This window comes from Macrotis lagotis, chromosome 1 (assembly GCF_037893015.1).
Source record: "Macrotis lagotis isolate mMagLag1 chromosome 1, bilby.v1.9.chrom.fasta, whole genome shotgun sequence".
Lineage (NCBI taxonomy): Eukaryota > Metazoa > Chordata > Mammalia > Peramelemorphia > Peramelidae > Macrotis > Macrotis lagotis.
Genome location: NC_133658.1, coordinates 834,771,131 through 834,915,309, shown reverse-complemented (window position 1 = coordinate 834,915,309; position 144,179 = coordinate 834,771,131). Strand labels below are relative to the sequence as shown.

Below are 144,179 nucleotides of genomic sequence, written 5' to 3'. Positions count from 1 at the left end.
GGAGAGATGTGAAAAGTCTCACTGAAAACTACAGAGATCTCTGATTTAAAATGTATTTTTAAATATATATATATATGTATATATATATATATAACATATTTATTTCATTATTAATTTTTGAATTGTATCAATTGAGACCAGTAAGAAAAAATAATTTTAGAATCAGAATTTCTTTTTTTTTTTGATGTGGCCATACTTTTAGCAACATTTTTTTATTTACATTTTTATTTATTTACATATTACTGAAATAGTCTTGTTGTAAGAGTAAACATAATCACCCCGACCCCCACAAAAATAAAATACCTCAAGAGAAATAAAGTGAAAGAAAGAAAAATATGTGCTTCAGTCTGTGTTCAGATACCATCAACTCAGTCTATAGGATGGATTGTTTTCTTTATCATGAGTCCATCAGAAAAGTTACTCCCATATTTTTTCCCACAGTTGCTAATGCTGATTGTAATTCCTTTCACCCATTCCTCCCCACTCCCATTTATTGTATTTTCTCTTTGCTCTTGATGCAGGGAAAAGATGTAGAGAATTATGAATGTAGCAGAATGTAGCAGAAATAAAATTTGTAATCTTAAAGGCTGTTAAATCTTGTTAAATTGGGTGGAGGTCTCCCACTCTTGAGATGTAGATCGACTACCTTTGTTTCATTGTTTAATATAAAATTTTTACCCTGATCTCCTCTTCAACCCTCTACCTAATTCCGGGTCCAGTAAGGGGGAAGGGAATTCACCTTTTGCCCTTTGGCTAAGGGACAGAACCATAAAAATCTGGGTTGGATCTCTGCCCAATGCCAGACTTGCTGGCCCCATTACCTGTGCTTGACTGCTCTTGTGTCTCTGTCTCTCTTTACCAACCATTTTCTTATGTGTTGTAACTTCTTTTAATAAATTTTTATTTTCTTTCCACACTTGCTTTTCTGGTTTGAATAATGATTCCTCATAGGCAGAACTGAACCCAAGTAGCCAGTGGCTACACTCACTCTGTTACTCTTCAAAAGTGTGCTATGGAGCAGCCAAGTGGCACACCAGACCAAGCAATGGTCCTGGGGCCAGGAGGCCCTGAGCCCACATCCCACCCCAGACACCCAGCAACCACCCAGTCCTGTGGTCCTGGGTAGGCCACCCAACCCCATCACCTTGCAAAAAACAGAAAAAGTATATTGTATCTGACTACCTTCTCCTATGATCTATGCTCTCCTCTATTACTTACCCTCCTCCCTTCCCCTGTTCCCTTAGAATCAAAATTTTTGATGAACCTCATATGTATATTAAGATTTTTAAAAAGCCAATCAGTAGTTAAAATTCCTTAATATAATCAAATGCATTCTTAAGTTACTTACACAGTTCAAACCCAGTTACCCAACTGTAGAGATGCCAGCTTATTAGCATAGGGCTTAATCCAAATAGAATCTTGATTTCTCAGTTCCAGAAAGAGTCTATAAATTAATTTTTGGATTATTAGTTCCAATTCTCCCCTTTTATTTTATTTTCTTCTTTTAACCAACTGACCACAAGACATTTAAATCAATCTACCTGCTTCCCCCCACCCCCCAAGGGTAGGACTCTTCAAGCCTTAAGGGGATGGGGAATGGGATTGAGTAAACACATGTAGGCCTAGGGAAGAGATTGTTCATCCCCACCTTCTCCCCCTCAACCTAGGCTGAAGGCATGAGGGTTCCCTAAACTAGCTATGGGGCTAGACCAAGTTTTGGGAATCTTAGCCAACTGGTATGTAAATCGCATTGTGTCTGGGACATGGATTAAGTTCCTGGGTCCTAGGAGCAAGTACTTTTCCCCTCCTCACTCCCCACAACCATCCCCTGGGTGGGGGGGTTATAGAGAGTTATAGAGAAAAAGACAGAGACAGAGAGAGAGAGAGAGAGAGAGAGAGAGAGAGAGAGAGAGAGAGAGAGAGAGAGAGAGAGGCAGAAATGTAGACTAAGCCATAGTCAAGAGGGAGAGTAAATCTCTTACTAGTTAATTTACTTCTGAGAAATGCCAATCAAACTCTTAGTCAAAAAAATAAAAGATCCTTCTCAACTTTCTCTCATCAGCTTTTGCTCATCAACAAGTTTTCACTAGGGGCTACATAGTATTAGATTGCCCAATTTAATTTTCAGATGCCCCAGGCTAGTTATGCTATTCCAAAAGGCCTCAAAAAGCCACAATTTACCTTGAAGCATACTTTTACCCACCATGACTACCTATATCACGGGCATCTTAGTGGGACACATCCAATGTAGCAGACTCCTTCTGGGCCATGCCCAACACAGTCGAGGGTGACTCCTATACTAGTGTCCCAATTATCGGCTAGTCAAACCAAACACACACACACACGCAGTCTTGCTCAAATGACTGGACCTTACAGTCTCCCTTCCCTGAGAACTCCCAGGAACGAGAGAAGGGTATTTGCAAAGAATCCAATTTGTCCTGATCTGGGAAAGGTGGCCCAATTCAGAGTTTCTCTCACTTCTTACATGTCTGAGCAATTCCAGGGAGATTCAGTATTCAATTTGTGATTCAACAAAATGTTGTCAGGGTTTTGGTGTTGCCAAATTTAAGACTGAGGATTTTGAATGGTGAAAGAATTCACACACATCCCTGGGATTTAAAACTACTCAGGCTTTATTATAGAAGCTTACAAAGTGTACAAATAAAAACCCTTTCTCTCCTGGAGAAGAAACAAGCACTTTGAGGACAGAAATGAATAACAAAAGGTTAGGTGAGGTTTGTTTGGGAGACAGAGAGAGACAGGGAGAGCTGAGTGGGCTGAGACTTTGGAGTCTGCATGTCACAAGGGTAGTTTAGGCCAAGTTTTTATAGTCTTGCCCGTTCTCTGGCAACTGAAGGGCTGCAGACTGAAGACAAAGGGGAAATTCCTCCCCTCTTAGCTGACCAAAACCATGTAAAAGGTTGGAAGCTGGGGGCTGGGAATGAAGAGCTGTTATAAATTTTACATTTAGCAATGGAACAATAGGAATCAATTTACATCAGAGAAGCAGACAACATTTTTTACAGAGTTTAACAGTATAAAGGATTATAAAATATTTCCAGTTACAAATCTCCTATATTCATAACTCCCTATAAAGGAAGCAAATCTGCTGGAGTGAGAAAAGAATTCAACACTTTATTCATGGGTCTTGCAAGACACCTAGCTCAAGGCACAAGGTGGCATTATATAGTCTGTTATATTATATAGATTTTAGAAACCCTTTCCCCTCCCACCTGGATTTTCATAGGCTCTCAGAATTTGAGTTACAGTCTAAGAGGTACACCTATTCTATGACATGTCCCTAATATGAGCCCCCCCCCGTTGTTGGACCCCAATCATCACAGGGGGTGTGTGGGAGCACCTAAGTGCAAAAAAAGTCAGTTGCATTCAGTCGAGACCTTTAGGTCACCGTTGACTCTTTAAGGACTGGTTTCTTCTAGATTTAGGTTTGTTATCTTTGGAATGGGATTAGTTTTGTGATTGACTGGAACTATTCCCCCTTTGTAATGGATTTCATAGGGGTCTCCACCCTGTGGAGACCAACAACACCCTACATTTCTTACAGCCCTGATGATAGGGAATTGGGTGGTGCTGCTGTAAAGATGAGAGTTCTTTGAAAGTGAAAAGCTCATGACTAACCTGGGAGTTGGTAAAAACCTCAGGATTTTTATTTTATAAGCCTGAAAAATTACAGATTCAATTTTTTCCTGGAGAGACAATAAGCTGTTTGAGGACAGACTGAAAAAACAAAGGTCTATCAGAGACTGAGGGAAAGAGAGAAAGAAAAACAGCCATTACAGATGACTGGGCTCAGACTAGTGAGTGAGTTGGCCTTGAGGGGGTGTAGGTCAAACTTTTATAGGTTTTTTTCCCACTTCTGGTGCAGGGAAGAGTCAGGGAAAAGTGGGTAAAAGGAGGAACTCATCCTTTCCATGTGATTGAGGTCAGGTGCCCATTCTGAGAGGCAGGAAGCTGGAGAGGTAAAGGGATGAGCTGAGATGTTCTTGTCTTGGTGGATTTACATTTAATAATGAACTTACATTGAACAATAGGAGGGAATTTAAATCTGACTAGAGCCCATGCTGCTGAGAGAGCCCTCACAAAACATCAGACAGGCACAAATAACATTTTCTTAATATTAAAAAACCAGAGAGATATTTCACCTCCAACACTTTGACTATATAACCTGTACAAATAACACAAAAGGGAAAAAATAAACAACATAAATTTCTAATCCTTTTTTTATATTGTAAAAGCAAACAATACTCCCCCACTTCCCACAAAAAAGAGAAACCTCAAGAAAAATAAAGTGAGAGGAAAAGAAAGTATGCTTCAGTTTGTATTCAGACACCATCAACTCTTTCTTTGGGATGGATAGCATTCTTTATCATAAATCCATCAGAGAAATTGCTTCAATATTTTTCTCCACAATTGCTATTGCTAGCTATATTTCCCTCTATCCTATTACCCACCACCCTCACTCTATTTTCTCTCCTTTCACTCTATCCTTCCTCTAGAGTGTGTTGCATCTGACTACTTTCTCCCACAATCTTCCCTCTCTTCTATCACCTTCACCCCCTCCTCTCCCCCATCCCCTTTCTCCCATCCCTTTCCTCTCTTATTTTCCTATACCCTATTGAATGTATATGTTATTTCTTCTCTGAGTTGTGTCCAGTGAGAATAAAGGTTGACTTGCTCCCCCTTACTGTTTCCCTCTTCCATTCCATTGCAAAAGTTTTTTCTTACCTCTTTTATGAGAAATAACTTAATCTATTCTACCTCTCCTTTCCCTTTCTCCCAGTACATTCCTTTCTTGCCCATAAATCTCATCTTTTTAATATATTGTATCTTTAAATTCAACTCCCTCCTGTGCTTTGTCCATATATACTCCTTCTAACTGCCCTAATAAATGAGAAGGTTCACATGAGTTATCAGTATCATCTTCCCATGAAGGAAAACAAACAGTTCAAAATCATTTATTCCCTCATAATTTGTTCTTCCTGTTTGCCTTCGCTATGCTTCACCTGAGTCCTGAACTTGAAGATCAAACTTTCTATTTAACTCCGGTCACTACATCAAGAAAGTGTGAAAGTCCACTATTTCATTTTTCATTTCATCTTTTTCCCTGAAACAGTATGTTCAGTTCTGATGGGTAGTTGATTCTCTGTTGTAATCCTAGCTCTTTTGCCTTCCAGAATATCATATTCCAAAGCCTACAAGCCCTTAATGAGAACCTGCTAATTCTTGTGTTATCCCGATTGTAATTCCACAATATTTGAATTGTTTCTTTCTGGATACTTGTAACATTTTCCCCTTGACTTGAGAGTTCTAAAATTTGGCTAAAATATTCCTGGCAGTTTTCATTTTGGGATCTTTTTCAGGAAGTGGTTGGTGGATTCCCTCAATTTCTCTTTTATCCTCTGCTTCTAGGATATCAGGGCAGTTTTTCTAGATTATTCCTTGAAAAGTGAAGTCTAGGATCTTCTTTTGGTCATGACTTTCAGGTAATCCAATAATTTTAAAATTATCTCTTCTGGATCTGTTTTCCAGGTCAATTGTTTTTCCAATGAGATATTTTCCATTTTCTTCTAGTTTTTTATTCTTTTGGCTTTGTTTTATTATTTCTTGAATTCTCCCAAAGTCATCAGCTTTCCCTTAGCTCCATTCTATATTTGAAGGAATTATTTTCTTCAGAGAGCTTTTATATCATTTTCCATCTGGTCAATTCTGCTTTTGAAGGCATTTTTCTCACTAACCTTTAGGACTGCTTTTCCTATTTGACCAAAACTTGTTTTTAATATTTTATTTTCTTCAGGATTTTTTGTAATTCTTTCACCAAGCTGCTGATTTAGTTTTTTATGATTTTCCTACATCACTCTCATTTCTCTTCCCAATTTTTCCTCTACCTCCTTTACTTGATTTCCAAAATCTTTTTTGTCATGTTACATAGACTGACACCAATTCATAATTTTCTTGGAGGCTTTGGATACAGAAGATTTGATTTTGTTGTCTTCTGAGTATGTATATTGATCTTCCGAAGAACCAAAGTAATTGTTTATGGTTGGATTTTTTTCTTCTGTTGTTTTCTCATTTCTCCAGCCTGTGACTTGATTTTAACTCTTGGTTAAGATGGGGCTTTGTTTCCCCAGTGGAGTATACACTATTCCAAGCTTTTGAGGATTTTTGAAGCTGTTTTCAGGAATATTCCCCAGGGACCTCAATTTCTTCAAGGTCTTATGAGGAGCTCTGACTTCTCTCCTGGTTTGTGCTCTGGTCTGTGGATGACCACAAGAACTTCCATCTGCCCTGTAACTGTGAGGAGGCAGTAATGTTCCTTTTCCTGAGACTAGGGCCCTAGACTGCAACCTTGATCTGAGTATGGTCAAAGTAACAGTGTCTTGCTTCAGAGATAGCAAAGAGACCTCTGCAATCTCCCCCATCCCCCTTACCATCCATGGGCAGAGCACTTTGTTAGTAGCTTTTGGGTGGCTTCCTGCTGGGTCTCCAGACCTGTTCCTGGACCCCTGGGGTCAGGTCTGCCCTGTGACCTATGCTGGACTGGGCTCTGCTCTTACTCTGGGTCAGCAGAGCTTTCCAACTGACCTTCCAAGTTGTCATTGCAATCCCTGAATTAGAGGTTTGGAAATTGCCACCACTGCCACAGAACAAGGCATTCCCAGGAACCCAGGCACCCAGGTTGTGGTCAACCCCAGACCAGAGCACAGGCAAGAAAGCAGTGAGAGCCTATCCTATGACAGTGATTCATCATCAAACACAGATAAGGATGAGCTAATGGATGGGAGTTTTGACAATGATGGGGAGTTAAATGAATTTTATGATGAATAAAACTTGAATTCAATGACTTTATGAAATACATTTTTTCAAGTGTCAGGCCCTACAATTAAAGTGTGTCTTAAAAATGGGGAAATATGGTACATGATTGGTAAGTCAGAATGGCGGGGGAAGGTAGAACAGGAACAAAAATTTTTGAGTCTTGAGTGATTTTCTCAGGACAATTGTCTTCAATTCCTTAGGGAATGGTTAAGTTGAATGTTTAGTCTTGGGGGTGCTTTATTATTTTGCTTGCTATACACTTTTCTGATTCACTTATTTTAACACAGGCAAGCACGGCTCAGGAAAAGAATGCAAGCTTGTCAGAGTTACTGAATTATTCCAGGTTTCTTTCTTCTCTCTTATTCCACACCAGAGTCTGCATATGAAAGGGGAGCTCTGAGAAATCTGATCATTAGTTTATTCATTATACTTATCATATCAATTAATTTGAAAATCAAAATTCTTTCCACAATTGGGAACTGAAGGAAAACAGGGAAGTCAAAAATCTTTAGTTAGTTATGCTTTTAGGGGCACCCTGTTTTTTATTTTTCTTTAAATATTTTTCAAATATGTTAGTTTTTTCCATTACACATGCATTTTAAATTAATTTTTATATTTTTGAATTTCAATTTCTCTGCCTTCCTCCTTACACATCTCATTGAAAAAAAAGTCATTTGATAAAAGTAATGGATGTGTAGTTATGCAAACATATTTCCATATTAGTTATATTATGAAAGAAAACAGAGACAAAAAATAAAGCTTTTTGAAAGTATGCTTCAGGGGCTGCTAGGTGGCGCAGTGGATAGAGTACTGGCCCTGGAGTCAGGAATACCTGAGTTCAAATCTGGCCTCAGACACTTAATTACCTAGCAAAAAAAAAAGAAAGAAAGTATGCTTCAATTTGTATCAAGATCCCAATAGTTCTTTCCAAAGAAATGGATAACATTTTCCACCAGGAGTCCTTGGTAATTGTCTTAGAGCATTGTGTTGCTGAGAATAGCTAGTCATTCCTAGAATCAATCCTAGTCATCACAGTATTGCTGATACTGGTTCTTCTCACTTTACTTGAGTTTATGTAAGTCTTTCCAGACTTCTGGAAGACTTTCCAGGTTATCCTGAAATCATCAGTCATGTGACTAGTTCTTCACCAGTGTCTCTCATGTCATATAATGGATTTCAAAGTTCATAGAGACCTTGAGAGTGTACATGTATTGCTTCTTCTGACATTTGCATGAGCGCCTGTCTTACAAGTTGCACATAAAATAGTTTTTTAGGAAAATATACTTTTGGCATTTGAATAATGTGGCCAATTCATTGAAGTTTACTCTCTTCAGTAGAGTTTAAATGCTTGGTAGTTTAGAACAAGAAATGATCTCCATGTCTGGTACCTTATTTTGCCAGATGATCTTTAGAATCTTCATAAAATATGGAGAAAATGCAGTTTCCTGGCATGGCACTGGTGGACTGTCCAGATTTCACAGGCTAGAATAATGAGACTAGAAAAATATCTCTAGCTTTTTAGTCCAGTAGCCAGTCTAAATCCTCTTCTTTCCTTTGCTTTCCTTCTGATTATCTCAAACACTGAGCTATCTCTGGCAAGGCATGCAACAACCTCATCATCTATGTGTTGTTGGTTGATTCTTGTTCTTTTTTTTTTTTTTATCAAAGAAGACCTACATGACCTCACTAAGTTAGAGACAAGTTACAGTGTGTCTGAGTGTGGATAATTAGATCAATATAAACTGGGAATGTTTTATCACAGGTCAGGCACAAATAGTCCATATGAATACTTAGGGTGAGTATTCTAAAATTACCCATATCATGTTTCCTTTGACCTACTTCAATTTTGCCTTGCTCATAGACAATAGAACCTTCTCTAAGAATAAGGGATGTCATGCTGAATGATTCTGTGTCAGTGTCTCCCATGCTGCACAATTAATTCCAAAGTTCTGAAGAAAGATTTTCAGAATGTCCTTGAATAATTTCTTCTGATCCCCCCTTCCCACTGGAGCACTTGCCCTTTGTGAGTTCTCCATAAAAATAGTCTTTTTGGAAAGTGCATGTTTGACATTTGAACAACATGACCAGCCCCTCATAGTTGCTCTCTCTGTAGTACATTTGAATGCTTGGCAGTTTAGCTTGAGAAAGGACCTCAGTGTCTATTACGTTATCTTGCACGTGATCTTCAGAATATTCCTAAAACAATTTAAATGGAAGTGATTCAGTTTCCTAGCATACTATTCAGCATTCTATGCAGATATCACAGGTATACAGCAATGAAATCAGCACAATGTTGACTCAAACTTCTTTTCTCTCATACTTTCTTTTGGAGTCTCAAAAATACTGAGCTAGCTCTGGCAATGCGTGTGCCAACCTCATTATCAATGTGTACCTCCCTAGAAATTATACTGTCAAGGTAAATGAATTTATCTATAGTATTCAAAATTTCTCCACTGGTTGTAACCAATATGGATGGTATGGTGCTGGCTGATGGAGAACCAGTGTTTTCTTGGTAGTAACTATTAGGACAAAATAAGTACAAATAACATAGTATCAATCCATATTTTGTTGCATCTCAGCTTCAGAGGTTGCAAACAGAAGATCATGTACCACATTCCCTCCAGCTTGGTCTTGGCTTTTAGTCTTTTTAATTTGAAGAATTTACCATCAGTGCCATAGCTGACATCTTTCCATATTCATTCTCAGTGATAACATGGCTGAAAACATCATGTTGAAAAATAAGGGAGCAAGGACACATTCTTATTCTTGTTTCACTTCTTTGTAGACTGAGAAATCTTGAGAGCATCATCCACTATCCAAAACCCAGGCAAGCATGCTGTCATGAAGTTGATGTGCAATACTGATGAACTTCTCCAGGCATTCTCATGACTGACAGTAACAAAGACTTTGTTCAGTTCTACAATTGTATACAGACCTCTCTTCTGTTCCTGGAATTTTTCCTGGCATTGTTGGGCAGCAAACATCATATGACTGTTTCTGTACCCTTTCTGAAGCCATACTGGCTTTCAGGGAGGTGATCATCTTCCAGGTGAAGGATCAGAATATTGAGAAGGACTGTGACAAGAATCTTGCCAGCACTGACTAAGAGAGAGAGACATTCCTATGATTGTCACGGGACAATCTATTCCTTTTTCCTTTAAAGAGATGGACAATGGAGGCATCCTTGAACTCCTGGGGGGGATAAACATCCGCAGGTCATATAAACTGGAAAAATTTCAGCCAACTTTTGTATGAGCAAAGGACTCTCCGCCCCCCCCCCCCAACCTTCCCCAACCTTGTAAATCTCAGCTGGAATTGAATCAGCATCTGCCATGTGAAAAGGAGACTAATAGCATTCAAATCCTCTTCTTCAACTGGAACTTCAACTGGGGAGGATTGTCTTCAATTTGAGGTAAACAATCAATGGCTTCTGGTTCATTAAGAACTCTGGAAATATTGAGCCCATTTCTCTAGGATCATGTCTCTACCTTAATCAATGTGAATCCATCAGCACCAAGTGGTTGAGATGTATCATATGTTTTTGGCTCATAAATAACCTTCAGAGCATCATAAAAATGTTTTGGATTGTTATTATTTGCATAAAATTGAATTTTACCTGCTTTCTTACTGAACCAAGAATTCCGTATTTCTCTAAGCTTCACTTGTACTTTACTTTTGATGGAATTAAATACTGCCAAATTATAAATGGTTGAACTATTCTTCTGGTAAACCCTGTGGAATTAGGATTTTTCATTTAGCAGTTTCTCTATTTCCCCATCATTTTCATTAAACCAGTCTTGAGGTTTGTGAGTATTTTGACCTAGATAAGCAAATGCAGACCTATGCACCTAATCTCTGAAAGCTGCCCACTCCTTTTCTGTTTTATTTTTGTCAACTGAATGTTGGCTCAATTTTCTCTCCAAGTTAGCAACAAACTGTTCCCACTCAGAGAAGCACTTTAATTCACTCTCTCTATCTCCCTCCCTCCCTCCCCCCACTTCTCCCCCCCCCCCCATTCCATTAAGGAGTTTGGGTTTTGATTTGCTCCAGAAAATGATGCACTTACACCAACAAAACTAAAAAAGAGTATATTTAATAAAGTGATTATAAAACAGGTAGAAATAAATCAGCTTTACATCAAAAGTAACTAATAAGTCCCAATATAATGAAAAGAAGAGCAGAGTCTACCTAAATATAGATATTAAGAGAAAACATTGGCAATCAGGGGAGCTTCAATATCTGAATCAATGGCTAGGGAGTCCTAGGGTTTGGCCTTCAAAGTCCTGACTGGGAAGATCCCAGGCAGAGCATCCAGAGCATCCCCCCCCCCCCATGGGTTAAACTCCAATTAGGCTGTGGTCCAATTACATCTTATATACCTTGAGAACAAAGAAGGTTTCTTGCCCATTTTTTTTGTGGAATAAAACCAAATTTTCCAGATTCTCTGAGGGGGGGAGCCACTCTTCCCCGAACCCCATGAATTATGGTGTTTACATTCAGGAATGGCTAGTTCTGAAGAGATAGGCAATGTTAATCAAGTATGGTCTTGAGAGTTTGGCCAGGACCAGTCAAGGACATTCAGCAGTTCTTTTAAATACTGAAACTGTTTTATATATATGCATGAGGTCAGTTCTGCTCATCTTCCCTCCATATACATTAAGGGTAAATTGGGGGTCAGTATTTCTCTAAAGGCCTTACCATGGAAAATCTTATATCCTATGTATTAACCATTCTCTCTCTCTCTCTCTGCAAGACAATAGGGTTAATTCACTTGTCCAATGTCACAGAGCTAATTAAATATTAAGTATCTGGAGGCTAGATTTGAACTCAGGTCTTCCTGACTTGAGGGTCAGTGCTCTAGCCACTGGGTCACCAAGCTGCCCCCCCTGGGATGATAATCTCTTTGCCATTATTCTCCTGTTAGCCATTTTGCCTTGGGGTTGAAGCTTCATTTGAATGTGAATAGTTAGCTTGGATAGTTTATTTATGATCATTCCTTTAATTGCACCACACATTGCTTACCTTCATCACTCTCACATCCAGTTCATATCCAGTACCTGAAAGGACACTCCTGATATGTCTAAAACATCTATGACCCATGGTCATCCAGCCTTGGGCTGAGGGGAAGGGGATCTTGGTCCCTTCTGAGGCAGCCCATCCCACCTTTCTCCTGGGCAGAAAGATAAATGGATTTCTCCACCTCTTCTAGCTATTGTTTTCAATTCAGCCTCTGGGGTGAAAAGGAAGAAATTAGCCTTCTTCTCAAGGACAATGGTCCATCTGGGGAAAGTCAGAGGTGGAATCTCTAAGCAATTGGATGTTTGTTTCTCTGTACCCCCAAAGCAGACACCGCAATATCATCTGGTTCACAACTGTTTCTAAACTCATATCCCCAGTTAGACAGGGAGTTATTCAGGGACAAAGGCTACATTTTTGCCTTCTCTCTTTTGCTGCCTCCCTACTCCAAGGGCCTAAGATAAGTCAGGGTAGACTCACAGAAAACTCTCTGGAAGGATATTTTGCACTAATAGAAAAAATCAGCTTTAAAATATTTTATTTAGAACCTTAAGGAATTGAGGTGGCACATATGGTCTGGGGACCAGGTTTGACCTTTATGAATGCCAAGTCTCAAGAGAATGTCACTCTAGGAGCTAGGTGGTGCAGTGTATAGAACACCAATCCTGGGGTCAGGAAGACCTGAGTTCAAATTAAGCCTCAGACACTTAATAATTACCTGGCTATGTGTTCTTGGGCAAGTCACTTAACCTCATTGCTTTATCAAAAAAAAGTCACTCTAGCTATGGCTACAATTCAGTAGTTAATTAACCCTTGAAAAGCTGTCCTTCTCCAAAGCAAAATAGTTAGAATATAGGGTTCCAGTTGAAAGTCACTTTATTCATCATTTAATGTAGATTTGGAAAACTAAGCTCCAAAGCCAAAAAAGGTCTTTGATAAGGGCTAGAGATGGGATCTGACCTAATTCTACTGACTCTAAAATCCATCTTTTTATTTTGTTTAAAAGGAGGGCCTATGTTTCTTACTAATTCATCTTGCACAGACTGCCAGATTCATCTGTCTAAATCATAGCTGTGGTCTGTCACTTCAACTGCTCAAGAAACTTCCATGGCTCCCTATTGTCTTCTCCACACAGAAACATTCACAGTATGTGACTCTCTGGCCCAGCACATCCTGGCTTGGGTTGGGGAAGGTGTCCTGCTCTCCTGTCACAGATGTTCAGGAAATGACTGTGAAGTGGGTCAGAAGTCCACTGGTTGTGCACCTGTTCTTCAGGAGGAAGGAGGTGTGGGATGTCTAGGTCCCTGCATTCCAAGGGAGGACAAAGATGCTGACACAGGACAAGGCAGAGGGGAAGGTGACTGTGAGCATCCACCAGGTCCAATTCTCTGATACTGGCCATTACACCTGCTATTTCCAGGAACATTTTGCAATGAAACTAGTCCTGGGTCCTACATTCCCCCTAGATGCCCTGTGGTGGTCACTCTTCCCTTGACTGTAGCCCTGTCTCAAAAACTTGGAAAGTGTAGCTGGGTCAGTTGTTAATCAGCCTCTTTGACCATATGGTCTAAGGGGCAGACTGAATTGTAAGAGGCAGCATCTTGGCACCCTAGTCAGAGGACGACTCAGCTTGGATCCAAGAGTCCTGGGGTCATATCATGGCTCTGCTACTTGGGTACTCTGTGACCTTGGGGAATTATTTTCTCCTCTCTGTGCCTCACTTTCCTTAAATAGCAAATGAAAAGGCCCTAGAACCCAATTGAAAATTATGTTGTTGTGATGCAGGGGAGCTATGGGCACAGAGAAATATGGTAATCTCATATATATGTGTATATATATATATATATATATATATATATATATATATATATGATACAAAATTTTATAATCTATTTATACTGTTAAAATGTTTAAATCTTGTATTACTTATATATATATGTCCCGGGGCGGGGTGGAGCCAAGATGGTAGGGTGAAGGCAGCATTTCCCAGGAACTCCTTCTCCCCAAAACTCCAAAGGCTGTCAAATTGTGAATATAATGGGGGGGGGCAGAACCCATAGAAAGAATGAGAGTGACACATTTTCCTAGTCCAAGATAACTTAGAAGTTCTGCAGAAAAGGTGTCTTTCACCAGGACCAGGAGTTGGAAAAAGCCCTAGTTGCAGCACAGCCCTGGAACAGCTTGAAGGGGTGGGGAGAAAATTCTGCTACACCAGAATGAGTGTGGAGTGAGGGAATACTAGTCACAGAACCTGTAGTGAGAATTTGGAGAAAGTAGCCTGCACCTCCAGAGCACAGCCCACAGATGGTAAGGGGGTCAGGGGACACTGCAGACATTTCTCTGCTCTCACTCAGGGTAGGATTCTGCTGTTTGCCCACACTCAGATCCAGGTTGCAGTTTGTACTTCCCTACTAACATAGCCCAGCAGGACCCCTCCTTATAGCTCCAGGGCAGAGTGAAGTGCTGTGGTCATCTACATATCAAAGCACAGGCAAGAGAGCATAAGACCTTGGAGGAATAAAGTTTACAGTGGGGTGTCCCCTCCTCAAAAATAACCCTAAAGCCTTGGAGGTGCTGTAAATTACTCTTAGACTGAGGAAATGAGTAAACAATAGAAAAACGATAGAAAAAGAAGAGTCTGACCATAGAGAATAACTTTAGTCCAATGGAAGATCAAAACACATACACAGATGATGACAAAATAGAAGCTTTCATATCCAAAATCTCCAAGAGAAATAGAAATTGTCCTCAGATTATGGGTGAGGTCAAAAAAGACTTTGAAAAGCAAGTAAGGGAGGTGGAGGAAAAATTGGAAGGAGAAATGAGAACGATGTAGATAAATCATGAAAACCAAATCAGCAGGTTGGTGAAAGAAATACAAAAAAAATACTGAAGAAAATAATATGTTAAAAACCAGTTAGGCCTAATGGAAGAAGCAAAACAAAAGGCAAATGAGGAGAAGATGCCTTTAAAAAGCTGAATGGGCCAGCTGGAAAAGGAGATAAAAAAGCTCTCTGAAGAAAATAACTTCTTCAAATGCAGAATGGAACTAAAGGAAGCTGATAATTTTTCAAGAAATCAGGAAGAAATAAAACTCTTCCCCAAAAGTCCAAAATTAGAAGAAAGCATGAAATATCTCATTGGAAAAACAACCAACCTTGAAAACAGATGCAGAAGAAATAATTTAAAAATTATTAGGCTACCTGAAAGCCACAACCAGGAAAAGAGCCTAGACTTCATTTTTCAAGAAATAATACAGCAAAATTGCCCTGAGATCCTAGAAGCAGAGGGTAAAATAGAAATTGAGGGAATTCACTGATCACCTCCTGAAAGAGATCCCAAAAGAAAAACTTCCAGGAATTTTATAGCCAGATTCCAAAACTCCCAAATCAAAGAGAAAATTCTTAAAGCTGACAGAAACAAAAAATTCAACTACTGAGCCTCCATAGTCAGGATTAAACAGGATCTGGCAGCATCTACATGTCAAACACAATTGTACTTCAATAACTTTTATCAAATTGTTGGCTGCCAAAGCAAAGGGATGGGAGGGTGGTAGAAAACTATGGAAGTCATAAAGTGGCAAATGGATAAATATTGAAAACTATCTTTGCCTATAGCTGGAAAAAGAAGAAATAATTTAAAAAAATATTTGATTATGTGATGATTGGAAACCATTGGATTTTAAGCAGAGAGAGTAGGATGACATGCTGAGGTCTATGATATAGAATTTTACTTTGAAAAGTACAATTTAAGAAAGAAAACTAGTTCAAATACCTATAAAACCTAAGTAATTAAATCATTGTTGACAAGGTTCTAGATCTACATGAGATAATTGTTTATTAAGAACTCTCACTGTGTTGTCCATTGAAAAAAGAAGTAAAGAACATATAAGATCAACTTTTCAGAAAGATGTTCAAACAAATGTAACTTGGAGTGAAAAGGAAGAGTGGGGGGAATTAAATTCATATTTTAAAAATAGACTATCACAGATGGGCATATAAGCCATGGCATGGGGAAATGGATTTCCCCATTAGAATGTGAACTCCTTGAGGGCAGGAACTGTCCTTTTTAATTCTATTTATATCCCCAGCAGTTAGTATAGAATCTGGCATAAAGTAAGAGTTTAATATATGCTTTTTGCCTGCCTCCCTGAAGAAGGAAAAGCTATCTAGAAACCACCCTCATAGCTAGAAGGAATAAAACTATGAACAAGCACTTCCCCTTTCAACAATTCACTTTTTCTGAGCCTCATGGAAAACATAAGGAGTGGTCATTCAAGGGAAGGTCACTGAAATGTAGAGAGATAGTATTATTGTCCAGAGGAATTTCTTGATCTGGCACCTTGAATTTGTTTAAACTTTTCTATGGATATTATTTCAATAGAAATTGGTTTCCATTGTAATCTTGTGTCCTTTATTTTATTTCATGCATTTAAAAACACTTTACTGGGTTCCATTAGATAAAAAAATAGAGTCCCTTTTTGTAGTAACTAAATGGAGTGGAGAGTGAATAGAATTTGATAGCTTCATGGACAGATAGAAAAGCAACCTCGGATTTTGTAGTGCTGCCTATATTTTCTTTGGTCTTAAATTATCTGATTCATAGATCTGACATAACTATTCCAAGCTTTTCTAATTTGCTTATGGTATCATTTTTTATGTGTAAATCATGTACCCTTTTTGTCTTTAGCTTAGGATGAGATGTAGTTTTTGCCATATTGTTTCCCAGTTTTACCAGCAGTTTTTGTCAAGTAATGTTTTTTTTCTCCACAAATTTGGGTCTTTGGGCTTATAGTCTAGATTACTCTGGCGATTTACTGTAATATAATTTTTAATTAATCTATTTTACTGATCTATAACACTATTTCTGAGTCAGTGTCATAATGTTTTGATAATTACTGTTTTTTAAATATAGATTGAGTTCTGGTATACCTAGACTACCTTCCCTCATATTTTTTCATACATTCTCTTGATATCCTAGATCTTTTGTTCTTCGAAGTGAATTTTGTTGTTTTTTCTAGCTCTCAAAAATAATTCTTTGATAGTTGAATTAGTAAATGTTCGGAATGGTAAGTGTGGAATAACCATCTCCTTCTTAGATGAGGACTTTGGGAATGGTGGAAGGTTAGAAAGGGGATAATTTAACCCTAGTTCTGAAGCTCCAAATTCAATGTCCTCTCTACCATACCCCAATATTTATTCATCAGATCACATTATAGGAATTGGTGTTTATGATGTTCTTTTAAATGTGGAGAATGGGAGGGATTTACAATGGAGGAAAAGAGGAGACATATCCCTGCCTTACCTGGACAAGGGTGGGGAAAGAAATTTTTTTCTAATCTTTTTTTTTTTAGGTGTTTTTTTTTGGCAAGGCAAATGGGGTTAAGTGGCTTGCCCAAGGCCACACAGCTAGGTAATTATTAAGTGTCTGAGACCGGATTTGAATCCAGGTACTCCTGACTCCAAGGCCGGTGCTTTATCCACTGTGGAACCTAGCCGCCCCTTTTTCTAATCTTTTTGATGGTCAATCAGATTTTGTACTTGTGGAAGAGAAACTTTGAGGGAATTCCATAATTGTACCTCCTATCAGCAGTTCTTCTGTGAAGACAGTAATACATTAAACAATAATCAATTTGCTGAAATTAGGTTTATATCAGAAATATAAGGATAGATTAACTTGAGGAAAAGAAGATATTTAATCACATAAAGCAATACAACAGTAAAACAAATTTATATTGATACATGTGGAAAAGATCTTTCACAAAACATGATACTCATATGTAATAAAAACTCAAAGTATAGACTCAGAAGAAGGCACTAACTATTTGATAAAAATTTATAGGAAAACTGGACAGTAGTCTGGTAGAAATTAGGTTTTTGTCAACATATTTCAAGGTAAGTTTCAAATGAAAAAATAACCTAGATATGAAGGTCAAATCAAAAATGAATTAGAGGAAAAAGGAATAAATTAGCTCTCAGATTTTTGGAAAAAAGAGGAGTTGATGACTGACCAATCATTACAATGTTCAGATAAGATTTAAAGGACAATTTTGATTACAGAAAGCTTTTTAAAAAAGATTTTGCATAAACCAATCCAATGCAATTGTGATTAGAAGGAAAATAGCTAAGTGGGGGAAGTATCTATATATCAAAGTTCTCTGATAAAGGTCTCACATCCATGATTTCAAAGGAATTGTTTCAAAACATCAAACAAGAATGACTTTACTATCCCCCTCTTTTTTCCACTTCTTCACCCTACCATCACCTTGCAAAGATGACTCTCTCTCTCTTTTTGTTTCTAAATTAGACTACATACTCTTTGGCCTAGGCCCACTGCAGAACCATGGACCTCTATGCCATGTGGCCAGACTTAGTCAACCCTAATGGCCCTCTGTCTGTTTCCTTTTAATCAGGTCACCTGGCTATTTTACTTTTCACTTTCTTTTCTCTCTCACTCAAACCTCACCTAGCCTTTTGTTTTTTTCCTACCCTCTAGCAGCTTACAAACTGCTTGCTCCAAGAGGAGAAAAGATTTTAATCTGTATACTTTGCAGGTTTGTAATGCAAAAGACTCCCTTCATTTCATTTACTTTGATTTCCTGTTTAAGTTCAGAACTTAATTCTGAACTTTTATTCTAGATAAGGAAAACACTGCAATGTAAAAAAAAAGAGTAAGAGTATTATATAAGAAATCATAAAATCCTTTTATACACAACTTGCTTTGTACAAATATATAAATACATGTTTTTGCAGACTTGTAAAACTTGAATGGTCTTAAAATCAAACAAAAAAGAGGGACTTCAAAAGATTGACGATAAAATATACTTCTCACATCTTAGTTTAAATGTACTGGATTTGAGATATAAATGATATGTACCATTTAGGCATGGTCAATGTTTCAATTTGCTTTGCTGAACTATAGATATTTGTTACAACAAATAATATCTATTTTGGGTATGGTGGGGTTAGCTTTGTGGGTTAATGGCTAGTGATAAATATCAAAATCAGCACAAGTAAAACATTTTTTAAATGAGCAGAAAACAAAAAAGTAAAGGGAACACAAAAGAATTGAGCACTCACATTATTAACTCATTCTTTAATTTAATACATGTGTTTATATATTCATGTATTTATAGATTTGTAAAAAGTTGTATGATTGGGATTATAAGATTTTCAGTTATAGGGGACCTTAAAGCTCATGGAGGTCAATTTCCTTATTTTATAGATGAGGAACTGGACTTTCTTAACCAAGATTAAGAGACTTCCCCATGGTTCACAAAATGGCACAACTGATTTTAAGCCAGATCTTCAGACTCCAAAACCAGCACTTTTTCCAATATTCCATTCTTAGAGATAGAGATGGAACCTGACTTCACTGCCATAGGGATCTCCTCATTGAAGAAGCAACCACCATCAATTCAGGTTGATGCCTTTTCTGCAATTTAGTTTTGGAGTTGCCTAGAGCACTGGGTGGTGATTTGATTTACCCAAGTTCACACAACTGGTATGTTTCAGATATTGGACTATAAACTAAGTCTTCCTGACTCCAAGGCTACTTCTCTATTTACCATAGCAGGTTGCTTCTCAATATTAGTGAAGCATGAAAAGGAGCTTGAAAGATAGACTAGACCCACAATATGGAGGACTTTAGATGTCTTCCTGAAGAGTTTATGTTTTCATTTAGAGGTAATGAGGAATCAATGAAGATTTTTTTTGAGAAGGAGAATAAGATGGACAAGCCTCTGCCTCAGGAAGATTATTTTGGCAGATGTAGTGACAGATGGATTAGTGAAAAGAGAATGCTTTTAGATAAATTTTGTTTTTTTTCCTATGAACAAAAATCTTTTATCCCACACACTCACCCTACCTCCACAACACCAGAAGCAAAGAAAAACAAATCTTGTAACAAATATGAAAAGTCAAGCAAAATTAATTCCCTCATTGACCATGTCTCCAATATAGGTGGCTTATTCTGCACCATGATCCTATCTTTTTGTGAAAGGTGAACAACATGCTTCATCACGAGTCCTCTGGAATAGTCAATCAGTAAATAAAGTTATATTTAGAGCCTACTCAACACAGCTAGTTGGCACTCTATTGCATGTATCACCAGGCCTGGAAGTTAGGAATATTCATTTTTATGAGTTCAAATCTGACTTCAGACACTTATTAGCTTGGTGACCCTGCCCTATTTGTCCCATTTTTCTCTCTGTAATTCCTCAATCTAATGGAGAGAATGAATTCTTAAGTCATTTAAAGTTGTTTTTCTTTGCAATTTTATTATCATATTAACTGTTTGATTTTCTTAAGTTTTCTCTACATCAGTTTATACAGGTGGGAAGGGAGAATTTTGAGGTGGGGAGAAGAATAAGGAAGTTATTAGAGCAGTCCAAGAAAGAAGCTCTTAAGACCTTAATGGGTATAGTGGCATTAGTTATAGGAATGTATTACAGCATCACTAATCATGAACATTATATTAAATAGAAACTGAAAAAAATGAGATGAAGATGAAATGACATTTGATTTTAGAGCAGGGGTTCTTGATCTTTTTTGTGTTATGACACATACCAATCAGTTAAATCCTTCTCAAAATATGGGCTCAATTCAGATTCTACAAGCAGTTGATTATTTAATGTGCTCCCTTGGGATTTGATTTCTGTTACCTTTTACTCTGGATTTCCTCTTACTCAATTTCATTCACTTCATACTGAGTGAGTGAGTTTTTTGAAGGTATTCTGAGAACCAGCAAACCTAATTTTTAAGGAATTTAGTTCATTTCTGAAAGGTTTAAATTCCAATCCAAGGCAAGGGGACACTGGCACATATATGTTTATTGATTGACTGATTGATCATCCATGACTGACATAGAATTGATTATTTTTCTTTTTTTATTTAAATTTATTTTTATGAAAGATATTATTTGAGTTTTACATTTTTACCCCAATCTTGCTTCCCTCCCCCCTCCCCCCCCCCACAGAATGCACTCTGTCAGTCTTTACTTTGTTTCCATGTTGTACCTTGATCCAAATTGGGTGTGATGAGAGAGAAATCATATTCTTAAAGAGAAGTCTAAGAGATAACAAGATCAGACAGACAATAAGCTATCTGTTTTTTCTAAATTAAAGGGAATAGTCCTTGTACTTTGTTCAGACTCCACAGCTCCTTATCTGTATACAGATGGTACTCTCCTTTGCAGACAGCCCAAAATTGTTCCCTATTGTTGCAATGATGGAATGAGCAAGTCCTACAAGCTTGAACATCGCTCCCATGTTGCTGCTAGGGTGTACAGTGTTTTTCTGGTTCTGCTCATCTCACTCAGCATCAGTTCATGCAAATCCCTCCAGGTTTCCCTGAAATCCCATCCCTCCTGGTTTCTAAAAGAATAATAGTGTTCCATGACATACATATACTATAGTTTGCTAAGCCATTCCCCAATTGAAGGACATTTACTGGATGTCTAATTCTTTGCCACCACAAAGAGGGCTGCTATAAATATTTTTGCACAAGTAATGTTTTTACCCTTTTTCCTCATCTCTTCAGGGTATAGACCCAGTAGTGGTATTGCTGGGTCAAAGGGTATGTACATTTTTGTTGCCCTTTGGACATAGTTCCAAATAGCTCTCCAGAAGGGTTGGATGAGTTCACAGCTCCACCAACAGTATAATAGTGTCCCAGATTTCCCATATCCCTTCCAACAATGATAATTATCCTTCCTGGTCATACTGGCCAATCTGAGAGGTGTGAGGTGGTACCTCAGAGAAGCTTTAATTTGCATTTCTCTAATAATTAATGATTTAGAGCATTTTTTCATATGGCTACGGATTACTTTGATCTCCTCATCTGTAAATTGCCTTTGCATATCCTTTGACCATTTGTCAATTAGGGCATGGCTTTTTGTTTTAAAAATATGACTCAGTTCTCTGTATATTTTAGAAATGAGTCCTTTGTCAGAATCATTAGTTGTAAAGATCATTTCCCAATTTACTACATTTCTTTTGAATTTGGTTACATTGGTTTTATCTGTGCAAAAGCTTTTTAATTTAATGCAATCGAAATCATCTAATTGGCTTTTGGTGATGTTCTCCAACTCTTCCTTAGTCATAAACTGTTCCACTTTCCATAGATCTGACAGGTAGACTAGTCCTTGATCTTCTAATTTGCTTGTAGTATTGTTTTTTATGTCTATGTTCTGTAACCATTTGGATCTTATCTTGGTAAAGGGTGTGAGGTGTTGGTCTAATCTAAGTTATTTCCATACTAACTTCCAATTTTCCCAGCAATTTTTATCAAAGAGGGAGTTTTTATCCCAATGGCCAGACTCTTTGGGTTTATCAAACAGCAGGTTATTATAATCATCTCCTGCTTCTACACCTAGTCTATTCCACTGGTCCACAACTCTATTTCTTAGCCAATACCAAACAGTTTTGATGACTGATGCTTTATAATATAATTTCAGATCAGGTAGGGCTAAGCTACCTTCTTTTGCACTTTTTTTTCATTAAGCTCCTGGCAATTCTTGACTTTTTATTTCTCCATATGAATTTAAATACAATTTTTTTCTAACTCGTTAAAGTAATTTTTTGGAATTTTGATTGGTGGGGCACTAAACAGATAGTTTAGTTTTGGTGGAATTGGCATTTTTATTATATTAGCTCTACCTATCCATGAGCAGTTGATATTTGCGCAGTTATTTAAATCTAATTTAATTTGTGTGAGACGTGTTTTATAATTGTTTTCAAAAAGATTCTGAGTCTGTCTTGGCACATAGACTCCCAAATATTTTATATTGTCTGAGGTTACTTTGAATGGGATTTCTCTTTCTAGCTCTTCCTGCTGTTTCTTGATAGACATATATAGAAAAGTTGAGGATTTATGAGGGTTTATTTTATAACCTGCAACTTTGCTAAAATTGCTAATTGTTTCCAGTAGTTTTTTTAGATGATTTCTTGGGATTCTCTGGGTAGACCCTCATGTCATCTGCAAAGATTGAGAGGTTTGTCTCTTCCTCCCCAATTCTAATTCCTTCAATTTCTTTTTTCTTCTCTAATTGCTGATGCTAACATTTCTAATACAATATTGAATAGTAGTGGTGATAATGGGCACCCTTGTTTCACCCCTGATCTTATTGGGAATGCCTCTAGCCTCTCCCCATTGAATATAATGCTTGTTGATGGTTTCAGATAGATACTGCTAATTATTTTAAGGAACAGTCCATTTATTCCTATACTCTCTAATGGTTTTAATAGGAATGGATGCTGTATTTTGTCAAAAGCTTTTTCAGCATCTATTGATATGATCATATGATTTCTGATAGGTTTGTTGTTGATATAATTGAGTATACTAACAGTTTTCCTAATACTGAACCAACCCTGCATGCCTGGAATAAATCCTACTTGATCATAATGTATTATCCTAGTGATGAGTTGTAATTGTTTTGCTAAGATTTTATTTAGGATTTTTGCATCTATATTCATCAGGGAAATAGGTCTATAATTTTCTTTCTCTGTTTTAACTCTTCCTGGTTTAGGTAACAGTACCATATTGGTTTCATAGAAAGAGTTAGGCAGAGTTCCATCTTTCCCTATTTTTCCAAAGAGTTTATATAGGATTGGAACCAATTGTTCCTTAAATGTTTGGTAGAATTCACTTGTGAATCCATCAGACCCTGGAGATTTTTTTTTTCGGGAGTTCAGTAATGGCTTGTTGAATTTCTTTTCCTGAGATAGGGTTGTTTAGGTATTTAATCTCTTCTTCATTTAACCTGGGCAATTTATATTTTTGTAAATATTCCTCCATTTCACTTAGATTATCAGATTTATTGGCATAGAGTTGGGCAAAATAATTTCGAATTATTACTTTAATTTCTTCCTCATTGGTGGTGAGTTCACCTTTTTCATTTATGACACTAGCAATTTGGTTTTCTTCTTTCATTTTTTAAATTAAATTGACCAGAGTTTTATCAATTTTATTGGTTTTTTCATAATACCAACTTTTGGTTTTATTTATTAATTCAATAGTTTTTTTTTGCTTTCAATTTTATTAATTTCTCCTTTAGTTTTTAGAATTTCTAATTTGGTACTTAATTGGGGATTTTTGATTTGTTCTTTCTCTAATTTTTTTAGTTGCATGTTTAGTTCATTGATTTCCTCTTTCTCCAATTTATTCATGCAAGCATTTAGAGTCATTTGAATGAATCCCATATGGTATGTTGTTCATTATTATCATTATTTAGGATAAAATGGTTAATTCTTTCTATAATTTGTTTTTTGGTCCACTCATTTTTTAAAATGAGGTTATTCAGTTTCCAATTTGCTCTTGGTCTTTATCTCCTTGGCCCAGTATTGCATATGACTTTTATTGCATTGTGATCAGAGAAAGATGTATTCACTATTTCTGCCTTTCTGCAGTTGATCATTAGGTTTTTATGTCCTAGTACATGGTCAATTTTTGTATAAGTTTCATGTACTACAGAGAAAAAGGTGTATTCCTTTCTATCCCCATTCAGTTTCCTCCATAAGTCTACCATATCTAATTTTTCTAACAATCTATTTACCTCCCTAATTTCTTTCTTGTTTGTTTTATGATTCGATTTACGTAGATCTGATCGTGGGAGGTTGAGGTCTCCCACTGGTAGAGTTTTGCTGTTTATGTTTTCCTGTAATTCTTTCAGCTTCTCCTCTAAGAATTTGGGTGCTGTCCCACTGGGTGCATATATATTCAATATTGAAATGACTTTATTATCTATGGTACCTTTTAGGAGGCTAAAGTTTCCTTCTTTATCTCTTTTAATGCTATCTATTTTTGCTGCTTCTTTGTCTGAGATAAAGATTGCTCCCCCTGCTTTTTTTTACTTCAGCTGAAGCAAAATATATTTTGCTGCAACCTTTTACCTTTACTCTATATGTATCCCTCTGCTTCAGATGAGTTTCTTGTAAGCAGCATATTGTAGGATTCTGGTTTTTAATCCACTCTGCTATTTGCTTATGTTTTAAGGGAGAGTTCATCCCATTCACATTCAAGGTTATGATTACTAATTCTTTATTGCCCTCCACGCTATTTCCCTCTGTTTTTTTTCCCCTTTTTCCCCCCTTTCCCCCGCTTTTATCCATATTCCCCCATCTTTTGTTTCTGAAAACCACCCCCTTCAGTGTTTGCCCTCCTACATCACACCCTCCCCTTTCTTTCCTCTTTCCCTTTTTCCCTTTTCCCTTTCCTTCCTTTTGTTATTTCCCCTTATTTTCTCCACTCCTCTTCCCTTTCTCCATCCCCCCTCCCCTTTTTCCCTTTTAATACTTGAAAGGTTAGATGTTTTATAAGTTAACTGAGCATGTGTAGGTTGAATTTAAGCCAAGTCTGATGAGAAGAAGATTCAGGTGTTTCTCCTCTGCTCCCTTCTTCCCCACTATTATCATAGGTTTTTTGTACCTCTTAGTGTAATGAGATTTACCCCATTCAGTCCCCTCTCTCCTCCCATCTCTTTCCTGTCCCCCTTTTTAGGGCAGTAGTGTTTTTTTAGATCATTCTAAGTCATAGAAAATTCTAAGTGTCTGTCCCTTTTAGTTCTGTATATTCTATTGAATAGAGTCAAAATTCCTGAGAGTTATTAGAGTCTTTCTCCCAAGTGGGGTTAAAGCCAGTTACATCCCATTAGATAGTAGTCTCATGGATAGGTCATGAATGTCCATTATTTCTGGCTAGGTGTATTCTCTCTTTTAGAGTTACATTTCTCAAGGTTTATGAGAATCTTTTTTTTTTACCCCCCTGCTGGGATATTGCCAGTTTCAACTTACTGGATTGCATTTTTTTTCTTTTACTGCCCCCCCTTTTTTACCTTTTCATGTGCTTCTTGAACCTCCTGTTTGATGCCCGAATTTTCTGTTTAGCTCTGGTCTTTTCATCAGAAATTTTTGGAATTCTTCCATTTTGTTAAATGTTCACCTTTTTCCCTGGAAGAGAAGTCTCAGCTTTGCAGGAAAGTAGATTCTTGACTGCATTCTAAACTCCCGTGCTCTTCGAAATATCTCGTTCCAGGCCCTTCGATCCCTTAAAGTTGATGCAGCCAGGTCCTGTGTGATCCTTACTGTGGCTCCTTGATATTTAAATTGTTTCTTTCTGGCTGCTTGCAGGATTTTCTCTTTTATCTGATAGTTCTGCAGTTTGGCCACAACATTCCTTGGTGTTTTCATTTTAGGATCTTTTTTTGGTGGGGATCGATGTACTTTTTCAATAACTACTTTGCCCTCCGATTCTATGATATCAGAGCAGTTTTCCATTACTAGATCCTGTAATATTCAGTCCAGGCTTTTTTTCTTTTCAATGTTTTCAAGAAGTCCTATAATTTTCAGGTTGCCCCTCCTCGATCTATTCTCCAGGTCAGTTTTTTGGTTTATGAGGTATTTTACATTTGCTTCTATTTTTTCTATTTTTTGATTTTGTTTGACTGACTCTTGCTGTCTCATGGAGTCATTAGTTTCTGTAGACTCCATTCTTTTTTTGGGGGGAGGAGTTTTCTTCATTAACCTTTTGCAACTCCTTTTCTAATTGGTCAATTCTACTTTTGAAAGAGCTTTCCATTTTGCCAATTGAGGTTTTGAGAGAATTAATTTCTTTTTGCATTTGCCCATTTGAAGATCTGAGAGATTTGTTTTCTTGTTGCAAGGTATTAGTTGTCTCTCCCAAATTTTCTAGTTGATTTTTAAACTCCTTCCTTATTTCTTCAAGGAAGTCTTTCTGTGCTGGAGACCAGATTGTATTCTCCTCAGAATTTCCAGGTCTCTCTGAGTTAGTGTCTTTCCCTTCCAAGGATTTTTCAATGGATCCACCTTTCCTCTGACCCTTCTTCATTTTGCTAAGACCTGAGTTTTGGAGGGGCTGGTTCACAGGGGTTTTGGATCGCTAAAGGCTTTACTCACTGAGTGCGGTTTCTCTGGCTGGCCAGTAAGAGGTGCTGTTTGCTTTCTCTGGGGTGTCTGTGACCTTGGTTGAGGCCCTCTCCCTTTCCTTGAAGGGAGGATTTGGAGGTATTGAATTCTTTTGCCTTCAACCAATGGTGGGCTTTACCCTGGCCTGAGGTCATTCCTCAGCTGGGCTGGTTTTTCTGCTCACACACCTGGGCCTGAGGCAGAAGTAGTTTGCATTTTTTTGTTAGGGGAGAAATCTGAGTTGTAATGGGACTCAGACCAGAGGAGCCCAGGGATGGTGTCCACCGCTCCCCTGCTCCAGAATTCTCCCCTCAGCCCTGTTGGGGATCTCCAGGGGGACAGCTCCAACACCAGCACCTCTGCTCCCCCGCAGACTCACACCCCCGCGGTCCAACCCCACCTCTGATCCAGTAGGTCCGGCTCTCGGGCCCTCAGACTCCTGGTTCCAATTCAGCTGCTAGTCTGGTTGATCGGGGCTGACCCTCCCTCTGGGCCCAGACTCACCTGCCCGAATTTAGCCACAGCTCCAGCTGGAGACAACTCCTGAGGTAGATGTTCTTTCTCTTGGCCTTTCTTTCAGAATTCTTTTAAGAGGTTTGTTTCATGTGATAGGTGGGGAAGAGATCTGGAGACTTTAGAATTGTGTCTGTCTTCTCTCTGCCATCTTGGCCCGAAGTCCGAATCGATTATTTTTCAAAAAACCTACTGAGAGTTCGGATGGTATCACCTAAACTATCACCCTAGGGAGTACAAGTGGCTGGGAAGGCTGGCTGCTGTTGGGGAGTCCAACTCAGAAAATGGTATGTCTGGTGTACCCAGAGGAGAGCTAGTTAGTGGGGCAAGATTTACTATTTATTTTTTCAATTTCAAAATTTCACATTTCCATGTTAAAAACATCTCTGTATAATCATGGGGAGGGGATTGATTTGTGGACGGTGTACCTAAAACCAGGGGTTCTTGACCCTGAAGTCTATGAATTTGTTTCATTAAAAATTTTTTTATATGATTATATTTCAATATAATTGGTTTCTTTTGTATTCCTGTGTGTTTTATTTAAATTAAATTTGTGATTTAATGATATTATTCTAAGAATAGATTCATAGATCTCACTAGATTGCCAAAGCAATCCAGAACATAAAGCATGTTAAGAATGCTTGGGCTAAAATTCAGATCAATGCCCCTTCCCCAGCTCACACCTAGGAATCATTAGACCCTGTCTAGAGGTAGAGTTATCCAAGAAAGAATAGGATGAGGAGACCAAACAATAGGTGGTGAATTAATTGTTCAGGCCATGCCAGGTTGTTACCAGGAGCTAGGAAGGAAAAAAGAGGGAAGAAGAGTGAGTTCAATGAGTCAATGAGGGGAATCTTTTCTTAATTCCCTTCCCAACATTATTAGAAGATCAGAAAATCACCTTTTGGGAGACTGGGAACCTCTACTCATTCTCTCTCTCTCTCTCTCTCTCTCTCTCTCTCTCTCTCTCTCTTTCTGTATAATACCACAGATTAAAGAATTTTGAGACTGAAAAATGGTTCATAGTATCTGTAGTCTCAATGAAACCTCCTCTTTATATATGATCAGATCAAATACCTGAGGAAGGACTAGGTGTCCTTCCCCACCAGTATGAGGTGATAGGAGAAGATGATCATTATAGGTCCATTGGGCTGGGTCTCTGATTGAGGATGGAGGGGTAGAGAGATTCCTTACCAGAGTTATAACAGTAGACTTTTCTCTTTTCTGAAACAGATGCAAATACAGTAAATTCTTAGTATTAGACTTTAATGCTGGCAGTCCTAAGTTTAGCACAGTTCTCACAGCAAACCTCACCACAGCTTTGGGAATATCTCAATTAAATTGCAACAGCCAACCTGAGCTTCCTCTTCCTGCTTTCTGACCACTCACTTTGGAATGGGCTAAGTCCTCCAGTCTCAGACCTCAAATATTCCAGTTCCCTCCCATTCCAGAACTTTGTTCTCACTAAACAAAACTGGATACATTTTCCATTTGTTATTATGACCTAACTACCAAAAAAGGGGTTTCCAGAAAGGATCGAGGACAGACAAGAAACCCTGAAAATCCTAAAATCAAAGACTTAGATTTATGTTTTGAATTGAATGGAATCTGAGTCTAATTTCACCCTGACTTTTTTTTTAAATGAGGAAACTGAGGCTCAGTAGCTTGGAGAAATGATACACCCAAGGCCATAGTGATAATAGCATAGTCAAGATTGAAATTCAGGTCATCTAACATCAAATCCAGTGTTTTCTGTTGTATTTGTAGATCTCGAGAGGCAGTGTTAGCATAGAAGTTAGAATTCTGAACTTGGAGTCAGAAAGACCTTGCTTTAAAAGAATTTTTATCCCCTTTTACAGATGAGAAAACCGAGGCTTGGAGATGTTAGTTGGTTTTCCTGTGGCCACAGTTCATAGGTATCAGGGGTTGAAAATGGACTTGTGAGTTCCCAGGCCAGCAGAGTCAGAGAGACAAAAACAGAGACAGAGAATGTGTGTGTGTGTGTGTGTGTGTGTGTGTGTGTGTGTGTGTGTGTGTTGTGTTTGTGGTTTGTGTGTGTATGTGTGTGTGTGTGTGTGTGTGTGTGAGAGAGAGAGAGAGAGAGAGAGAGAGAGAGAGAGAGAGAGAGAGAGAGAGAGAGAAGAGAGAGAAAAGGAAGGAGGGAGAGAGAAAATTGAGAATGATTTTTAATACTGCAGACATGTAGGGGAATCTAGCTCTTCAATGTGTCCCTGATTTCTAGTTTGACTCCACAGAGACCAGAAACTTTTCCTTGATTTCTTGTCTTTTCAACTAGTGGGAAGGAGGTACAGGGAGGGAAAGGATTTAAAAATGAAAATAAAAATTAAATTTAAGGAAAATAGAGACACTTTCCCCAATAAGGAAAATAGAGGCACTTTCCCCAATATGAGGTTGAAATCTTTTTCTTAAATTAAGTGAGATCTCTTCTCATTCTTATTTAAAGTGCTTATTAACTCATGTGTTCATTTCTATATGTCATCATCTCTCTACCTTCTCTAATTTCTGTTTAATATTTTACTAGGTTAAGTAAATTTAGTTACCATTTGTTATTTGTGAAGTTCTTTTAGTTCCCTAGCATCTGGATAGGGTCAGAACTGGTAAGTAGAAGTAAAAAGGGAGAGCAATGTCACTTTTGCTTTGAATCTATTACCACCCCTTACCCCTCCAGCTCCAGGAATAGCAAAATTTAGGGTGGAAACTGGTTTACTCTAGTCCAGTTTTGCTTTTGAGGGCTGGAGAAGAGTACTCATTCTCATGGTGCTCATAGCATCTTCCTGACCCTTTCCACCCTGTTTCCTCCTCCCCCATAGCTGAGTGGTGCTACCATTGTCCTGGCTCTCCTCCTCTTCTAAGAGATTGTTCCAGACCTCAAATTGTATCTATCAATTTCTTGCTCCCACAAAATCAAGAGCCAGAGGTCAATATGTTTAGACAATATTTGTGGAAATCTTGGACATAGGCTTACTCCCATCCTACACAAATCAGTAATTTTATCCATATTTTAGTGATAACTTAACTTACTCTGACCACCAGACTGGATTCTGCAATGGTAGTCTGCTCATACCCTTTGTCAGACCACCCTTTCTTCCCCAACTCACCTCTCCAGACTGCACAATTAAAATTACTACAGGCTATTTCACTTTTCAGGTTGAATTTGTTGAGGTCATTGGAAGGGGACTGGGAGACACTGAAGACTTCATATGGTGGGATCAACACTTCCTCTTGTGATTTATTGTATGATAAATGCTGGATGGAAGCTCCATGGCAAGTGTAGATGTCACAGAGAGTCCCTGAGCCCTTTTCAAACTCTTTGGCCACAATTTTCCTCTTCGATGATGAGGCAAAATGACCAAAGCACATATTTTCATCATTATCAGAATGGTCTTTCCGAGACACACCTCTGAAAACAGTCACACACTTTCCTCTAAGACTTTGGATGGCTCGTGTCAAATAAAAATGTAAAGCTTTATAAGGGAAATTGTTCTTGTAATCTTCTGTAGAGCTACAACAAGTTCTTACTTTTTCATTAAACTAATTAGGAAAATTGCCTTTTTTAGTAGAGGCAATGACAGCGATTTCAAAAGGCTTTTGAATGCACTTCTCTTTGAGATTGCGGTTCAGTGTTGTCTATCTTTTCTCTGCTTCATTCCACACAGTTTTAAACTCAGGGTCCTTCTTTTCTTCTTTCAAGAACTCTTCTGCTTTTGTCATCATTGTGTTTTGACATCCCTCACATTGGTCATCAAAAGCCATCTTTTCAAAGTTTATGAGAAGTTTCTCTTGCTGAGGAGTAAAAGAAAGCTTCAGCTACAACCAGGTGGCTTTAAATTATTAATATTTCTAATAATGAATAAAAACAGAAGCTTGTAGGTTTGTTTGTTTATACATCTGCTCACCTATGTCCTTGTACTTGCTCATACATAAACACCTATACCTGAAACTCCTAAGGGAGAGACCATTTTATTTGACCATCCAAAATAGAAAAAAAAAAGATTTAAACCTAATATGTATAGTGAATTCCAAAGTCAGCTGAGACATATTGAAAATTTTAAAGATATTTCAGGGGTGCAATGACTTGGAGAAACAAGGGTTAGGGACTTGAGAAGGGAGTATCTCATTTGCCCGGTTTGTGGTCTCAGCAAAGCCAAGGACTCTCTGCTAGGGAGCAGTATGGTACTTTGGAGTGAACAGTGAATTTGGAATCAGAATACCTAAGGTTAATACATGACTCTGTCTTATTTTGGGTAAGTCATTCCCCACCCCAGCCTTCTTTTCTTATCTCACCTAAGAAAAGGAGATTTTGGAACATCTAGGTGGGTCAGTGGATAGAGCACTGACCTTGGATTCAGGAGGACCTCAGTTCAAATTTGACCTCAGACACTTAATAATTATCTGTGTGACCTTGGGCAAGTCCCTTAATTCCACTGCCCTACCAAAAAAAGATGATTTAACTAATTGGCCTTTGAGATTCTTCTAGCTTTGTCTATGATCCTGTGATAAACTCCAGAAACAACTCCTGCTCCTCATGTTTATATGGGCTTCCATTAGACCCTGAGGTTAGAGGAACTGTCCTGTAGGAGTGAAAAATCAAAGGTAATGGGGAAATCTTGGCAAACAGGATCTAAGGGGAGACAGTTTTCAGTGAGGTTGTGGCTATAACAGAAAAAAAGGAAAATGGGCAAAATCAGGTAACATTCAGGATTATACCCAACTTATGCTGGTTTGAAAGGGTGTGCTGTTGGGTGTGATGAGTGATGCTAAAAAAGAAAATTGGATGGGAAAAGTAAAAGGTGGTAATTATATTATAAATATGGGGCATGACAAGTAAGAACTATTACAAAGAAATTCGATAGGAGTGGAAGACTAGTATTGTTGGCTCCTTATTTTCAACTGGGTTGAAGAGGAAATGGAGGGGTAATTCACAAACAGTAATAGCTTTGAATGTGAATGGGATGTTTATGGCATCTCTCTTTGTGGTGGCAAAGAACTGAAAATTGTAGGTATCCCATTAACAAATGTGGTATATGATTGCAATGGAGTATTACTGTCCTATAAGAAATGTTGATGATCTTAGAAAGGAATGGAAAGAATGAAGTGAGCAGAATGAAGAGAATATTATGTACAGTAAAAACAGTATTGTTTTTAAGAATGACTTTGAGGGGTAGCTATCAGTGAGTAGTGTAACAGCCCTGGAGGACCTGAGTTCAAATCAGACCTCAGACACTTAATAATTACCTAGCTGTGTGACCTTGGGCAAGTTACTTAACCCCACTGCCTTGCAAAAACCAAAAAAAAATATGAAGAGAAATACTGTCTGCACTCAGAGAATGAATTGATAAATAGATGTGTAGAATAATTTCACATATATTTGTATAATGTATGTATATATACATACATACAACTCTAATAATTATAATTGTTAGCAGGGGGAAGGAAAAAGAAAAGAAGAAAGAACATCAAATGATAACTTTGTTGTATATTTGAAGGGAATAGCAAGTTCTACATGTGCAATATTTTTTATTGTACTATGTTATGGAAATTCTTGTTTTGTTGTATGATTCAGATGAAAACACATTTTTTAAAAAAAAAGCAGTTAACTTGAATCTATTAGTACTGAATCTGTTGTACACTGAACCTGTAATACAACCCCTTTTTCATAACTTTCTGTTTTTGCTATGGGATTAGTGTAAAGAACTTTCCAACTAGGGTTCACTCTGTAGAGCATGTGCCTGATACCAAGTCGTGTCTTGGTGAGCCAATTTATGGAGATGTTTCATGGAGAGGCACAGGCAGGGGGTATGCTGGAGCCAATTAAAACCTGCTTGTGAGATGCAATCATTAATTTTTTTAGTGTGAGCATTTCACCTTGGAAATCAACAAATGCTACAAATCAATGCCTGCTTTATTGTTTTGGTGATTATCTGGACTTAAGAAAGTGATGAAGAAAATGTTAATAATGTAAATTAAACTTAAAATGTCAAACTGACATTCGTGCCCCCCCCAAAACAAACTGGTTATTAAACATTTACCAGCTCTCTATTGTCACAAGTATCCTTTGACACTTTTGGGGATGAAAAGTCTTTTGATTGGTTCCTGAGCCAGAACTGAATGTGCATATAAAAGCATAGCCAAACTTTCTTTATTCCTTTGGTATCTTTGGAGTGAACTCCAGGGGGAGAAAGAGACAACAGAAATGGCAGTGGTCAACTGCTGCTGTCATCTGCTTCACTCTACACCTGGACTTATATGTAGCTGGGATACCCCTTTTTCTTCCTCTCAAGTTTGCTCATCTCTAATCTTAGGTAACTGAGCATCAGGGACAGAACAGAATAGGTCATAATCTTGCAAGCCTTGATAGAAGCATTAGAGTTCAACAACTATAAACCCAAGTAGAGTCTACTGGTACCCATGGTATTCAAATCTGATGAGTAACCAGCCCTGAAGAGTGGTCTGCTTGAACCAGCTTAGCAGGGAGTCCTATAAATCAAGGATTGGGTATGCCTCACTCAGAAAGCGACTTAAAAAAAAAAGGATTCTCGGGGCAGCTAGGTGGCATAGTAGATAGAGCACTGGCCCTGTAGTCAGGAGTACCTGAGTTCAAATCCAGCCTCAGACACTTAATAATTACCTAGCTGTGTGGCCTTGGGCAAGCCACTTAACCCCATTGCCTTGCAAAAAAACCCTAAAAAAAGGATTCTCAGAGCCAGGAAGCACTACCCACCATAAGTTGAATTAATAGAGAAACTGTTTTGGAAATACTATGGTAAGTTAAGTCCAGTCTCCCTATGAATTGAAATTATTAAGGAGAATGTGATTCAGGATTTGCAATTTTTACACTCAACTGTTTATATTTTCTCAGTAAATAACCCTCTGTGAAAATTAATTCATGTTACTGGATATTGAGAAAGCAAATATGCAGACTGGTATTGGGAGATACCAAATAGTTATTGATATTAGGGGAAGATGCTAGATTCGTTACTTATGGGATTAGATGGTACCCAACTCCTCAAAGTCCCCTAGAATTCTTGAAGGAAACACTTGTCAGTCATGTTCTGGGGATCTGACTGTCCATCTAGCAAGGGTTGGAAGTGAGCCTAGAGGTTATCTATTCCATGTTTTTGCTGTGGAATTTGATCATCAAATGTTAATCCAAAGCACAAACCCTTATGTTAGAAATATGGTAAATTAAAAATTTCTTTGAATTCAAGAAATACACATAAAGGCATGACAAGGAGTGAGGCTAAAATATTAAACACTTTGGGCAACTTTGATTTATATTTCTCCCTATGGACAGTTATAGAACCATAGAGTTCAAGTTGGAAGGAGCTTTAGAGTCCAACCTCTTCATTTTGTAGATAAAGAATCTGAGGCATTGAAAAGTTTAGTAACTTGCTCAGTATCACATCTAATAATTGTCTGAGATGGAGTTTTAACTGAGATCTTCCTGACTACAAATACATTACTCTATTAAACCCCTTTACCACTCAAATGAAAGCAACAACATTGCATAATTAGAGGACTATTTCTAGAGTCAGAATGACCTGAGTTCAACTCTTGACTCTCATTCACATTAGCTATATAATTCTAGGCAAGTCACTTAACCTTTTAAAAGTCTAGTAAATTCTCAATAAATTGCAGAGGAATCAAAACAACAAGCATTTTAAGTGCCTATTATGTGCATTGAAAATCCAAAGAAATACAAAAAATCTAGCCTTTGCTGACAAGGAGCTTGTAGTGGGTGAAGACATGCAAACAATTATATACAAACAAGATAAATACAGCATACATTGTGAGATAAATGGTTATTTCTCTTTTATATTAAGTCAGTTATTAATTGATATTAACATTTTCCCTTTCTATTTCCTTATTCAAGAATAAACTTCTCTGAGGGTTATTCAGCCAGTCCCTGAAAGGACATTGCTGATAGATGTATTTGCCAAGGTCTCTCAATATTCCTAAGGATAAGATGGGGAGATGAGGTCAAGATAATACCATAATCTGTTGGGTTTGAATTTGATTCATCACATGGACTAAAAATTTGACCAATGTCTGATCATGTCACTTTAGTCCTCAGAAAGCACTTTTGTTCTTGCAAGCCAAACTGGGGAGGCCCTTAAATTCTGACTATTATTTATCTGAGAATCAATGGAATTCCAACAACACCTACAAAAGAGATTATTTTGTATAAAATATACATAGACCAGACCCAATGTAACTTCAGTAGGGAAAGAGAATTAATAACCCCGACATCAGGAGTGACTTTGTAGAGGAGGTGGCAAGTGATCTTGTGCTCAGAAGGAAAGTAGGGATTCTTTGAGACTGCTGAGGCGAAGTGAGAGAGCAGAAGGGAGATTAGAAGACTGTTAGTGTCAAAGATATGATCCAGAATTGTTTGTATATGCATATATGTATAAGTATGTATATGTGTGTGTGTAAAATCAGTTTTTGAGCATGTCAAATTTGTCTAGAATATAACCTGTTGCATTACTACCTTGTGTGTAGGGAAGACTCCTTTAATGATGCCTTTCCCTCTAAAACTTGTGAGACAACTGGTCTCTCTCTCTAGCTGCCATCTTTTTGGCTGTCTGCATAGCTGCTTAGCCCAGTGTGGTTCCTGAACTAGTAGTGATAAAGGGTTATCTTGCCCATCCCTTTTTCACCTAGCACAGAGAGATGGGCCTGGAGTAGGGGAAAGTGGGGAGTTTTTCCTGCCTTGTATTATTTATCCTTGGATTCCAGTTCCAGTTCTAAGTTCAACACCCTTTTTGGCCTCAAATCTGGACTTCTTAGGGCTTCCATATCAACCTGAAATCCTGGCTCTCAAGTTGCCATGGTTTGAACTTTTGGTGTTATGGGGACCAACTCTGACACGTGAAACTGAATATCTGTGAATCAAATGAACCACTTACAGGATATATATATCTTGCACACTGATAGTGGCATCTGTTATTATGGTGAAGATGATGATGATGATTGTACATTTATGGCCCATTTCACAATCTCCTTGTCTAGGGTTTCTTCTTCCTTGCTCCTGATTTTAACCCTGTAATTGAAATATAAATAAACAAAAAATCTTCTATTTCTGCTTCTAAGATAAAATACAAACCTCATTTGAGGTTAAAAGCCTTAGTAATGTGAAATCAGGAAGGTAGACTGCAGCTAGATTATTAAGGCTTTTTTTTTTGTTTATTCTATGGTTCAGTCAAAGTGAATAACTTGTCATGCCCTATTGTTAAGGGAAAAATATTAATATTATACTCTTCATTTTAGGAACAAGAAACAATTTTATTGCTATCACGTGTGACAACTCAGGTGTGCATCTGGGCATTTACTTGAGAGTCAGATTGAAGCAGATATTCCATGAACACTTTAGATGTCAAGAAAGCACTAACATTTAAGGTTACGAAAACAATCTCTCTTAACTTTCTGGTTGAAAAACTCATCTTAGACATGACAAGTCAGATGAAACACCCAGTTGCATAGTTTCCCTTGTTAAATTTGCAATATTTATCATTCAAAGTCTGCAGCCTTCCTTATCAGAAAGCTTCCCACAAACCTCTAGTGCTGCAGATGTTTTAGCTCAGGGTTTACTGGTGAGCCAACAAATCCATTGAATGAGCAAGAACATATGCATATTTCTGGTGACAAATGTAACCAAAAACATGTGTAAATAACTCCCAGGGGCTATCTCTCAACATATTGTCAGAAACAATTTTATTTAATGTAATATTATTTAAATTCAAGTCATTTCTGGTTTAGAGTGAAATTGCCAAAATGGCATCATTCCCTCATGCCCAGGACATATCTCTCCCCAAGACAATTTGAGGTTATTATTGATAGGAATATTGAATAAAGAAAAGCTTACATTGTAAGGTAAAATGTAATTATAGAATAACATTTCAAACAATAGTTACTACCCAGTTCCTTCCTTTCTGTTAAGAGTTGAAAGGGCTTCCTTCCTGTGATCATGATATCAATCTTGTCTTTTAGAAGTTTTCTAGCTTGGGTTTCTTGATAACCTAGGGAGAATCTAATGCACACTTAAGTCTACAAGAGTAGGGATCAAAAAGTGAAAATCAAAAATGAAGGTCTGATTCAATATCAATAATAGAAGAAATAATTAAAGAAAATTGTATTGAAGTGTCAGAGCAAGAAGGAAAGGTAGAAATAAAAATAATTTCCCGAATCACCACCTGAAAGGGACCCTAGGAGGAAAACTGACATAAATAGCATAACTAAATCCCCAAACTCCCAGCTTAAGGAGAAAATATTAAGAGCAACACATTTAAAACAGTTCAAAATTGGTGAAGTAACAATTAGAATTATACAAGACAGCAGTGACTACATTAAAAGACCACAGGTCTTGGAGCACTAAATACTGAATAGCAACAGAATTGGGGTTGTGGTTGAAAATATCATATAGCATCAATAGCAAAGTTAAGCCTCATACAGAATGAAAAAATAGATTTTCAATGAATTGTCAGACTTTTGGAATTTTGTTGCAAAAAAATCTGAACTTAATAGAAAATTTGACATACAAGAACCAAGAGAACTATAAGGTAAACATCAAAGATTAATTATAAGGGACTCAATAAGGACAAATTGCTTATTAACTATCTAAGGACATGTGAATCATATGTCCAGGATTTTTAATTATTGGGTAGTTCAAGGGAAAGATTGGGATAGAGCTGAGTAAGATAGGATTCTTAAAAGAATTTTAGTATAGGAAAAATTAAAAAAGTTATCATCTTATACTAATGAGGTTTGAGAGAAAATTATATATATATATATATATATATATATATATATATATATATATATATACATATATATACATATATATGGAATCCAGGAAAGACAAGAAATGGAGATAAAAAGGGACAGTATTCCATTAGTGATGTGTGGTATAAAATCCGCTTAAAAAGTATAGAGACTCATCTGAGCAAAAAAAAAAAAAAATTATTTTGGCTTTTCTAAAGAAAAGGGGACACTCCAAGTCTCACAAAGATAGTGAAGATCAAGGAGCTGCCATCAATTGACAGTCAAGCAAGATTATAGGATTTAACACAATTCCCTCCTCCTCCTTCCTATCATCCCTCTCTGTTGATTCATTGGTTAGTCTTCAGAGTTACATTCTACTTGTGAAAATCTTACCCAGCAACAAAGAATGAAAGGTTTTCATAAAATATGACATCATCCAGATGGTAAGAATAACCTTCAGGATTATAACTATCTTATTGAAGTAACAGTCTACTTATCACCAAACAAGTGGAGTCTTATGAGCTTCTTTGGGATGCATGGTTTTTCTCATAGGAACACTCTACTGTTCTAGTTAAGATAGTTTTATCATCAAATAGATGACTAATTAAAATTGCAAGGTTTCTCTGGAAATAGTACACTGTTTCCCCCTCCCCCCCCAACAGAATGAGGAGGGGGGGTGACTGGCTTGGAATGCAAAGTCTCTCTCCCTCTTTCTTCTAAGAATGGTCTAAGAGTAGTAGTCTGTCTTTGCTTTAATGATTTTTAACCCTGAGAGGACTTCACTAGGAATATTAACTCTTAAGAGGGAATATTCCACTCAATCCCTCCTCTTTTTTTGTAAATATATTTATACATATATATTTGGCATCTGAAGTCCTCACACTATCCTTGTTACCCTCTCAGGTTCTATTCTCTCTGTTCCTGTCCACTTGGGACCCAGCTTCTCATTGGAAACATGACCAAACAACCCCCCCCACACACACACATCATAGACACAATGTAGGAAGATGAACTCATCTGGTTCCTTTCTCCTCCCCTGGAGAAATTAAATATCTTTCTGTATCTGTACAGTCCATTCCCATCTCCATTTCGGATGACTTGCTGATATCTCCTCTTCTTATAAAGGAACTTCTTAACACAACATCTTATCAAACAGACTCATATTTTCATCATTAGACCATAAAATCCTAAAGCTATTAAAATTCATATTTTGCTTTACTCACTGTTAAATTGAATATACATACTTTAACAAAAATACAGCTTCCATAATTGTTCAGTTCACAAGTGAATATATTGCAAATCATTAAGTCAACTTGAACTTAAAACATTTACATTAGCTGACCATATTTGTACAAAGAATGTACAGCAAGTCACATACAAATAGCCTTAATTTCTTGCTCTTCATAAAATAACTCAAGCATCCTTAACTAAAATAAATTCTTCTTTCTTCTCAAAATGTTTCTTAACTAAACTACAGGTGATTCTTCTCCTGATAAACTTAACTGACTTACATTCCCTTCTCAAAGTAGAACTTGAAACTTCTACTGTATAGAAGTGTATTTTGAGATTATTTTTTTAATTTATTTTTTATTCTCATTTTGTACAAATGTTTTTCTTTACATTAATAAAATATACTTGTTTACAAGTAAACAAAATACCCCTCCCTCATGAATATAGATAGACTTGCTTGGGCAAAAAAGTAAAGGGGGGAGAAAAAAAATTAAAATTAAAAAAATAATAGTAATAATTGTAGGTATGGCCAGGTGGCGCAATGGACGAAGCACCAGCCCTGGAGCCACGAGCACCCGAGCCCATATCCAGCCTCGTAAACCCAATAATCACCCACCCATGTGACATGCAATCCACCTGATCCCCACTGCCCTGCAAAAACCAAAAAGAAGGAAAAAAAAAGACCCAAAATAAAATAAAATAGTAATAATAGTAGGGGTGGCTGGGTGGCAGACAGAGCATTGGCCCTTGAGCCAGGAGCACCTGGGTCCAAATTCAGCCTGACACCCAAAGATCACCCTGCTATGTGGCCCCAGGCAGGCCACCCAGCCCCACTTGCCCTGCACCCTCCCCCAAATAATAATAACAAAAAATGTGTTTCAGTCTTTGTTCCAACACCATCAACTCTGTCATGAGTGGATCACATTCTTTATGATGTCTATCACAAAAGTTACTTCCATATTTTTCCAATGTTGCCATTGCTGATCGCAACTCCCTCCTTTCTTATTTCTCTACTACCATGTACTATATTTTCTCTCTCCTTTCACTCTGACTCTGCTGTAGGGTCGCTGAGTGGCGCAGCAGACAGATCCCTGGTCCTGGGGCCAAGAAGCCCTGAACCCCCATACCACCCCTTAGGCCCAGAATCCACCTGGCCCTATGGTCCTGGGCAGGCCATCCAATCCCAGCCCCTTGCAAGAAGTAAAAAAAGAAAATGTGTTATATCTGACCACTGTCCCCCCATGGTCCATCCTCTCCTCCTTTATTCACATCCCCACACCTTCCCCCTGCTCCCCCCCTCCTTCTTACTCCAGTTGTCTATACCCCATTGAGTGTATTTGTTGTTTCCTCTCCTAGCCATCTCTGATGAGAGCAAAGGTTCCCTCATTCCCCCTTGCCTCCCCCCTTCCATATCATTGCAATAGCTCATTGTAATAAAAAAAATCTTATTATGTGAAATAGCTTGGACTATTCCCCCTCTCCTTTTTCTTTCTCCCATTCCATTTCCCTTTTTTTCTATTGACTCCATTTTTACACCATATTTTATCTTCGAATTCAGCTTTCTCCTGTGCTTCAACTATAAAAGCTCCCTCTACCTGCTCTATTAACTGAGATGGTTCATATGAATATTATCAGTATAATTTTTCTATACATGCAGTTCATCCTCATTAAGTCCCTCATATTTCCCCCCCTCTCCTCCAATCTCCATGCTTCACCTGAGTCCTGTATCTGAAGATCAAACCTTCTGTTCAGCTCTGGCCATTCCAAAAGGAACCTTTGAAATTCCCCTGGTTCATTGAAAGTCCATCTTTTTCCCTGGAAGAGGACATTCAGCCTTGCTGGGTAGTTCATTCTTGGCTGCATTCTAGGCTCTTTTGCCTTCCAGTATATTATATTCCAAGCCCTACGAGCTTCCAATATAGCTGCTGCTAAGTCCTGTGTGATCCTGACTGCAGCTCCACGATATTTGAGTTTTGTCCTTCTGGCTGCTTGTAATATTTTCTCTTTGACTTGGGAGTTCTGGAACTTGGCTATAATATTCCTGGGGGTTCGTTTTTTGGGATCTCTTTCTTGGGGGGATTGGTTCATTCTCTCCATTTCTATTTTGCCCTCTGCTTCTAGAATATCAGGGCAATTTTCCTGTAGTAATTCTTGGAAAATGATGTCAAGGCTCTTTTCCTGATCATGACTTTCAGATATTCTAATAATTTCTAAATTATCTTTCCTAAGTCTGTTTTCCATATCAGTTGTTTTTTTCAATGAGATATTTCACATTTTCTTCTAATTTTTCATTTTTTTGGTTTTGAAGTATTGATTCCTGATTTCTGGTAAATTCATCAATCTCCCTGAATTTTATTGTTTGTCTGAAGGATTTATTCTCCTCAGAGAGTTTTCTTATCTCTTTTTCCATCTGGCCAATTTTGCTTTTTAAAGCATTCTTCTCCTCAATAACTTTTTTGAACTGTTTTATCCATTTGACCTAAGCTGTTTTTTTATCATGCTATTTTCTTCAGCATTTTTTTTGGATTTCCTTGACTAAGCCGCTGACTTCATTTTCATGTTTTTCCTACATCTCTCTCCTTTCTTTTCCCAGTTTTTCTTCTAACTCCCTCATTTGATTTTCAAAGTCTTTTTTGAGCTCTATCATAGCCTCAGCCCAATTTCTGTTTTTCTTGGAGTCTTTAGAGGCAGGAGCTTATGCTTCCTCATCTTCAGACTGAGTATTTTGATCTTTTTTTGGGCTCATTTGCAAAATATTTCTCAATGGTCTTCCTCTTGTTTCTTTGTTTGCTCATTTTCCCAGCCTAAGCCTGTTTTTTTGGGGGTGCTTCCTGAGCTTTTGGGACACTCCCACAAGGATCTCAGTGTATGAGGTTCTGTCCTCCCTCCTGGTCTGTGAATGACCATAGGCGCCCCTCTGCCACAGGGCTGAGGTGGGGGGGGGGGGCTGCTGTTCTATGGGGGGGCTTAGTCTGCGATCAGGATCTGAATGTGGTCAGAGCTCCAGAGTCCTGTTCCAGGGGCAGAGGACAAGAGCTCTGCAGTCTTTCTTCACTCCCCTCCCTCAGCTCAATGGGCTCATGCCCTGGGGGCTCCTGCTTACTGGCTCCACCTGCTTCTGTTTCCTGGTCTAGGCTGCAGAAAGACCAGGCTGCTGGCTGTGTGCCCTGAGGGCTGGGCTCCACGTGCTTGCTCTGGCAGAGGTCCCCCGCTGTTCCCCCACTTTGTGCCGGTGCTCCCGGGGTGCAGCTCAGGAGACTCCCCAGCTGCTGTGAGCTGAGGCTCCCAGCGCCCTGGGGCTGCCTCCGGGAGGCTGAATTTCTTTGGCTCTGGCAGGCCACCCCTCTGGCGGGCCACCCCTCCGGCCCCAGGGAGCAGAGCCTTTCTGCTCTTTTCCAGGTTACCTTGAGTAGGAGAACTGCCTCACTGGGTCCCTTTGTGGGTTCTGTCTCTTGAAAGTTTAGTTAGAGTCCTTAGTTTATGAGTTTTTATCAGAGAGCTCCTAAGACTCATCCCTTCATGTTGCCATCTTGGCTCCACCCTGCTGTATTTTGAGATTATTTAACCTTCTTTATTCTTCTTACATAAATACCCTTTTTCTGGCATCAAATCAAATCAAATCAAATCAAAGAATCTTAATTCTTCTCAAAACATATAGCTAACAGCAGAGTTTAAAACCACATGCTGGTCTTTCTAGCTATTAAACTCCATGTGACCTAAAATTTCTATAACAGATTGACTTTTTCTTTTAGTTTTTCTTTTCATTTTTTTCTTAGATTGACTTTTAGTAATTTACTATAAAGATCTAGGACATCAAAGGAAAATTCCTTTATAGATATAGTTTTGAGTGTCAGTTTCCAGGCAGAGGTCATGTGCATAGTCAAATGCCTTACGTCAAATTTTAGATTTTTCCGGTGAGACATTATTCAAATGTCACACTTGGGAAAGTCAAATCAAAAGGGTCTAACCTCAGGTTGCACTGAAAAGTCATCCCTTCAGGTTTTCTCCCAACATTCCTGTCACCTACACAGTGTCCAAACTGCCTTAGGGCTTCTAGACTTCAGGAGAGCATTGAATCAAAAGTACTTCCTTTGCTGGTCATACCTGATGTTAGACACAAAACAAAAGCCAATTAAAAGTCCCAGGATCTAAAATAGTAATTCATCTAATTTGATCTCCAAGTGAATCCACTTCACAAGGACTAAATGCTAATTTTAAGCAGGTTTGGGGGGGGTGTCACAATCAATCTGCCCCCTTCCCTATATATTTATCACCTATATCTATTCTGAGTGTCCCTATTATCAGAATACATTAAATGAAGTGACTTTCACATTCATAAAGCAGTCAAGTTCCCCCAGCATCTGGAGTATTCCTTGACATACCAAAAAAGCTTCTTCATAAAATATGTTTCATAATTCAACTAGAAAGTTATCCTCCTGGTGGCCCTGACTTATAATTTTCAGACCCACATCCCTTTGTCTGAAATCATATCTATTTTATTTCTGGATAAAGTTTGTATATTAGAGACCTCTTGGCTAGCCTATTTATTTACAATAAATAAGCACCTCCTTTGACTAGGAGATTATTCTAAGAATTCTCACATAACAATTAGCCAGAGATTGTCACAATGAAAAACACAAATTATTATCATTATTTTCTTTCCCTGTTGTTCAGGTGCTTTTACTTCAAAGCAAACAACCACAATACACACAAACACATACATATAACCACAAAAATTCCAATTTTCACACACACACACACACACACACACACACACACACACACATATACATAATTGACAATTTCTTTTACAAACAATTCTCTACAATAAACCAGTTTAATTATTATCCATGTTTGAAATACAAATGATTACTTTTCAGAATTCATTCAACTGATTAGAATATCTTAAGGATATCTAAATTTAACAAAACAATAATAAGTGTAATACATTAACAACTAGATTTCATAAAACAATCTTTCCATTATTACATATATACCTGGAGTTACAGATCTATAGCAAGGTCCAAAACATCATTTAAAAATTTCATGGAACCCAGAGGGTCATGACCTTTGATAATTTTTCTCATTATCCCTACAAAGCAATCAATCATTAATTCTAGGTTAGATCATATTATACAGAAAAATAATTTACTTTTCCAAATATTTCACATGTTTAATTACACTCTTCATCATCTTACTCATTGATAAGTCATCTAATTAGGATTACATAATTTTTAAATTTCCTAATAATTTTCCAAAGCCCCTCACATTCATACAACATTACTGGAAAGGGTATCTTGCAGTTAAGATATCCCTCCTAATCTCTTATACATTATCCTTCTGAATCTGCCTTTAACGAGGGGGAAGAAATCTGAAATTTTACTTCTTTAAAATTTAAACATTGTATTCTTAACCTACATGGAAATAAGGTTTTTGTGCTTATTTTCATTCTCTTAAAGCAAAACAAAACAATAGGTTCTCTTAAAGTTAACCTTATAATTAAGTATCTTTTACACACAAGCCTCTTCTAAATTTATGCTTTATAAGCTTATTTGTCTCTTCTTCCAAATACTTCAATTATCAAAACAAAGAAAATAAGATTCTCCATGAATGTAGTCTTATATGTATGATAATTTCAAAAGTTCAAGGTATGCTTTTAACCCATGCTGATGTTACATTTACATGTATAATTTCTTTTTCTTAGATAACAGATAATAAATAAGCTACATTTATCTTACATATAGATATTCCCTTCTATAAACATGGGATGAAAAAACAAATTCACAAATTCTGTGGGCCAAAAAGACTTTGAGAGATATAACCTGTTGGCAAAGTATTCTTTAATTTTCTCATAACAAATCTTGACAAATGTGAAAGTTTAAACCTTAATTCATTCAATGTTCAATTATTGTAATGCAATTTTAAATTCTCAAAAAAGTTTTTTGAATATATTCTTATACAAAGTTTACTAATTATTCACTACATATTTCAATTTCATGTATTTCCCCTTTACTCCCTAGAATTTTGCAACACAGAAAAATTCTTAAGACCTGTTGTTGCTAAAAATCCCTCTTTTAATTACAAGATTTTCTTTATACTTTTCTTAAATTTCAAAAGTTATAATCAAAATAACCTAATATCATTTTCTTTTCAAAGCCTAAAAAAGTTTGCAAATTCTCTTTTATCTTTATCAGTGTGATTTTTAACTTCTTAATGCTCTAACTTACAAGAGTTTTCTATCCTTACAAACCAACATTTCTTAATATTAGGACATTTTATGTTCTGGGAATTGGAGATTCCCCTAAATTTGAGATATTAAAGTAATATGTACTAATTCTTGACCTTTATGTTTATCATTACTCACTCATCCAAGATGATTTTCCAGACACATGAACTATACCCCAAACATATTTTGAATCAGTGTCTCCCTATTCCCATTGTTTAGTAATTCTAAAGCTTGATTAAGAGAACATAACTCACAGTCTATCCTGACAATAGTTATGGTAGACTGCCAGCCTCCATCAAGGCTATTCTGTACCTATCTATTACAGCATTTCCATTAATTCTTTTTCCTCCTATGACTCTGGAAGAGCCATAAAACATTAAAAAAAAATAAAAAACACCAAAATTTTTTTTACACAAACCCCTTCATTCAGTTTACATTTATCTTCATATTACTTTATATAAAAATTAGCACATTATAAAATCAATAATAACATAATAAAAACATTTACCTAACAGTTGCTTTCATATCAAACTTTTCATCTTATCGGGTTTATCACTTTTCCAATCAATTCACTGTCAGATATTGCAAAAGTGGCAGCTTAATGCAATTTTCAGATTACCCTAATCTCATTTAAACATATATTTCCACTTGAACTTTAGCTTTTTATACTACCCTTTTTTTCATTGATTATTAAATCATCTCCCAAGGCTCCCAAAATCCCAAAATCAATTCTTTTACTAATACAATATCAAACCTGCTCAAATCTTCTGTCTATATCATTTAACCAATTTCCATACTTAACAAATGGTTCAAAACCCCCTATTGCTTTATGCCTTAATTCTCTTCCCAGTAATTTAAGAACCAGTGAAAATTCAGGAAGTCAGGAGTTAGAGTGTCTCTGGACAAAGAACAGAAAGGAGTGTAGTGTCAATGGTGTGTAGAATACCTGTAGGGCTCATAGTTTTTCTTCTTCACTGTGTTTCTTTCAGGCTCTCCTTCTATTTTAATCTCTCTCTATTTTTTAAAAAAATATATCTCAAGGCTTCTCTTTTTCCTGCTAAACTCTCCTATTACCTTAGTGAGGGAAAAGTAAGGATAAATATCTTTAGCAAGAAATTAGCAATAAAACTATCTTGACAATTAACTTAATAATGGGATATAGGAACACTTTTTTATTACAAATAAAATTTGATAAAGTACAGCAAAAAGCTCATAATACTGCTTTGTATGCCCTTTTTCCAGTAAGATGTCTCCCCAGTATATTTCAGAATTGTCTGAATGATTACAATCTCCTAATCCTAAACATAAAGCTAGGAAAAATCCATGCTCACTAAACTTATTTTCCACTATTATACAGATCTAACCAAAGGTCCCAAGTTGAAAAGGAATTCTCTGAGTGTAGAGTTCCTCTAGAATCAGATAGTGCTACTGGTAGATGGATGGCATTGTTCTCAAAACATCAAAATATCACATGATCTGAGACTAGTGAAAGATTAATAGCAATTTGATTATTTGATTTAGCTATCTACACAGTGGCTATATCAAAAATGCCTTTTTCAACTTAATGTTCACTTATATCTTCTATTGCAATACAGGCCATGACCTTTTTTTTAATATGAATGATAAGAGCAATGAAATAGTACAATAGATTGGAGGATTAAAAATGAATACAAGGCAATGAGGTACAGGGTTGAGTGAGCAGAAGCAAAAAATGAGAGTAAATAATTTCAAAAAGTTATTGTTGAATTGCAAAAGAAAGGGAGTAAATAGCTTCCAACATCAATAATGGAAAGAGAAGATGGATTGTTCATATATCAAAGGCAAAGGATAACAGTTGAAACCAGTGCTCCTCAGCTAACAGAAACTGAAAGCCACCTGCTTGTTGAGTGGACACCCTTGTGAATGTGTTAAGGGAGAACATGGGAAGAATTATAGGCAGCATTGGAGAGAATTTCCAGATTTATGGACTTGTGGACATTTGAATTTTTTAAAAAAAATTTATATTTTTATGTTTACATTTAGTCTCCCCTTATAGAACTTAAGTTTCTTAAATAGGGATTGTTTTACATGAGTTTGTAACCTCCAAGACCAGCACAATATTGACACAGATGAAAAATGGCATAGTGGAAGGGGTAGATTAAAAGGGTTTAGATTCAAATGTTGGATTTAACCTTTAGCAAATAACTTGTCCTCTTTTAGTCTTCAGTTTTCCTCTCTGTAAAATGAGGTTTGGATTCAGTAATTTCTAAATTTTCCAGACATGCTGTAAATATTTTAACACCTGACTCAAAGACATACATCCCTTTAGATAATCGGAAAAACAATAAAATATTCATTCAAATAAAAAAAACACTGATAGGAAAATTTGAAGTAGTCTGGTAGAAATTAGGTTTACCTCAACATATTCCAAGATAAGTTTCAAATGGATAAATATTCTAGATATGAAGGTCAAATAAAAAATGAATTAAAGGAACAAGAAAGAAATTAGCTCTCAGATTTAAGGGAAAAGGAAGAAATGATAACTGAAAATCAATACAGAGGTTCAGAAAAGATTAACTGGACAATTTTGATTTCATAAATTTTTTTTAAAAAAAGATTTTGCACAAAGCAATCCAAAGCAACTGTGATTAGAAGGAAAAATAGCTAAGTGGGGGAAAAAAAGTCTATATAGCAAGTTTCTCTGGTAAAAATACAGGATCTCAAAGGAATTGTTTCACAACATGAAAAAAAGAATGACTTTACTTTTTGTTTTCCTTTTTTTCTCTTCTTCTCCACCCTACCTTCACCTTGTAAGGATGGCTCTCTCTCTCTCTCTCTCTCTCCCTCTCTAAGTTAGGCCACATGTTCCAGGCCTAGGCCAACTGGAGAACCATGGGCCTCTAATGCCATGTGGTCAGATTTAGCCAACCCTTATTGCTCTCTGTCCTTTTCCTCTTAGTCCTTTTCACTTTCTTCTCCATCTCACTCAAACCCCACTGAGCCTTTAGTTATTTCCTACCCTCTAACTGCTTACAAATTGATTGCTCTAAGAAGAGAAAAGATTTTAATCTGTATACTTTACAGACTTGTAATATAATAAACTCGCTTCCTTTACTTTCCTTTGATTTCCTTTTTTTTTTTAAATTCTGGACTTAATTCTGAACTTTTATTCTACAAAGAAAACACTGCAATGTAAAAAAAGGCCAACAGTATTATATAAGAAATTATGAACTCCTTTTATGTACAACTTGCTTTTTTACAAATATATAAATATATGTTTTTTGTAGGCTTGCAAAATCTGAATGAGCTACTTCTTGGTTTAAATGTAATGGACTTGAGATATGATTGACATCTATATTCTCAGGCATGATCAAGGTTTTAATTTGTTTTGTTGAACTATAGACATTTGTTACAACAAATGATATCTATTTTGGGTGTGGTGGAATTGGGTAGGTGGGTTAGTGGGTAGCAATAAATATCAAAAGCAGGACACGTAAAACACTTTTTTAAATGAGCAGGAAACAAAAAAGTAAAGGGAACACAAAAAAATTGAGCATTCACATTACTACGTTATTCTTTAATTTAATATATATTTATATTTACAAAAAGCAAGTTATGTCTTAAAGGAGTTTATAATTTCTTATATAATATTTGGTCTTTTTTTTACGTTGCAGTGTTTTCCTCGGTCTAGAATAAAAGTTCAGAATTAAGTCCAGAATTAAAAAAATTAAACCAAAGTAAAGGAAGCAAAGGGGGTCTAATGTATTACAAAGCAGTAATTATTAATTTTTTTAGGTTTTTTTTTGCAAGGCAAATGGGGTTAAGTGACTTGCCCAAGTCTACACAGCTAGGTAATTATTAAGTGTCTGAGACCACATTTGAACTCAGGTACTCCTGACTCCAGGGCTGGTGCTCTATCCACTGTGCCACCTAGCCGCCCCCAAAGCAGTACTTATTAAAGGTACCAGTTTTTAAAAAATTGGAAAAGTTGATCAGTGAGATAGTTGAAGTAAACACAACCTAGAAGAAAAGAAATATAGCCCCCTCTTTTTTTTTGAGAAACTTAAATAAAAGAGACTCTTCAGAGAGGTATTTTTTTTAATGGATAAAAGCTGCTCAGAAATAAGGAAGACAGTTTGGTGGGCATCAAGTATGTACCACTGTCTTTTAAGATATACCATAATAAGTTGCAAATTATTAGCAATCTAAATATGGAATGAATCAAAGAATTTTGGAAAACCCTGTATAAAAGTTCATGCCAATAAGGAAAATTAAAGGAAAATGGAGCATCATTTTTCACAATAGATTGCAAGTAAAAAACAATGACTAGTGTTGCACCTAAGCATACTTCTTCATTTCTACTAAGAAACAAAAAAAAGGGGCGGCTAGGTGGCCCAGTGGATAGAGCACCGGCCCTGGAGTCAGAAGTACCTGGGTTCAAATCCGGTCTCAGACACTTAATAATTACCTAGCTGTGTGGCCTTGGACAAGCCACTTAACCCCGTCTGCCTTGCAAAAAAAAAAAAGAAACAAAAAAAATAAACTTATGAAAGCGTTGTTTATATTCTATGATTTTACTTACCTGTTTTCATGGAAAGATCCCCTGGAGCTCCTGTATAATGGGAAGAGATCAGGGACCAAAATAAATGAATCAGTTTTTTAAAGGAAGCAAAGGGAAAAGAAGCACAAAGATGTTATGTATCCTACTCTAAGTGAGAAAAGATGCAGACTTTCCATCCTTTTAACTGAACCTAACAATCTACTTTCTGTTTCATAATGTATGTGGGCGAGGTTAGGAGATCAAGAAAAAAAGGAACTATTTGGCTTTTAGAATCAGTAAAAAAAAGGTGAAAAATTCCTTTTCTATTTCAATTCTTGTCCCCAGGTTAAGGTTTTCTTCAATAAAATGGACATTTCTTGGTTCCTTGAACTTGACTCTTTTCTTACATGATATATGTGAGTTTTCCCCCAGACCATGTTATCTCCTCTAGTTCTCCCTTCCTCTTAATAACATTATTGTTATCCTGAGTTTCAGGATCAGAGTTACCTTGTAGTCAAATTCCTTCTAGGAATTCAAATGAAAAACTTTGACATTCTTTTGGATTCTTCATTTGCCTTTGTTACTGTCTGTTTAAGCAATAATCAAGTCCTCTTGCCATGGAGACTACATACAGAGAAAATGGAAAAAGTAGCTTTCTGGGGAAAGGTGAAGTGTTCTGGTTGATGGAAGATGATTTGGTTGTTAGAAATTTGAGTCTAATGTGCCAATCACAATGAATGAATGAGAGAATTAGCACTTAAATGTTACATTTGCTAATTAGATTACATTTACTAATTAAGGTAGACTAAAGTACATAGTTTTTAGTACATTTAATTTGTTGGCAAGGCTAGGAATTGCCAATTAAAGGGTTTCTCATATGCTCAGTAAGTCAAAAGACCGAAAAATAGGGCTTATTAATCTTTTCATTGCCTTGGGAAGTGCAAAAGAACAAAGAATAAAGGAAGCATAAAACAATATGATTGCTTAAGTCTGAAGTGTCACAGATGATAGAAAAAAATATTGGATGGAAGTCAAGGTTGCAGGACTAGCAACAACTTTGCCTTTCATCTTATTGCTACGGAAACCTCCTTGATTGTATCCATCTGCTGAGTAGTTAAAATCACAGAGATTATCTTGAAGGACAACTAGACTTCCTATTGCTTACATGAATCTTGCAAGGCTTGTTAGTAAGATAAGAGATCACATTTAAAGATACATGAGCAATAAACTGTGCAGAGATTATATAGTTCTTTGATTTAAGATAATTTGTGGGACAATTTAGCTCAGTGAGGAAAGCTAAACTTCTGAACTCCATTCAAAGACATAGAAATATAGTGTAGGCAATAAATTATAAAATGCAATCAGAATCAATTTGATTTTCTCAATACAAAATACAGTGCTAAGTGCCAGTGGCTCAAATGGAAAAGCAAGAAAATCCTTATTCTGAAAGATTGCATGCTAATAATAACACATCTAGTTGTTTGGAGGTCACATACTGTTGAGTGCAAGGATTAGTTAAAATTGGTTGGATGTTATATGATTGGGATTATAGGATCTTCCATTGTAGGGGACCTTAAAGCTCATGGAGGTCAATTTCCTTATTTTATAGATGAGGAACTGGATTTACCTAACAAAGATTAAGACTTCCCCATAGTTCACAAAGTGACACAAATGATTTTATGCCAGATCATCAGACTCCAAATGCAGCACTTTTTCCATTATACTATTCTTGGAGATAAGAGACAGAATCTAATTTCACTGCCAAAGGGACTTCCTGAATGAAGAAGCAACCACCATCAATTCAGGTTAATGTCTTTTCCGCAACTTAGTTTTGGAGTTGCCTAGAGCACTGGGTGGTGAGTCGATTTACCCAAGTTCACACAACCAGTATGTTTCAGATATTGGACCAAATACCAAGTCTTCCTGACTCCAAGGCTACTTTCCTATTTACCGTGGTAGGTTGCTTCGCAATATTAGTGTAGTGTTGGGAGCCAGGGTCTCTAAGCTGTTTGACACAGTCGTAGCAAGAAGACTCAAGGCAGTCACACTGCCTGATGGAACATTTTCTTCTTCAATATATATATAGGGATTTCATGCATACCAATATTTATAGGTTTATTATTGATTACAATATTTACTCACCCTAATATTGGAATGACTATAAAGGAAGGATTTCAGAAAAATTCCTTGAATAAAACAGATTGTAAACTCTGTCCAAATTTAACAAGACTGCCTCTCCCTGAGGCATACAAAAGGCTTCAACATTATGAAATCTCTGGAAAACCCAACACTGGGAATTCCAAGGAGATGCCAGAATATATACAGGGAAAACAGATACAAGATGGGTCAGATAGAATTCCAGGGAAATTAATAGTTTTTCTCCCCTTACCATACACAGGAATATATGAAAAAGATGGTGAGAAAATAGTATAGGTGACCAATATGTGAACTCCAAGAGCCTTAGTTTCATGGGAAAAAATAAAAAAGTCACAGAAACTCTGGTTTCTACCAACAAGGCCTGAAAGAAAAATTGGTTATTGTAAGAGTTAATGAATGAGTGGACAAGCATAAAGACCCTTGCTATAGACTGTTAAGGAAGTGTATCGAAAAACATTACCTACATAAAAAATATAAAATACTTTCCATTAAAAGAATTGCTTAATTAATAACTTTAAATGAATTAACAATTATACAATATAGTAATAAATAAGGTAACAGACAGGTTAAGGTTATCATGGTCTGAGTAGGGATAAGAAATTAATTAACTGTATGATTATTACTTAAACTTGTAATCACATGATTAAAACTTGTAATCATATGAATTATATGATTGTTGATGAAAATTGTATACTTTTGTAACCAAGGAAATGATCTCAGCTTGCTTGCTTGAAACATAAATGATTCTGAAACTATAAAAATAAATCCAAGCAGCTGACAGTCTTTCAACATGCTCCTGCCTTTACCCACTTATTGACTCAACTCATTTCTCCGACTCTATCCCTCCTATCAGGTTTCAAGGATCCCGCGGAGGCTGGACCCCCGCAGCAAGTAGAAGTAAAAATGTAGAACAATGCCACTTTTGCTTTGAATCTATTACTAGCTCTCCCCCTCCCACTCCAGGAAAAACAATATTTAGAGGAGAAGACTGGTTTCATCATCATTTCTATTTCAAAACCCTTATTTTGGTCATCTAAAGCATTGCATGTAAAGCATTGCATGCATCAAAAACATGTAAAATTTCTTCTGCTGAGGACAAAAAGGAAATTTCAGCTCAACCAAGTTCCTTTTATTACTATTTCTAATAATGAATAAAAATGGAACCTTGCAGATTTTTTGTTTACACATATGCTCACATATGTAGTTATACTTGCTCATGCATGTACAGTCATACCTCACACTTCTAATAGAGGAATCATTTTATTTGATCACCCAAAATACAAAAAACAAAATTAAGTGTTATATAGGCATAGTGAATCACAAACCAGCTGGGGTATGTTGAAAATTTTAAAGATATTTCAGGGGTGCAATGACTTATTGGAACAAGTGTTGTGTCATATGTATTCCAGGCTGAGCTTTGAAGGGTTAACACAGAAATAGTTATGTGCTTTAACGAACAAGATGTAATTCAGAGCTTAGATAAGGGAGTAGCTGCATGTCTGAGCTAACAAGGTGTATTCCCAGGCTCAGATAGATAGCGCATTCTGAGATAATTACCTTCTGCACTTTGTTTATCAAATCACTGTTTGGTTCTCAAAACAATCTTCACTCTGTTTATCAAAACACTGTTTGGTTCTCAAAACAATCACCTAAGACATACACAAGGTATGCATGTGAAAAAAATGCTTGCTAAAATGCTTATGTAATTGGTTACGTAAATGTAGAGTATAAAAGTATGTATCCTGTGATCAATAAACGAACCAGCTTATGCATCACATTGATGTCGGCCTGAGTTCCCTCCCCCGGATTCAACATATGGTGACCCCAACATGATGGAAGTGAGTCAAATGGGGAGAAGACATCCTGCTATGAGTTGGTAGGGAAGTGCTGGACACCCCCTCACTCAGTGCTAGAAGAAAAGCGGACATGGCCACGGCTGACCTGTGAGTCAGGGAATTCAGGATGGGAATGGCTGCATCAGCCACGGAGTGCATTGCGCTCAATACCTTAGAGGACTTATCGAAAAAAATATGACCTGCCTGTTAAGAGATCAGAAATTTCCTGGGTATTACACTGGGGAAGAGATAAGGGCATAATAACTAATACTGAAGAACTCTTCTCCTTGGAAAAATGGGATAAGCTGGAAAAAAGCTTATGGGAAGCAGTCCAAACTAAGAACAAGGAAGCCCAGAGACTGGCAGAACCGTATGGCACACTGTGCAGAATTGTCTATGATGACATTGAAAGTTTGTGGGCTTGCCCCGCTGTGACTGATGCTGAAAGGACCACTATTGGAGGAAGTTTGGAAGTGTGTCCTCCAGCAGAAAAAGCGTTAATTAATCCCTGCCGCCACCTGGCCGGGAAGAGGGCGGGCGGATGGGCCGCCCCGGAGCCTTCCCGCTGTCGTCTTTGTCTCTCCCTGGCTTTTCAGATCAGTGGCCCCCGGCTGCCTGCACTCCACGGCCTGGGTGGGGGCAGACCCAGGGGAGGAAAGCCGATCCTGTTCTCCCCCTCTGCCCTCCGGCAGTTGGGCGCTTCAGCTCCAGCACAGAGCCCTGCCTGCCTCCGCAGCCAGGGCCCCGCCGCTCTAGCCCCATGGAGCTCCATTAGTCAGGCCGTCTGCCACTGCCGCTCCCTCCCCCTGCTGCATCCTGCTCATCTCAGCCAAGGCTTTGGCGAAAACCTTCAACCTGCCCCTGACACAGATGAAAATGATTGTTGCCTCCTGCCCTGACTGCAGTACAATGACTCTCCTGCTTAATGAGGACTTGACTCGGCAGCTGCCATGAATCATCCCTAGGCTGGCAGAGGAGGAAGGAGGATTTTACCCCCTCCTACCCTGCTTCATGTCTGCTTCTCATTTGCCTCGGTCTGCCTGGCAGGACCACCGCTGATAGGGCTCATCAGAAATACTTAGCCTTGTTTTTAAAAGAAAAGGGGGAGGTTGGGGGATCACCGCATAACATAGTGAGCAAAGTGATTTATGTTTTGAACTGGCTTAACCCTAAGCACTCTATCTCAGATAACAAGTCTCTTTACTTTCACTTTTCAAAGAACGGGCACACTTTACCGATGTTGACATTTCTGTCTCTGTTTTTGATCCTAAGACTGCCCAATGGGACAATTCCTATTGGTTACTAACCTGTGGATGAGGGTATGCGTGTGTTATTTTAGGTTCATCGAAACCACAGTGGGTTCCTGCAAAGTGGGTGAAACCTCACCTGAAAAATGATACTTTTGCTGGCACTTGCATCCTGCCCCGTTATGGCTCTTGTGACTCATCTGATTCCTAAGTATCTACAGCATCAAGAAAATATGTGGCTCACACTGGCTAATGCTACAGGACAGCATCAAATGTGTATCTCCCTGAAATCAGCTTGTGATCCCTTCAAGACATGCTTCATAGGGATCCCCCTGGACCCAGAGAACATCTAACAGAGACTGAAAGGATACTATGGACAGTTAAGGGGAACATGTAGGAGTTTTCAGCAATGTAGTTCTTGTGAATGTATGTGTGATAAGCTGCAAATTTATACCTGGCCATCCCTGAAAAATAGTTGTAGATTAAGAGCTATATTGAAGGCTTTAAATAAACCAGCTACACAGGAACCACAGGAAATAAATCTCTTGTGGAGCGTTCCCCCTGGAATAAAAGAGAATATCACTCATCTCCCACATTGTAGTCTTGTGAGCTCCCCACAACTTTATAATGCTACAGGAGCTTTTATATTTGGAGGTTTAGAGTATTTTAAAGAAAAGGTGCCTTGGGATTCCCCTAAGTGGGAACACTTCACTAATGTATCAGGGCATTCTCATTATTGGAATTTATCAAAAACAGAATGGGGGCCCCTTGAAATACAAATTGAGGTAGCGAAGTCATTACCCTCTGGAGTATTCTTGATATGTGAAGACAAGGCATACAGCTCTATCCCATGATGTCCTATAGGAGGACCTTGTTACCTAGGCCAATTAGCACTAGTGTCCACACCATACCTTAATTTCTCCAGAAGCCCTAGGAAAACAAGGAGCATTTCTCTGGCTTCCAACTGTAATAAAAATGTTAAATTTCTATCAGTATCAGAAACAGTAGCCACATCCTTTTTCACACCAGGGGTAATGGCATCTATTAATTATAATACCATGAAAAAACTTGCATGTTGGGCAAAACCTCAGACTGACATTACTTCCATGGCTTTAATGGATATAATTACGGATGTACAGAGCATTCGCAAGGCTACACTACAAAATAGAGCTGCAATAGATTTCTTGCTTTTATTACATAATCATGGTTGTGAGGAATTTGAAGGCATGTGTTGCTTTAATATTTCAGATAATAGTGCTTCAGTGTATGCTAAAATCAAAAAGTTACAAGAAAATCTTGATAAAATAACTGTACATGAAGATTTCTTTAAGGATTGGTTAAAATCTTTAGGATTACCTGCTTGGCTTTTGGCAATTGTAAAACCTATAATTGTAATTTGCTTAATACTTGTTATATTCTTGTTGTTTGGACCATGCATCCTTTTGTGTTGTCAGAGATCTCTAGAAAACATGCTCTCCCAGGCCTTTAAACGAAAAGGGGGAGATGTTGTGTCATATGTATTCCAGGCTAAGAGCTTTGAAGGGTTAACACAGAAATAGTTATGTGCTTTAATGAGCAAGATGTAATTCAGAGCTTAGATAAGGGAGTAGCTGCATGTCTGAGATAACAAGGTGTATTCCCAGGCTCAGATAGCACATTCTGAGATAATTACCTTCTGCACTTTGTTTATCAAATCACTGTTTGGTTCTCAAAACAATCTTCACTCTGTTTATCAAAACACTGTTTGGTTCTCGAAACATCACCTAAGACATACACAAGGTATGCATGTGAAAAAAATGCTTGCTAAAACGCTTATGTAATTGGTTACGTAAATGTAGAGTATAAAAGTATATATCCTGTGATCAATAAACGAACCAGCTTATGAATCATATCGATGTCGGCCTGAGTTCCCTCCCCCAGACTCAACAAACAAGGGTTAAAAACTTGAGGAGGGAGTATCTCATTTACCTGGGTTGTGCTCTGATCAAAGCTAAGGACTCTCTTTGCTATGGAGCAATATGATTATTTGGAGTCAACAATGGATTTAGAATCAGAACACCTAAAGTTAATACATGACTCTATCTTATTTGGGTTAAGTCAATCCCCACCCCAGCTTTCTCATATCTAATAAAAGGAGGTTTCAGAGAATCTAGGTGGCTCACTGGATAGAGCACAGACCATAGAGTCTGGAGCACCTCAGTTCAACTTTGACCTCAGACACTTAATAATTATTTGGGCAAGTCTCTTAACTCCACTGCCCTGCCAAAAAAGATGGTACAACTAAGTGACCTTTGAGATTCTTCTAGCTTTGTCTATGATCCTGTGATTGACTCCAGTAACAACTCCTGTTCCCCAGGCTTATATGGGCTTCCATTAGACCCTGAGGTTAGGGTGAACTGTCCTGGAGGAGTGAAAAACCAAAGGTATTGGGGGAATTTTGGCAAATAAGATCTGAGAGGAGATAGTTTTCAGAGTGGTTGTGAGTTTATGAAAGAAAAAAAAAGCAAAATGGGCAAAATCAGGTAACATTCATGATTTTACCCAACTTATACTGGTTTGAAAGGTTATTTGCTGTTGGGTGTGATGAGTGATTCAAAAAGGAAAATTAGGTGGAAAAAGGTAAAAGAGAGTAATTATATTATAAAAATGGGGCATGAAAGTGAGAACTACAACAAAGGAATTTGGTAGGAGTGGAAGACTAGGATCGTTGGTACCTTATTTTCAACTGGTTTGGAGGGAAAATAATGTGTACATCTGGAAGGGTGTGGAAGTCTTCTGAACATGTTAGAGAAGTGAGAAAACTGTGAGACAAGCTGGGGAGGAACTTTTAGAGTGTTCTGCAGACTGGGATTTACAAGGATGGGGGTCTTTTGGAGAAGTGTATATATTGAGTTTGGGGGAGATAGGGAGAGGAGAGGGGTTGTCTTGGAAGGATGAGTGAAGTAGTGGGGAGAGAAGATAAAAGGATGAGAAAGAAAAATAGCGAATACAAATAAGATAGAGGTTAATTCACAAACAGTAATAGCTTTGAATGTGAATGAGATGTTTATAGCAACTCTCTTTGTGGTGGCAAAGAACTGAAAATTGTAAGCATCCCATCAACAAATATGATTGTGATGGAATATTACTGTCCTATTAGAAATGTTGATGATCTTAGAAAGACATAGAAAGATTTGAAAAAAAAATGATGAACAATGAAGTGAGCGGAACAAAGAGAATATCATATGCAGTAGGAGCATTATTGTTTTAAGAATGACTTTGAGCAATTAAGTCATTTTGTCTATATAAATATACAAATTAAAAATTAAGGACATGAAGAGGAATACTATTTGCATTCAGAGAATGAACGGATAAATAGAAATATGTATAGAATAATTTCACATATATTTGTATATATGTATATATACATGTTTATATATATGTGTGTGCATGTTTAATAATTTCAATTGTTAATAGGGGGAAGGAAAAAGAAAAAAGAACATTGAATGATAACTTTGTTGTTTATTTGAAGGGAATAGCAAGTTCTACATGTGCAAGCATTTTTATTGTACTATGTTATGGAAATTCCCATTTTGTTGTATGATTGAAGGTACAATACATTTTTTAAAAAAGCAGTTAACTCAAATCTAGTAGTACTAAATCTGTCATTGATTGAATCTGTAATATAATCTCTTATTCCTGACTTTCTGTTTTTGCAACGGGATTAGTATAAAGAACTGTTCAATTAAGATCTACTCTGTAGAGCATGTGCCTGACACCATGTGCCTATTTCTGGGAATGTGTCATGGAGAAGCACAGGCAGGGGTGTGCTGTAGCCAATTAAAACATGCTTGTGAGATGCAATCATTACAATTTCAGTATGAACATTTACACCTCAGAAATCAACAAATGCTACAAATCAATGCTTGCTTCATTGTTTTGGTGATTATCTAGATTCAAGAAAATGATGAAGAAAATGTAAATAATGCAGATTAAACTTAAAATGTCAAACTTACATTCCTCCCAGAAAACTGGTTATTAAACATTTACCAGCTCTCTTACAAGTATCCTTTGACTCTTTTGGGGAATGAAAAACCTTTTAACTTGTTCCTGGGTGAGAAATGAATGTGCATATAAAAGCATAGCCAAATCTTCCTTTATTCCTTTGGCATTTTTGGATTGAACCTCCAGAGAGAGAGAAAGAGAACAGAAATGGCAGTGGTCAACTACTGCTGCCACTGTTTCATTCTCTACCTGGACTGCTATGTGCCTGGGACACCTCTTTTTCTTCCTCCCATGTTTGCTCATCTCTGATTTTAGTTTACTCAGCATCAGGGACAGAACAGAATAGGTCATAATTTTGTAATCCTTGAAAAATCAACAGAAACATTAAAGTTCAATAACTACAAACCTGAGCAGAGTCTACTGCTACCCATAGTATCCAAACCTGATAAGGAGCCAGCCCTGAAGAGTGACCTGCTTGAACTAGCCTAACAGGGAATTGACCTGAGTCCTATAATCAAGAAGTGACTTAAGATAAAAGATTCCCATAGCCCAACCTTGGGCTGAGGTAATAGAGAAACTATTTTGGAACTACTACTGTAAATTTAAGACCATTTCCCCCCATAAATTGAAATTATTAAGGACTATGTTATTCAGGAATTGAAATTTTTACATTCAACTGTCCATATTTTCTCAGTAAATAACCTTCCATGAAAGTTAATTCATGTTAATTGATGAGAAAGCAAATTTCCAGATTAATATTAGAAGATACCAAATTGTTAGCAATATTAGGGGAAGATGCAGGATTCATTAGTAATAGGACTAGAAGGGACCCAACTCTTCAGAGTCCCCTAAAACTCTTAAAGTCATGTTCTGGGGATTTGACTGTCTATCTTGCAAGGGTTGGAAGTGAGCCTAGAGCTTATCCATTCCATGTTTTTGCTATGGAATTTGATGATCAAATGTTAATCTAAAGCACAAACCCTTATGTTAGAAATATGGTAAAATAAGAGATTCTTTGAATTCAAGAAACACACAAAAAACCATGACAAGGAATGTGGCTAAAATATGAAACATTTTTGGGCAACTTTGATTTATATCCCTCCCAATGGGCAGTTATAGAACCATAGAGGTAGAGCTGGAATAGCTTTAGAGTCCAACCTCCTTATTTTACAGTTGAGGAAACTGAGGCTCTGAAAAGGTAAGTAAATTGCCCAGGATAACAACTAGTAATTGTTTGAGATGGCATTTTAACTGAGATCTTCCTGACTACGAATTCAATACTCTATTAAACCCCCTCTGCCACTCCAATGAAAAAAGCAGCATTGCATAGGAATTAGAGGACTATATCTAGAGTCAGAATGGCCTAGGTTCAGTTCTTAACTCCTATTTACATTAGTTTTATGATTCAAGGCAAGTCACCTAACCTTTTAATATTCTTGTAAATTCTCAATAAATTGCAGAGAAATCAAATCAAGAAGCATTTACGTGCCTATTATGCGCACTGAAAATTCAAAGAAACACAAAAAATTCAGCATTTGCTCACAGGGAGTTTGTAGTGGGTGAAGACATGCAAACAATGATATACAAAGAAGTTAAATACAGGATACATTGTGAGAAAAATGGTTATTTCTCTTTTATATTGAGTCAATTGTTAATCGAGATTAAGGTTTTCCCTTTCTATTTCCTCATTCAGTAATAAATCTCTGCAGGTTATTCAGCTGGTCTCTGAAAGGACATTGCTGATAGATGTATTTGCCAATGTCTCTCAATACGCTCGAGGACAAGATGGGAGATGAGGACTAGATAATGGCCTGGTCTGTGGGACTTGAAATTGATTAATGACATGGACTAAAAATATGATCAATGAGTGACCATGTCATTTTGGTTCTCAGAAAACCCATGTGGAACCCAACTGGGGAGGCCCTGAAATGCTGACTGTATTTATCCTAGAAGCAATGGAATCCCAACAACAGTTACAAAAGGATTAGCTTGTATAAAACATACACAGACCAGACACAAAGCAACTTCAGTAGGGAAAGAGCAGTAACAACCAAGACATCAGGAATGACCTTGTAGAAGAGGTGCCAGGTGACCTGTGCTTAGAAGAAAATAGGAATTCTTTGAGGGCATTGAGGTGAAGTAAGAGAGCAGAAGGGAGAAGAGAAGAAAGTTAGAGATTGTCAAAGTATGATCCAGAATGTGTTTGTATGTGTAAATATGTATAAGACTTCAAATGTGTGCATGTAAAACCAGTTTTTGAGCATGTCAAGTTTGCCTAGAATATAGCCTCCTGCATTCCCACCATGTGGAGGGCAGAGACCTTTGATGATGCCTGTGCCTCTAAAGCTTGTGAGACAGAGCTGATCTCTCTCTTTCTGCCATCTTTTTGGCTGTGTGCATAGCTGCTTAGCCCAGTGTGGTTCCTGAACTAGTAGTGATAAAGGGTTATCTTGCCCATCCCTTTTTCACTTGGCACAGAGAAATGGGCCTGGGGTAGGGGAACATGGGGAGTTTTTCCTGCCTTATATTATTTGTCCATAGATCCCAGCTCCAGTTCCAAGTTCAAAACTCTCCTGGGGCTCAAACCCTGACTTCTCAGGTCTTCCATATCAATTTGCAATCCTGGATCTCAAATTGCCATGGTCTTATGGGGATCACCTTTGACACTTGAAACTGAATATCTGAGAATAACGTAAACCATTTACTTCAAATATAACCAGTGCAATGATCATGACAACTATTGCTATGATGAAGGTGATGATTTTATATTTATGGTTCATTTCACAATCTCTGTGTCTAGAGTTTCTTCCTTGTTTCTGATCTTAACCCTGTAATTGAAATTAAATAAAAAAAAATCTTCTATTTCTGCTTCTAAGATAAATTACAAACCTCATTTGAGATTAAAAACCTTAATAATCTAGCTGCTGTCTACCTTCCTGATTTCCTTCCCCTATTTATTCTATGTCTCAGTCAAACTGAATAACTTGCCATTCCCTATTGTTAAGGGAAAAATATTAATATTATACTTATGATTTAAGGAACAAGGAACAATTTTATAGTCAGAAACAATTTTATTTAATGTAACATTATTTAAGTTCAAATCACTTCTAGTTTAGAGTGAAATGGCCAAAGTGGCATAATTCCCCCATTCCCAGGTCATATCTCTCCCCAAGACAATTTGAGGTAATTATTGATAGGAATCTTGGATAAAGAAAAGCTTATTTCATATGCTAAAATATAATTATGGATTAACATTTCAAACAATAGTTACTACCCAACTCCTTCATTTCTCTCAAGAGCTGAAAGGGTTTTCTTCCTCTGATCATGATATCAATCTTGTCTTTTAGTTTTCCAGCCTGGGTCCTTGATAACCTAGGGAGAATCTCATGCAACTTTAGGTCTACAAGAGAAGGGAACAAAAAGTGAGAATCAAGAATGAAGGTCTGATTCAATAATACAAGAAATAGAGACAATTGGCCTGAAGCCTTAGAACAAGAAGAAAAAGTAAATAGGAATAAGTCCCCAATCACCACCTGAAAGGGTCCCTAGGAGGAAATCTGATGAAATATCGTAGCTAAATTCCAAAATACACAGGTTAAAGAGAAAATTTTAAGAGCAATAAGTTAAAGACAGTTCAAAAATAATGAAGTCTCCATTAGAATTATGCAAGACATAGCAGTGGTTACATTAAAAGACCACAGGTCTTGGAGTACTACATTTATTTCTTTTTTAAAAAAAATATTTATTTATTTTTGAATTTTACAATTTTCCCCCAATCTAGTTTCCCTCCCCCCACCCTCCACAGGAAGGAGTCTTTTAGTCTTTACATTGCTTCCATGGGGTATACATTGATCTAAGGTGACTGTGATGAGAGAGAAATCAGATCCTCAATGAAAAAAGATAAAGTATAAGAGATAGAAAAATTATATAATAAGATAATGAGTTTTTAAACATTAAAAGTAATAATCTTTGGTCTTTGTTCAAACTCCACAATTCTTTCTCTGGATACAGATGGTATTCTTCATCACAGATATCCCACAACTGTGCCTGATTGTTGCTCTGATGGAATAAGCATGTCCATTAAGATTGATCATCACCCCCATGTTGCTGTTAGGGTGTTATGATGCTCTTCTGTTTCTGCCCATCTTGCTCAGTATCAGTTCATGTGAATCCTTCCAGACTTCCCTGCATTCCCATCCCTCCTGGTTTCTATAGAACAATAGTGAAGCACTATACTTTGATATGCAAAAGAACTGGGTTTGTGGCCAAAAATATCATATGGCATTAATAGCAATGTTCAGCATCATAAGAATTAAAAAAAATAGACTTTTGGAATTTTGTTGTCAAAAGACTTGAACTTAATAGAAAATTGGACCTACAAGAACCAAGGGACCTCCTAAGGTAAACATCAAAGACTAATTATAAAGGACTCAATAATGACAAGTTGTTTATTAACTATCCAAGGACATGTAAATCATATGTCCAAGATGATTAATTATTGGGTACTTCAAGAGAAAGATTGGGATAGAGCTAGGTAAGATAGGATTCTTTTTTCTTTAATGTTGCATTGTATTTTTTGCTTATTTTCTTTTTTTTCTTTTTAAAGATTTTGAGTTTCTGAGTTTTACAATTTTTCCTTCCAATTTTACTTTCCTCCCTGCCATGAAAAGCAATCTGTCAGTCTTTATTTTGTTTCCATGTTGTACATTGATCCAAACTGAATGTGATGAGAGAGAAATCACATCCTTAAGGAAGAAACAAAAAATATAAGAGATAACAAGATCAGACAATAAGATAACTTTTTTTTTCTAAATTAAAGGGAATAGTCCTTGAAATTTGTTCAAACTCCATGGCCCTTTGGGATACAGATTGTATTCTCCATTGCAGACAGCCCAAAATTGTCCCTGGTTGTTGCACTGATGGACCGAGTAAATCCATCAAGGTTGAACATCACCCCCCTCCCCATGCTGCTGATATGGTGTATAGTGTTTTACTGGTTCTGCTCATCTCACTCAGCATAAGATAGGGTTCTTGAAAGTACAATGGTGTAGGGAAAAATAAAAAAAGTTATCTTACACAAATGAGGTTTGAGAGGAAAAACTGATACTGAGGATTTAGATGGGGAAGGAAAGCTGGTAATCCTGCAAACCTACTTTCATTGTGAATGGATTGAAGAGGGAATGTGCTCTCTCTCTCTCTCTCTCTCTCTCTCTCTCTCTCTCTCTCTCTCTCTCTCTCTCTCTCTCTCCATATATATATATATATATATATATATATATATATATATATTCATATCTGTATAAGGAATCCAGGGAAGCCAGGAGATGCAGATAAAGAGGGATAGTATTTCATTAGTGAGGTATAGCCAGTGAAAATTCAGGAAGTCAGGAAATAGAACGTCTTTGGACAAAAAACAGCATGGAGTGCAGTGTCAATAGGGTGTAGAATACTTATAGGGCTCAAAATTTTCCTACTTGTCTGTGCTTCTTTCAGGCTATCCTTGTATTCAATTCTCTGTATTTTTTGAAAAAGATATCTCAGTTTCTCTTTTTTTGCTAACCTTTCCCTAGTTAAACTAATTCACCCACTTCACCCACACATTTGAAAAAATAAAATAAAATCCTTGTAACAATTATTCATGGTTATGCAAAATGAATTCCACATTGACTATGTCCAAAAATGTATGTTAAATCTGTAATGAGTCCCTCTGTAAATAGTTGGAAAACATATCTCAATATAAATCTTCATAATTATGGCTACTAACAGAAGGCATTTGCTTCCTGGTAACATCTCCACTTCCTTAGGATAAATATTGGATTTTAATAGCTTATCAGGCTCTCTTAGCATGTATAGTCAATCAGCAGCAGAAAAGAAATGGGCAAGTGTATAAGCTTTTAGGGTAGATGAGAGGTTGTGATATCAGAAGTTGCTAAAGATCAGTTGTTTTTTCATGTGAAAAATGCATTTCACAATAGACAGTCTTGGGTTTAGTTCTCTGCTTCAGGAAGCAATCTGCTTCTAAGAAATATTTTTTTCTTGGTAATCATGAGTCAGAGGAGTCTGAATTAGACCACTTTCAATAAATTATTCTTGGCATGTTTATGCTGATAGATGTTTCTATGAATCAAGAACCATGTCCAAGTTTTCAAACATCACACTTCTGTCAGATTCTTAGTGACCCCATTTTGGATTTTCTTGGCCAAGATATGAAAGTGGTTTTCCATTTCCTTCTCCAGTTCATTTAACTTTATATTTGTATAATAAGTTCTTTGCTATTTGAAAAAGTAGGAAGATTAAATTCAACCTCCATGCTTTTGACTTCACCCCTAGGAAAGACATATGCAGATTAAAGTTTTTATCTGCTCTTCATAATCCTAAAAGTTAAAATAATATTTATTTTAATTAAGTACATACCTTATTACACTGGAGTAGTCATCAAAGACATTACTATTATCATGCATAGGTCTTGTTCCTTAATATCGGCAATACTCTCTAAAGAACCACCAAATACTAAGAAGACATGATCTGACCAACAATAAAACTGAATCCACAAATCACTATAAAACTTTATGCCAGACTCTTAGGAAGCATTCCACATATTAAGTGCCATAAAGATGATTTTGATTGCTCTTTTTGGTTCAATTCTAGGTTTTTCTTTTTTGTGTAGAGTTTGGGTAAATTGATCTTATTTAAATACATTTTTTGTATTCTAATAGCTTTTACTAATGTAGTAAGTGAAAAGTAAATTGCAAAGGAAGCTTTCTTAGCTAGATGTAAGTACAGTACTTTATATTTTTCAACAAGGATATTTGTATCTCTAAGTTTTCAGAGCCAAAATTATCTAATATAATGGTTAAGTATTAACAACTTGGTTAAAGTGCTTAAAAATTCACTACTACAAAAACTCTATCAATTTTCTATAATGATAGCACTTAAGTTGTGTGACAGAAACAGCTATGTAGATACACTCTGATATGACAATATGATCTCTGTTTATCAAAAGATGCCTAAGATGAGTTCTTATGTATTCAAGTGAAAGTAAAAATAATGTTTTGATCCATCCATATCTATAAACAGAATTTTACACTGCAAAATAGTTGTATGATAATGTTAGGTTTCTATGATATGATATTTAAGTTAATCCCTACCTGTCCAGAATGTTACCAGGACCTAAGAAGGAAAGAACAGGAGGAAGAGTAAATTCAATGTGGGGAATCTTTCCTTAATTCTCTTTCAACATTACTGGAAGGTCAGAAAATCTTGTTTTGGAAGAAAAATTGCTGATGAAAAAGAAGTGACTGATTTCAAAGGAGGACAAAATTGATGTTTCAGGTTCATGAAAGAGAATGTACTAAGCATGCATCCACACACGAGACATATCCAGGGAGTGCTTGTGGTCAACCTCAGACCAGAGCACAGGCAGTAGATCAATCAGAGCCTCTCCTAATACAGTGATTCATCATCAAACACAGATGAGGACGAGCTAATGGATGGGAGTTTTTTCAGTGTTGGTTAGTTGTATGAATTTTATGAGGAATAAAACTTGAGTTCAATAACTTTATGTATCAGATTTTGGGCCCCAAAATTAAAATGTTTCTTATACATGGGGAAATATGGTATGTGATTGATAAGTCAGAATGGAGGGGGAAGGTGGATCACAGAACAGTCATTTTTGAGTCTTGAATGATTTTCTCAGAACAATTGAAGTGTCTTCAAGTTCTGTGTGAATGGTTAAGTTGAATGTTTAGTCTTGGGAGTACTTTATTATTGTGCTTGGTATACACATTTCTGATTCATTTAACACAGGCAAGCATAGGTAGTAAAAGAATGCAAGTTTGTCAGTTACTGGATTATTCCAGGCTTCTTTCTTCTCTCTGATCCCCAACCAGAATTTGCATGTGAAAAGGGAGCTCTGAGAAATCCAGACCATTAGTATATTCATTACACTTATTATATCAATTAATTTGGATATCAAAATTCTTTCCACAATTGGGAACTGAAGGAAAACAGGGAAACCAAGAATCTTCAGTTCACTATGCTTCTAGAGGCACCCTGTTTTTTATTTAATTTTTTAAAATATGTTGGTTTTTCCCAATTAAACATGTTTTTTAAATTAATTAAAAAAATTTTTGAGGTCCGATTTCTCATCCTTCCTCCCCACACTCCACAATGGAAAAGAAGTCATTTGATAAAAGTAATTCATGTATAGTCATGTAAACATATTTCCATATTAATCATATTATGAAAGAAAACAAATACAAAATATAAGAAAACTTTTTAAAAGTATGCTTCAATCTGCATCAAGATCCCAATAGTTCTTATCATAGAAATGGATAGCATCTTCTATAAGGAATCCTTGGGAATTGTCTTAGAGTATTGTGTTTCTGAGAATAGTCTAGTCATTCACAATATTGTTGATACTGGATCTGTTCATTTCATTTTACATGAATTTATGTAAGTCTTTCCAGGTTTTCTTAAAATCATCAGTCATGCTAGCTAGTTCTTTACCAGTGTCTCCCATGTCATGTAATGGATTTCAAAGTTCATAGAGGCCTTGAGAGTGTATATCCATTGCTTCTTCTGACTTTTATGTGAACACCTGCCTTGTGAATTCTACATAAAATAGCTTTTAAGGCAAATATACTATTGACATTTGAATAATGTGGCCAGTTCATTGACATTTACTCTCTTCAGTAGAGTTCAAATGCTGGGCAGTTTAGATTAAGAAATGACCTCTATGTCTGTTACCTTATCTTGTCAGATGATCTTCAGAATCTTCATAAGACATTTAAAATGAAGAAAAGGAAATTTCCTGGCATGGCATTGGTAGGCTGTCCAGATTTCACAGGAATGCAATAATGAGGCTAGAAAAATGTCTATCTAGCATTTTAGTCTAGAATCCACACTTTCTTTCAGAGCATCTCAAACACTGAGCTATCTCTGTATATCCTTTGACCATTTGTCAATTGGAGAATGGCTTGTTTTTTTTTGAAAATTTGACTCAGTTCTCTGTATATTTTAGAAATGAGTCCTTTGTCAGGAACACTAGTTGCAAAAATTATTTCCCAATTTTTACTACATTTCTTTTGACCTTTGTTACAGTGCTTTTGTCTGTGCAAAAACTTTTTAATTAATGTAGTCAAAATTATCTAGTTTGTTTTGAATGACGTTCTTTATTTCTTCCTTGGTTGTAAACTGTTTTCCTTTCGATATACCTGACAGGTAAACTACTCCTTGATCTTCTAGTTTGCTTATAAGAATTTTTTATGTCTAAATCCTGTATCCATTTGGATCTTATCTTTGTATGGGGTTGGTGTTGGTCCAATCTAAGTTTCTTCCATACTAACTTCCAATTTTCCCAACAGTTTTTATCGAAGAGAGAGTTTCTATCCCAATAGCTGGACTCTTTAGGTGTATCAAACAGCAGATTACTGTAATCATTTCCTGCTATTGCACCTAGTCTATTCCACTGATCCGTGACTCTATTTCTTAGCCAATAGCAGACAGTTTTGAGGACTAATGCTTTAAAATATAATTTTAGATCTGGTAAGGCTAAGTCACCATTTTTTGCACTTTTTTCCATTGAAATCCTGGAAATTCTTGACTTTTTATTTCTCCATATAAATTTACTTACAACTTTTGCTAACCCATTAAAGTAATTTTTTGGAATTTTGATTGGTAGGGCTCTACAACAAGTAGTTTAGTTTTGGTAGAATTGTCATTTTTATTATATTAGCTCGACCTATCCATAAAGAGTTGATGTTTGCCCAGGTATGTAAATCTGATTTTATTTGTGTGAGAAGTGTTTTGTAATTGTTTTCAAAAAAGTTTTTGAGTCTGCCTTGGCAGGTAGACTCCCAGATATTTTATTTTGTCTGAGCTTACTTTGAATGGGACTTCTCTTTCTAGCTCTTTCTGCTATATCTTGCTAGTCATATATAGAAATGCTGAGGATTTATGAGAGTTTATTTTATATCCTGCTACTTTGCTAAAGTTGCTAATTATTTCTAGTAGCTTTTTAGATAATGTTTTGGGATTCTCTAGGTATACCATCCTTCAATTTCTTTTTCTTTTTTTTATTGCTGATGCTAACATTTCTAATACGATATTGAAAAATATTGGTGATAATGGGCATCCTTGCTTCACCCCTGATTTTATTGGAAATATCTCAAGTCTATCCTTGTTGCATACAATGCTTGTTGATGGTTTCAGATAGATACTGCTTATTATTCTAAGGAACAAACCATTTATTCCTACACTTTCTACTGTTTATAGTAGGAATGGGTGCTGTATTTTATCAAAAGCTTTTTCAGCATCTACTGATATGATCATATGATTTCTGGTAGGCATGTTATTGATATAATTACTTATACTAACAGTTTTCCTAATATTGCACCCACCCTGCATTCCTGGGACAAATCTTACTTGTTCATAATGTATTATTCTAGAGATAACTTTTTGTAATCATTTTGCTAAGATTTTATTTAAGATTTTTGCATCTATATTCATCAGGGAGATAAATATATAATTTTCTTTCTCTTTTTTAACTCTTCCTGGTTTAGGTATCAGCACCATATTAGTGTCATAGAAAGAGTTAGGCAGAGTTCTGTCCTTCCCTATTTTTCCAAAGAGTTTATATAGAATTGGAACCAGTTGTTCCTTAAATGTTTGAAAGAATTCACATGTGAATCCATCTGGCCCTGGAGATTTTTTCTTAGGGAGGTCAATAATGACTTGCTGAATTTCTTTTTCTGAGATAGTGTTACTTAAGTTTTTAATTTCCTCTTCATTTAATCTGGGAAACTTACATTTTTGTAAATATTTTGTAAATATATTTTGTAAATATTTGTGAAATTTATTGGTATAGAGTTGGGCAAAATAATTCCGAATTATTACTTTCATTGCTTCCTCATTGGTGGTGAGTTCATCTTTTTCATTCATGATACTAGCAATTTGGTTTTCTTCTTTCTTGTTTTTAATCAAATTAACCAGAGGTTTATCAATTTTATTAGTTTTTTCATAATACCAACTTTTGGTTTTATTTATTAATTCAATAGTTTTTTGCTTTTGCTTTTATTAATTTCTCCTTTCATTTTTAAAATTTCTAATTTGGTATTTAATTGGGAGTTTTTAATTTTTTCTTTCTCTAAATTTTTTAGTTGCATATTTAGTTCATTGATTTCCTTTCTCTCTAATTTATATGTAAGCATTTAAAGATATAATATATCCCCTGACAGCCATTTTGAGTGTATCCCATAGGTATTGGTATGTTATATCATTATTGTTATCTAGTTTGATATAATTAATTCTTCCTATAATTTGTTGCTTGATCCACTCATTCTTTAAAATCTGATTATTTAGTTTACAATTGGTTCGGGGTCTATATATCCCTGGCCCGGTATTGCATATGCTTTTTATTGCATTATGATCTGAGAAAGATGTATTCACTATTTCTGCCTTTCTGCAATTGATCATTAGGTTTTTTAATACCCTAGTACATGGTCAGTTTTTGTGTAAGTGCCATGTACTGCAGAAAAAATGTATATTCCTTTCTATCCCCATTCAATTTCCTCCATAGGTCTATCATATCTAGGTTTTCTAACAATCTATTTACCTCCTTAACTTCCTTTTTGTTTATTTTATGATTTGATTTATCTAAATCTCAGAGTGGGAGGTTGAGGTCTCCCAGTAGTAGAGTTTTGCTGTCTATGTCTTTCTGTAGCTCTTTCAACTTCTCCTCTAAGAATCTGGATGCTGTCCCATTGGGTGCATACATATTTATTATTGAAATTACTTTATTATCCACAGTACCTTTTAGGAGGATATAGTTTCCTTCCTTATCTCTTTTAATGCTATCTAATTTTGCAGATGCTTTGTCTGAGATAAGGAATGCTACCCCTGCTTTTTTCACTTCAGCAAAATATATTTTGCTCCAACCTTTTACCTTTACTTTTACTTTTACCTTTACTTTTACTCTCTGCTTCAAATGAGTTTCTTATAAGCAGCATATTGTAGGATTCTGTTTTTTAATCCACTCTGCTATCTGTTTACATTTTTTATGCTCATTTTTTTTTTTTTAGGTTTTTGCAAGGCAAATGGGGTTAAGTGGCTTGCCCAAGCCCACACAGCTAGGTAATTATTAAGTGTTTGAGACTGGATTTGAAGCCAGGTACTCCTGACTTTATCCACTTTATCCACTGCGCCACTTAGCCGCCCCATTATCTGTTTACATTTTAAGGGAAAGTTCATCCCATTTGCATTCAAAGTTATAATTACTAACTCTTCATTGTCCTCCATGCTATCTTCCTTCTGTTTGTATTTTTCGCCCTTTTTTCACCTTTATCCATATTCCCCAGTGTTTTGCTTCTGAATACTGCCACCTTCAGTGTATTTGCCCTCTTAAATTGACCCCCTCCCCTTTTTCCCCTTCTTCCCTTCCTTCTGTTAGTTCCCCTTTTTCTCCCCCTTTCCCTTTCCCCCTTTTAATTCTTGAAAGGTAAGATAGTTTCTTAACTTGATTAAGTGTGTCTAAGTTAATTTTAAGCTAAGTCTGATGAAATGAAGATTCAGGTGGTTCTCACCTCCTCCCTTCTTCTCCTCAATTACAATGGGTCTTTTGTACCTCTTGTTGTAATGATATTTACCCCATCCAGTCTCCCTCCAACCTCCCTTCTCCTTACTGCTCCCCTTTTTAATGAGGTTTTGTTTTTAAATCATTTTATCTGAGTCACAGAAAAGTTATGATTGTCCATCACTTCTGGCTATGTATATTCTCTTTAATAGAGTTACAATTTTCAAGAGTTATGGGACCATTGAAACTATAGCCAGTTTCATTTTATTGCATAGCAGTTGTTTTTTATTTTTTTGGTTACCTTTTCATATGTATCTTGAGCCTCCTGCTTGATGTCCAAATTTTCTATTTAGCTCTGGTCTTTACATCATGAAATCTTGCAAGTCTCACATTTCATTAAATGTCCTCCTTTTTCCCTGGAAGAGAAGGCTCAGCTTTTCTGGGTAGTGGATTCTTGGCTGCATTCCAAGCTCCTCTGGTCTTTGGAATGTCTCATTCCAGGCCCTTCAATCTTTAATGTTGTCGTGACCAGGTCCTGTGTAATACTTTTTTTTTAAAATTAATTTTTATTAAAGATATAATTTGAGTTTTACAATTTTCCCCCCGATCATACTTCCCTCCCCCCACCCCCGTCCCATGGAAAGCAATCTGTCAGTCTTTACTTTGTTTCCATGTTGTACCTTAATCCAAATTGGGTGTGATGAGAGAGAAATCTTCTCCTTAGAGAAGAGACAAGAATTCTAAGAGGTAACAAGATCAGACAATAAGATACCTGTTTTTTCCTAAATTAAAGGGAATAGTCCTTGAACTTTGTCCAAACTCCACATCTCCTTATCTGGATACAGATGGCACTCTCCCTTGCAGACAGTCCAAAATTGCTCCCGATTGTTGCACTGATGGAATGAGCGAGTTCTTCAAGGTTGATCATCACTCCTATGTTGCTGTTAGGGTATACAGTGTTTTTCTGGTTCTGCTCATCTCACTCAGCATCAGTTCATGCAAATCCTTCCAGGCTTCCCTGAAATCCCTTCCCTCCTGGTTTCTAACAGAACAATAGTTTTTGATAACATACATATACCACAGTTTGCTAAGGACATTTGAAGGACATTTACTTGATTTCCAATTCTTTGCCACCACAAGTAGGGCTGCTAGAAATATTTTTGTACAAGTAATGTTTTTACCATTTTCATCATCTCTTCAGGATATAGACCCAGTAGTGGTATTGCTGGGTCAAAGGGTATGCACATTTTTGGTGCCCTTTGTGCGTAGTTCCAAATAGCTCTCCAGAAAGGTTGGATGAGTTCACAGCTCCACCAACAGTGTAATAGTGTCCCAGATTTCCCACATCCCTTCCAACAGTGATCATTGTCCTTTGTGGTCATATTGGCCAATCTGAGAGGTATGAGGTGGTACCTCAGAGAAGCTTTAATTTGGATTTCTCTAATAATTAAAGATTTAGAGCATTTTTTCCATATGGTTATGAATTGCTTTGATTTCCTCCTCTGTAAATTGCCTTTGCATATCCTTTGACCATTTGTCAATTGGGGAATGGCTTTTGGTTTTAAAAATATGACTCAGTTCTCTGTATATTTTAGAAATGAGTTCTTTGTCAGAATCATTAGTTGTAAAGATTGTTTCCCAATTTACTACATTTCTTTTGATCTTGGTTACAGTGGTTTTATCTGTGCAAAAGCTTTTTAATTTAATGTAATTGAAATCATCTAATTGGTTTTTGGTGATGTTCTCCAACTCTTCTTTAGTCATAAACTGTTCCCCTTTCCATAGATCTGACAGGTGAACTAGTCCTTGATCTTCTAATTTGCTTATAGTATTGTTTTTTATGTCTAAGTCCTGTAACCATTTGGATCTTATCTTGGTAAAGGGTGTTAGGTGTTGGTCTAATTTAAGTTTCTTCCATACTAACTTCCAATTATCCAAGCAGTTTTTATCAAAGAGGGAGTTTTTATCCCAATAGCAGGACTCTTTGGGTTTATCAAACAGCAGATTACTATAATCATCTCATGCTTTTACACCTAGTCTGTTCCACTGGTCCACCAGTCTATTTCTTAGCCAATACCAAACAGTTTTGATGACCGATGCTTTATAATTTTAGATCAGGTACGACTAAGCCCCCTTCTTTTGCACTTTTTTTCATTAAGCTTTTGGAAATTATTGACTTTTTATTTCTCCATATGAATTTACTTACAATTTTTTCTAACTCATTAAATTAATTTTTTAGAATTTTGATTGGTAGGGCACTAAACAGATAGTTTTGGTAGAATTGTCATTTTTATTATATTAGCTCTACGTATCCATGAGCAGTTGATATTTTCCCAGTTATTTAAATCTGAATTAATTTGTGTGGGAAGTGTTTTATAATTGTTTTCAAAAAGTTTCTCAGTCTGTCTTCACAAATAGTCTCCCAGGTATTTTATATTGTCTGAGGTTACTTTGAATGGGATTTTTCTTTTTAGCTCTTCCTGCTGTATCTTGCTAGACATATATAGAAAAGTTGAGGATTTATGAGGGTTTATTTTATAACCTGCAATTTGCTAAAATTGCTAATTGTTTCCAGTAGTTTTTTGGATGATTTCTTGGGATTCTCTAGGTAGATCATCATGTCATCTGCAAAGAGTGAGAGTTTTGTCTCTTCCTTCCCAATTCTAATTCCTTCAATTTCTTTTTCTTCTCTAATTGCTGATGCTAACATTTCTAATACAATATTGAATAGTATTGGTGATAATGGCCACCCTTGTTTCACCCCTGATCTTATTAGGAATGCCTCTAGCCTCTCCCCATTGAATATAATGCTTGTTGATGGTTTCAGATAGATACTGCTAATTATTTTAAGGAACAGTCCATTTATTCCTATACTCTCTAATGGTTTTAATAGGAATGGATAATGTATTTTGTCAAAAGCTTTTTCAGCATCTATTGATATGATCATGATTTCTGATAGGTTTGTTGTTGATATAATTGAGTATACTAACAGTTTTCCTAATACTGAACCAACCCTGCATTCCTGGAATAAATCCTACTTAATCATAATGCATTATCCTGGTGATAACTTGTTGTAATCGTTTTACTAACATTTTATTTGAGATTTTTGCATCTATATTCATCAGGGAAATAGGTCTATAATTTTCTTTCTCTGTTTTAACTCTTCCTGGTTTAGGTAACAGCACCATATTGGTTTCATAGAAAGAGTTAGGCTGAGTTCCATCTTTCCCTATTTTTCCAAAGAGTTTATATAGAATTGGAACCAATTGTTTCTTGCATGTTTGGTAGAATTAGTTTGTGAATCCATCAGGCCCTGGAGATTTTTTTTTTTAGGGAGTTCATTGATGGCTTGTTGAATTTCTTTTTCTGAGATAGGGTTGTTTAGGCATTTAATCTCTTCTTCTTTTAACCTGAGCAACTGATATTTTTGTAAATATTCATCCATTTCACTTAGATTATCAAATTTATTGGCATAGAGTTGGGCAAAATAATTTTGAATTATTACTTTAATTTCCTCCTCATTGGTTCTGAGTTCACCTTTTTTTCACTTATGATGCTAGCAATTTGGTTTTCTTCTTTCTTTTTTTAATCAAGTTGACCAGAGGTTTACCAATTTTATTGGTTTTTTCATAGTACCAACTTTTGTTTTATGTATTAATTCAAGTTTCTTTTGCTTTTGCTTTTATTAATTTCTCCTTTAATTTTTAGAATTTCTAATTTGGTATTTAATTGGATTTTTGATTTGTTCTTTCTCTAATTTTTTTAGTTGCATGTTTAGTTCATTGATTACCTCTTTCTCCAATTTATTCATGTAAGCATTTAGAGCTATAATATATCCCCTGAGAGTCATTTGAATGAATCCCATATGGTATGTTGTTCATTATTATCATTATCTAGGATAAAATGGTTAATTCTTTCTCTAATTTGATTTTTGGTCCACTCATTTTTTAAAATGAAGTTATTCAGTTTCCAACTTGTTCTGGGTCTATATCTCCTTGGCCCAGTATTGCATATGACTTTTATTGCATTGTGATCAGAGAAAGATGTATTCACTATTTCTGCCTTTCTGCAGTTGATCATTAGGTGTTTATGTCCTAGTATATGGTCAATTTTTGTATAAGTTCCATGTACTGCAGAGAAAAAAGGTATATTCCTTTCTATCCCCCATTCAGTTTCCTCCATAAGTCTACCATATCTAATTTTTCTAACAATCTTTTTACCTCCCTAATTTATTTCTTGTTTGTTTTATGATTTGATTTATCTAGATCTGAGAACAGGAGGTTGAGGTGTCCCACTAGTAGAGTTTTGCTGTCTATGACTTCCTGTAGTTCTTTCAGCTTCTCCTCTAAGAATTTGGGTGCTGTCCCACTCGCTGCATATTTATTCAGTATCGAAATGACTATTGTCTATGGTACCTTTTAGGAGTATAAATTTCCTTCCTTATCTCTTTTAATGCTATCTATTTTTGCTGCTTTGTTTGAGATAATGATTTCTCCCCCTGCTTTTTTCACTTTAGCTGAAGCAAAATATATTTTGCTCCAACCTTTTACCTTTACTCTGTATGTATTCCTCTGCTTCAAATGAGTTTCTTGTAATCAGAATATTGTAGGATTCTGGTTTTTAATGCACTCTGCTATTTGCTTATGTTTTACTGGAGAGTTCATCCGATTCACATTCAAGGTTATGAGTACTAATTCTTTATTGCCCTCCATGCTATCTTCCCTCTGTTTGTATTTTTCACCCTTCCCCCCTTATCCATATTCCCCAGTATTTTGTTTCTGAATACCACCCCCTTCAGTGTGTTTTACCTCCCCTTTCTTTCCCCTTTCCTTTTTTCCTTCCCTTCCTTTTGTTATTTCCCCTATTTCCCCCACTCCCCTTCCCTTTCTCCATCTCCCCCTCCCCTTTCCATCTTTTAATACTTGAAAGGTTAGATGTTTTATAAGTTAATTGAGCATGTGTAGGTTAACTTTAAGCCAAGTCTGATGAGAAAAAGATTCAGGTGTTTCTTATCTGCTCCCTTTTTTGTACCTCTTAGTGTAATGAGATTTACCCCATTTAATCCCCTCCCTCCTCCTGATTCTTTCCTGTCCCCCCTTTTAGGGAGGTAGTGTTTTTTAGATCATTCTAAGTCATAGAAAATTCTGAGTACCTGTCCCTTCTAGTTCAGTATATTCTATCAAATAGAGTCAAAATTCCTGAGTTATTAGAGTCTTTCTCCCAATTGGGGTTAAAGCCAGTTACATCCCATTAGATAGCAGCCTCATGGATAGGTCATGAATGTACATCATTTCTGGCTAGGTATATTCTCTCTGTTAGAGTTACAATTCTCAAGATTTATGAAAATAGTTTTTCTCCCATGCTGGGATATAGCCAGTTTCAACTTACTGCATAGCATTTTTTTTCCTTTTACTGCCACCCCCTTGTTTTCTTTTTCTTTTTACCTTTTCATGTGTCTCTTGAACCTCCTGTTTGATGTCCAAATTTTCTGTTTAGCTCTGGTGTTTTCATCAGAAATTTTTGGAATTCTTCCATTTTGCTAAATGTCCATCTTTTTCCCTGGAAGAGAAGGCTCAGCTTTGCAGGAAAGTAGATTCTTGGCTGCATTCCAAGCTCCCATGCTCTTGGAACTATTTCATTCCAGGCCCTTTGATCCCTTAATGTTGATGCAGCCAAGTCCTGCATGATCCTTACTGTGGCTCCTTGATATTTAAATTGTTTCTTTCTGGCTGCTTGCAGGATTATCTCTTTTATCTGATAGTTCTGGAATTTGGCCACAACATTCCTTGGTGTTTTCATTTTAGGATCTATTTCCAGAGGGGATTGATGTATACTTTCAATAACTATTTTGTCCTCTGGTTCCATGATATTAGGGCAATTTTTCATCACTAAATCCTGTAACATTAAGTCCAGGCTTTTTTTCCTCTTTGATGTTCTCAGAAAGGCCAATAATTCTCAGATTCTCTCTTCTTGATCAATTCTCAAGGTCAATGGTTTTGCTGATGGCAATGATTTTTTTAGTTTTTGCACAGCAATAGAGTTAAGTGGCTTTCCCAAGGCCACACAGCTAGGTAATTATTAAGTGTCTGAGGTCAGATTTGAACTCAGGTACTCCTGACTCCATTGCCAATGCTCTATCCACTGCACCACCTAGCTACCCCGCAAATGTATTTTTGACATTTGAATAATGTGGCCAGTCCATTGAAGTTTACTCTCTTCTGTAGAGTTTAAATGCTTGGCAGTTTAGATCAAGAAATGACCTTCATATCTAGTAACTTACTTGCCAGATGATCTTCAGAATCTTCATAAGACATTTAAAATGAAGAGAATGCATTTTCCTGGCATGACACCAATAGACTGTCCAGATTTCACAGGAACATAATAGTGAGGCTAGAAAAATATCTCTCTAGCATTTTAGTATAGTAGCCTCACTTTACTTCAGAGTATCTCAAATACTGAGCTATTTCTGGCAAGGCATGCATCAACCTCATCATCTATGTGTTAGTTGATTCTTGTCCTTTTTTATCAAAGATGACCAAAACGACATCATTAAGTTAGAGTCAAGTTACAGTGAGTCTGGCTGTGGATGATTAGACCAATACAAACTGGGAATACTCTATCACAGGTAGGGCACAAATTTCCCATATGAACATCTAGGGTGAGTACTCTAAACTTACCCATCTCATATTTCCTTTGAGTTGCTTCAATTCTGCCTTGCTCGTAGAGCATAGCACCTTCTCTAATAAGGGATGTTATACTGGATGGTTCTGTTCCATAACCATTTCCAAAGCTCTGAAGAGAGATTTTCAGAATGTCCCTGAATAATTTCTTCTGAACACGCCCCCCCCCACATTGTGAGCACTTGTCCTATAAGTTTTCCATAAAATAGTGTTTTTGGCAAGTGTACATTTGGCATTCGAACAACATGACCAGCTCCTTATAATTGCATTCTCTGTAGTACGTTTGAATGCTAGGCAGTTTAGCTTCAGAAAGGACCTAAGTGTCTGGTATCTTATCTTGCCAAGTGATCTTCAGAAAATTTCCAAAAGAATTTAAATAGAAGTGTTTCAAGTTTCCTAGCATACCATCCAGATTTCACAGGCATACAACAATGAAGTCAGCACAATGACTGTCTTTTCCTTCAGTTTGGCCCAAAATTTGCTTCCATTATGATGGAAGCAGATCAGCAAAAAAGGAGACAGAAGGTGTGAAAGAGAAATGGCATGTCTCATATAAACGGGGCTGGTTTCCCCTTGAGGGACTGTATAATTTGTCCTTTGGATATGGTTGAGGGAGACATCATAAGGAAACTAGGATTTAAATTACTGGTAGCATGGTTTCCTTCCCTCTGTCCTCCAGTTGTGAGAGTTCTAGATTATAGGGAGTTGAACTCTAGAGGTTTTAGCTGAATTCTCTAGTTAGAGGATGAGATGAGGATGATGATCTCTCCATTGTCCAAAGGAGACTGAGAAGGAATATTCAGAGAGGTCAGAGGAAAACCACAACAGAATAATCAGGAAAACCTAGAATGGAGAAAGTGTCCATGTGGAAAGGATGATCAGCAGAGGCTAATGCTGCAGAGGGAGGAGGGCTGAGAAGAGACCACAAGATTTAGCACTAAAGAGATAGGGGCTGACTTTGGAGAGAGTAGATTCAGAGGAGGAATGAGGTTGGTGATGAGATTACCAGGTGTTAAGAAGGGAGACAGGAGAAAGTGAGGGTAGTTATAAACTAACTGTCCCCATCCTGTAGCCTCTCAGAGCATGTGGTGCCTGCCACAGGGAGCTCTTGGTAAGGAGGAGCCCTTCCTCCATCCTTTCCATCATGGGGGTGGGGAAGATGGGAGCAAAGATAAAATGACTTGAACGAGATGAGCTGTCATTAATTATCTTTGGTTCAACAAAAACACAACTATATCTTTATACCAAAGAGGTCATAAAAAAGAAAAGGGACCCACATTTAGAAAAATATTTATAGTAGTTCACTTTGTAGTGACAAAGAATTGGTCATTTAGGGAATGTACATGAATGGGGAATGTAATGGAATACTGTTGTTTTATAAGAAATGATGAGCAGGTGGATTTCAGGAAAAAAAAACATACTTAGATGAACTGATGCTGGGGGAACATTGTGCACACTAGCCGCATTATTGTGCAGTGGTCAACTATGTTAAACGTAGTTCTTCTCAGAGATACAGTGATCCAAAATTCTAGTGATTAAAAAATGCTATCCATATCCAGAGAAAGCTAAGGAGCCTGAATGCAGATTTAAGCATACTATTTGCAATTTTGTTTTTTATTTATATTTTGTTTCTTTCTCATGATTTTTCCTCTTTGTTCAGATTCTTCTTTCACAACAGGACTAATATGAAAAATTTCTAATATGATTACATATGTGTTACCTATATCAGATTGCTTTCTGTCTTGGAAAAGGAAGGGGAGAAATTAGGAGCAGAAAATTTGGAACTCAAAATCTTATGAAAATGAAAGGTGAAAACTGTCTTTAAATCTCATTTAAAAAATAAAATATTATTAAATGCAAAAAAGGATAAAAGTCATCTTTTGTGTTCATCTTATCACATCTTTTGGACAAAACCTGTTATTTCAAACTTCCTTATTTGAGGACAGCAACCTCCTTCAAGTTGTTCAAGCTTATAAACTCTCTGTCATTCTCTACTCCTCAGTTTCCTTTCTCCTCATTTATGATCGTATATAAAATCATATCCTTTTCTGGCTCCACTACATGTCATAGTTGTTCCCCTCCCCTCCCCACATCTCTGCTATCACCTTATTTCAGGCCTTCAGCAATCCCACTTGGACATCTACAGGAGCTTCCAGTCTCTCTCCATTCTGATCCATCTTCCACACGGCCCCCAAAATGATCTTCCCAGAGGAGAGGTCTGACCATGCCAGTGCCCTGTTCAATAGCTTCCTTGGTTCACTACTGACTTGAGGATAAAGGATTGTTTCATTTTTTTCAACCTTATAACAGTCTGACTTTGCTGGAGCCAACTGACAATTGCACAGTGATTACTGCTTTTAATAGTCTTGGAATAGAATAATAATTTTTGTATATGATTTGTAAAACTGTAAATATATGTAACAAGGGAGGACATTTTTTTATTTCTGAAGATTATGATAAAAAAAAGTTTGGAGACCTAGATAGATGGAATATGTGAATAGAAACAAAACAGTAGAAGGTGGAAGTAAGCCAGGGCTGGGTTTGCTCTGGAAAAAAAGAGATTCATTTTGCGTTATGTGAGACCATTTTTCTCTGTAGTATCAGTACAGGATTCTTCATTCAAAAAAAAAAATAAGAAAGAAAGCTGAATTTCTAAGTGACTGATAGTTGCTCTCTTTAACTTCTCTAGGTTTTTTTTCTCCTCCTGGGCATGGGAGGTTCGTAGATCTCCTCAATATCTTGTTAAAGAAGTACCCTTAAAGTCCCTAGTTTCACAGTGTAATGGGAAAAGGAGACACACATACACACACATACACATATATACATACACATATATCCCTCCTCTCCCTCCCCAAGTGACAACAGCTCCCATTTCTAGGCAGTTGCCAGAGTAATAAGTATTTGAAATTTCTGGTTCCCAGGGAATCATGAGCTTCTTACCTCAAATTACTGGTCCAGGAGACTTCCTCCAATGCTATCTGAATCTATGTCATTCTTGTTCTCCAGTTCTAAACCTGTTAAGTCCAAGGAGTCTGAGGATGGTCAACTTTCTTTTCCCATATGGAGTCCAAATTTCAGGTAAAAATTCAGATAGTTGGAGCAGAGGCTAGAAAGGTTTATTTGTCAAATACTTAGATATTTTATACATATTTATTGACTTGCAAGGGAAACAGTTCTAGTGGAGAAAAAAGATGGGATAAGTATGAAACTGTAAAAGAAGAAAAGGATATATGAAAAAGAAGAAAAGGAGAAACAGGAGCAGGAGGAAGAAGGCAAAGAGAAGAATGAAAGAAGGGAAAGGCGAATTGTCACATAGAGAAATGTATTAACAACCAAAGGAAGTGAAATCAGACATGATACTCACACTTTAGCTCTTCCTCATTACACAATTACCTGGACATTCAGAAAACTCAATGGAAGGACCAAAGGCAAGAAATAAAATCTGAATAAGAAGAGTTTCAATGGAAGTAAGAAAGCAGCACAGTCGAATTAAAAGCTAATAAAAAATAGTCTCTGTTTTGCTCATGGCTAACTAACAATCAGAGTTCAGTGAACAAAAATGAACTTTATTATGATGTTGGACTGGAAACATGTCAAAAACAAGGGGGCTGGTTAACTGGGTAGGCAAGAGAGGATGAATTTATGGGTTTCTGCAGTCTGTCAGGAGTTTTATCCAATCAAAAAAAATTTGTCAGTCTTTGCCTATATAGATTAATGTCTCTTGTTCATTTGTAAGCATTAGGACTCCTTAGGGCAAGTGACTGCATATTGAAGTCCTCTCCTCATAATTATAGTATCAAATAATATAGTTTGCTAGGTGATGTGGTGGAATGGATGCCAGGTCCAGAGCCAAGACCTGAGTTCAAATTCAGTCTGAGACACTTAGCTATGTGACCTTGGACTCATCATTCTGCCTCAGTTTCATCATCTATAATATGATGTGAAGAAGGAAATGACAAAGCACTCCAGTATCTTTGAGTAGAAAACTCTTAAAGGGATCACAATGAGTCGGATACAACTAACAATGATTACACAAAAACAATATAATAATTATAATTAACTAAAAGTAATGGCCTGTACAATGGATATTGGAAGAGAATCATAAAGCAGTCCATGTAAGTTGTGAGGATTTTTACCCCACAAATGAGTTTCAGTTGCCAGAACAAGAATATATTTCCCCCCTCAGAGTTCTGGGGGGAACTCCCAAGAATTTTGGGGTGATTCTCTAATGCCACTGGTTCAACCACCACAACTGTCCCCAAAATTATCAGTTGAGAATCAAAGACTTAAGGAGCCTTTAGAAAGGTATAGTTATTAGGGTGCTACATTATGAATAGTTCTGCAATTGGAGAAAAATAAAATATTACTTAAAACATAATAGTGAGTACCAGGGAAGTGGAGCTAAGATGGTAAGATATCAGAAAGTAGAGTAGGGAGCTCTTTTTTTTACTTCACCTACCACCAACCAAGCTCCTCCAAAGAGACTTGCAAAATGCACCAGATCAAATCGTAATGGGTAACTTCCAGAAAAAGTAATAGGGAATCATTTTTCCAACCTACATCAGCATATGGATAGAGGAAACTAACCCTGTGGAAACTAGGGATGGGGCCTGGCCAGGAACCCATCACAAATAGAGTATTCTAGTAAAGGGAGAGACTGTACATAAAGACAAAAGGAGGTCCTAGACCAATTTGGGCCATGCCCAGACAAACACTTGGAAACCTTGGCAGAAACAGATTCAGATTTCCCACTACTCAGTAGGTACTGTGGATGGCAATCACCTGTACCAACTTGAAGCAACTCTCCTTATGGGGAATTTTTATTTTTTTTAAATAAATTAATTTATGTATATATATTTAAAACACATGTAAAGATAGTTTTCAGCAACTATTTTTTTTAGGTTAAGTTTTGAGTTCCAAGTTTTAATCCCTCCCTGTCTACACTCTCCCTTCTTCTAGACAGAGAATTATCGAATGTAGATTTTATATAAAAATATATGTGTATATATATGCATATTAATCTTGTGAAAAAGAAACTATAAGAGGAAAAATTACATAATAAGAAAATTTTAAAAATTGAAAACCATCCTGTGGTTTCCATTCAGGTTCCATAGTTTTTCCCCTCTGGATGCAGATGAATTTTTCCACCCCAAGTCCTTTAGACTAAGTCTTTTAGATTTTTATTAATGCATTGTTGAGAAGAGCAAGACCATTGTGGTTGATCATCATGTAATGTTGATAATGTGTATAATTCTCACTTACATCAACATCAGTTCATGGAAGTGTTTCCAGGGTTTTCTGAAGTCAAACCTCTCTTGATTTTTTACAGAACAATAGTACTTCATCATATTCATATATACCATATATTCAGCCATCCCCCAATTGATGGATCTGCCCTAAATTTCCAATTTTGTGCCACTTAAAAAAGAACTTTTATAAATATTTTTGTTTATGTAAACTTTTTCATTCTTTCTTTTGAACCCCCTGGAATATAGACCAATTGCTGGATGAAAGGGTATGCACAGTTTTATTGCCCTTTGGGCTTAGTTCCAAATTAGCTCCTCAGAATATTTGGATCAATTCATGCTACCAACAATTCTTTTTTTATTTAAATTTATTTTTATTAAAGATATTATTTGAGTTTTACATTTCCCCCAATCTTGCTTCCCTCCCCCTCCCCCCCCACAGAGAGCACTCTGTTAGTCTTTACTTTGTTTCCATGTTGTACCTTGATCCAAATTAGGTGTGATGAGAGAGAAATCATATCCTTAAAGAGAAGAGAAGTCTAAGAGGTAACAAGATCAGCCAATAAGCTATCTGTTTTTTTTTTAAATTAAAGGGAATAGTCCTTGCACTTTGTTCAAACTCCACAGCTCCTTATCTGGATACAGATGGTACTCTCCTTTGCAGACAGCCCAAAATTGTTCCTGATTGTTGCCCTGATGGAATGAGCAAGTCCTTCAAGGTTGAACATCACTCCCATGTTGCTGTTATGGTGTACGGTGTTTTTCTGCTTCTGCTCATCTCACTCAGCATCAGTTCATGCAAATCCCTCCAGGTTTCCCTGAAATCCCGTCCCTCCTGGTTTCTAATAGAACAATAGTGTTCCATGACATACATATACCAGTTTCCTAAGCCATTCCCCAATTGAAGGACGTTTACTGGATTTCCAGTTCTTTGCCACCACAAACAGGGCTGCTATAAATATTTTTGTACAAGTAATGTTTTTTACCCTTTTTCATCATCTCTTCAGGGTATAGACCCAGTAGTGGTATTACTGGGTCAAAGGGTATGCACATTTTTGTTGCCCTTTGGGCATAGTTCCAAATAGCTCTCCAGAAGGGCTGGATGAGTTCACAGCTCCACCAACAGTGTAATAGTGTCCCAGATTTCCCACGTCCTTTCCAACAATGATCATTATCCTTCCTGGTCATACTGGCCAATCTGAGAGGTGTGAGGTGGTACCACAGAGAAGCTTTAATTTGCATTTCTCTAATAATTAATGATTTAGAGCATTTTTTCATATGGCTATAGATTACTCTTTCCTGTCCCCCTTTTTAGGGCGGTAGTGTTTTTTTTTTTTAGATCCTTCTGTCTAAGTCATAGAAAATTCTGAGTGTCTCTCTTCTATTTCTGTACATTCTGTCGAATAGAGTCAAAATTCCTGAGAGTTATTAGAGTCTTTCTCCCAAGTGGGGTTAAAGCCAGTTACATCCCATTGGATAGTAGTCTCATGGATAGGTCATGAATGTCCATCATTTCTGGCTAGGTATATTCTCTCTGTTAGAATAACATTTCTCAAGGTTTATGAGAATCTTTTTTTTTTACCGCCATGCTGGGGTTTAGCCAATTTCAACCTACTGGATTGCATTTTTTTTTCTTTTACCGCCACCCCCTGTTTTTCCTTTTCCTTTTTACCTTTTCATGTGTCTCTTGAACCTCCTGTTTGATGTCCAAATTTTCTGGTTAGCTCTGGTCTTTTCATCAGAAATTTTTGGAATTCTTCCATTTCGTTAAATGTCCATCTTTTTCCCTGGAAGAGAAGGCTCAGCTTTGCAGGAAAGTAGATTCTTGGTTGCATTCCAAGCTCCTGTGCTCTTTGAAATATCTCGTTCCAGGCCCTTCCATCCCTTAAAGTTGATGCAGCCAGTTCCTGTGTGATCCTTACTGTGGCTCCTTGATATTTAAATTGTTTCTTTCTGGTTGCTTGCAGGATTTTCTCTTTTATCTGATAGTTCTGGAATTTGGCCACAACATTCCTTGTTGTTTTCATTTTAGGATCTTTTTCTGGTGGGGATCGATGTATTCTTTCAATAACTATTTTGCCCTCCAATTCCATGATATCAGAGCAGTTTTCCATCACTAGATCCTGTAATATTAAGTCCAGGCTTTTTTTCTTTTCAATGTTTTCAGGAAGTCCTATAATTTTCAGGATGCCCCTCCTCGATCTATTCTCCAGGTCAGTGGTTTTGTTTATGAGGTATTTTACATTTGCTTCTATTTTTTCTATTTTTTGATTTTGTTTAACTGAATCTTGCTGTCTCATAGAGTTATTAGTTTCTGTAGACTCCATTATTTTTTTGGGGGAGGAGTTTTCTTCATTAACCTTTTGCAACTCCTTTTCCAATTGGTCAATTCTACTTTTGAAAGAGCTTTCCATTTGAGCAATTGAGGTTTTGAGAGAATTAATTTCTTTTTGCATTTGCTCATTTGAGGATCTGAGAGAATTATTCTTATTTTGTAAATGTTCAATTGATGATCTGAGAGATTTATTCTCCTTTTGTGTTTGTCCAATTGTACTTTCTAAGGTATTAATTGTCTCACCCAAATTTTTAAGCTCCTTCCTTATTTCTTCAAGGAAGTCTTTCTGTGCTAGAGACCAGACTGTATTCTCCTCAGAGGTTCCAGGTCTCTCTGAGTTGGGGTCTTTCCCTTCCAGGAATTTTTCTATGGATCCACCTTTCCGCTGACCCTTCTTCATTATGCTAAGACCTTGAGTTGCGGGGGGGGGGGGGGGGGGGGGGGGGGGGGGGGGGGCTGGTTCACCTGTGCTTGAGATCACGGAAGGCTTTACTGAGTGCAGTTTCTCTGGCTGGGCAGTAGGAGATGCTGGTTGTCCTCTCTGGAGTGTCTGTGACCTTGGTTGAGAGGCCTTCTCCCTTTGCCTGAAGGCAGGAGTTGGAACTATTGAATTCTTTTGCCTTCAATCAATGGTAGGCTTTACCCTGGCATGAGGTCATTCCTCAGCTGGGCTGGTTCTTTTGCTCACACACCTGGGCCTGAGGCAGAAGTACTTTGCCTTTGTTTGAGGAGAAGCCTCTGTAATGGAGACATGCCCTCAGAGTTTCTCAGACCCGAGAAGCCTAGGGATGGTGTCTGTCGTTCTCCTGTACCAGAATACTTCCCCCAACCTGGTCCCGGAGCTCCAGGGGGACAGCACCAACACCAGCACTTCTGCTTCCCCATGGACCCAAGCCCCTTTCTTCCAGCCCCACCTCTGATCTAGCAGGTCTGGCTCTCAGGCCCTCAGACTCCCGGTTCCAAATCAGCTGTTAATCTGGCTGATCCGGGGCAGATCCTCCCTTGGAGCTCAGACTCACCTGCCCGGATTCGTCCAAGGCTGCTGCGGGAGACAAATCCTGAGGTAGCTGTTCTTCTGGCTTTTCTTTCTGGGTTTTCTGGATCTGATTTCTTTTAAGAGGTTTGTTTCATGTGATCCCAACAATTCTTTAGTGTCCCAGTTTTCCCATATCCCCTCCAACACTGATCATTTTCCTTTTTTGCCATATTGGTCAATCTGATAGTTGTGAAGTGGAACCATAGAGTTGATTTAATTTGAATTTCTCAAATCAATAAAGATTTAGAGCATTCTTTCATATGACTGAACATAACTTTAATTTCTTCACCTGAGAACTGCCTGATCATATCTTTTGACCATTCATCATTTGGAGAATGATTTGTTTTCTTATAAATTTGACTCAGTTGTCTATGTATTTTAGAAATGAGACCTTTATCAGAAAGACTAGCTGTAAAAATTGTTTTTTATCTTACAATATTCTTTCAGTCTTGGTTGTTTTGGTTTAATTTGTGCAAAAACAATTTAACATATTCAGAATTATCCATTTGGCATTTTATAGTGTTCCCTATCTCTTCTTTAGTCATAAACTGCTTCCCTTTCTAATACATGTGGCATAAACAATACCTTGTTCGCCTAATTGTTTTATGGTATCAACTTTTATGTTTAAATCCTGCACCTATATCAACCTTACCTTGGTATCAAGTGTGAGATGTTGGCCTATACCTTGTTTCTGTCATGCTATTTTCCAGTTTTCCCTTCAGTTTTTGTTAGAGTGAGTTCTTATCCCAGAAGCTCTAGTCTTTGGGTTCTTCAAACAGTAGATTACTAAGATCATTTAATATTGTTTCTTTTGTATCTAATCTATCTCACTAATCTAACATTCTATTCCTTAGCTAGTATCAAAAAGTTTTGATGGACTACTATTTTAAAATATATTCATTTAGGGAGATTGCTAAGTAATTTTCTTTATTTTGACTCTCCTTAATTTAGGTATCAACACCATACTGTTGTCATAGAAGGAATTTGACCAAGTTCATTCTCAACCTATTTTTTCAAATAGTTTATATAAAGTTGGAATTAATTGTTCTTTCAGTGTTTGGTAGAATTTGCTTGTGAATCCATCTGACCCTGGAAAATGTTTTCTTTTTTATGTTTTGTTTTGTTTTTTTTTTAGTTTTTGCAAGGCAATGGGGTTAAGTGGCTTGCCCAAGGCCACACAGCTAGGTAATTATTAGGTGTCTGTGGCCGGATTTGAACTCAGGTACTCATGACTCCAGGGCCAGTGCTCTGTCCACTGCGCCACCTAGCTGCCCCTGGAAAATCTTTTCTTAAGGAGATCATTGACGACTTGCTCAGTTTCTTTTTTCTGAAATGAGGTTATTTAAATATTTAATTTCCTTTTGTGTCAATCTTGGTAATTTATATTCTTTTTATATATGCAGCCATTTTACTTATGCTGTGAAATTTATATTGGACAAAATAACTGAATTATTACTGGTGGTTATTTTATTCTTTTCATTTTGGACACTGGTAATTTAGTTTTCTTCATTTTTTTAATGAAATTAACCAAAGTTTTATCTATTTTATTGATTTTGCCATAAAACCAACTCTTAGTTTTATTCATTAATTCAATATTTTCCTTACTTTCAATTTTTTAAATCTCTTCTTTGATTTTCAGAATTCCTATTTGGTATTTAATTAGATTTTTTGAATTTATTCTTTTTCTAGCTTTTTTAGTTGCATGCCCAATTCATTGAACTTCTATTCCTCTATTTTATTCATATAAGCATCTTGGAGATATAAAATTTCCCTAATAGCTATTTTGACTGTATCCCACAAGTTGTTTAATTATTGTTATTGTCTTGGATGAAATTATTAATTACTTCTATGATATTTTTGTTTGATTTGCACATTCTTTAAAACTAGAATATTCAATTTTCCATCAATTTTAGTCTATCTTTCCATGCCTTTTATTACACATGATTTTTATTGCATGATGATAGAAAAAAGGATACATTTAATAATTCTACATTTCTGCATTTGATTATGAGGTTTTTATGCCCTAATGCATGGTCAGTTTTTGTGTAAGTGCCATGTACTACTAAGAAAAAGGTGTATTCCTTTATATTCCTATTTGATTTTTTTCCAGAAATCTATCATATTTTACTTTTCTAAAATTCTATTTATCTTCTTAACTCGCTTCTTATTTATTTCTGTGCTTAGATTTATTTAATTCTATGTTTTTTACAAGGCAATGGGGTTAAGTGACTTGCCAAATATCACACAGCTAGGTAATTATTAAGAGTCTGAGGCCGGATTTGAACTCAGATCCTCCTGAATCCAGGGCCGGTACTCTATCCACTGTGCCACCTAGCCATCCCAATTTACCTAATTTTGAAAGAGGGAGGTTGAGGTCCCCACCAGTATGGTTTTGTTGTCTATGTCTACATTTAATTCATTATTTTCTCCTCTAAGAATCTGGATACTATGCCACTTGTGTACATATGTTAAATATTAAAATTAGTTCATTGTATATGGCTCCTTTTAGGAAAGTGTAGTTCCATTCCTTAGGCTTTTTAATGAGATCTACTTTTGGTTTTTCTTTGTCTGAGATATGGATTGCTACGCCTGCTTTTTTCACTTCAGCTGAAGCGTAATATATTTTGCTCCAGTCTATTTCCTTTGCTCTGTGTATATTCTCTGCTTCAAATATGTTTCTTGTAACAACATAATGTAGGATTCTGACTTTTAGTCCACTCTGCTATCTGCTTCCATTTATGGGATAGTTCTTTCCTCTTCTTTCCTCTTATCTTTCCTCTATTTGCATTATGATTGAGAACTTCAGGCTGATGTTCCCCCATTCCCCACTATGCTGGTTTTACCTAACTATTCCTATGCCTTCACTCCCTGTTCCTGATCATGCTTTTCCTCCACCCATAACAGTCCTTGTGGAAAATGCTCCATTCCATTCTTAGTTTCTATTGCTTCAGAATCAATTTAGAGGGTAGATTAATATTGTTTTTTGAGGGAAGTCCAGGAAAACTTAAGGAAGTCCCTTGTTTCTCTCCTCCATCTTGAACCCCCTCCCCCCCCTCCCCATTATGTGCTATTTTAGTGGAAATACAGTTGTTTCATTCAGAACCCTGGATCAAGAGAAATTTGCTCCAATTAGGAGATAAACAGCTATGAAAATACCTAAAGAATAGTATGCTAGACTAGAGTACCAGAGTTGGAAGGGCCCTTAGATAACAGGATGTCAGGGCCAAGAAGGAATTAATAACAAAAATGGATAGAGCTTGAAATATAAAATGTCAGAGCTGAAAGGGAGCTTAAATCAGAATGTCAGAACCTACAAGGACATCTGAACATAGAAGATGGAATATAAAAGCTAGGGTGGAAATAATACATAAAATGTCATAACATAAAAGGACATAAGAATGCTCCTTTTTGTTGCCCTTTGGGCATAGTTCCAAATTTCTCTCCAGAAAGGTTGGATGAGTTCACAGCTCCACCAACAATGCAATAGTGTCCCAGATTTCCCACAACCCTTCCAACAATGATCATTGTCCTTTTTGGTCATATTGGCCAATCTGAGAGGTATGAGGTGGTACCTCAGAGAAGCTTTAATTTGCATTTCTCTAATAAGTAATGATTTAGAGCAATATTTCATATGACTAAGGATTGCTTTGATCTCCTGATCTGTAAATTGCCTTTGCATATCCTTTGATCATTTGTTAATTGGGGAATGACATTTTATTATAGTTTTTTGCAAGGCAAATGGGGTTAAGTGGCTTGCCCAAGGCCACATGGCTAGGTAATTATTAAGTGTCTGAGGTTGGATTTGAACTCAGGTACTCCTGACTCCAGGGCCAGTGCTCTATGCACTGCATCACCTAGCCACCCCTGGAATGACATTCTTAAAAAAATTGGCTCAGTTCTCTGTATATTTTAGAAATGAGTCATTTGTCAGAAACATTAGTTGTAAAGATTGTTTCCCAGCTTACTACATTTCTTTAGATCTTGGTAACAGTGTGGCTTTGTCTATGGAAAAGCTTTTAAATGTAATCAAACATATCTAGTGTGTTTTTAATGATGTTCTACATCTCTTCCTTATTCATAAACTGCTTCCCTTATCTTGGTAAAGGGTGTGAGGTATTGGTCTAACCTAAGTTTCTTCCATACTAATTTCCAATTTTCTCAGCAATTCTTATCAGAGAGAGTTTTTGTCCCAATAGCTGGACTCTTTGGGTTTATCAAACAGCAGATTACTATAATTGTTTTCTGCTATTGCACCTAGTCTATTCCACTGATCCATGACTGTTTCTTAGCCAATACTAGACAGTTTTGAGGACCAATGCTTTATAATATAATTTTGGATCTCGTAAGGCTAAGCCACCTTCTTTTGCACTTTTTTTCATTGAATCCCTGGAAATTTTTGACTTTTTATTTCTCCACATAAATTTGCTTACAGCTTTTCTAACTCATTAAAGAAATTTCTTGGAATTTTTATGCGTAGGGCACTAAAAAAGTAGTTTAGTTTTGGTAAAATTGTCATTTTTATTATATTAGCTTGACCTATCCATGAAGAGTTGATGTTTGCCCAGGTATTTAAATCTGATTTTATTTGCATGAGAAGAATTTTGTAATTGTTTTCAAAAAGTTTCTGAGTCTGCCTTGGCAAATAGACTCCCAGGTATGTTAAACTGTGTGAGGTCACTTTGAATGGGATTTTTCTTTCTAGCTCTTCCTGCTGTATCTTGCTAGTCATATAGAAAAGTTGAGGATTTATGAGGGTTTATTTTATGTCCTGCAACTTCGCTAAAATTGCTAATTGTTTCCAGTAGTTTTTTGGATCATTTCTTGAGATCTTCTAGGTATACCATCATGTCATCTGCAAAGAGTGAAAGTTTTGTCTCTTCCTTCCCAGTTCTAATTCCTTCATTTTTTTTGTCTCTAATTGCTAAAGCTAACATTCCTAATATGAAATTGAATAGTAGTGCTGATAATGGGCACACTTGTTTCACCCTTGATTTTATTGGGAATGCTTCTAGCCTCTCTCCATTGAATATAATGCTTGTTGATGGTTTCAGATAGATACTGCTTATTATGTTAAGGAACAGTCCATTTATTCCTACATTCTCTAGTATTTTTAGTAGGAATGGGTGTTAAATTTTGTCAAAAGCTTTTTCAGCATCTATTAATATAATCATATAATTTCTGATCAGTTTGTTGTTGATATAATTATACTAACAGTTTTCCTAATATTAAATCAACCCTGCATTCCTGGGATGAATCCTACTTGGTCAAAATGGGGGCGGCTAGGTGGTGTAGGGGATAAAGCACTGGCCCTGGAGTCAGGAGTACCTGGGTTCAAATCCGGTCTTAGACAGTCAATCATTACCTAGCTGTATGGCCTTGGGCAAGCCACTTAACCCTGTTTGCTTGAGAAAACATAAAAAAATGCATTATCCTAGGGATAACTTGCTGTAATCATTTTGCTAAGATTTTATTTAAAAATTTTTGCATCTATATTCATCAAGGAGATAGGTCTATAATTTTCTTTCTCTGTTGTATGTCTTCCTGGTTTAGGTATCAACAACATATTAGTGTCATAGAAAGAGTTAGCAGAGTTCTGTTTTCCTCTATTTTTTGAAAGAGTTTATATAGAATTGGAACCAGTTGTTCCTTAAATGTTTGGTAGATTTCACTTGTGAATCCATCAGGCCCTGGAGATTTTTCTTAGGGAGTTCAATGATGGCTTGTTGAATTTCTTTTTCTAAGAAAGGGTTGTTTAGGCATTTAATGTCCTCTTCATTTAACCTGGGCAACTTATATTTTTATAAATATTTGTCCCTTTCACTTAGATTGTCAAATTTATTGGCATATAATTGGGCAAAATAATTCCAAATTATTACATTAATTTCCTCCTCATTGGTGGTGAGTTCACTTTTTTTCATTTATGATACTAGCAATTTGGTTTTCTTCTTTTTTTAATCAAATTGACCAGAGGTTTATAAATTTTATTGGTTTTTTTCATAAAACCAACTCTTGGTTTTATTTACTAATTCAATAGTTCTTTTGCTTTCAGTTTTATTAATTCCTCTTTTAAGTTTCAAAACTTCTAATTTGGCATTTAATTCAGGGTTTTTAATTTGTTCTTTCTCTAATTTTTTAGTTGCATATTTAGTTCATTGATTTCCTCTTTCTATAATTTATTCATGTAAGCATTTAAAGATATATAATATATCCCCTGACAGCTATTTTGAGTGAATCCCATAGGTTTTGGTATGTTGTTTCATTATTGTCATTATCCTAGGATAAAATAATTAATTCTTTCTATAATTTGTTGTTTGATCCACTCATTCTTTAAAATGAGGTTATTCAATTTCCAATTAGTTCTGGGTCTATATCTCCCTGGCCCATTATTGCATATGATTTTTATTGTATTGTGATCTGAGAATGATGTATTCACTATTTCTGCCTTTCTCTAATTGAGCATTAGGTTTTTATGTCCTAGTACATGGTCAATTTTAGTATAAGTGCCATGTACTGCCTCTGCAGTATATTCCTTTCTATTACCATTCAGTTTCCTCCATAAGTCTATCATATCTAGTTTTTCTAACAATCTATTTGCCTCCTTAATTTCTTTCTTGTTTATTTTATGATTCGATTTATCTAGATCTGAGAACAGGAGGTTGAGGTCTCCCAGTAGTAGAGTTTTGCTGTCTATGTCTTCCTGTAGTTCTTTCAGCTTCCTTCCAAGAATCTGGATGCTATCCCATTGAGTGCATATATATATATATATGTATATATATGTATATATATGTATGTATGTATTCAGTATCAAAATCCCTTCATTGTCTATGGTACCTTTTAGGAGGATATAGTTTCCTTCCTTTTAATGCTATCTATTTTTGCAGCTACTTCGTCTGAGATAAGGTTTGCTACCCCTGCTTTTTTCACTTCAGCCAAAGCAAAATATATTTTGCTCTACCCTTTTACCTCTACTCTAAATGTATCTCTTTGCTTCAAATGAGTTTCTTGTAAGCAGCATACTGTAGGATTCTAGTTTTTAATCCGCTCTGCTTTTCACTTATGTTTTTAGGGAGAGTTCATTTCATTTTCATTCAAAGTTATAATTAATAACTCTTTATTTCCCTCCATGCTATCATCTTCCCTCTGTTTTTATTCCTCCCTTTTCCCCCTTTATCTGTATTCCTCAGTATTTTCTTTCTGAATACCACCCTCTTCAGTGTGTTTCTTTTTTCATTTTTACACCTTTATTTGGGGGTCAAATGGTTGTGAGTTCTTTTTCTGAAGCAAAAACATGGCAACATTTGTTCAACACTTATGAACCCATTTGAGGTTTTCTTTGTAAAGAAAGTAGAATAGTTTGCCATTTCTTTGTCCAGCTTATTTCACAGATATAGAAACTGAGGTCAATGTGACTTTCCCAGAGTCACAGAGCTATTAAATATTTCATACCCGATTTTAGCTCAAAAAATATGAATCTTCCTGACTCCAGACCCACTGCTCTATTTATTTTGCCACCTGGCATTCCCAACAGGCATACATTAGTTGATAAAGGGTTTGTTTCTTTCTTCTTTGTTTTCCTTCCAAGGAGGCAGAAATAAGTCGCATTGGACAGAGATGCTGTACCTGGAGCTGTGATCACACAAATTCAAATTTTACCTCAGACACTGAAGGATTCTGTGATTTCCAGGGTTGTTTTAAGGATCTAATAAAATTATAATTATAATACAATAGCATCTTAATAAATACATATTTCATTCCTTTCCTTTCCTTCCTTCCTTCCTTCCTTCCTTCCTTCCTTCCTTCCTTCCTTCCTTCCTTCCTTCCTTCCGTCCTTCCTTCTTTCCTTCCTTCCCTCCCTCCCTCCTTCCTCCTTCTTCTGCCTTCCTCCATTCCTTCATTCGTGCTTTTGTCCTCCTTCCTTTCTTATTTTCTCCTTAATTCTGCCTTCCAGGATTGTGTGAGTCTGGAGAGCACCAAAAAACTTGTAGTTGCTGAGAAAGAGAAAAACCAAGCCTCTCCTCTGACCCACCCTCACTGACCATGATCTCCTGTCCTTCCACTGAACCCTTGCCCTAATCCTCTGAAACCTGTTCTTCCTTCTCAAAGCAACTCTCTGCTCTATCACTGTTGCTTTTGGTTAGTGGTTTCAGTTATGTATGAATCTTTGTGACCCAATTTGGGCTTTTCTTGGCAAAGATATTGGGTTGCCAAATAGCAAAATGATTTGCTATTTCCTTTTCCAACTCATTTTACACATGAAGCAAACAGGGTTAAGTATTTTGCTCAGTCATACAGTAAGTTTCTGAGGCTGATTTCAGGTCTTCCTGATTCCAAGTCCAATCCTATTAACTGTATCCCCAAATTACAAAAGCAGAGGGAGTCTAGGCTTCTGAGGTGTTAACCATGTAGTTGAGTATTTTCGAAGCAGGGTTGGGGAAGAGAATCAGGAAAGATCACAGTGTGCCAGGATAGTTCAGCTTATTGGGGGCTGTTAGAGTTGAGTCATCTGGATAGATGGAGAGGCCAGTCTGTTGTTCTGCTGTAGATCTTTGCTGGGTAGCATTGGGAAAGATCTGACAACTCATTGCTACAGAGGTGGAAAGACAGAGAATGCCTTAATATGGCAGCCCCTCCCATAAGTATTTAGACTTCAGCAAGGAACTCCTAGGACTGGAATGAACAGAATCCATCAGAGTTAAGAGACCTAGCTTCTGGACCTGGCTCTGTCATCACCCTCTTGTGTGACTACAAGTACTTTCCCTTTTCTTTCAGCCTCCTCCTGGTCATTTTTCACCCTGACCCCTGATGCTCCTCACTCCTCAAGAGGATTTCCAGGGCCATGCCACTGCTCTTGACCCCCCCCCCCCCCCCCGCCAAGGGCCCTTGCAGTCTCCTCTTCACTCTCCTCTGCACCTCCAGCCTCTACTTCCAAACACTTTTCTTTCCTTTCTAAATCTTGCTCTGAACACTCCTATCCAACACTAACCATTGCCTCTGGGTAAAAGTATACATAAGTGCACTGTTTCCACTCCATCTTTTGACTCTCCTGGCCAACAGTCCCTATACATGTTGTCTTTCCTGTTGGAATATCAGTTCCTTGAGGGCATGAACTGCCTCGCATTTGTATTTGTGCATCCAGTGTTTGGCATGTAGCATGTACTTGACTGGGATAAAGTCTGATATTTCTTCAGGAGAATATTATAGATTAGAATAAGCTGAGTTTTTCTCTTTTGTCTCTTTTGCACCTCCTCCCCTGACAAACAACTTCTGGGATGTCAGTGAATGTTATCATGACCGGAATGTAAAGATCAAACTGACTTTGTTCCTTATCAGCTGAGTCTTCAGGAGGATACATATGTCTCTGTATTATATGCTTTTCTAAAAAAATTAGGTTACATGCTAAGATTGTGAAGAGGACAATTTTAACTGATGGGGATGGGTCATTGGAGGGGATAGTGTTAGGGACAACATATATTCCCTGTTGCTCATGTCTCATATTACCTTTTTTACTCTTCCATCGATTTGGTTGAGTAAGGGTCTGCTTTTCAAGAATCAAATAAATCTTTTTTTTTCCTTCATAACCTTGAGAGATCTCCAAAATTTATTTAAGGGGTTACACTTATCCCACACATTTGGGGGGCTTGTCCTGGGAATGCAGGCCTATTGGGTGCCATTGCCCTCTCAGAGCTTGGCAAAAATGTGCCCCTGCCTGAATTCGGCAGTTTGCCATTGTCTGGGGGCCTTGGTTTCCCCTCTGTGCAAGTGACCCGAAGTGGATAGACTCGATAGTAAGAGGAAAGCAAATTCACAGCAAAATCCTCACCAACCAGTGAAGACAAGCAGTGAGCAACTTCTGTGCATAGGGCCCAAAAGAGGTAAGACCTTGGAATCTGAAGGAAATGGATTCCTAGAGGGTCAGTACAATTTGCTTGACTGAAGTTCGGGGGCAACCCTGCTGACTTGTACATGAGAGACTTGGATCTAAAAGCACTTGATACAGACAGGTAAATAAGATAAATAACAAGACTGAGGAACTAGTAGACAGTCCCTTAGAGAGAAGGTTAAGTGATTGAAATAAATTTTGAAAATATAAAGGAGGGACTTCCGGCCAAGATGACGGGGAGAAGACAGGCACAGTTCTAAAGTCTCCTGATCTCTTCCCCATCTATCACATGAAACAAACCTCTTAAAAGAAATATGACCCATAGAACCCAGAAAGAAAAGCCAGGATTTGTCTCAGGCAGCAGCTTTGGCCCGAATTCAGGTGGGTGAGTCTGAGCTCAGAGGGAGGATCAGCCCCAATCAGCGAGATTAGCAGCTGAATTGGAACTGGGAGTCTGAGGGCCTGAGAGCCGGTCCTGCTGGATCAGCAGTGGGGCTAGAAGACAGGGGCTTGAGTCAATGAGGGAGCAGAGATGCTGGTGTTGGCGCTGTCCCTCCGGAGCTTGTAGACAGGGCTGGGTAGCAGGAGAGCTTCGGACACCATCCCTGGGCTCCTCTGGTCTAAGGAACTCAGAGTCCCATTACAACTCAGACCTCCTCCCAAACAAACAAATGCAAACTACTTCTGCCTCAGTCGTAGGTGTGTGAGCAGAAGAACCAGCCCAGCTGAGGAATGACCTCAGGCCAGGGTAAAGCCCTCCATTGATTGAAGGCAAAAGAATTCAATAGCTCCAACTCCTCCCTTCAAGCAAAAGGAGAAGGCCTCAATCAAGGTCACAGACACTCCAGAGAAAGCAACCAACACCTCCTATTGGCCAGCCAGAGAAATTGCACTCAGTGAGTAAAGCCTTTAGCGATCCCGACCCTGTGAACCAGCCCCTCAGGTCTTAGCAAAATGAAGAAGGGTGAGCGGAAAGGTGGATCCATAGAAAAATTCTTGGAAGGGAAAGACCCTAACTCAGAGAGACCTGGAACCTCTGAGGAGAATATGATCTGGTCTTCAGCACAGAAAGACTTCCTTGAAGAAATAAGGAAGGAGCTTAAAAATTTGCGAGACAATTAATACCTTGGAACAAGAAAACAAAACTTTAGAAAGTACAATTGGACAAATACAAAAGGGGAATAAATCTCTCACATCCTCAATTGGACAAATATAAAATGAGAATAATTCTCTCAGATCCTCAATTGGGCAAATGCAAAAAGAAAATAATTCTCTCAAAACCTCAATTGGTCAAATGGAAAGCTCCTGCAAAAGTAGAATTGACCAATTGGAAAAGGAGTTGCAAAAGGTTAATGAAGAAAACTCCTCCCCCCCAAAAAAAAGAATGGAGTCTACAGAAACTAATGACTCCATGAGACAGCAAGAGTCAGTTAAACAAAATCAAAAAATAGAAAAAATAGAAGAAAACGTAAAATAATTCATCAACAAAACCACTGACCTCGAGAATAGATCGAGGAGGGGCAACCTGAAAATTATGGGACTTCCTGAAAACAATGAAGAGAAAAAAAGCCTGGACTTAATATTACAGGATCTAGTTATGGAAAACTGCCCTGATATCATGGAAGCGGAGGGCAAAGTAGTTATTGAAAGAATACATCGATCCCCACCAGAAAAAGATCCTAAAATGAAAACACCAAGGAATGTTGTGGCCAAATTCCAGAACTATCAGATAAAAGAGATAATCCTGCAAGCAGCCAGAAAGAAACAATTTAAATATCAAGGAGCCACAGTAAGGATCACACAGGATCTGGCTGCAACAACATTAAGGGATCGAAGGGCCTGGAATGAGATATTCTGAAGAGCAAGGGAACTTGGAATGCAGCCAAGAATCCATTATCCCACAAATCTGGGCTTTCTCTTCCAGGGAAAAAGATGGACATTTAACAAAATGGAAGACTTCCAAAAATTTCTGATGAAAAGATCAGAGCTAAACAGAAAATTTGAACATCGAACAGGAGGTTCAAGAGACACATGAAAAGGTTAAAAGAAAAAGGGGGCAGTAAAAGGAAAAATAAATGTTATCCAGTAAGTTGAAGCTGGCTATATTGCAGCATGGGGGAAAAAGATTCTCATAAATCTTGAGAATTGTAACTCTAACAGAGAGAGTATACCTAGCCAGAAATGATGGACATTCATGACCTATCCATGAGACTGCTATCTAATGGGATGTAACTGGCTTTAACCCCACTTGGGAGAAAGACTCTAATAACTCTCAGGAATTTTGACTCTATTCTATAGAATATACTGAACTAGAAGTGATAGACACTCAGAATTTTCTATGAATTATATAGAATGATCTAAAAAAAACACTACCTCCTTAAAAAGGGGGACAGGAAAGAGATGGGAGGAGGGTTAGGTCCCCACTGGGACCATCATAACCTGGATTATAGATGACATTTACAAGTTCTCAGGGAATTAATTGTCACAGGAATTAGTAATGCAGTGCCCAAGGCACAAAATGTTAAAAGAAAAAAAAGCTTTTTCAGTAGCATAGAGAAAAGATGAGTCTCCAGCAGAATACTTCAACCAACTAAAAGCAAGCATGAGAAAGTACTCTGGTTTTGACCCAGATGATCCAGAGACTGAAACAGTTTGCATTTTGTTACAAATGCCTGGCCAGAGGTTAGCAGTAAACTACAGAAAGTAGAAGGGTGGAACACTAAGTCTCTTGCCACCCTCCTTGAAAAAGCAACCAGAGTTTATACTCAGAGGGATGAAGAGAAACAGAAACAAAAAGCTAAGATTTTAGTACAAACTGTGAAAGATGTAAATAATATAGAAGGAAAGGGGAAGCCTGAACACAAAAAGGAATCTTGACCACTGAACCATGGCCAAGGCTCAACTGGTAAGGGTCACTTTGGAAGGAGAATTTGTGCAAATAGAAATTCTGGAAACAGGGTCCCGTTCAGGTGTTGGGAATGCCAAGCAGCAGGACACATCTCATGAGATTGTCAGAAAAGGAAAAGGGAACAGCAAGTGTATTCCCTTATAGAGACAAATGAGGATTAGGGAAGTCAGGGGATCTCTAGCACCCACCCAGAACCCTTGGTAAACTTGAGGGTCAAAAATGGAAAAGCAATGCTTTCTCATAGTTACAGGAGCTGCCCAGACCTCAGTAATACAGGTCCCCTCTGGAGTAAAGTTATCTAAAGAGTCACTGATCATTTCAGGGGTAAAAGAGGAAAACTTTTTGGTCCCTATGACCAAAGAATGCAAAGTTAGGATGGGGGCTCAGGAGCCTTCTTGAAAATTACTTCTTTTTCTTGAAGCTAGAAGGAAGTTACTAGGAAAGGATTTGATTACTCAGTTGGGAATAACCCTGATACCAAGGGGAATGAATATATGCCCCAGTAAAATGGCAAAGCTCCAAGAGGGGGAACTAGTAAAAATCCTTCCTGAGGTTTGGGCAGGGCCTGACAATCCAGGCAGAATTGATATCACTCCCATAAAGATTACTCTCTGGGATCCAGCGGAGGTGGTAAAGGTCAAAACAATACCCCATCTCTAGGGAAGGGAGAGTGGGATCGAAGCCTGTTATACAAAGGCTTTTGAAGAATAAATCGATTGAATCCTGCATTTCATCTTATAATACCCCTCATTTCACCAATTAGGAAAAAAAGATGGACAATTCAGAGTAGTCCAAGACTTAAGAGAAATTAATAAAATAGTTTTGCCCTCCCACCCCATGGTGTCAGACCCCTGGTTCCAGTAAATGGTTTAGTATATTAGATTTAAAGGATATATACATTCTGGAACTGTCCCTTAGAGGAGAACAGCAGGAGTATTTTTGCACCCGAATGGGAAGACCCAGAACTGGTAGAAAACAGAAGCTCTGGTGCTGTGTACTCCTGCTGCACAGAGAGCTCTATAGAGTCCCCTAATTTGTTTGGCCAAGTCCCGGAGAGCCTTTTAGAAAATTTCCTTTCAATTACCAGGACAAAGCTACTATAGTAAGTGGATGATTTATTAAAAACACCATTAATTATTGAACTTTTTAATAAGAATCAGGGTTTCAGGTCTTGAAAGAGATATCTTTAATTTGTAGAGCAGGAAGTTAAATATTTAGGACACCTAATTAGTGAAAGAAGTAAGAAATTGGACCCAGCTAGTGTGGAAGGTATCATACACACTCCATTACCAAAAACCAAAAAGGAGCTGAGGAAATTTTTGTGTTTAGTTGAGTATTGTATAACTTGGATTGACTCTCCTAAGAAGAGATTCATAGATCTCACCATATTTTCAAAGCTATCCAGAACATAAAGCAGGTTAAGAATGCTTGGGTTAGGGTGGCTAGGTGGCATAGTGGATAAAGCACAGGCCTTGGAGTCAGGAGTACCTGGGTTCAAATCCAGTCTCAGACACTTAATAATTGCCTAGCTGTGAGGCCTTGGGCAAGCCACTTAACCCCATTTGCCTTGCAAAAGTCTAAAAAGAAAAGAATGCATGGGTTACAAAGAGTCCAGCTATTGGGATAAAAACTCTTTTCTGTAAAAGCTTTTGGGAAAATTGGAAGTTAGTATGACAGAAACTTGGATTGGACCAACACCTCACACCCTATACCAAGATAAGATCAAAATGGATACAGAATTTAGACATAAAAATATTATAAGCAAACTAGGAGATCAAGGAATAGGTTACCTGTCAGATCTATGGAAAGTGAAGCAGATGATGACCAGGGAAGAGATGGAGAACATCATTAAAAACAAACTAGACAATTTTGACTACATTAAATTAAAAAGCTTTTGCACAAACAAAACCACTGTAACCAAGATCAAAAGAAATTTAGTCAATTGGGAAACAATTTTTACAACTAATATTTCTGACAATAGATTCATTTCTAAAATATACTTAGAACTGAATCAAATTTTAACAAGACAAGCCCTTGCCCAATTGAAAAATGGTCAAGGATATGCAAAGGCAATTTAAAGATGAGGAAATCAAAGTGATCCATAGTCATATGAAAGTGCTCTAAATCACTAATTATTAGAGAAATACAAATTAAATATCTGAGGTACCCCCTCACATCTCTCAGACTGACCAATATGACCAGAAAGGGCAATGATCAATGTTGGAAGGGATGAGGAAATCTGGGACACCAATACATTGTTGATGGAGCTGTGAACTTATCCAAAATTTCTGGAGAACAATTTGGAATTATACCTAAAAGGCAACAAAAATGTGCATACCCTTTGATCCAGCAATACCACTACTGGATCTATACCCTGAAGAGATTATGAAAAAGGGTAAAAATATCACTTGCACAAAAATACTCATAGCAGTCCTGTTTGTGTTGTCGAAGAATTGGAAATTAAGTGAATGTCCTTCAGTTGGGGAATGGCTTAACAAACTGTGGTATATATATATATATATATATATATATATATATATATATATATATATGTTGTTGAACCCAAAGAGTGAAATGGAGTCCAAAATTTGATAAGTTTGGAGATCTTTAATTTTCTGGGACTGCCTGGGGATGAAGAGTATCCAGATCAGACAGTATCTCAGTGTTCAGGGGATAGGGTTTTTATAGTGTTTTGAGGAGAGGGGTACTGAGAGCAAGCAGGATACAGAAGCAAAGACAGCAGTTAGATATATTTTCTTGTCATACTAATATAGACATATGTAAACATATGACTCAGTATAGATAGGGGGCTAGACAGAGTAGGAAAAGGGTCAGGGTCTTTGTGTTATGCCTGAACATATTTCCTGAGACAGAGGGAGTCACATATTCATGGGCTTACCTCAAGTTTGAGGGACTGAAATTTACTATCTTATGGTTCCAGCCACATCTGGGGAAGGGGGAGGCAGTCCTGGAATTTAACAGATACAGCAAGATAATTAGGCTAACAATGGTTCTTTGTAAATCTTTAGACAATTTTATGGTATAACTGTGACCCCCAGGATCAAGCATTTTGATCCTGTCAGCCTATACACAAATAATGATATTGCAATTTTATGGAATATCTGTGAGTCCCAGAGTCAATCATTTGGGTCCTGTCTGGTTATTTTCAGACTCAGAGGTGCCTAGTCGAAGTTATATTTCTAAGGAGTTTCTCAGGGCCCAGAAGGATGTCAGGAACCCCTTTCTATGCAGGAATTTCACAAACATTGATATTGTACTTCAATGTGATGGAACACTATTGTTGTATTAGAAACTAGGAGGGGATGGGAATTCAGGGAAGCCTGGAAGAATTTGCATAAACTGATGCTGAGAGAGATGAGCAGAACCAGAAAAACATTGTACACCCTAACAGTAACATGGGGATTATGTTCAACCTGAATGGACTTGCTCGTTCCATCAGTGCAACAATCAAGGACGATATTGGGATATCTGCTATGGAGAATACCATCTGTATCCAATGAGAGTTGTGGAGTATGAACAAAGACCAAAGAATATTGCCTTTAATTTAAAAAAAATCTTATTATGTAATTTATGTTTCTTCCTTAAGGATATAATTTCTCTCTCATCACATTCAACTTAGATCAATGGATACCATGGAAACAACATAAAGACTAACAGACTGCCTTCTGTAGGGGGAGGGAAGCAAGATAAGGGGAAAATTATAAAATTCAAAATAAATAAAATCTTTCTTAAAAAAAAAACCAGAATGCCTGGACTAAAATTCAGATCAATGCCCCTTCCCTGGCCCACATTTTGAGGAAATCCCTTTGTGAGATCTAGGAATTGTCAGACTTATCTAGAGGTAGAGTTATTCTTGAAAGAACAGGATGAGAAGACCAAATAATAGCCAGTGAGTTAAGTGTTCAGGCCCTTCCAGGATGTTACCAGGAGCTGGAAGGAAAAAAGAGGAAAGAATAGTGAGTTCAGTGAGGGAAATCTTTCCTTAATTCCCTTCCCAGAATTATTAAAAGATCAGAAAATCACCTTTTGGGAGACTGGGAACCTTTCTCTCTCTCTCTCTCTCTCTCTCTCTCTCTCTCTCTCTCTCTCTCTCTCTCTCTCTCTCTCTCTCTCTCATTGTATAATACCACAGATTAAAGAATTCTGAGAGTGAGAAATGGTTCATAGTATCTGTAGTCTCAATGAAATCTCCATTGGATATTTAATCTCATCCTGTACCTGAGGAAGGACCAGGTGTTCTTCCTCACCAGTATGAGGTGAGAGAAGATAAACATTATAGGTCCATTGGGTTGAGGCCTTGATTTGGGATGGAGGGGTAGAAAGATTCCTTACCAGAGTTAGGACAGTTGTTTTTTTTCTTTTCTGAAAAAGAGACAAACACAATCAATTCTTTGTATTAGAATTTCATGCTTGAAGCCCTAAGTTTAGCACAGTTCTCACAGCAAACCTCACCAAAGCTTTGGCAATGCCCCAATTAAATAGGAACAGCCAACTTGGGTTTCCTCTTTCTGCTTTAGACCTCTAACTTTGGAATGGGTTATGTCTTCAAGTCTCAGACCTCAAATATTCCAGTTCCATCCTAGTCCAGAACTTTGTTTCCACTAAGCAAAACTGGACATGTAGTTTCCATTTGTTATTACAACTCATGACCTAACTACCAAAAAAGAGGTTTCCAGAAAGGATCAAAGGACAAGACAGGAAACCCTGAAAATCCTAGAATCAAAGATTCAGATATATATTTAGCACTGAATGGAAACTGAATCTCATGTTACCCTGACTTTTTTTTCTAAATGAGGAAACTGAGGTTCAGTATCTTGGAGAAATGATACACCTAAGGACATAGTGATAATATCATAGTCCAGATTGGAATTCAGGTCATCTGACTTCAAATTCAGTATTTTCTATTTTATTTGTAGATCTCAAAAGGCAGTATTGGAATAGAGGTTAGAATGCTGAACTTGGAGTCAGAAAGATCTTGCTTTAAAAGAATTTTATCCTCCTTTTACAGATGAGAAAACTGAGGCTTGGAGATGTTAGTTGGTTTGTCTGTGGTCACTGTTCATAGATATCAGTGATTGAATGTGGACTTGTGAGTTCTCAGTCCAGCAGAATGAAACAGAGAGAGAGAATGCTTGTTTGTGTGTGTGAGAGAGACAGAGAGAGACAAAGAGAGGGAGACAGAGAGAGAGAGAGAGAGAGAGAGAGAGAGAGAGAGAGAGAGAGAGAGAGAGAGAGAGAGAGAGAGAGAGAGAGAGAGACTGAGGAGTGGGGAGAAAAGGAGGGAGGGAGAGAGAGAGAAAGATGAGAATGATTTTTTAATACTGCAGACATGTAGGGGAATCCAGCTCCTCAACATGTCCCTGATTTCTAGTTTGGCTCCATAGAGAACAGAAACTTTTCCTTGATTTCTTGTCTTTTCAATTATTGGGAAGGGGTACAGGGAGGGAGAGGATTTGAAAGTAAAAATAACATTTAAGGAAAAGAAAGACACTTTCCCCAATATGAGATTGAAATCTTTCTCTTAATTTAAGTGAGATCTCTTCTCATTCTTATCTAAAAATCTTATTTATTCTTGTGTTCATTTTGATATGTCATCATCTGTCTACCTTCTCTAATTTTTCTTGCTATTTTGCTAGGTTAAGTAAATTTAGTTACTGTTTGCTATTTGTGAAGGTCTTTTGGTTCCCAAGTATCTGGTGGTTAGAGTCAGAACTGGTAAGCCTAAGTAAAAAGGGAGAGCAATGCCTCTTTTACTTTGAATCTATTACCACCCCCACCCCTTCAACCCAAGGAATAGCAATATTTGCGGGGAGAGACAGGTTTAATTCTAGTCCAATATTGGTTTTGAAGACTTGGAAAAAGAGTGCCCATCCTCATGGTGCTCTTAGCACCTTCCTGACCATTCTTGCCCTATTTTCTCCTCCCCCATAGTTGATTGGTGCTGGCATTGTTCTGGCTCTCCACCTCTCCTAAGAAATTGTTCCACACCTCATAGCATATCTATCAATTTCTGCTCCCACCAAACCAAGAGCCAGAGTTCAATATGTTTAGACAATCTGTGCATATCTTGGACATGGGCTTACACACATCCTACACAAATCAGTAATTTTCCATTTTTAACGATAATTTACTTACTCTGACCACCAGACTGGATTCTGCAAATACTGCTCATCCCCTTTGTCAGACCCCCCACCCCCTTCTTCCCCAACTCACCTCCCTGGAATGCACAATTAAAATTACTACAGTTAGTTGTACTCTTTAGGTTGACATTGTTGAGTCCAATGCAAGTGTATTTAAAATTGGAGACATCAAAGACTGCATATGGTGGGATCAACACTTCCTCTTGTGAGACATTGTATGATAAATGTTGAATGGAAGCTCCAAGGCAAGTGGAGATGTAATAGAGAGTCCCTGAGTCTTTTGCAAACTCTTTGGCCACTTTTATGTTCTTAGATGATGAGGCAAATCGACCAAAGCGCATTTCTTTTGTCTTAACAGAATAGGATCTCTGAGGTATGCCCCTGAAAACAGTAGTACATACTCCTCCAAGATTTTGGATGGCTTGTGTCAAATAAAAATGGAAAGCTTTATAATGGAAATTTTTCTCATAGTCTTTTGTAGAGCTACAACAAGTTCTGACTTCTTCATTAAACCTTTTAGGAAATGAACTTTTTTTAGTGTAGGCAATGACAGCAATTTCAAAAGGTTTTTGAATGCGTTTCTCTTTGAGATTTGGAGTCAGTGTCTTCCATTTTTCCTCTGCTTCTTTCCACAATTCATCAAAATTATTGTCTTGTTCCCTTTCTTTAGCCAAAAACTCTTCTGCTTTTATCATCATTTCTGTTTCACATCCCTTATATTGGTCATCAAAAGTCTTATGTTCAAAGCTCATGTAAAATTTGTTTTTCTGAGGAGAAAAAGGAAACTTCAGCTACAACCAGGTTGCTTTTAACTATTAATATTTCTGATAATGAATAAAAATGGAAGCTTGCAGGTTCATTTGTTTGTACATCAGCTCACATATGTATTTGTACTTGCTCATATACATACACCTATATTTCACAATCCTAAGGGTGGAGCCATTTTATTTGACCACCCAAAATACAAAAAAAAAAAATTAAGTCATATGCATAGTGAATCACAAACTCAGCTGGGGTATATTGAAAACTTTAAAGATATTTCAATGGTGCAATGACTTAGGGAAACAAGGGTTAAGGACTTGAGAAGGCAGTATCTCATTTGCCTGGGTTGGGTCAAATCCAAGGACTCTCTTTGCTAGGGAGCAGAATGGTTCTTTGGAGTGAACAATGGACTTTGAATCAGAACCCTAAGATTAATACATGATGCTATCTTATTTTGGGTAAGTCATTCCCCATCCCAGCTTTCTCATCTGTAAGAAATGGAGATTTCAGAGCATCAAGGTGGGTCAGTAGATAGAACACTGACCTGAATCAGGAGGACCTCAGTTCAAATTTGACCTCAGACACTTAATAATTATCTGACTGTGTGATCTTGGGCTGGTCCCTTTATTCCACTGCCCTCCACCCCCAAACAGATGGTGTAACTTATTGACCTTTGAGATTCTTCTAGCTTTGACTACAATCCTGTGATAGACTCCAGAAACAACTCCTGTTCCCCAGACAGTCCTGGAGGAGTGAAAAACCAAGGTAATGGGGAAATCTTGGCAAATAGGGTCTGAGGAGAGATAGTTTTCAGCAAGGTTGTGAGGTTATGAGGTTATAAGAGAAAAAAAGCAAAATGGGCAAAATCAGGTAACATTTAGAATTATACCCAACTTATGCTGGTTTGAAAGGTTGTGCTGTTGGGTGTGATGAGTGATTCTAGAAAGAAAATTGGGTGGGGAAATTACAAGGGAGTAATTCTATTATAAAAATGGGGCATAAAAGTAAGAACTGTTACAAAGAAAATTGGTAGGAGTAGAAGACTAGTATTGCTGACACTTTAGTTTTTCAACTGGTTAAAGAGGAAATAAAGTGTACATCTGGAAGGATGTAGAAGTCTTCTGAACTTGTAGAGAAGTGAGAAAACTGGGGGACTGGGTTAGGGAGGAAATTTAGAGGGGTCAGCAGACTGAAATTTGGGCAAATAGGGAAAAGGTTTGAATGGGGACTTTTGGAGATGTGTGATGATTGTTTGGGGGAGATAGGGAGAGGAGAGCACCTCTTGTTGGATTGAGTGAAGTAGTGAGGTAGAAGAGTGGGGAGAGATGGCTAAAGGCTGAGAAAAAATAGTGAGTAAAAATAAGATGGAAGTTAATTTACAAACAGTAATAGCTTTGAATGTGAATGGGATGTTTATAGTAGCTCTCTTTGTGCTGGCAAAGAACTGAAAATTGTAGGCATGCCATCAATAAATTGTGGTATATGATTCTGATGGAATATTATGTCCTATAAGAAATGTTGATGATCTTAGAAAGGCATGTAAAGACTTGAAAGAAATGATGAACAATGAAGTGAGCAGGATGAATAGAATATTATATACAGTAAGAGCATTATTGTTTTAAGAATGATTTTGAACAATTAAGTCATTTTGACCATATAAATACACAAATTAAAAATAAAGGATATGAAGCGAAATACTATCTGCATTCAGAGAATGAATTGATAAATAGAATAATTTCATAAATATTTGTATGTATGTATACGTATGTATATATATATGTGTATATATGTGTGCATGTCTAATAATTGCAATTGTTAGGAGGGGAAGGAAAAAGAAAAGAACATTGAATGATAATTTTGTTGTATATTTGAAGGGAATAGCAAGTTCTACATGTGTAATCATTTTTATTGTACTATGTTATGGAAGTTCTCATTTTGTGTATGATTGAAGGTAAAATATAATTTTTAAAAAAAACAGTTAACTTGAATCTATTAGTACTGAATCCGTCATACACTGAACTTGTAATATAATCTCTTCTTCATGACTTTCTGCTTTTGCTATGTGATTAGTGTAAAGAACTGTCCAATAAGGATCCACTCTGTACAGCATGTGCCTGACACCACACCATGTCTTGGTGAGCCTATTTCTTGGGATGTTTCATGGAGAGACACAGGCAGGGGTGTGCTGGAGCCAATTAAAACTTGCTTGTGAGATGCAATCATTACATTTTTAGTGTGAGCATTTACACCTTGGAAATCAACAAATGCTACAAATCAATGCCTGCTTTATTGTTTTGGTGATTATTTAGACTTAAGAAAGTGATGACGAAAATGTTAATAAAGAAAATTAAACAAAATGTCAAAATTACATTCCCCCCAGAAAACTGGTTATTAAACATTTACTAGCTCTCCAGTGTCACAAGTATCCTTTGACTCTTTTGGGGATGAAAAGCCTTTTAATTGGTTCCTGCGTCAGAAATGAATGTGCATACAAAAGCAAAGCCAATCTTTCTTTATTCCTTTGGCATCTTTGGAGTGAACTCCAGGGGGAGAAAGAGATAATAGAAATAGCAATGGTCAACTGCTGCTGCCACCTGCCTCACTCTCCACCTGGACATCTGCTATGTGGCTGGGACACCTCTTTTTCTTCCTCTCTCAAGGTTGCTCAATTCTGATCTTAGGTTACTGAGCATCACAGACAGAACAGAATAGGTCATCATTTTGAATGCCTTGAAAGATCAACAGAAGCATGAGAGTTTGATAACTAAAATCAGAGCACTGTCTACTGGTACCCATTGTATCCAAACCTGATGAGGAGCCAGCCCTGCTTGAACCAGCGCAGCAGGGGATTGACCTGAGTCCTATAATCAAGGGTTGGGTGTGCCTCACTCAGAAGTGACTTAAAAGGATTCCCAGAACTGGGAAGCACTACCCACCTTTGGCTGAGGTTATAGAGAAATTGTTTTGGAAGTACTACTGTAAGTCCATTCTCCCTATGAATTTAAATTATTAAGAAGAATATGATTCAGGATTTGAAATTTTTACACTCTAATGTTTATATTTTCTCAGTAAATATCCCTCTGTAATAGTTAATTCATGAGAAAGCAAATATCCAGATTGATATTGGGAGATACCAAATAGCTATTGATATTAGGGGAAGATGGTGGATTCATTAGTTATAGGACTAGAAGGCACTCAACGCCTCAGAATCCCCTAGAACTCTTCTTTTTGTTAAGGCTTTTTTTTGGTAGGCAATGGGGCTAAGTGACTTGCCCAAGGTCACACAACTAGGTTATTATTAAGTGTCTGAGATTGAATTTGAACTCAGGTCCTCCTGACTCCAGGGCCAGTGCTCTATTCCCTGTGCCACCTAACTGTCCCCCCAAGAACTCTTGAAGGAAACACTTGTCAGTCATGTTCTAGAGAATCTGACTGCCCATCTAGTAAGGGTTTGAAGTGAACTCATCCATTCCATGTTTTCCTATGGAATTTGATGATCATATGATAATCCAAAGCACAAACCCTTATGTTAGAAATATGGTTAGAATATAAGTTTCTTTGAATTCAAGAAATATTCATAAAGGCCTGACAAGGAATGAGACTAAAATATGAAATACTTTGGGGCAAATTTGATTTATATCTCTCCCTATGGACAGTTATAGAGCCAAAGACCTAGAGCTGGAAAGACCTTTAGAGTACAGCCTCCTTATTTTACAGTTGAAGAAACTGAGGCACTGAAAAGTTTAGTAACTTGCCCAGGATCACACCTAGTAATTATCTGTGATGGCATTTTAACAGATCTTCCTGATTACAGATCCAATACCCTCTGACACTCAAATGAAAGAAGCTGCATTGCATAATAATTAGAGGACTATTTCTAGAATAAGAATGACCTAGGTTCAACTCTTGTCTCTGATTCACAGCAATATAATTCTGGGCAAATCACAAGCTTTTAACAATGTAGTAAATTCTCAATAAATTGCAGGGAAATCAAATCAACAAGCATTTAAGTGCCCATTATGTGCACTGAAAATACAAATAAATATAAAATAATGCAGCATTTGCTCACAAGGAACTTGCAGAGGAGGAAAAAATACAAATTATATGCAAATAAGATAAATACAAAATACATTGTGAGATAAATTGTTATTTCTCTTTTATATTGAGTCAATTATTAATTGAGATTAAGAGTTTCCCTTTCTATTTCCTTATTCAGTAATAAATCTCTGCAGGTTATTCAGCCGGTCTCTGAAAGGACATTGCTGATAGATGTATTTGCCAAGGTCTCTCAATATGCTTGAGGACAAGATGGGAGATGAGGACTAGATAACGGCCTGGTCTGTGGGACTTGAAATTAATTAATCACATGGACTAAAAATGTGACTAATGAGTGACCATATCACTGTCTTTCTCAGAAAACCCATGTAGAACCCAAACTAGGGAGGCCCTGAAATGCTGACTGTATTTATCCTAGAAGCAATGGAATTCCAACAACACTTACAAAAGGGATTAGCTTGTATAAAACATACACAGATCATACACAAAGTAACTTCATTAGGGAAAGAACAGTAAAATCCAAGACATCAGGAATGCCAGGTGACCTTGTGCTCAGAAGGAAAGTAGGGATTCTTTGAGAGTGTTGAGGTAAAGTGAGAGAGCAGGCATTGAAGAAAAGAATGTTAGACTGTCAAAGTTTTGATCCAGAATGTGTTTGTATGTGTAAATATATATATAAGACTGCATGTGTGTGTGTGTATGTATGTAAAACCAGTTTTTGAGCATGTCAAGTTTGTCTAGAATATAGCCTGCTGCATTCTTCCCATATGTCGAGGGCCAACTACTTGATGCCTTTGCCTGTAAAACTTCTGAGACAGAACTAATCTCTCCCTTTCTGCCATCTTTTTGACTGTGTACATAACTGCTTAGCCCAGTGTGGTTCATGAACTTGTAGTGATAAAAGGTGATCTTGCCCATCTCTTTTTCACTTGGTACAGAGAAATGGGCCTGGGGTAGGGGAAAGTGGGGAGTTTTTCCTGCCTTGTATTATTTGTCCCTATAGCCCAGCTCCAGTTCCAAGTTCAAAACCCTGCTGGGGCTCAAACCATGTCTTCTCAGGCCTTCCATATTAATCTGCAATCCTGGCTTTCAAGTTGCCATGGTTGGAACTTTTGGTCTTATGAGGATCACCTCTGACACCTCATACTGAATATCCATGAACAACATGAAACACTTACTTCAAGCATAACCAGCGTAATGATCACAAAGATCACAATGATCACTATTATTGTGATGAAGATGATGATTTTATATTTACGGTCCATTTCACAATCTCCTTTTCTAGAGTTTCTTCTTTGCCCCGAATCTTAACCCTGTAATTGAAATATAAATAAAGAAAAAAATCTTATATTTCTAAGATACTGAAGTGATTTTCCATTTCCTTCTCCAATTTATTTAACTTTCCATTTGTATAATTATTTCTCTGTTATTTGAAAAAGTAGGAAACTGAAATTCAAACTTCATGTTTTTGACTAAACCCCTACAAAAGAGATACCCAGACTGAAGTTTTTATTTGTCCTTCATAATTCTAAAAGTTCAAGTAATATTTATTTTAACTAAGTACAAGCCTTATTACACTGGAGTAGTCATCAAAGGATATTACTTTTCTTATGTATAGGTCTAGTTCCTTAATATCAGCAATATGATAAAGAACCACCAAATACTAAAAAGACATTATTTGACAACAATAAAAATGAATCCACAAATCACTATCACAATTTGTGTCAGACTACCATGTATTCCACATATTAAGTCCCTTAAGGATCATTTTGATTGCTCTTTTTGGTTCAATTTTAGATTTTTCTTTTTTTGTGGGGAGTTTGGGTAAATTTTGCCTTGATCTTATATTAATAGATTTACATATTTTACTATCTTTTACTAATATAGTAAGTGAAAAGTAAATCACAAAGGAAGCTTTCTTATCTAGATGATTATTCATCTAGTACAGTACTTTGCATTGTTCAGTAAGGATATTTGTATCTCTAAGTTTTAGAGTCAAAATTATGTAATATAATGGTTATGTAATAACTTGGTTAAAGTTCTTAAAAATTTACTACAACAAAAACTATAACAATTCTCCATAATGATACCATTTAAGTTGTGTGACAGAAACAGCTACGTAGATACATTCTGATATGACAATATGATTTCAGTTTATCAAAAGATGCATAAGATGAGTTCTTATGTATTCAAGAGAGTAAAAGTAATGTTTATAAACATTATTTATAATATTTATAAACAGAAGTTGACAATGCAAAATAGTTATATATTAACATTAGATATCGAGGATATGACAGATTTAAATTAATCCCTACCTATCCAAAACCAAACAAAACTCCTAAAAAATACTTAACCAGTATAAACCTGTAGTATTTGCTTAAATTTAAAGTACTTACTGTAATCCTTGCTATAATCCTTGTTTTATTATCTAAAACCACATCTATAAGGATAAGGCATAGCTGTCCACTAATTGGCATGTTTGTTTATTTCTCATTAAGTGAAGATGTCTTTTTTTTTTACTGAAATCAAAAACAAATTTTGACTCAGATTTCTCTATATAAGAATGGAATCAACTGCTTTGCAGCACACTTTACAACTTTTGATCCCACTCCCACCCCCAACACACATACATACAACATGCTATATGCAAAAAGTTTCTAACTAAAGAGCAGATATTAAATACCAAAAAAGTTAACATTTATTTTATTTAGCAATTTAGGAAGGTTGTAGCTTTCAGCAATTATATTCCCATTTGAGGTGCAATTGGGAATTCAGAAATCTCTGGAGAACTGTTAGTGCAGGGAAAATTGTAAGCAAAAATCTATGTATGCCTTTGATAACACAGGATAGAATTTCTCTAAAAGTTAGCCTAATTGGTTTCATTTTCAGCACATGGGCCACTTAACATAGCTTTTATTGTTCCTAATGAAAAAACTTGCTCCCTTTTTACAATAAATTCATGACCACTAGAAGATTTTGTTTTCACATTTTGCCCTTCACACTTACTATATGTTTTCTTTCCTCCAGCCATTACCTACTTAGGAAATTATATTTTATTTCCATAGGAAACCTATGGAATTTTAGCAAAACACCTTCTTGTCAGTTCTGAAATGGCTGAAGCTTGGTTCTGATTCACCACCACAAATGTCAACCTCCCACCCAAGACCCCACCTGTTCATCTTTTCCTGGGCAATGAAAGACATCATTTCAATAAACATTTATTAAGTTCCTTTCTCTGTGCCTGCCACTGTACTGGGCCATGGGAATACAAAGGAAGGCAAAAGATGGTCCATTCTCTTGAGAAGTTTGCAGGGAAGACAATGTAAAAATAGCCACATACAGAAAAGTTTTATACATGTTAAATTGTTGATAATCAACAGAGAGAAGACACTAGAAGACACTGTTTTGGAAAATGTCACCCATATCAGGAAAGGTTGAATTTTAGCTAGGAATGAAGGAGGCTAGGAAAACCACGAGGCATATATGAGGAGAAAGAGCATCCCAGGGAAGAAGCATAGACAGTGAAAATGACTGGTTTTGGAAGATGAGAAAAAGCTTATTGGTCACATGTATAAAGTAGAGGTGGGGGGGAGAAGAAAAAGGAAAGTAGAGAGCATTTAAGGTGAAAGAAGACTGAAAAGGTGTGATGGGTGACATATGTTATAAAGGACTTGGAAGTCAAACAGAATTTAATATTTGATCCTGCCTGTTTTGGAAAATGTCACCCATATCCAGAGAAAAAATAATGTTGTTTGAATGCAGAGCAAATTTTATTATGTCCAGTTTTTCAAACTTTATGGTTTTTTCTCTCTTATGGATTTTCCCCTTTAGTTTTAATTTCTTTTTCATAACATAACTAATAAGGAAATATTCTAAACACTATTGTACATGTACAACTGATATCAGATTATTTGCTGCCAAAGGGAGGAACTCATAAGTTTGCAAATGGACAAATGTTGAAAACTACCCTTGCCTATAGTTGGAAAAAGAAAATAAAATAATTTTTAAAAATATTTGATCATAGTGATGATTGGAAACCACTGGATTTTAGGCAGAGGGTAGATGACATGCTCAGGCATATGATATAAAATTTCACTTTGAAAAGTACAATTTAAGAAAGAAAACTGGTTCAAATACCTATTAAAAACTTAGTAATTAAATCATTGTTAACAAGCTTCTAGATCTAAATGAGATAATTGTGGGTTTTTTTTAAGTTTTTGCAAGGCAATGGGGTTAAGTGGCTTGCCCAAGGCCACACAGCTAGGTAATTATTAAGTGTCTGAAGCCGGATTTGAACTCAGGTACTCTTGACTCCAGGGCTGGTGCTCTATTCACTGTGCCACCTAGCCGCCCCTTAATGGGATAATTGTTTATTAAGAACTCTCAATCTGCTGACCATTGAAAGAAGAATTAGAGAACCTATAAGGTCAACTTTTCACAAGGATGATCAAATAAATGTAACTTGGAGGGAAAAAGAAGAGTGGGGGGAATTGAATTCAGATTTTTAAAAATAGACTGTCACAGATGAAGGACATATAATCAATGGCATGGGGAAATGAGTTTCCCCAATGGAATATAATCTCCTTGAGGGCAGGAACTTTCTTTCTTTTTTAATTCTATTTATATCCCCAGCAGTTAGTACAGAATCTGGCTTAAAGTAAGAGCTTAATATATGCTTGTTGCCTGCCTCCCTGAAGGAGAAAGCGCTATCTAGAAACACACTTATAACTAGAAGGAGTAAAACTGATGAACAAGCACATATCCTTTCAACAATTCACTTTATTTGAGCCTCTTGAAAACCACAAGGAGTGCTCACTGAAATGTAGATAGATAGTATTATTGTCCTTGAATTTATTATTGACCTTGAATTTGTTTTAAACTTTTCTATGGCTGTTATTTCAATATAATTGGTTTCCTCTGTAATCTGATATGTTTTACTTTGTTTCATTCATTTAAAAACATTTTTCTGGGATCCATGACACAAAAGAGATAGAGTCCCTTTTTGTAGTAACTGAATGGAGTGGAGAATGGGTAGAATTCATGGATAGTTAGAAAAGGATCCTTGGATTTTGTGATGTTGTCTATACTTTCTTTAGTCTTAATTTCTCTTATTCATAGATCTGACATAACTATTCCACGCTTTTCTAATTTGCTTATGGTATCACCCTTTATGTGTAAATCATGTACTCATTTTGACTTTAGCTTAGTGTGAGATGTTATTTTATGCCTAGTTTTTGCCATATTGTTTCCCAGCAATTTTTGTCAAGTAATGAGTTTTTTCTCCAAAAGTTTGACTCTTTGTGCTTATCATGTTCTAGGTTGATTTATTGTAATGTAATTTGTACTCAATCTATTCTATCAATCCATAATTCTATTTCTGAGTCAGTATCATAATATTTTTTTTTAGGTTTTTTGCAAGGCAAATGGGGTTAAGTGGCTTGCCCAAGGCTACACAGCTAGGTAATTATTAAGTGTCTGAGGCCGGATTTGAGCCCAGGTACTCCTGACTCCAGGACTGGTGCTCTATCTACTGCACCACCTAGCTGCCCTCAGTATCATAATGTTTTGATAATTACTGCTTTTTAAATATAGATTGAGTTCTGGTATGCTTAGATTACCTTCCCTCACATTTTTTATAGATTCTCTTGATATCCTTGATCTTTTGTTCTTTCAGGTGAATTTTTTTCTAGCTGTATAAAATAATTTTTCAATAGTTGAATTAGTAAATGTCTGGAATGGTTAGTGTGGAATAACTATCTCCTTCTTAGATAACGACTTTGAGGATGGTGGTAGGGTAGAAGGGGGATAATTTAACTCAAGTTCTGAAGCTCCAAATTCAATGTCCTTTCTCCTATATCCCAATTTTATTTATCAGATAACATTATAGGAATTGTTGTTTATGATATTCTTTTAAATGTGGAGAATGGGAGGCATGTACAATGGAGGAAAAGAGGAGACATATCCCTGCCTCACCTGGACAAGGGTAGGGAAAAGGAGTTTTTTCTAATCTTTTTGTTGGTCAATCAGATTTTGTACTTGTGGAAGAGACACTTTGAAGGAATTCCATGATTGTGCCTCCCAGCTCTTCTATGAAGACAGTAATATATTAAACAATAATCAATTTTCCAAAATTAGTTTTATATCAGAAATATGAGGCTAGATTAACCTGAGGAAAACAAGATATAGAATCATAGAATTCAACAAAACAATAAAACATAAATTTACACTGATAGATGTGGAAAATAGCTTTCACAAATACAGTACTCATATGTAATAAAAATTATAAAAGTATAGACTCAAAAGAAGGGACTAACTATTTGATAAAAACTGATAGGAAAACTGGACAATATTCTGGTAGAAATTAGGTTTATCTTAACTTATCCCAAGATAAGTTCCAAATGGAGAAATAACCTTAATATGAATGTCAAATCAAAATGATTAGAAGAACAAGGAAGAAATTAACTCTCAGATTTATGGGAAAAGGAAGAGTTGATGATTGAACAATCAATACAGAGGTTCAGGGAAGATTAAATGGACAATTTTGATTACAGAAAAAATTTTTTTAAAAAAGATTTTGCCCAACCAAACAATGCAATTGTGATTAGAAGGAAAATAGTGAAGTGGAGGAAAAAAATCTATATAGCAAGTTTCTCTGATTAAGTTCTCATATCCATGATCTCAAAGGAATTGTTTCAGAACATCAAACAAGAGTGACTTTACTTTTCCTCCCCCTCTTTTCTCTTCTTCTCCACCCTACCTTTACCTTGCAGAGATGGTTATCTCTCTCTCTCTCTCTCTCTCTCTCTCTCTCTCTCTCTCTCTCTCTCTCTCTCTCTCTCTCTCTCTCTCTCTTTCTTTCTAAGTTAGACTAGATGCTCCTGGCCTAGGCCCACTGGAGAAACCATGGGCCTCTATTCCATCTATTGGGACTTAGCCAATCCTTATGGCTTTTTCTCTTAGCCAGGTCTCCTGGCTATTTTCCTTTTCACTTTTTTCTCCCTCTCACTCAAACCTCACCTAGTCTTTTGTTATTCTCATACCCTACTGCTTGCTCCTGGAGGAGAAAAGATTTTAATCTGTATACTTTGAAGGACTGTAATACAATAAGCCCCCTTCATTTCCTTTACTTTGATTTCCTGTTTTTAAATCTGGACTTAATTCTGGACATTTTTTATGACAGCTATAAACATATATCATATTATTTGCAATAAATAAGTTTACAGATTTGAAAATTTAGTAGACCTTATACAAATTGCATAAAAAGTTTTACAAAAGTCTTTTTCTAAGTCCTCTTTTTTTAAACAGCAATAAACATTCCTGATGTTAAAAAGGATGATATATTAATTATGAACTGGTAAAGTGATGGACATCTCTTTATTCAATCTTAAAACAAAAAATTGAAATTGGAATTTATCAAACTTAAATTAGTATAAAATTTTTTTTGGTATTATAAATTAATCCCACAAATTCTTCACAGGCAATAAATTTCAATTATCACACAGCTTCTAAGGACCACCTTCATTCAACTTGAAGGTATGTACCACAGGAAGGTCTGTTGGTTTAAGACATTGAGAAATATACCTAACTAAATTGCTCTTATAAACAATATACCTAACTAAATTACTCTTATAACACCTTAAGCAAAATTCCTTTCAAATGTTGGCTTTAAAAAAGTGACATCACATAATTAACCCTTTCATTGGCAATTAAGTTAAAATCAGGTTGCTAAAATTGTTAAATGCTCATCAGATTTCCTTACAGAAAAATTTTTGATAAAGATTTATGACTTGATGGTATCAAAAATCCTTTTTTCTTTATGATTATAAGATTTTCTTTGTACTTAACAATCTTATGAAATTCATGGTTCAAATATCAAAAACTATTATTACAGAAAGCAACAATAATACTTAAGAAACTTAGTTTTTCTTCATTCATTGTTTATTAATACCACAATATTTTAACTCCAATTATTGAACAATATTTAACATAAAACATTTGTGAACATCACAATACCATGATTCAAATTATGTATTTTCCAACCTTAAAAAAATTTCTCAAGTTAAACAATATATAAATTTAATGATGTTCAGAAAATCAATCCATGTATGGTTATCTCATTATAAAGGTGATCATATAGCTCTAATACATTTCTTTATTTATATGTCCTGTTACCTTTTCCTTCAGAATTAAATTTTGGCTTAAATCAATCCAAAATCTAGACTTATAGGTCCTTATCACATATATAGATATGTATATATGCATGTTATACATATTCTTCTTTTATTATTATTAAAACAAAACAAAAAGTTTTCTTTCTGCAGTTTCTGAGGAAGAGTATTAGAATAAGATTTTTCAGCTTCCATTCTTTATTCTGAAATCAACACTTAATTATTTTATGAGAACTCACCAAACCAGCACTGTTTAGAGATCCTGTTTTGTGAGATTTTAGGGGCTCTGCCTTAGCCCTCCAAAATTCCCCCCAAAAGGTCCAGTGGTATCTTGTTAGATCTCCAGGTCAGAGGAGACTAAAGAAGAGCTGCTGTGGGAGCAACACAGAGAGACCTTTAATCTAAATTATCATTATTAGTTTTTTCTTTTAACATGCTAATTAAGACCTGTCAATACATTAATTTTAGGGACAATTTCAATTTCTTTTAGGTCCCTTATATGGATAATTTGCCAAATCAGTAAATAAAACCCTGTTAAGTCCATCAGACCAAGAAAGAAACAATAGAAAATAAGAGGAAATAATAGAAACCCCTTCTTTTCCCCCAAAAAACCATGATTTTCAGGAAAATTCGTTCTTTTGGCACCAAATCATGAGTTTTTGTAAAAGAGAAAGATCCAATTTTGAAAAAGGAGGATGGAAAGATTGATCAACCAAAACACAGAGACACACCAGCAGGCCTGACTATGCAGAGATAGCTGAGAGCTTCCCTTTGCCTGCAGTTTAACACAAACACATATAAAAACACATAAAGAGTGAACTAGATAAAATCCCTACCTTGCTCTTACACTAGAGGGTCCCTTAAACACTATACAAACAAAGACAAGGGGGTGTCAGGCCTCAGCACCCTCCCCAGCAAACAAAAAAACCCCAACACCACCATAAGTGATAAATCTCCAAAAAAGAGATAAAATTCCAGAGAAACATTCCATTTCCAAACAATTGAGTTGAACCTTATTATATTCCAAAGCATATATTATGCTTTACATATACATATGCACATATACATTAAAAAAATAAGTCTATCCACCCAGATTGCTCTCTTTGCCATTTGAAAGCAGAAATGTATTTACTGCTGGAAGGAACAGGTATGGAAAGATAGCCATTGCCTAGGTCAGCCACAGTGAATACTGCAGCAGAGGGAGGACTGGGCACCACAGGAGAGGGAGGCAGGACAATAACTGAAACTGGCTCTGTCCAAGAGGAGCAGAAAGAAATTTGGAAGGACTGTGTGGAATGACTTCTTAATTTTTTTTTTTGTTTTTTTTTACTATTTTCTAAATCTCTGAGAAGAGACCTACATTGTTTTTTTTCTGATGTCCAGGATTTTTGCAATTATGACAGACCCTGGCTGCCTGATCTTCAGACTGCCTCCTAGGGACTGAGAGCTGCTTGAGCTGCAGCATCAGAATCTTATTTTTCTTTGCCCTTAATTTTCTCTTTTCTTGGAGATCTTTTTCTTTTTGTTCTATCAAATTCTGACTCAATTTCTGAGTTAATTCCACAATGTATTGAGGATGTTTATCTTGCCAGTTTGACTCACTTATCTTTATATTCCTAGACAAAATAGGCTGCAGATTGTTAACAAAATAAGAGAGAAACTGAGTCTGTCCTCCTCCTTCTTTATCATGATTCAATCCTGAATCTGCAACAAAGGCTTCTGCTAATCTATCAAAATATTAAAACACTGTTTCATCTTCCTTCTGAACAATAGTTTTAATTTTTGTAAAGTCCACTGGTCTGGGAAATGCACGGGAATTGCATCATAAAAGGCATCCCCTAATGCCTTAGTTTCTACATAGTGCCTTTCCTAATCTATACATGCCACCCAATCTGTGTTTAGAACTCTTCAAATGTAGCTTTGATATCTGCCTTTTTAAACCAATTCTTTGCTTCCCCTTTCCCTACTACGGCAATAGTTAACTGGCAAACATCTGGGATCCCAGGCCAATAGGATTGCAAAGTAACATTAAATTGATCACTAAACCCAATAAGATCTTTATGTGGATCAGGATGGCTTAAACTTATAATGAGGGACATTATAACATCTGATCCAGTCTGACCTTCTCCATCCACAGGCTGAATGACCTGAGGACATGGTCTGTTTACTACCTTGAAAGAATGGATCCCAAAAAGTTCAGACTTCAGGCTTTTACCTGGAGCCAGGGCAAACAGTATTAGAAGCTTTTGGGGAAGGGAAAAGATTTAGGTCTGCCAGCTCTTCTGGCTCATTAGGGGGAGGGAATGAAACCAAGACTGGAAGAGAATTAGAAACCTGAGCAGACAGGAGGCTTTTTGCATCTGCTGTCTTATCATGGGGAGGGATATTTAATGGAGGAGAAATTTTCCTACAACCTTTAAGTGAGGCTTTCTCAGACTTTCTTTCCCTAATATTTCACTGTACCAGCGATAAAAACATTTTCATTCTTTTTTAGACATTTGACTGGTTTTAAAAGTTAGTTTTGTCTTAAGATAATTAACTTTAGTCTTGTCAAATGAACCCCACCTTGGCCAGCTTAATTGTGGGTCATCACTAGTTAATTGTTTCCACTTTTAGCAAAATATGTGATCACTCCGGGCAGCTAGGTGGCACAGTGGATAGAGTACCAGCCCTGGAGTCAGGAGTACCTGAGTTCAAATCCAACCTCAAACACATAATAATTACCTAGCTGTGTGGCCTTGGGCAAGCCACTTAACCCCATTGCCTTGCAAAAGAAACTAAAAAAAAAAGTATGTGATCACTGGAATTGTAATTTTTGGTCATATAAAAAGCAGAAGCTCTCTCTACTGGATCTCTGATCTTAGATTCAATTTGTCCCATACTTAGATTCAGTTTGTCCCAGTTAGCAATAACTATACACAATAGCCATACACTAAAAAGACACTAAGCAAATAACCTACAACATACACTATTCAGAAGATACCAAGCAAATATTTCTCTATGTTTTTATCAACCCTCTCCCCTCCAAAAAACCACTAGAGATACAACCACTGAGCAATCTTACTATACAAAATACCTCCCTCAGATCTAGAATTAAGCCTTGATACCCACACTTTGGCTGGAAATCAAAAAATCAGGCAAAATTTCACTAAATGAAAAATTACCCAAACTCCAGTAACAATCCCAGAGAACTACACTTCAGAAAAGAACACAGTTCACAACTAGGGCAATTTGATTTTGAAAAATAACAATCTCACCTTTAGACAAGTCACTCGTGCCAGTGTTAAAATCTGTCCTGGTTTTTTTTTTTTCCTTAGGGATCCCTTTAATGAGTTGTCCAGAAGAAAAGTTTACCTGTTTTTTTAAATTCAAACCTAGATCCAATGTCACATGTACCATTCACTGTTATCCACAATTTCCCTTAGGCTAAAAATGAAACAACAAAGTTAGTTTTAATTCTCTAGGATATTACCAGAACCCATGGGTGGAGAAGCCAACAACCAACCAACTAAATAATCCAGTTTTTATAGAATTTTGACAAAGGAATATAAAATGTCAGCAGTCGACCAATCAGGTTACACAGTTCATAAATTATTTTATTACTTTATTACTCTAACCCGTCCATGAAGTCTATCCCATGTGAGTACTGACAATGATCCAATTAGCCCAGGACTATTGTCTCCTCTTCTGACACTATGTTTTGCATGTTATTAGATATGATATAGACATATAAAACATTGGAGTTTCTTCTTTTCCAAAATGTCATAAGTAAAGAAATTTATTCAAGTTCTCATTTATATAACAAGAGCCGATTCCTACCTTCTCATGATGGTCTTTAAACTGATTGTTTACACAGTTTCTACAATAAAACTTGAAGATGCAATTAGAAGGGCACTAGGCTGTTTCACACAGAAGGAGCCTCCCTTCAGATTTATAACTAGAGACAGACCTTGAGAGGGGCAAAAGGTAAACATTGCAAACTTGCAGACCTCCATGAGAGGCTGATAGAACAGCTTTTGATCAGGAATATGAATCAAAAATATTTTAATTCCAATTTAGAAAATATCAGCTTCTACAGCAGAAAACAAAAAAAAAGTAAAGGGAACACAAAAAAATTGAGCATTTACATTACTACCTTAGTCTTTATTTTAATACATATGTATGTTTACATATACTTATATTTATGTATTTATAAAAAGCAGGTTGTGCATAAAAGATTATACTTACATGATATTCTTGGTTCTTTTTTATATTGCAGTGTTTTCTTTGTCTAGAATAAAAGTTCAGAATTAAATCCACAATTAAAAAAAGGAAATCAAAGAAGAGGAAATGAAGGGGGTCTATGGTATTACAAAGCAGTAGTTGTTAAAACTACCAGTTTTTAAAAAACTGGAAAAGTTGATCACTGAGATAATTGAAGTGAACACAACCTAGAAGAAAAGGAATATAGCCCCCTCTTGTTTTTGAGAAACTCCTTAAGAGAGACTTCTGACCGAGGTCCTTTTTTTTTTTCATTTAATGAACAAAAGCTGCTCGGAAACATGGAAGGCAGTTTAGTGGGCATTAAGTACGGACCACTATCTTTTAAAATGTACTATAATTAGTTCTAAATTATTAGCAATCTGAATATGAAGTGAACCAAAAGACTTTTGGAAAACCCTATATAAAAGGCCATGCCAATAAGAAAACTTAAAGGAAAATGCAACATCATTTCTTTCACTATAAATTTCAGTTAAAAAAGCAATGACTAGTGTTGCATCTAAGCATACTTCTTTTCTATTATGAAACAAAAAATTATAAACTCATGTCTCTTGTTCAGCCAATAGAAGCATTATTTATATTTTATGGTTTTATTTACCTGTTTTCTATGGAAAGGTCCTCTAGAGATCTTGTATATTGGGAATTTTGTATAAATGAATCAGTTTTTTAAAGGAAGCAAAAGGAAGAAAAGCACAAAGTTGCTATGTATCTCACTCTAAGGGAGAAGAGGCAGGCTTTCCATCCTTTTAACTGAACCTAAGAAGGTACTTTCTGTTTCATAATGTATGTGGGTGAGATAAGGAGAGCATTAAGAAAAAAATGAACTATTTGGGTTTCAGAACCAGTGCTTTTTGCACCTTTTTTAGGTGTAAAATTCCCTTTCTATTTCAATCCTTGTCCTTAATTAAGTCTTTCTTTCAAACATAAAGATTTTGATTTCTGCCAAGTTATCATTTCTTGTCACATGTTATGACTTCTTCACAATGTATGTCCCTTGGTTCCTTGAACATTTGACTCTTTTCTTACATGGAAAAGTGAGTTTTCCCCCAGTCCAAGTTATCTCCCCTATAGTACTGCCTTCCTCTTTTTTTTTAGGGTTTCACAAGGCAAATGGGCTTAAGTGGCTTGCCCAAGGCCACACAGCTAGGTCATTATTAAGTGTCTGAGGCTGGATTTGAACCCAGGTACTCCTGACTCCAAGGCCCGTGCTTTATCCACTGTGCCACTTAGCCTCCCTTCCCTTCCTCTTAATAACATTATTGTTACCCTGAGTTCCAGGTTCAGATTTTCCTTGAAGTCATATTGCTTATAGAAATTCAAATGAAAAACATTGACATTCTCTTGGATTCTTCATCCCCACTTGTTACTGTCTAGTTAAGCAGTAATCAAATCCTCTTGCCATGGAGAATAGAGACAGAGAAAATAGAAAAGGTAGCTTTCTGGGAATGGTGAAGAGTTCAAGTTGATGTAACATTTGTTTGTTGTTGGAGATTTGAGTTTAATGTACCAATCACAATGGATGAATGAAAGAATAAGTATTTAAACATTACATTTGCTAATTAGGTTAAATTTGCTAATTATGGCAAACTAATGTACAAAGTTTTGAATATATTTAATTTGTTGGCAAGGCTAGGAATTGCCAATAAAAGGGTCTCTTGTCTTCTCAATCAAAGGCCACAAAATAGGGCTTATTAGACTTGGGAAGTGCAAAAGAACAAAGAAAAAAGAAAACATAAAATAATATGATTGGTTAAGTTTAAAGTGTCATAGAAGATAGAAAAAATATTATTGGATGGAAGTCAAGATTTTAGGACTAGCAACAGCTTCTCCTTTCAACTTATCATTATAAAAAGTTTGCTAGTTGTATCCATTTACTGAGTAGTTAAAATCACAGAGATTTACTTGAAGGACAACTAGACTTCCTGTTGCTCACATGGATCTTGCAAGGCTTCTTAGTAAGAGAAGAGGTCACCTTTAAAGGTATATGGGCAATAAAATGTGCAGAGATTGTATAGTTCTTTGACTTAAGATAATTTATGGGACAATGTAACTCAGAGAGGAAAGCCAAACTTCAGAACTCTATTAAAAGACAAAGAAATATAGTATAGGCAATAAATTATAAAATGGAATCAGAATCAATTTGATTTTCTCAATACAAAACATTGGACTCTAAGCACCAGTAGTTCAGATGGAAAAACAAGAGAATCCTTGTTCTGAAAGATTATATGCTAATAATGATAGATTTAGTTGGTTGGAGGAGACATATGATTGGGATTATACGATCTTCAATTGTATGGGACCTTAAATTTCATGGAGGTCAATTTCCTTATTTTACAGATGAGGAACTGGACTTTCCTGACCAAGGTTAAGAGACTGCCCCATGGTTCACAAAATGGCAGAACTGATTTTAACCCAGATCTTCAGACTCCAAATCCAGCACTTTTTCCAGTATACCATTCTTGGAGATAGAGACAGAACCTGATTTCACTGCCAAAGGGACTTCTTGAATGAAGAAGCAACCACCATCAATTCAGGTTAATACCTTTTCTGCAACTTAGTTTTGGAATTGCCTAGAGCACCGGGTGGTGAGTCGATTTACCCAAGTTCACACAACCAGTATGTTCCAGATATTGGACTATATACCAAGTCTTCCTGGCTCCAAGACTATCTCTTTATTTACCTTAGTAGGTTGCTTCTCAATATTAGTGTAGTATGAAAAGGAGCTTGAAAGATAGACTGGACCCACAATGTGGGTAGATGCCTTCCTGAATATGTTTTTATTTAGAGGTAATGGGGAACCAGTTAAGATTTTTGATAAAGGGAATAAGATGGACAAACCACTTAGGAAGATTATTTTAGCAGATGTAGTGGCAGATGGATTAGTGAAGAGAGAATGATTTTAGTTACATTTTATTTTTTTTTCCATGAATGAAATCTTTCTTCCCACTCTCTCACCCCACCTCCCCATCATCATCAGCAAACAAAAACAAACCTTGTAACAAATATGAGAAGTCAAGCAAAATAAATTCCCTCACTGACCATGTTCCCAATATAGATGACTCATTCTGCACCATGATTCTATCTTTTTTTGGTCAGGATGAGTAACATGCCTCACTGGTCCTCTTGAATTCTCAGTCAATAAATAAACATATAGGGGGGTCTAGGTGGTGCAATGGATAAAGCACTGGCCCTGGAGTCAGAAGTACCTGGGTTCAAATCCAATCTCAGACACTTAATAATGACCTAGCTGTGTGGCCTTGGGCAAGCCACTTAACCCCATTTGCCTTGCAAAAACCTAAAAAAACAAATAAACAAACAAATAAATAAATAAACAAACATATATTTAGAACCTACTCAATACAGTCAATTGACACCATAATGCATAGAACATTAGGACTGAAATTTAGCAAGACTCATATTTCTGAGTTCAAAACAGACCTCAGACATTTATTATCTAGGTGATCCTGCCCTATTTGTCTCATTTACCTCTTTAATTGCTCAGTCTGATGGAGTGAGTGGATTCTTGTCATTTTTTTCTTTGCAATTTTATTATAATACAAAAACTGTCTGGTTTCCTTTACTTCTCTCTACATCAGTTTATAATGGGAAGGGAGAATTTTGAGGTGGGGAGAAGAATAAGGTTACTAGAACAGTCAAAGAAGGAAGCTCTTAGGACCTAAATGAAGATAGTGGCATTTTTAAGTTACAGGAATGTATTATAGCATCAAAAATCATGAACATGATAAAAAATTAAAATAAAATAAAAAAATAAACATAAATATAAAAATAGAAACTGAAAAAATATGAGATGAAGCTGAAATAACATTTCATTCTAGAACAGGGGTTATTGACTTTTTGTGTTATAATGACACATACCAATTAGTTAAATCCATCTCAAAATATGGGCTCAATTAAGATTCTTTGGGGCAGTTTATTATTGAATCTGCTCCCTTGGTCTTTGAGTTCTGTCACCGTTTACCCTTTATTTCCTCTTAGTCAATTTCTTTCACTTTATACTGACTGAGTTTTTTAAGGGTATTCTGAGAATCAGGAAACCCAATTTTTAATATCTTTAGGTTTAAATTCTAATCCAAGGCAAGGACACACTGGCACATATAGGAGGTCCTTAATAAATGTTTATTGATTGACTGATTGATCATCTATGAATGTTCCACATGGCAAGTGTTTCAAGAACTAGAGGATGACATAAAATCATTAATCATTTTTCAAAGAGCCTGTTGAGAGTTCAGATGGTGTCACTTAAGCTATCACCCTAGGGAATACAAGTGGCAGGGCAGGTCTGCTGTTATTTGGGGAGTCCAGTTCAGAAAATGGTAGAGTCAGTTAGTGGGCAGAGGAGAGTCAGTTAATGGGGTCAGTTAATGGGGAGAGATCCATCGTTTAATTTTTCAATTTCAAAATTTCACATTCAATGTTAAAAGCATCTTTGAATTGTCATAGGTAGGGGGTTGGTTTGTGGACTGTGTGCCTAAAACCAGGAGTTATTTCTTTTTTAAAAAAAATTGATACAATTATATTTCAATATATTGGTTACATTTGTAGTTCTGTCTATTTTATTTAAATTTAAATTTGAGATTTAATGATATTATTCTAGGAAGAGATTCAAAGATCTCACCAGATTGCTAAAGCATTCCACAACATAAAGCAGGTTATGCCTGGACTAAAATTCAGATCAATTCCCCTTCTCCAGCCTGCAATGCTGAGAACTAAGAATAGGCAGACCCTGTCTAGAGGTAGAGTCATCCTTGGAAGAACAGGATGAAAAGTTCAAACAATAACTGGAGAATGCCAGGATGTTACCAGTAGCTAGGAAGGAAAGAAGAGGTAAGAAGAGTGAGTTCAGTGATGGGAATCTTTCCTCAATTCCCTTCCCAACATTATTAAAAGATAAGAAAATCATCTTTTGGGAGACTGGGAACCTCTCTTCTTTTCTCTCTCTCTCTCTCTCTCTCTCTCTCTCTCTCTCTCTCTCTCTGTCTCTGATTAATACCACAGATTAAAGACTTTTGAGACTGAGAAATCATGCATAGAATCTTTAGTCTGAATGAAACCACGTCCTTATATGTGGACCAGGTGTCCTTCCTCACCAGTATGTAGTGAGAGGAGAAGGTAATCACTGTAAGTCCATCAGGTCAGGGCCCTGATTGGGGATGGAGAGGTAGAGAAATTCCTTACCATAGTTAGAAGTACATTGGTTTTTTTTTCTTTTCTGAAACAGAGACAAACACAATCAATTCTTCATATAAGAATTTCATGCTGGCAGCCCTAAGTTTAGCACAGTTCTCACAGCAAACCTCAATTAAATAGGAACAGCCAACTTGGGTTTCCTCTTTCTGTTTTAGACCTCTAACTTTGGAATGGGTTATGTCCTCAAGTTTCAGACCTCAAATCTTCCAGTTCCATCCTAGTCCAGAACTTTGTTCCCATGTAGTTTCCATTTGTTATTACAACTCATGACCTAACTACTAAAAAAGGGGTTTCCAGAAAAGATCAAGGACAGACAGGAAAACCTGAAAATCCTAGAATCAAAGACTCAGATTTGTATTCTGAATGGAATCTGAATATAATGTCACCCAGACTTTTTTCCTAAATGAGGAAACTGAGGCTCAGTATCTTGGAGAAATGATACACCCAGGGCCATAGTGATAATAGCATAGTCAAGATTGAAATTTAGGTCATCTGACTTCAAATACAGTGTTTTCTATTTTATTTTTAGATCTCAAGAGGCAGTGTAGGCATAGAGGTTAGAATGCTGAAGTTGGAGTCAGAAAGACCTTGTCTTAATAGGAATTTTATCCCCCTTTTACAGATGAAAAAACTGATACTTAGAGATTTAGAGATGTTAGTTGGTTTGCCTGTGGCCACTGTTCATAGGTATCAAGGGTTGAGTAGGGACTTGTGAGCTCCCAGGCCAGCTGAGTCAGAGAGAAAAAACCAGAGACAGACAGAACGTGTGTGTGTGTGTGTGTGTGTGTGTGTGTGTGTGTGTGTGTGTGTGTGAGAGAGAGAGAGAGAGAGAGAGAGAGAGAGAGAGAGAGAGAGAGAGGAGATTGTGAGGAGGGAGGGAGAGAGAAAGATGAAAATGATTTTTTAATCCTGCAGACATGTAGGGAAATCCAGCTCCTCAACATATCCCTGATTTTTAGTCTGGCTCCATGGAGACCAGAAAATTTTCCTCAATTTCTTGCCTTTTTTATTCGTGGGAAGGGGTACAGGGAGGGAGAGGATTTGAAAGTGAAAATAAAAATAAAATTTAAGAAAAAGAAAGACACTTTCCCCAATGTGAGATTGAAATCTTTCTCTTAATTTAAGTGAAATCTCTTCTCATTCTTATCTAAAGACCTTAGTCACTCTTGTGTTCACTTTGAAATGTCATCATCTGTCTACCTTCTCTAATTTCTGCTTGCTATTTTGCTAGGTTGTGTAAATTTAGTTACTGTTTGCTATTTGTGAAGGTCTTTTGGTTCCCGAGCATCTGGTGGATAGAGTCAGAACTAGTAAGTCTACGTAAAAAGGAAGAGCAATACCACTTGTGCTTTGAATCTATTACTAAGCCCCCTCCCACCCCCTACCCCCAGGAAAAACAACATTTAGGGGAGAAAATCAGTTTAATTCTTGTCCAGTATTGCTTTTGAAGACTGGAGAAAAGAGTATCCATCCTCATGTTGCTCTTAGCACCTTCTTGACTCTTTCTGCCCTGTTTCTTCCTCCTCCATAGCTGGGTAGTGGTGCCATTGTCCTATGCTCCCCTCTTCTACTAAGAGATTGTCCTAGACCTCATATCATATCTATCAGTTTCTTGCTTTCACCAAACCAAGAGCCAGAGGTCAATGTTTAAAAACTCTATGAGACATATTGGACATGGGGTTACATATGTCCTATGACAACCAGTGATTTTATCCATTCTTTAATGACAACTTACTTTCTGACCATCTGACTGGATTCTGCAATGTTCAGCCTGCTTAAACCCTATGTCAGACCCCCTTCCTCCCCAACTCACCTCCCTGGAATGCACAATTAAATTACTACAGGTAATTGTACTCTTTAGGCTGACTTTGTTGAGTTCAAAAAAAGGGGAATTTAAAATTGGAGACATTGAAGACCTTATATGGTGGGATCAACACTTCTTCTGATTCAAATTATGATAAATGTTGGATGGAAGTTGCAAGACAAGTAGAGATGTTATAAAGAATCCCTGAGCCTGTTGCAAACTCTTTCTTTGATCATGAGGCAAATTGACCAATTTGTGTTATCAGGACAGAATCTCTGAGATATGCCCCTGAAAACAGTAGTACATACTCTTTTAAGATTTTGGATGGCTTTTGACAAATAAAAATGGACAGCTTTATAGTGGAAATCTTTCTCATAGTCTTCTGGGGAGCTACAAGTCCTGACTTTATCATTAAAATTTTTATAAAATGGACTGTTTGCAGTGTAGGCAATGACAGTGATTTCAAAAGGCTTTTGAATGTACTTCTCTTAGATATTCGAAGTCAGTGTTGTCCATCTTGACTGTGCTTTCTCCCACACGTCATTAAACTCAGAGTCTCGTGTCCCTTCTTCAGCCAAGAACTCTTTCACCTTCATCATCATTTCTGTTTCACATCCCTTTTATTGGCCATCGAATACATTGTGTTCAAAGCTCATGTAAAATTTCTTAAATCCAACTTTTTGCTGAGGAGGAAAAAGGAAGTTTCAGCTACAACCAAGTTGCTTTTAATTATTAATATTTTTAATAATGAATAAAAATGGAAGCTTACAGGTTTGTTTGTTTACACATCTGCTCACATATGTATTTGTACTTGCTCATACATAACAGTCATACCTCACACTTCTAATGGAGGAATCATTTTATTTGACAATCCAAAATATAAAAAAAAATTTAAGCCTTATATACATAATGAATCACCAATCAGCTGGGGTATATTGAAAATTTTAAAGGTATTTCAGGTGTGCAATGGCTTGGGGGAACAAGGGTTAGAGACTTGAGAAGGGAGTATCTCATTTGCCTGGATTGTGGTTTCATCAGAGCCAAGGACTCTCTTTGCTAGGGAGCAGGATGATAATTTGGAGTGAACAATGGATTTGGAATCAGAACACCCAAAGTTACTACATGACTCTGTCTTATTTTGGGTAAGTCAACTTTCTCATCTGGAAGAAAAGGAGGTTTTAAAGCATCTAGGTATCTCAGTGGTTATAGCACTGACCCTGGAGTCAGGAGAAACAGTTCAACTTTTACTTCAGAGACTTAATCATTTTCTGACTATGTCACCTAGGGCAACTCTTTTAATTCCACTGCTCCCCTCAAAAGATGGTGTAACTTACTGACCTTTAAGATTCTTCTAGCTTGCCTATGCTCCTGTGGTTGACTCCAGAAACAACTCCTGTTTCCCAGGCTTATATGGGCTTCCATTAGACCCTGAGGTTAGGGTGAACAGTCCTAGAGGAGTGAGAAACCAAAGGTAATGGGGGAAATCTTGGGAAATAGGGTCTGAGGAGAGATAGTTTTCAGCAAGGTTGTGAGGTTGTGAGAGAAAAAAGCAAAATGGGAAAAATCAGGTAACATTCAGAATTATACCCAACTTATGCTGGTTTGAAATGTGCTGGAGGGTTTGATGAGTGATTCTAAAAAGAAAATTGGGTGGGAAAAGTAAAAGGGAGTAATAAAAAATGGGGCATGAAAGTAAGAACTATTATAAAGAAATTTGGTAGGAGTGGAAGACTAGTACTGTTGCACCTTATTTTCAACTGGTTAAAGAGGAAATAAAGTGTACAACTGGAAGGATGTAGAAGTCTTTTCAACATACAGAGAAGTGAGAAAACTGGGGGACAGGGTGAGGGAGGAGATTTAGAGGGGGTCTGCAGACTGGAATTTGGGTGGGTAGGGGAAAGGTTTGGATGGGGGGCTTTTGTAGATGTGTGTGGTTTGAGTTTGGGGGAGATAGGGAGAGCAGGGACTCTTGCTGGAGTGAGTGAAGTAGTGAGATAGAAGAATGGTGAGAGAAGATGAGAGGCTGAGAAAAAAATAGTGAGTAAAAATAAGATGGAGCTTAATTCACAAATAGTAATAGTTTTGAATGTGAAGGGGATGTTTATAGCAGTTCTCTTTGTGGTGGTAAAGAACTGAAAATTGTAGGCATCCTATTAACAAATTGTGGGATATGATTGTGATGAAATATTTCTGTCCTATAAGAAATGTTGATGATCTTAAAAAGGCAGGAAAGACTTGAAAGAATTGATGAACAGTGAAGTGAGCAGAACAATTATATACAGTAAAAACAATATTGTTTTAAGAATGACTTTGAGCAACTAAATGGTAATCCAAAGCACAAACCCTTATGTTAGAAATGTGGTAAAATAAGAGATTCTTTGAATTCAAGAAATACACATATGAAGGCTAAAATATGAAACACATTGGGGCAACTTTGATTTATATCTCTCCCTATGGACAGTTATAGAGCCACAGATTTAGAGCTGGAAGAAGTTTTAGAGTTCAACCTCCTTATTTTACAGTTGAAGAAACTGAGTTTCTGAAAAATTAAGTATTTTGCCCAGGATCACACTTAGTAATTGTTTGAGAAGACATTTTAACTGAGATCTTCCTGACTACAAATTCAATACTCTATTAAACCTCTCTGCCACTCCAATGAAAGAAGCAGCATTACATAGCCAATTAGAGGAGTATTTCTAGATTCAGGATGACCTGGGGTCAACTCTTGGCTCTGATTCACATTAGCTATATAATTCTAGGCAAGTCACTTAACCTTCTAACATTCTAGTAAATTCTCAATAAATTGCAGAGAAATCAAATCAGCAAGCATTTAAATGCCTATTATGTGCACTGAAAATTCGAAGAAATACAAAAAATCCAGCATTTGCTCACAAGGAGCTTGAAGTGAGTAATGACATGTGAACAATTATATTCAAACAAGATAAATACAGGGTACATTGTGAGATAAATGTTTATTCTCTTTTATATTAAGAGTTAATTATTAATGGAGATTAAGGTTTTACCTCTCTATTTTCTCATTCAAAAATAAACCTCTTTAGGTTATTCAGCAGGTCTCTGAAAGGACATTGCTGATAGATATATTTGCCAAGGTCTCTCAATATGCTTGAGGTGGAGACGAGGAGATGAGGACTAGATAACAGCCTGGTCTGTGGGACTTGAAATTGATTAATCACATGGACTAAAAAGATGACCAAATGAGTGACCATGTCACTGTCATTCTCAGAAAACCCATGTGGACCCCAAACTGGGGAGGCCCTGAAATGCTGACTGTATTTATCCTAGAAGCAATGGAATTCCAACACTTACAAAAAGATTAGCTTGTATAAAGTATACACAGACCAGACACAAAGCAACTTCAGTAGGGAAAGAGCAGTAACAACCAAGACATCAGGAATGACCTTGTAGAGGAGGTTCCAGGTAACCTTGTGCTTAGAAGGGAAGTAGGGATTTTTTGAGGGTGTTGAGATGAGGTGAGAGAACAGAAGGAAGAAGAGAAAAATGTGAGACAGTGCCAAAAATATTATGCAGAATGTGTTTGTATGTGTAATTATATATAAGACTGCATGTGTATGTATATAAAATCAGTTTGTGGGCATGCCAAGTTTGTCTTGAATATAGCCTGCTGCATTCCTACCATGTGTAGGGCAGATTCCTTTAATGATGTCAGTACCTCTAAAACTTGTGCAACAGAGCTGATCTCTCCCTTTCTGCCATCTTCTTGGCTGTGTGCATAGCTCCTTAGCCCAGTGTGGTTCCTGAACTAGTAGTGATAAAGGGTTATCTTGCCCATCCCTTTTTCACCTGGCACAGAGAGATGGGTCTGGGGTTGGGGAAAGTGGGGAATTTTTCCTGCCTTGTATTATTTGTCCCCAGAGCCCAGCTCCAGTTTCAAGTTCAAAATCCTCCTGGGGCTCAAACCCTGACTTCTCAGGTTTTGCATATCAACCTGCAATCCTGGCTCTCAAATTGCCATGGTCTTATGGGAATCACCTCTGTCACTTGCAAATGAAAATCTGAGAATAATATAAACCACTTACTTCAAATATAACCAGCTCAATGATCATGACAACTATTATTGTGATGAAGATGATGATTTTACATTTACAGTCCATTTCACAATCTCCTTGTCTAGAGTTTCTTCCTTGCTCCTGATCTTAACCCTGTAATTGAAATATAAATAAGCAAAACATTTTTTATTTCTGCTTCTAAAATAAATTGCAAACCTCATTTGACATCAAAAGCCTTAGTAATCTAGGAGCAGTCTACCTTCCTGATTTCCTTCACTTGTTTTTTCTATGCTTCAGTCAAACAGAATAACTTGCCATTCCCTATATTGTTAAGGGGAAAATGTTAATATTATACTCTTAATTTAAGGAACAAGAAACAGTTTTATTGCCAGAAACAATTTTATTTAATGTAACATTGGTTAAATTCAAGTCATTTCTAGTTCATAGTGATATGGCCAAAATAGCATCATTCTCCCATGCCCAGGACATATCTCCCCAAGAAAATTTGTGCTAAATATTGATAGAAATCTTGAATAAGGAAAAGATTACATCACATGCTAAAATGTAATTATGGATTAACATTTCAAACAATAGTTACTACCCAGCTCCTTCATTTCTCTCAAGTGTTGAAAGAGTTTCCTTCCTGTGAGATCAATCTTGTCTTTTAGAAGTCTTCCAGCCTGGGTTCTTTGATAACCCAGGGAGAATCTCATGGTCCTTTAGGTCTACAAGAGAAAGGATCAAAAATTGAAAAGCAAGAATGAGGGTCTGATTCAATAATATAAGAAATAATTAAAGAAAATTGTCTAGAAGTGTTAGAACAAGAAGGAAAAGTAGATATAGGAATGTCTCCAATCACTACCTGAAAGGGACCCTAGGAGGAAAACTGACAGAAATAGCATAGCTAAATTCCAAAACACTCAGGTTAAAGAGAAAGTATTAAGAGCAACAAATTAAAGACAGTACAAAAACGGCGAAGTCACAATTAGAATTATACAAGACATAGCAGTGGCTACATTAAAATACTGTAGGTATTGGAGCACTAAATTTCTTTTTTTAAAAATTTATTTATTTATTTTGAGTTTTACAATGTTTCTTCTAATCTAGTTTCCTCCCCCCACCTCCACAGAAGGCAATCTGTTAGTCTTTACATTGTTTTCATGGTATGCATTGATTTAAGTTGAATGTGATGAGAGAGAAATCTTATCCTTAAGGAAAAAAAATAAAGTATAAGAGAGAGCAAAATTACATAATTAGATAACATTTTTTAAAAAAAAACTAAAGTCTTTGGTCTTTGTTCAAACTCAAAAATTCTTTCTCTGGGTACAGATGGTATTTTCTATCACAGCCCCAAATTGTGCCTAATTCTTGCACTGATGGAATGAGCAAGTCCATTAAGGCTTATCATCACCCCAATGTTGCTGTTAGGGTATACAGTGTTCTTCTGGTTCTGCTCATCTCGCTCAGTATCAGTTCTTATAAATCCTCCCAGCCTTCCCTGTATTCCCATCCCTCATGTTTTCTAATAGAATAATAGTGGAGCACTAAATTTTGAGGAGCAAAAGAACTGGGGTTGTGACAGTAATAAAGTTAAGCATCATACAGAATTTAAAAAATACTTTCAATGAATTCTCAGACTTTTGGAATTTTGTTGCAAAAAGACCTTAATTTAATAGAAAATTTGATATACAAGAACCAAGAGAACTATAAGGTAAACATCAAAGACTAGTTATAAGGGACTCAATAAGGACAAATTGTTTATTAACTATCCAAGGACATGTAAATCATATATCTAAAGGGAAAGTTTGGATAAAGCTGAGTAAGATAGGATTCTTAAAAGTACAATGATGTTGGCAAAATTTTTAAAAAAAGTTTTCATCTGATAAAAATGAGGTTTGAGAGGAAGAACTGATATAGAGGAATTAGATGGGGAAGGAAAGTTGGTGGTACTGCAAACCTACTTTCATCGTGAATGGGTTAAAGAGGGAATTCTCTCTCTCTCTCTCTCTCTCTATATATATATATATATATATATATATACATATATATATACATATATATATATACATATATATATATATGTATGTATTTGCACATACAAAACCACAGCAGTGGTTTTGTTGGACTGCCTGAAAATTATGATTAAGAAAGAATCTTGTTAAATAATAGAAGAAATTATCAAGAAAAATTTCTCTTATATATATTATATCTAATAGTATAATTATATAATATAATTATATCTCTGATATAATAATATGATTATATCTAATAATATATCTAATATAATAATATACTATCTAATGTATATGATATATATATAAAATTTCTCTCTCTCTCTGTATGTATATATATATATATATATATATATATGTATATCTGTATAGGGAAGCCAGGAGATGGAGATACAGAGGGACAGTATTCCATTAGTGAGGTACAGCCAGTGAAAATTCAGGAAGTCAGGAGATGGAGTATCTTTGGACAAAGAACAGCAAGGAGTGCAGTGTCAATAGGATGTAGAATAGTTGTAGGGCTCAGAGTTTTCCTACTTATCTGTGCTTCTTTCGGACTATCTGTCTATTCTCTGTATATTTTTTTAAAAGATTTCTCAGTGCTCCTCTTTTTTCCTTTTTCTTTTTTTTTTTGGCTAACCTCACCTTTTTCTCCCACTTCACCCACATATTTGAACAAAGAAAATAAAATTCTTGTAACAATTATTCATGTATGTGGTTAACCAAAATGAATTCCAAATTAACTATGTCCAAGAACTGGGAAACATGTTTCAGTATCAGTCTTCAGAATTATGTCTACTAACAGAAGGAATTTGCTTCCTGGTAACATCTCCATCTCCTTAGGATAAAGATTGTATTTTGATAATTTATCAGGCTCTCTTAGCATGTATAGTTAATCACCAGCAGAAAAGAAATGGGCAAGTGTATAAGCTTTTAGGGTGGATGAAAGGTTGTGATTACAGAAGTTGCTAAAGATCAGTTATTTTTCATGTGGAAAATGTATTTCACAATAGCCAAACTTGGGTTTAGTTCTCTGCTTCAGGAAATAATCTACTTCTAAGAAACATTTTTTTTCTTGGGAATCATGAGTCAGAGGTAATCAGGTAATCATAAGTCATTTGACTTAGACCACTGTCCACAAATTATTCTTGGCATGTTTATACTGAGAGATGTTTCTATGAATCAAAAACATGTCTCTCGAAGTTTTTATACATCACACTTGTATCAGATTCCTAGTGACCCCTTTTAGGATTTTCTTGGCCAAGATACTTAGAAGTAGTCTTCGATTTCCTTCTCCAGTTCATTTAACTTTACATTTGTATAACAGTTTTTCTGCTATTTGAAAAAGTAGGAAGATGAAGTTCATCCTTCTTGTTTTTGACTTCACACCTAGGAAAGAGATATGCAGACTAAAGTTTTTATCTATCCTTTATAATCTTAAAAGTTAAATAATATTTATTTTAATTAAGTGTATATGTTATTATACTGGAGTAGCCATCAAAGGACATTACTGTTATTATGCATGGGCCTTGTTCTTTAATATGAGTAATACTCCCTAAAGACCCACCAAATACTGAGAACACATGATTTGACCATTAATAAAAACTGAATTCACAAATCACTATTACACTTTATGCAAGACTCTTAGCATGCATTCCACATATTAAGTCCCATGAAGATCATTTTTGCTCTTTTTGGTTCAATTCTAGGTTTTTCTTTTTTGTGGGGAGTTTGAGTAAATTTTACCTTGATCTTATTTTAATATATTTTTATATTTTACAAGCTTTTACTAATATAGTAAATGAAAAGCAAATTGCAAAGGAAGCTTTCTTAGTTAGATGATTAAGTACAGTACTTTGGATTGTACAACGAGGATATTTGTATCTCTAAGTTTTCAGAGCCAAAATTATCTAATATAATGCTTAAGAATTAACAACTTGGACTTCCACTTCCGACCAAGATGGCAGAGAGAAGAAAGGCACAGTTCTAAAGTTGCCTGATCTCTTTGCCTTTTATCACATGAAACAAAGCTCTTAAAAGAAATCTGACCCACAAAACCCAGAAAGAAAAAACAGGACAAAGAACATCTACCTCAGGATTTGTCTCCAGCAGCAGCTTTGGCCGAATTCAGGTGAGTCTGGGATCAGAGGGGGGATCAGCCCCAATCAGTCAGATTAAGAGTTGAATTGAAACCAGGAGTCAGAGGGCCCGATAGCCAGACCTGCTGGATCAGAGGTGGGGCTGGATGAGAGGGGCTTAGGTTGGCAGGGCAGCAGAGGTGCTGGTGTTGGTGCTGTCCCCTTGGAGCTTGGGTACAGAGCTGGGGGGAAAGTTCTGGAGCAGGAGAGCTGCAGATACCATCCCTGGGCTCCTCTGGGCTGAGGTACTGAAGTCCCATTGCAGCTCAGACTTCCTCCCACAGCAAAAAAATGCAAACTACTTTTGCCTCAGGCCCAGGTATGTGAGCAGAAGAACCAGCCCAGCTGAGGAATGTCCTCAGGCCAGGGTAAAGCCCATCATTGATTGAAGGCAAAAGAATACATTAGCTCCAACTCCATCCTTCAAGCAAAGGGAAAAGACCTCAACCAAGGTCACAGAAACTCCAGAGAAAGCAACGAACACCTCCTACTGGCCAGCCAGAGGAACTGCACTCAGAGAGTAAAGCCTTTAGCATCCCAAGACCCAGTGAAACAGTGCCCCCTCCCCCAACTCAAGGTCTTAGCAAAATGAAGAAGGGTCAGAGGAAAGGTGGATCTATAGAAAAATTCCTGGAAGGGAAAGACACTAACTCGGAGAGACCTGGAACCTCTGAGGAGAATACAATCTGTTCTCCAGCACAGAAAGACTTCCTTGAAGAAATAAGGAAGGAGCTTAAAAATTTGAGAGAGACAATTAATACCTTGCAACAAGAAAACAAAACCTTAAAAAGTACAATTGGACAAATACAAAAGGAGACTAAATCTCTCAGATCATCAATTGGACAATTACAAAATGAGAATAAATCTCTCATAGCATAAGTTGGACCAATACAAAATGAGAATAAATTTCTCAGGTCCTCAATTGGACAAATACAAAATGAGAATTACTCTCTCAGATCTTCAAATGGGCAAATGCAAAAAGAAATTAATTCTCTCAAAACCTCAATTGGTCAAATGGAAAGCACTTTCAAAAGTAGAATTTACCAATTGGAAAAGGAGTTGCAAAAGGTTAATGAAGAAAACTCCTCCCCCCCCCCCAAAAAAAAGAATGGAGTCTACAGAAACTAATGACTCCATGAGACAGCAAGAGTCAGGTAAACAAAATCAAAAAATAGAAAAAATAGAAGCAAATGTAAAATACCTCATCAACAAAACCACTGACCTCGAGAATAGATCAAGGAGGGGCAATCTGAAAATTATAGGACTTCCTGAAAACATTGAAGAGGAAAAAAAGCCTGGACTGAATATTACAGGATCTAGTTATGGAAAACTGCCCTGATATCATGGAAGCAGAGGGCAAAGTAGTTATTGAAGGAATACATCGAACCCCACCAGAAAAAAATCCTAAAATGAAAACACCAAGGAATGTTGTGGCCAAATTCCAGAACTATCAGATAAAAGAGAAAATCCTACAAGCAGCCAGAAAAAAAACAATTTAAATATCAAGGAGCCACAGTAAGGATCACACAGGACCTGGCTGCATCAACATTAAGGGATCGAAGGGCCTGGAATGAGATATTCCGAAGAGCAAGGGAGCTTGGCATGCAGCCAAGAATCTACTTTCCTGCAAAGCTGAGCCTTCTCTTCCAGGGAAAAAGATGGACATTTAATGAAATGGAAGAATTCCAAAAATTTCTGATGAAAAGACCAGAGCTAAACAGAAAATTTGGACATCAAACTGGAGGTTCAAGAGACACACGGAAAGGTAAAAAAAAAAAGGTGGCAGTAAAAGGAAAAAAAAAATGCAATCCAATAAGTTGAAACTGGCTATATCCCAGCATTGGGGGGAAAAAAGATTCTCATAAATCTTGAGAATTGTAACTCTAACAGAGAGAATATACCTAGCCAGAAATGATGGGCATTCATGACGTATCCATGAAACTACTATCTAAAGAGATGTAACTGGCTTTAACCCCACTTGGGAGAAAGACTCTAATAACTCTCAGGAATTTTGACTCTATTCAATAGAATATACTGAATTAGAAGGGACAGACACTCAGAATTTTCTATGACTTAGATAGAATGATCTAAAAAACACTAGCTCCTTAAAAAGGGGGACAGGAAAGAGACTGGAGGAGGGAGGGGAATGAATTGGGTAAATCTCATTACACTAAGGTATCAAAAAACCTATGGTAATAGAGGGGAAGAAGGGAGCAGATGAGAAACACCTGAATCTTCTTCGCATCAGATTTGGCTTAAAGTCAACCTACACATACTCAGTTAACTTATAAAACATCTAACCTTTCAAGTATTAAAAGGGGAAAAGGGGAAGGGGGGATGGAGAAAGGGAAGGGGAGTGGGGAAAAAGAGGAAATAACAAAAGGAAAGGAAGGGAAAAGGGAAAAAGGGAAAGGGGAAAGAAAGAAAGGGGAGGGTGTCATATAGGAGGGAAAACACACTGAAGGGGGTAGTATTCAGAAACAAAATACTGGGGAATATGAATAAAGGGGGGAGAAAGGGGGAAAAAGATAGCATGGAGGGCAATAAAGAATTAGTAATCATAACCTTGAATGTGAATGGAATGAACTCTCCTTTAAAACATAAGTGAATAGCAGAGTGGATTAAAAACCAGAATCCTACAATATGCTCCTTCCAAGAAACTCATTTGAAGCAGAGGGATACATATAGAGTAAAGGTAAAAGGTTGGAGCAAAATATATTTTGCTTCAGCTGAAGTAAAAAAAAGCAGGGGTAACAATCCTTATCTCAGACAAAGCAGCAGCAAAAATAGATAGCTAGCTTTAAAAGAGATAAGGGAGGAAACTTTATCCTCCTAAAAGGTACCATAGACAATAAAGTCATTTCAATATTGAATATATATGCACCCAGTGGGACAGCACCCAAATTCTTAGAGGAGAAGCTGAAAGGACTACAGGAAGACATAGACAGCAAAACTCTACTAGTATGAGACCTCAACCTCCAACTATCAGATCTAGATAAATCGAAACATGAAATAAACAAGAAAGAAGTTAATGAGGTAAATAGATTATTAGAAAAATTAGATATGGTAGACTTATGGAGGAAACTGAATGGGGATAGAAAGGAATATACCTTTTTCTCTGCAGTACATGGAACTTATGCAAAAATTGACCATGTACTAGGACATAAAAACCCACTAATCAACTGCAGAATGGCAGAAATAGTGAATACATCTTTCTCAGATCACAATGCAATAAAAGTCATATGCAATATCTGGCCAAGGAGATATAGACCAAGAACAAATTGGAAACTGAATAACCTCATTTTAAAAAATGAGTGGACCAAAAAACAAATTATAGAAAGAATTAACCATTTTATCGAGATAATGATAATAATGAAACAACATACCAAAATCTACATGATTCATTCAAAGCGACTCTCAGGGGATATATTATAGCTCTAAATGCTTACATAAATAAATTGGAAAAAGAGGAAATCAATGAAGTAAACATGCAACTAAAAAAATTAGAGAAAGAACAAATCACAAATCCCCAATTAAATACTAAATTAGAAATTCTAAAAATTAAAGGAGAAATTAATAAAATTGAAAACAAAAAACCTATTGAATTAATAAATTAAACCCAAACTTGGTATTATGAAAAAAAACAATAAAATTGATAAACCTCTAGTCAATTTGATTATAAAAAAAGAAAACCAAATTGCTAGTATCATAAATAAAAAAGGTGAACTCACCACCAATGAGGAGGAAATTAAAGTAATAATTCGAAATTATTTTGCCCAACTCTATGCCAATAAATTTGATAATCTAAATAAAATGGATGAATATTTACAAAAATATAAGTTGCCCAGGTGAAATAAAGAAGAGATTAGATACCTAAACAACCCTATCTCAGAAAAAAAAGAAATTCAACAAGCCATTATTGAACTCCCTAAAGAAAATCTCCAGGGCCTGATGGATTCACAATTGAATTCTACCAAACATTTAAGGAACAATTGGTTCCAAATTCTATATAAACTCTTTGGAAAAATAAGTAAAGATGGAATTCTGCCTAACTCTTTCTGTGAAACCAATATGGTGCTGTTACCTAAACCAGGAAGAGTTAAAATAGAGAAAGAAAATTATAGACCTATTTCCCTGATAAATATAGATGTAAAAATCCTAAATAAAATCTTAGCAAAACAATTACAAAAAGTTATCACTAGGATAATACATTATGATCACATAGGATTTATTCCAGGAATGCAGAGTTGGTTCAATATTAGGAAAACTGTTAGTATACTCAATTATATCAACAACAAACCCATCAGAAATCATATGATCATATCAATAGATGCTGAAAAAGCTTTTGACAAAATACAGCATCCATTCCTATTAAAAATACTAGAGAGCATAGGAATAAATGGACTGTTCCTTAAAACAATTAGCAGTATCTATCTTAAACCATCAACAAGCATTATGATCAATGGGGAGGGGCTAGAGGCATTCCCAATAAGATCAAGTGTGAAACAAGAGTGCCCATTATCACCATTACTATTCAATATTGTATTAGAAATGTTAGCATCAGCAATTAGAGAAGAAAAAGAAATTGAAGGAATTAGAATTGGGAAGGAAGAGACAAAACTCTCACTCTTTGCAGATGACATGATGGTCTACCTAGAGAATTCCAAGAAATCATCCAACAAACTACTGGAAACAATCAGCAATTTTAGCAAAGTTGCAGGTTATAAAATAAACCTTCATAAATCCTCACCTTTTCTATATATGTCTAGCAAGAAACAGCAGGAAGAGCTAGAAAGAGAAATCCCATTCAAAGTAACCTCAGAAAATATAAAATACTTGGGAGTCTATTTGCCAAGACAGACTCAGAATCTTTTTGAAAACAATTATAAAACACTTCTCACACAAATTAAATCAGATTTACATAACTGGGCAAATTTCAACTGCTCATGGATAGGTAGAGCTAATATAATAAAAATTACAATTCTACCAAAACTAAACTATCTGTTTAGTGCCCTACCAATCAAAATTACAAAAAATTAATTTAATGAATTAGAAAAAATCGTAAGTAAATTCATATGGAGAAATAAAAAGTCAATAATTTCCAAGAGCTTAATGAAAAAAAGTGCAAAAGAAGGTGGCTTAGCCCTACCTGATCCAAAATTACATTGTAAAGCATCAGTCATCAAAACTGTTTGGTATTGGCTAAGAAATAGAGTGGTAGAACAGTGGAATAGACTAGGTGTAAAAGCAGGAGATGATTACAGTAATCTGCTGTTTGATAAACACAAAAAGTCCAGCCATTTGGATAAAAACTCCCTCTTTGATAAAAAAAAAACTACTGTGATAATTGGAAGTTAGTATGGAAGAAACTTAAATTAGACCAACACCTCACACTCTTTACCAAGATAAGATCCAAATGGTTACAGGACCTGGACATAAAAAACAATACTATAAGCAAATTAGAAGATCAAGGATTAGTTTACCTGTTAGACCCATGGAAAGGGGAGCAGTTTATGACTAAGGAAGAGTTGGAGAACATCAACAAAAACCAATTAGATGATTTCAATTACATTAAATTAAAAAGCTTTTGCACAGATAAAACCAATGTAACCAAGATCAAAAAAATTTTGTAAATTGGGAAACAATCTTTACAACTAATGATTCTG

The 144,179-nt window shown here is 36.6% G+C and overlaps 1 protein-coding gene and 1 pseudogene across 1 annotated transcript; both read right to left on the bottom strand.

Annotated features, from left to right (window-relative positions):
• Positions 1 to 55,054: 55,054 nt before the first annotated feature.
• LOC141507386 (T-cell ecto-ADP-ribosyltransferase 2-like) lies at positions 55,055 to 112,163 on the bottom strand. The gene is given in 6 exon segments (XM_074214986.1): positions 55,055 to 55,115; positions 56,191 to 56,243; positions 104,159 to 104,249; positions 104,251 to 104,302; positions 106,154 to 106,847; positions 112,077 to 112,163. Coding segments are annotated over 6 exon segments (1,038 nt in total).
• Positions 112,164 to 128,405: 16,242 nt separating this feature from the next.
• LOC141507378 (ecto-ADP-ribosyltransferase 5-like) lies at positions 128,406 to 134,471 on the bottom strand (annotated as a pseudogene).
• Between the last annotated feature and the right edge of the window lie 9,708 nt (positions 134,472 to 144,179).